This window comes from Ovis aries, chromosome 11 (genome assembly GCF_016772045.2).
Source record: "Ovis aries strain OAR_USU_Benz2616 breed Rambouillet chromosome 11, ARS-UI_Ramb_v3.0, whole genome shotgun sequence".
NCBI classification, from domain to species: domain Eukaryota; kingdom Metazoa; phylum Chordata; class Mammalia; order Artiodactyla; family Bovidae; genus Ovis; species Ovis aries.
The window spans coordinates 39,321,990-39,451,084 of record NC_056064.1 but is presented as its reverse complement, the minus strand read 5'-3'; the positions used below and the strand labels follow the sequence as shown (position 1 = coordinate 39,451,084).

General features: G+C 50.2%; 4 protein-coding genes and 2 non-coding genes across 16 annotated transcripts; 5 read left to right on the top strand and 1 right to left on the bottom strand.

Annotated features, from left to right (window-relative positions):
• Positions 1-4,153: 4,153 nt before the first annotated feature.
• Positions 4,154-7,839, bottom strand: RPL19 (ribosomal protein L19). 3 transcript variants are annotated; one of them, XM_027974613.2, is made up of 6 exons: positions 7,687-7,839; positions 7,000-7,106; positions 5,786-5,908; positions 5,047-5,167; positions 4,569-4,679; positions 4,154-4,363 (listed from the first exon to the last, which is right to left on the bottom strand). In XM_027974613.2, exons 2-6 carry the CDS (start codon positions 7,103-7,105, stop codon positions 4,240-4,242), a joined length of 585 nt encoding a protein of 194 aa, XP_027830414.1. In that variant the 5' UTR covers position 7,106; positions 7,687-7,839; the 3' UTR covers positions 4,154-4,239. The 3 variants fall into 3 exon arrangements, with proteins under 3 accessions (XP_027830414.1, XP_004012885.1, XP_012041416.1); XM_004012836.4 differs by having other exon boundaries at positions 7,807-7,839; XM_012186026.4 differs by lacking the exon at positions 7,687-7,839 and adding an exon at positions 7,650-7,660.
• Positions 7,840-10,889: 3,050 nt separating this feature from the next.
• Positions 10,890-29,411, top strand: CACNB1 (calcium voltage-gated channel auxiliary subunit beta 1). 7 transcript variants are annotated; one of them, XM_004012834.6, is made up of 14 exons: positions 10,890-11,174; positions 13,618-13,704; positions 16,675-16,794; positions 17,748-17,870; positions 18,436-18,572; positions 18,805-18,881; positions 20,260-20,279; positions 20,548-20,628; positions 21,074-21,132; positions 21,317-21,426; positions 21,573-21,724; positions 24,880-24,975; positions 25,404-25,589; positions 27,542-29,411. In XM_004012834.6, exons 1-14 carry the CDS (start codon positions 11,091-11,093, stop codon positions 28,004-28,006), a joined length of 1,797 nt encoding a protein of 598 aa, XP_004012883.2. In that variant the 5' UTR covers positions 10,890-11,090; the 3' UTR covers positions 28,007-29,411. The 7 variants fall into 7 exon arrangements, with proteins under 7 accessions (XP_004012883.2, XP_042111850.1, XP_042111852.1 ...); XM_042255916.2 differs by lacking the exon at positions 20,260-20,279 and adding an exon at positions 19,291-19,445; XM_042255918.2 differs by lacking the exon at positions 20,260-20,279 and having other exon boundaries at positions 20,552-20,628.
• Positions 29,412-34,067: 4,656 nt separating this feature from the next.
• On the top strand, positions 34,068-40,933 carry ARL5C (ADP ribosylation factor like GTPase 5C). 2 transcript variants are annotated; one of them, XM_015098289.4, is made up of 6 exons: positions 34,068-34,198; positions 34,830-34,890; positions 35,784-36,285; positions 37,140-37,223; positions 37,769-37,920; positions 39,888-40,933. In XM_015098289.4, the coding sequence occupies exons 3-6, from the start codon at positions 36,109-36,111 to the stop codon at positions 39,934-39,936; spliced, it is 462 nt and encodes a 153-aa protein (XP_014953775.1). In that variant the 5' UTR covers positions 34,068-34,198; positions 34,830-34,890; positions 35,784-36,108; the 3' UTR covers positions 39,937-40,933.
• Positions 40,934-41,568: 635 nt separating this feature from the next.
• On the top strand, positions 41,569-41,640 carry TRNAC-GCA (transfer RNA cysteine (anticodon GCA)). The gene has a single exon. It is a non-coding gene; the product is annotated as a tRNA-Cys (tRNA).
• Positions 41,641-42,315: 675 nt separating this feature from the next.
• TRNAC-GCA (transfer RNA cysteine (anticodon GCA)) lies at positions 42,316-42,387 on the top strand. Its single transcript has one exon. It is a non-coding gene; the product is annotated as a tRNA-Cys (tRNA).
• Positions 42,388-44,200: 1,813 nt separating this feature from the next.
• On the top strand, positions 44,201-107,673 carry PLXDC1 (plexin domain containing 1). 2 transcript variants are annotated; one of them, XM_004012833.4, is made up of 14 exons: positions 44,201-44,403; positions 51,990-52,168; positions 74,597-74,740; positions 75,029-75,098; positions 75,715-75,837; positions 76,465-76,583; positions 77,571-77,670; positions 86,678-86,773; positions 90,189-90,270; positions 93,600-93,660; positions 94,966-95,101; positions 102,009-102,044; positions 104,865-105,025; positions 106,361-107,673. In XM_004012833.4, the coding sequence occupies exons 1-14, from the start codon at positions 44,328-44,330 to the stop codon at positions 106,478-106,480; spliced, it is 1,503 nt and encodes a 500-aa protein (XP_004012882.2). In that variant the 5' UTR covers positions 44,201-44,327; the 3' UTR covers positions 106,481-107,673. The 2 variants fall into 2 exon arrangements, with proteins under 2 accessions (XP_004012882.2, XP_042111849.1); XM_042255915.2 differs by lacking the exons at positions 44,201-44,403; positions 51,990-52,168 and adding exons at positions 64,286-65,152; positions 68,671-68,784.
• The last annotated feature ends 21,422 nt before the right edge of the window (positions 107,674-129,095 follow it).

Sequence of the window (129,095 nt, the reverse complement as noted above, 5' to 3'; positions counted from 1 at the left end):
ACCCAGTGGAAAGGCTTATAAAGAGGGGAACTCACACAAATAGACACCTACTGTGTCTGGGAAACTGTGCCAGGACTTACTTTATCCTCTTAAGGACCCAGTGAGGAAAGTGGTGGTGTCCCCTTTTCACAGATGATGGAACTGACTTCTAGAGATATTAGGTGGCTTGCCCATGGTCAAACAGATTATCCAGCCCAAACTTGTCCCTTTTTTACACGGAGCAGCTGAGGCACAGAGCATACTCATTACTTGCCCAAGGTCACCCAGCAAATTAATGGTCAAGCTGGTTTCAGAAATTCTATCTCTTGCTTCCCAGTTCAACTCTTCCCCAACTTGACCCTGGGTTCCTCAGGGCCTTAAACCAGTATGATGGAAACAGAGACCCCTGGAGATGCTGGAGGGGCTCCAGGGGTCAAGACTTCACCCCCTGGAGATAGTCAGAGACTTTCAGCCAAACCTTCTGAACACTCGCTTGCGTCTGTACCAGCCGGCAGCTGGCCTGGACCCCCGCCTCCCGCCAGCTCATTTGCCGCACTGCTGAACACAGCAGATTTCTCGGGTGGCTGAACCACCCTACAGCAGGCTCACAGCCTGGGGGCTGGGAACAGCTGGTGCCCCCGCTGTAGCCGCAGCGCTCCTCTGTGGCCACTCTGGGGGTGGCAGGAGTAGCAACACCATTGGCCTGGGGTGGAGGATGTTCAGCAACCTCCTGGTGGTGCCCACCCACCATTTGGCTGTTGTCTGTGCCCTCTGTCCCCCCACCTCAGCCGGAGCTTAACCTGGGCACCCTGAGGGATTAAGGTTATCTAGGTTTAGGGGAGATGCAAAAAGGGGGGAAGTCTGAGGGCCAGAAACATGAGGCCTAAAAGGGCAGAAAGATGGAAACCAGAGATGGAGGCAGGGAGATGCAGACAGAGTAAGGCCCCCCCATCTTACTAGCCATGCTGCCTTTGGCGCCTTCAGCCTTCCCCCAGCCCCCACCTCCTTAACACCCCCTCCCCAGTGCTTAGGATGTCGGGGTCACCTGCTCAAGAGTGCGAGGAAGACAGCGCATACCTCCAGCCTCCTCTCTCCCTGTGCTTTGGGGAGCCAGCCCAGGTGGTTCATCTTTCCACCTCAGAGTGAGCACCAGGGACCTCAGCCTTTCTCCAGGCACAGCAGCTGTGCTTGTACCTGTCAGGTGCAGCCCACTCTGAGTCACCCTCCCCCTCACCCATGCACATCTGAAGGAATCAAAGGTGGGTGCTGGTGTTCAAGCCAAGCTTGGATTCTGGGGGCCCTTCCAGGCTTCAGTTTCCTTCTCCAGAAATGGACTTGCTTAGGGAGTCTTTACTTGGGGCCATGAACCCCTTTAAAGGGTATGCAAAATTATATGATGGGCCCAGTTGCAAGCTCTTGAGAGAATGGATATGTCTTTTTCTCTTGGCTGTGTTGGGTATTTGTTGCTGCGCGCGGGTTTTCTCTAGTTGTGGTGTGTGGGTTTCATTGCAGTGGCTTCTCTTGCTGCGGAGCAGTCCCTAGCGTGCGAAGGCTTCAGTAGTTGCAGCGTGTGGGCTCAGTAATTGTGGCTCATGGACTTCTTTGTTCCGCAGCATGAAGAATCTTCCAGAACCAGGGATCGAACCTGTGTCCCTTGCATTGGCAGGTAGATTCTTAACCACTGGACCATGACGAAAGTCCTGAATGGACATGTCATTTCATTAGAAGTTCTCAAGTCTCCAGGACTGGAAGAGACCCAGTGATTACTTTAGGGGATCTGTCTGCTGAGGGGGCCCTCCAAGGCACTGCCTGGAAAGGGTTTAGAGGCCGGTGGTGGAAAGAGGTAACCTTAGCCCTGGAGTGAGCTTCAGAAAGAAGTGATTAAATGCAAGCCTTCCCAAGAGATAGGCTCCTACAACCTAATTCGTCCCTCCCCCTCCCTTCAGCCCCTCACCAAAGTAAGGCAGTTTCCTATATCTTCAGTGACCTGTGGTCTGGCTTGCCTTGTGGCTCAGATAGTAAAGAATCTGCCTGCAGTGCGGAAGACCTGGGTTCATTCCCTAGGTTGGGAACACTCTGGAGAAGGAAATTGCAAGCCACTCCAGTATTCTTGCCTGGAGAATCCCACGGACAGGAGTCTGGTGGGCTACAGTCCATGGGGTTGCAGAGTCAGACACGACTGTAGGACTACCACTTATCTTCGTTTCAGTGACCTGTGAGGGAATAGCACCATCTCCTGGTCCATGATGGCAACCCTTTTCTGTGCGGGACCCTTTTCTGTGCTGGGACTCAGGAGCCCCAGTGAAGGTTCTAAATGTCCTTCCTGTCATCTCTTTCTTGCCTGGAGAAGGTGGAGGTGGGTGGCCTTCATGCCCTTCCTCCTCTGGTCCAGGCATGGGAAGGCGTCTCATGCTCCAGGCAGCTTGGGGATAGCCCTTCCTCCAGGCCACAGCTTCCCCATTTAGACTGACAGGCTTACAGCAGGTCCTATGGACACACTATGCACAGGCTGGTATGGCGGGAACCCCAAATCAGTGTTCTCTCAGCCCAGGTTCTGATGCACATGGGTGGTGGTCGAGGTTGTTATGACTATTGTGTCTGCGCCTCCCTGCCTTGGGTTACCCATCTCCCTACCTGTCCAGACTGGACAAGACTACAGGCAGAGATGGGGACAGGTCTGCTGCCCTCAAGATCACTTTAGCCCTGGCTTTTCCACACCAAATGCAGATTATTACACACCCTGAAGACCCCTTCCTGGCCTTCTCATTATTCCAAAAGAATTCTTCCTGAAGACAGGTGGAAGGCAGGGAAATAACCAGGAGGGGCACCAGTCATAGCTGTTCCCCTTTCCTTCCCACTTCTCACCGGGGCTGACACTTCTGCATTTAATCGGTTGACTGATCCCTTCCACCTGGACACCAGTCCCTCAAACTGTTACCCACTCAAGATATTCAAGTCAGCTCTTCCAGGCATCCTCCACTGTGACTGGATCCTTCTGACCATCAAAGACATCTCTTGCCGTCTTCCAAAGCTTGAGGCCTGGGAACTAAGCCAGGTTATTCATCTCAAATTCATTCTCCCCATCCCTAACGATGCAACACTAAGTCAGGCTGAACAGGTGACTCCCAACACGTGGCTTAACCTCTTCTCATCTGAAAATGGAGAAGCAAATACACTATTTTATAATGTTACAGAATCAATGCAAGTCGATGTAAATGCCTCAGTATTTTAGCTCATAGAGCACATACTTTATTGAAAAATTTATTGGTTATTACTACCATATAACAGGGAAAATAAAACCTACTTCTCATTTGCAGAGCATAAAGTTAACCCAGAATAGCTTTGACAAGTGTGCGTATGTGCCTCTGTTCCAACTCTTGCCAAGAAAGTCTTTTTTGGACCTTTTGATGGGCTTCCCTCGTGGCTCAGCTGGTAAAGAATCCTGCAATGCAGGAGACCTGGGTTCGATCCCTGGGTTGGGAAGATCCCCTGAGCAGGGACAGGCTACCCACTCCAGTATTCTGGCCTGAAGAATTCCATGGACTGTATAGTCCATGGGGTTGCAAAGAGTTGGACACGACTGAGCAACTTTCACTTTGATGGTTATAAAGCAAAAAACAAAAACAGAAAACAGTACTGATAAGGACAGGAAAGAAAAGGTTTAGAAATTTAAAACAGGGATGCTCAAGATTATGGCTTCAGTTCTATCTTAATAAGTCTGTCTAAAGAGCTCAGGCAGCAGCCAGCGGTTCGGTTCAGATACCTTCTGGACCAGTGGTGGTTCAATCCCCACTGTCCTGGGGTTCCAAGGCAGCAGACTGCAACTTTGAACCTCAGTGCAGTTGAGGAGCACAAGCATACTATTTTCTGTCGCTTTTAATTAATGTGACAACTCACAACTGAATACCAACCAAAAACCAACATCTGAGGCCACTCATACTCTGCTGTAAAGGGCAGTTTTGAGGCACAATATCCGAAGCCTGGGTAGAAGTCATTCCTCCCCTCCCTTCAAAGTAGGCCCCACATGCCATGGATGGAGGGGGCATGAACCTGACCAGAGGCTAGGAGTCAAGGAAGCAACACACCAGGAACCCAGGGAAGGGTCTGTATCCCAGTCCTCAGTTCTGGTCCTGTAAACAGTGAAAACCCCACTGAAGACTTTGGAAGCAGAGAGTTAGGCAGATAAAGGCTTGTCTTTTATTGAATGAGTGATCTATGCAATTGCCGAGCCAACTATGTACAGAGAAGAGGGGGAGAACTTTATTTCTTGGTCTCTTCCTCCTTGGACAGAGTCTTGATGATTTCCTCCTTCTTGGCCTGGAGCCGCTCTTCACGGCGCTTGCGCGCTTCCTTGGTCTTAGACCTGCGGGCCTCAGCCTGGTCCCTGGAAAAGAGAAGATGGGTGAGCTGCTGGGGACACCAAAAGCTGAGTCAACTAACCAACAGCCCCACACTATCCCAACACTGACGGTGGGTGGTGCGTGGGTGTGTACAAGACACAGCAGTATGTATCTCTAACACAACAGCTGGGCAGACTGCATGGAAGTTAAAACTAGACATTAGCATATTTTAAATGCCTCAGAACTTACGCCAGAAGCTTCTTGCGAGCCTTGTCTGCCTTCAGCTTGTGGATATGTTCCATGAGAATCCGCTTGTTTTTGAACACGTTACCCTTCACCTTCAGGTACAGGCTGTGATACCTGTAGGGTACAAGGGTTATTAAGAGGTTCTGGTCAGCAATGGCATCAACAGAGGTGGGCCTGTGATCTGCTCTTCTACACAAGGCCCCTAAGCATGTAGAGTTCCTGTCCTCTCCCCTCTTGGTGCAGAGGATTCTTTCCCTCATCCAAAACTTTCTGCACAATTAGGAGACAGAAAGCTCACTTGGCAGATCTTGGGCTACCCTGATGGTGTATGCAGGAAGGATCAAATGGAAGAACTTTCCTAAGAAAAGTGTAAGACACATGGCTCTCCGCCCAAGGCCAATGAGAAAGAGCTTGCATCTGTGTAAAGAACAAGTCATCAAAGCAGCAATGGATCTTGGTGAGCCCAAGAGAAGGCACTTACATGTGGCGGTCAATCTTCTTAGATTCACGGTATCGTCTGAGCAGCCGGCGCAGAATTCTCATCCTCCTCATCCACGTTACCTTCTCGGGCATTCGAGCATTGGCAGTACCCTTTCGCTTACCTAGGAGGAAGAAGAGTCAGGATCACCATAGTGCATCTGGGTTACTAGAGCCAGCTGACTAGTCGCAACAAGAGCAATTAACTTCTGCAACACTGAGTCATGTACCTAGAGTCGTACCTCATCTTAAGTAGCATTATTTCCATTTTACAGATGATCTCAAGTATTAAACTTCTTTCATTTACTCAATTTTCAAAAAAGCAGAAACAAGGCAATTATCTTTCATTCACTTCAGGCAGAATGTGAATACTCCAAGGCATGCACTGAGGCAGCCTGCACCGGGTAAGCTGGAAGATCTTAAAAGGCAGTGTGACCTTCATCTCCCCAGATCATGCTGACTTTACAAAGTGATGTTAGGATTTATACGATGACATTTCCCAAGTATCCAGTAGAATCCTTGGCAAGGTATAGGTGCTCAATAAATAAGACCTCTTTACCAATACCATCAATTCCCACACCAGTGCCAACATTCTGATTTGCAGACAGAAAAACACACCAAGCATCATGGACTAAGAAAAGGGTTCAAAATAAGTCAGAATGGGGAAAGACTCTGAATCTATCCCAGACTAGATTTAATCACCTATCTTTCCCTGAGTCTTGGAATAAACAGAACGTACTTACCTATACCCATATGCCTGCCCTTCCGGCGAGCCAAGGTGTTTTTCCGGCATCGAGCCCGGGAATGGACAGTCACAGGCTTCCGGATGATCAGCCCATCTTTGATCAGCTTCCGGATCTGCTGGCCTGGGAAATCACAATATACCTGGTCAGTCCAGGTGGGCCCTAATCCCACCAGGCATAACTCAAGAGTCCAAACAGGACATGACAGAGGCATGGCTCACATCCCTGGTTTTCAAAAATGGTCCAAACAAGGGGACCTTCTATTTCTTTCCTAAAAAAACAAAAACAAAACAAAAAAAAACTTCTATCCTTTTAGATGCTAACAGCACTCAAAATATACGTATTTGGGGATATGTGATCAAAATAGCATACAGATATGACCTAGTCCTTCAGATTCTGTTTCACCTATTAGCTACCAGTCTAAAATAAGGATTTTCTGAGCACATATTACAATACCACAAACCCAAACAGAAAAAGAATTTCCCTGATACTGACAAAGATTCCTGCTATAACTTTCATCAGCTCCTGAAGCTTCTCACAGGCCAATCTGTACACTTCCTTAAAGAATCCTGTTAGGTCAGTTCAGCCAGAAACCCCCCTAACCTGCTTTCTCTTAAGATTTTTCTTTATTTAAAAAAATATTTATTGTAGTTGACTTACAATGTTAATTTCTGCCGTACAGCACAGCGACTGTTGTACATATATACACACACACACGTTTTCATATTCTTTTCCATCATAGTTTGTCATCCTCTTAGTAATTTTTCATCCACTGACCCCCTTCACCATGCTCCTTGGCTATAAATTCCTACTTGCCCACTGCATATTCTAATTTGAACTTCCCAATTCATCACTTCTTTTCCTCGGCCATCTCTACACCACAGCCACCCCTGCCCCTCCAGCCGAGTCCCTGTACTATCTCTCCAAAAATTTCTCACATAGCTATAAAACAGAACATCCACTCTAGTGATATTTATTAATGTTAACACAGAGTGGTTGCCATCAATTTCCATCCTGTCATTCTGACAAAGGTCAGGAAGAGAACCTCTGGCAATCCATATTTTCAAGACTCCTCCATTTTATGAGACCTCCCCCCCCCCAACCCCGGGCTGTAAGCTAGCCTATGCTAACAGTCAACATAGTTGTCACCTTTCACTGCACAAAGGATGAGAAATGGGGAGGGTAAAGAAGGAACTCAGACCCCAAGAACTCACGGGAGTTGGCATTGGCGATTTCATTGGTCTCATTGGGGTCCAACCAGACCTTCTTCTTGCCACAGCGAAGGACACTGGAGGCAAGCCTCTTCTGAAGCCTGAGCATACTGTGACGAACAGAAAACACTCTCAGGTCCTGGAAACCATACCTGGGCGCTTCCCCAACAAAACCTGCTCACCCCACGTAGACAACGTCTGTGGGTCTGTTTTCCCCTCTAGAAAATAAGATTAACGAATAAAACTGGAATGTGGAGTGGGCTGACGCCTTTTCTGGTACCCAGCACGAAAAATAGTGTCTAACGTGAAGAATCTGTGGCCAGTGGACTGTTTCCTCAGCTCGTTTTTTATCTCAGCAATAAACTAGCTTTAAAAGTTTTCTTAATGATGGTTCTAAGGGGCAGAAGACATCAAAATGCTAGGAAAGCCTCACTTATGGCAGGCAGAGGCTTGGGGCCTATTTGCGGCCTGTCCTACGTCACATGGAAGCAGAGATGGGCTCGGAGTCACAGACTGCCCCAGCGAGTTAAGGGGGCCACGGCCCAGTCCCCACCGCCGCCTTTCCTCTGCCCGAGTGGGTCGCCTCAGACACGTGCAGGGCGCGTAGCCAGCCCTCCCACGGCCTAGAGTTGCCGGGACGTCCCCCTACCCACCTCCCCTCGAGGCCGGGCGCTAGTGTGCTCCGGTTACCCCAAGCTCCAGGACCAGCCGCTTCAGGGAAGCCTCTGCCCTGTCTTTTCCCGTATGCGCCGCGGTACCGAGCTCCGCAAAGCAAAAATCAACCAGAATCCAGCACCCGAAAGCGCTTACCTCATGGCCGCGGCCGCAGCGGCGAAAGGAAAGAACTTGCCCTCGCTAGGCTCCTCCCATTATCTGTGAAGGGGAGAGTCCATCACCCGTTCCGCTTTCGCCCGTATTCCCGTTCGGTCCTTTCATATTCCGCCACCCTATACTTACTTATATATTCTGAAAAGACCCAGAGTAATAGAAGTCTAACATCAGGAGTCGGTTTTAAACTTTAAAACATGGAAAATATCCCCCTTCGGTATGCCAAAGTGGTATAGTCCGACTTCCTATTAGGCATGCGCAGCGAGGGTACCCGATGACGTGCGTAGTGGAAGCCGGAAGTCAGCTGGATTGCGCAGGCGGGATAAAGGGGCTTTGCTAGAGTGGCCTACTCCTCCCAGGTGTAGTGGGTTCTGTGGAAGGATGTTTTATTAATGGGGGTAGGGGGGCGGGGAGCGGGGGAATGAAGCAAGAGAGAATGAGCTCAGATACCAGACAAAAGCAACTATTTATTCACTCTCCCAGTAACTGGAGAGCCCTGGAGTGCAGGACATTAGTTTTTGAGCCACTGTGGTCCTTAATTACTTAGTGCCTCCATTTCCTCCTCTGTATAGTGTACCTGTATAGTTATATCTAATTTGCAAAAGAAGGCGTTAAGACAAGCTCCATGATGGCAGGAACCAGTCTTGGGTTTGGCTCATACAGCTTGGCACATAAGTAGGCACTTGAGAAATAGCAAGTGAGTGAGAGAATAGTTGGAAAGTCTTTAAAAAATCAAACGACAGGACCTCTCATAGTTCCTTCTTCTTGCTTCGGAGAACCGAAGGCTTGGTTAAGAACCCAAGGAGAACATTCCCGGGTCCAAGAAACATAAAGCTGAGTTCTGGTTCTAACTCCTTACTTTGCTCCAGCTGGTAACCCCATATCCATCATCTGAACTTTCCTGGATGCTACATAGAGCATGCATGCGAAGTCGCTTCAGTCTGTCCTACTCTTTGTGACCATTTGGGCTGTAGTCTTCCAAGTTTCTCTGTCCATGGTATTCTCCAGGCAAGAATACAGAAGTGGGTTGTCATTTCCTCCTTCAGGAGATCTTCCTGACCAGGATATCGAACTTTCTTCTCTTATGTCTCCTACATTAGTAGGTGGGTGCTTTACCACTAGGGCTAGCTGGGAAGCCAGCTAAATAGTACTGATGAGGTCCAAAAGAGGAAGGGAAAGAAATTCCTTGATGGTCCAGAGGATTTGACTCTGTGCTTTCACTGCCTGAGGGCCCAGGTTTGATCCTTGGTCAGGGAACTAGGATCCCACAAGCAGTGTGGTGTGGCCATCCTCACCCCCTCAAAAAAAAAAAAAAAAAAAAAAGAGGAAGGGAATGAAAATTTATGCCAATTTTTCACAATAGAGAAATTGAAAACCCAGGTCTTTCTACAAAACCCAGGCCTTCTCTCTCATACCAGGCTCTCTTGTGTCCAAGGGAAAGATGGGAGCCCTGCTTAGGGTTGGATCTTAGGGCTGACCCACACCTGTTGCAAAACCCAGGGTGAGAAGGAGGAGTCAGTGTATTCCACAGACTCCCCTCCAGCAGAACACAGCAGGTTGGCTTACTTTTAGAAGGGCCAGTTTTCAGGCTCTTAGCTCCCCAGTCAGGGATTAAACCTGGGCTTCCCTGGTGGCTCAGATGGTAAAGCGTCTGCTTGCCATGTGGGAGACCCCGGTTTGATCGCTGGGTCGGGAAGATCCCCTGGAGAAGGAAACGGCAACCCACTCCAGTACTCTTGCCTGGAAGATCCCATGGACAGGGGAGCCTGGTAGGTTATGGTCCATGGGGTCGCAAAGAGTCAGACACGACTGAGTGACTTCACTTTCACTCAGCAGTGAAAGCATGGACTCCTAACCACTGGACTGCCAGAAAACTCCCAGCTTGGCTTATTTTTAGAGCCATCGAACCTGGGCAAATCTCCATTCTACTTCTCATTTCTCTTTTTTGTGGAGCCTGGGAAGGGGTCAAGTAAGGTGGTAACAGGTCCTCCTGTCAAAATTGACACTCTCCCCTCCCTTCCCTACCCCACCCCTGCCCTGCACAGCATCTTACAGCATCTCCAAACATCTCAGAAACCCATCACTTAATTTCCTCTTCCTCCCAAAAATCCCAGGTGACAAAGACACCACAGTACCAGCAAACCCATTTTACAGGAGAGGTGTACTGATGTGCCCAGAGCCACACCACCAGAAAGAGCCTGAACCAAGTTGGCACTAAGGCCTCTTGCCAGAATCCTCTACTCCTTTTAGCTTCACAAATCATGGTGGTTGAGGTCCAGGCCTTGGATATCTCCCCAAATAAGGGATGAAGGGGGGAACAATTCCAGGTCACAGGGCATTAGATCTGATTTTCGCCACTCTCCAGTCTCAGCTCCACATTTCTTCCTCCTCTTCCCTCTCTACCCAGGAACACAGACCTCACACAAGCCACCCCTGGCCTTTTGGAAAGGCTTGGGGTATAGCTATTAGCGCTAGGGCAATAGGACTCCTGAATCCCTGGGATTTCCTGTTGCTGTCTCTGCTAAACTCTGTTTGGACACCCTCCCCACCCCAGCTTCAGTCTCCAGCCATCCGGCACCAACCTATTGGGGAGGGAGGGTCCTTTCTGTTTGGCTCAAGGCGGCCTGGGACAACAATGGGGAGAAAGGAGTTAAAGCCGGGTCCCAGGATCACCAGGGCTGGGAAGTTCCGGTGGCCCAGCCTGGAATGGAATGGGGAGACCAGCTAGGAAGAGCGGTTTGGGACGGAAGCGGGGGGCGGTGCCAGCCATGCTAATCCGCGCTTCGGTTCCATCCGCGCTTGGCATCCGCTGGTAAACCGCACCCTCTCACCCCCCACACTCAGCCCCTTGGCAAGGTTTCTAATGTCCCCCAGAGTGGCTACCCTCACCCTAGGCCAGTCGGAGACCTGAGCTCGCCGGGAGAGGCGTGCGTCCCAGCAGCCTCCCTCCCATTGTCTGTGCAGAGCGAGCGGAGGGGCTGCGAGGGGCGGGGCCACGACTGGCGGAGGGAGGGAGGGAGGGAGGGAGGGAGGGACGGGTGGGAGCGGAGGGGGCGGGGGGAGATGCTGAGCCTTCAGGGGCGGAGGAGGCGGCGGCAGCAGAGAGAGCGGGAGGAGGGAGGGAACGCAGGAAGAGGGCAACCGAAGGCCGGGCCAGGTGGCTGGACCGGGTGCTGGCTACGCTGCTCTCGGTTCCGACGGCCTCTCTCATGCGTTGAGGGCGCCCGGCTGGGCCGGGCCGGCGGCCGGAGGGAAGCCTCCTCTCCATGGTCCAGAAGACCAGCATGTCCCGGGGCCCTTACCCATCCTCCCAGGAGATCCCCATGGAGGTCTTCGACCCCAGCCCACAGGTGAGGTGTGATGGCCGGGATCGAGGGAAGGGGGCCGCTCCCGTAGACCTTGTGGGGTCGGATCGAGGGGGGACCGGGGAGAAAGGGGTTATATGCCCGGCGTGGAGGGGAAAAGGCTCTGCGCCCCCCATCCCTGCCAGTGAATGATTGATGGGCGCTTGGCTGGGAGTTATGCTGCGGTTTTGCAGAGCGGGGAGGGGGCGGTCGGGCCGCCTGTCACCCTCGCCTCCTCCTCTCCCCCGCGTCAGGGGCTTTGCTCCTTGGGTGCCGGCTCCAGTGGGTCAAGAGTGTGGGTGCTGGCGGCGGGATCCGGGGGTTGAGGGAGGCTAGAGAGGGAGCTCAGGCAAAGGGGGCGACGCAGAGCACGCTCAGGGGCTCCGGGCGGGTGTGGGTGGAGTTGGGGTGGCACTGGGAGATGGCCGAGGCGGTGGTCAGAGGGCGGTGCCAGCAGGCCTTCAGAGCTGCGGACACTGGCCCTCGAGGGTGGGGAAGGGACCAGCACCGAGCTAGGCCCCCGTCCCAGCCACTTCAATTCCACCTCTATATCAGACCACCTCCCCTCCCCCGACACCCGTGTTAGCCCTTCTCGACCCATCCCCCTAGCCCCAGAAAACGCCTCCAAAGTTTGGAAAGTTGGACGGATGCCAACTCACTGTCCTGGAGGGGAAGAAACTGTGTTACCTGGGGAAAGGGGGGGGGGGGTCTGCCTCCCCACCCCCACTCACACTTTTCCTGTACCCACTGGTTACCCCCAAGAAGGGATATTCTTGAGGTGGAGGGTGCCGGTGGAGTAATCAGCAGAGTCTGGGGTGGTCGTGCCCAAGAATTTCTCTGGGGCATGTCCTTTTCCATTCTGGCAACACCACAAGGGCTAGGACAGCATTAACTCTTTTCTTGCTGTGGCCAGCCTGGAGCAACTGTAACCACCATGATAGTATGGCTGATGGGCACGTGGGGCGGGGGGTGTCAGATCAGACCTAAAAATACTTCCCTTCTCCACCCCAGGCCCCTTGGAGCCTAGGAGGCAGCTGACTGGGGCCTTCCTTTCAGCTGTCCCTTGTCCCTCTGGGTGCCACTCCCTTTTCCTAGCCTGGGATAGTGGTGATGTTGTGAAAGAGAGCCTTGTGCTCACTGGGGGAATCCTCTTAAATTCATAGGGATCCTCAGTCCTAGAGGTTGGATATATGTCTGGTTTGAGAGAATGTGAGGGAGGGAGGATTCTTGAAGAGTTCCCAGGTGTCTCGCCCATCTATCCATTCCATCTCCTTGTACTCAAGCCCAAGGAACCAGAGCCCCTAGTCTGATTATGGCTTATCTAGCTTCTTTGGCAAAGAAACTCTAGGATGGAGGTTGTGGACAGCGGCTTGGAGGGCCTGGACCCTCAATCATCCCCTCTCACTCTAGATTGCCTGGGGGCCGATGTGTATATGTGAGTTGGGTAGGGCAAAGAAGCAGCCCCCTTCCCAGGAGGTCTGGAAATACCTGAATGGGTGGCTACTTGAGAGGTCAGGCAGTGTCCACACCACCCAAGCCAGGAGCCTAGCCAGCGAGACTGAGCCCGGCTTCCCGGAGGCCCTTCAGGGGCCGTGTCCTCGGTTTCTCTTGGGGGAGGGCCAAGGGGCATTTAGATTTATGCAGCCTGGTGGGCATCATGGGACAGGACGTGGGCAGTGGCAGCTGAGGGCTAGAGGGCTTGATGTCTCTTGCCCCCTTGGGAAGAGGTATGATCACTGTGATTGTGAAAAGGGGGCTGAAAAAGAGTCCTACCAGGATGAGGGGTGTGCTAAATCTTCCCCCATGGGTCAAGGTTGGGGTTAGATATTTACTTTCCAAATACAGTTTCATGTCCCCTCCCCTCCTCCCTAGAAATCTAATCGTTTTAGGTCTCTAAGACCAGAGAGCTGCAACTCCCCTCCCCGCTCTGCAAAAAACAAGGCAAGAGTTGGGCTCAGGAAAGCCAAGCTGGGCCTGGGTTGGCGATTCCTCTTCTCTCTGGGGGCTATAGGCACATTCAGCCCCGGTCTGCTCCAGCTGAAGTGGAGAGGGAAGGGGACTTTCCCGGGGGCTCTCTCCACACCCCCAGCACTGCAGGCAGTCTCTCCCTTCCCCCCAGGCCTCTGCAGCCTGCCCAGCATCTTAATTAGCTTTGCTGCCTAATGAGCTTCCAGCTTCTCAGCACCTCCCCCTTCCCAACCTCTGACTTGGTTTGGGGGTTTCTGTGTGTGCTTCCTAGGGCTCTCTTGCTCTGTCCCCCACCCCATGGCTGTGGTCTGGGCCCTCCTTCTCCCTCGGGCTGTACCATCTCAGGAAGAAGATGGAGGGGCAGGCTCTTGAGATCAGGGAATGATATTGCCAAGGCTTGGCAGTAGTTCTGGACTTGATGGGATGAGGGCTGGGCAAGGGTCTTTGAGATTCTACTCTTGTCCCTTCCTGGCTTCTCCAGGGCAAATACAGCAAGAGGAAAGGGCGGTTCAAAAGGTCGGATGGGAGCACATCCTCGGATACAACATCCAACAGCTTTGTCCGCCAGGTAATGGGGAGGCTGGGTTGAGAGGAGGGAGGTGGCTGGTTGGTGGAGACCAGGATTGGTGAGCTGGGTCTGAGGCTTTCTCCAGGCACCCTCCCCCACGTCATTTGTTACCTGCCTAGAACCACCCATCACCCTTACACCCCATGACCTCCTCTGCATATACTGTCAGCTGTACCCACTCCCTCAGCCCCCGCCCAGCCCCTCCCCCAGCACCAGGCACCAGCCCCTGCTGCCTGCCTGCGTCATCTCATTCAGGGACAGCCTGGCCTGCCTCCTTCTAGCTTGCTTCAGGCTGTCACCCACTCCCCCTGCCGGCTGTCTTCTTCCATGTCCTCCCCCAGAATCTGTGACAGCATGGGGTAGAGGGAGGTCCTACGAAATGGGGAGCCAGGACATTTGGGTCCCTGGAGCCCTGATTAGGTATGGATCGGGGGAAACGCCCTCCTCACATCCAGTTGTGACTGTTCTTTAATATGCAGAGAGAACATGTGTGGGGGGTGGCGGAGAGGCAGCAGGAAGTTGATTTTAGAGAGGACTTCAGCCCAGCACCCCTGAATGAAAGGGCAGGGGGTATAACTGAATGGCCTTCTGGGGTCTTCTGTTCTCAGTCAGGAAGTTGCCATTCTCATCTCTGTTCTAACTCTCAACCCCAGGCCATCTCAGGCTCAGGGAGAAGCAGTGAGAGAGCCATGTGGTTGCTATGACTACAGAGCATCTCAACAAAGCCTGGTACCCAAAAAAGGCGAGAGGGGCTTACGATCAGACAAGGAAGGAGTACATCGAAAAAAAAACGAGCAGGCACATGCGGACAGAGGACAGTAGGAAAGTCAGCCACCCCCAGGCCAAGAGAGAGAGGGTGATGCCAGGCAGATCCACTACTGACTGGAGTGAGGCCCTTCTTTTTGATTCTTATGTCTCCACAACACTTGGCACTCGAAAGCCCAGGCCTGACTTGAGAGGGTCAGGAAAGGGACCTTTCTTCCCAGGATTCCTAAATACACATACAAGTGGGAAGTCTTTTCTTTGATCTTTCCCTCATCCCCTGTGTGTGTTGTAGGACTGGGGCAGGACCAGGGCCAGGGCTAGGAAAAATGACGCTGTGCTCAGTGGAGCCCCTCTTGACAGAAAAGGGCCTCATTCCTTCAGTGTTTGCCAACCTAGGGAATCAGACCCCAGTTTCCAATCCTTTCTCCTCTCAGCTCCCCAGCTCTGACCCCCAGTAGGTGGCAGGGAGTGGGGGGGCAGGCCTTGCCACATCTCTGAGCTAAATATACCCTAGCAGTTTGCACATGTAGCAACTCTGCTTGTAACCTGAGCCCCCTGGGGGAACGGGCAGTTTGGGCCACCCCCTAGGCCAGCAGGGCCAGGCTCCGAGGGCGCCGGGATGGAGGCGCCCAACCAGACCCTCGTAGTGGTGAGCTGGGGATGGAGTGAAGGCGGGGGTGGGGGGCGGGAGCAGCCCCTCAGGAAAGCTGGTGGGAGGCCTTCACTCCAGCCTGTTTCCTTGCCTTCTCACTGTTGCCTTGTCTCCCGCCATTTCTGGTATGCACGCATTTGTGTGTGTGTGTGTGTGTGTGTGTGTGTTGGGGTCAGTAAGTGCCTGTCCCTCTCCATCTCTGGGTCTGTTCCTCTGGCTCTCCTGGTGGCTGTCTTCCTGACTATGAGTGCTCAGGAGGGATAAAGAGTAGTTGATTCACTGGTTTTCACTCTTTCCTTTGTATCACTTTTCCAGCTTCTATGAAAACCCCACCTCACCCCCCGGTTTTCCTCTCAGAGTCTCCCATTTTCCTGATTTGGCTGGGAAATGGATGGGCCACTGCACTGGCTGATGACGAGGGTGCTCTGGGGAGATGGGACCTGGTCTTCTTTCTTTCCGAGGTCCCCTCCATACCAGGCTAATGGGCATTCCTGGCCAAGTGACCCTTTCCTGTCTTCAGAAGAAAACCCTCCCACCCCTGCAGTTTTACCCTTTCATCACATCCCCTCCGGCCCTTTGTAGCAATAAATCCACACCTTCTGGCTCCCGTCCTCACATGCCCTTGGGGACACAGACACTGAGGGTGCCCCCCTGCCTCTGCCCTGTGTGCACACACAGGGACCTGTATGCATTCAGTCATGTACCAGGACATACTACAGACCACACGCTCCCAAACAGACTTGAAGTTGCACATACAAGTATATCCATGAATGAACATGTTCATTCACCTCCTGGGCTATGTGTGCCTTACACATGTGTCTGCATTGCTGAGGGAGTTCCTTGTGCCCTGGGATGGTCTGTGTGGTCAAGGCCAGCTTCCTGGCACACCCAGAATTCTGAACCTGCCTCAATGCTGGCAGTTGGCCGCCCTAATGCAAGGGGAAAGCCTGCTCGTATTCTTCTCTTGATGTGTTTCTCCTGTCTGCTCCACCCCAGGAACCTTGGGTTCCTTTTTGTATCTTATAAGAGCCTAAGGGTTGGGGCTTTCCACCTTCTGGCAGGGGAGGTAGGATTCTGTCTTCCCTCACCCTTGAGCAGAAGGTAGCAAATTTTTGTGTGGCCCTAGCACATGGAGCAGGCTGCTCATGGCCACCAGTGCAGAGGGCTCAGACCTAAGCTGGTGGCTGTGGCCCCTGGAAGGACTCACTGGGCCTGTGCTGAGTCTGTCTCAGCGGGTTCTGGGAGCAGGGGAGGGAAGGAGGAGCAGGGAATGGAGACTGACCATTGGCACTCCGCCTCTGCACTGCACCCTATCAGGTTCCCACCCCTCCCTGGGCCCCAAGCAGCTGTCCTTGGACCTGCCATAATTCCCTGCTTGTTGCTATCACCCTTTCTAGGGCCACACTCTTCCCAGGGGCCTGCAGACCTCATTCTCAGGCTCTTCCTGTCTAATACCATCTTCTCCTAGCCCTTGTGGTCTCACGCTGGTGCCTTCTGCGGCCCAGGAGCTGGGGAGGCGGTGTTGGCCCTGAGCTGGCCCTGTCTATTTTCAGGGCTCAGCAGAGTCCTACACCAGCCGTCCGTCGGACTCTGACGTGTCTCTGGAGGAGGACCGGGAAGCCTTAAGGAAGGAGGCAGAGCGTCAGGCGTTAGCCCAGCTAGAGAAGGCCAAGGTGAGAAAGTTGGGAGGGGCTGTGCTGGCATTGTTTCCCTTACCTCGTGCCTTAGAGACAGCCTGGACAGACCCGAGTCAAGTCTTGGCCCAGCCAGCCACTTCCGGCGGACGTACGCCTCCCATGTGCCTCTGTCTTTCAACTGTAAAAATGTAAGCTATAATACCTGCCTCCTTATAAAGTGTAATAAGTGCCTAAAACTCTTTGCACACATAACAGGAGCTAAACATTTTCACTCTTTCTGCGTTGACTCTTACTAGCTGTGAGATCTTAGGCAATTCACTTAACCTTTCTGAATTTTAGTTTTCCCATTCATTCAAGTGAATATGATAATAGCACTTTGTAGGATTTTTGTAATGAATAAATAAGATAATGGATGTGAAACATGTAACACAGTACCTGGCACACTGAACAGTAGCTGCTATCATTATGACTACTATTATTATTATTACTATGACTATTCCTTCTTGGTATCATTATGGGGTCCCCCACCACCTATACTTATTCCCTGATGCCCCCTCCATCCTGAGAGGACTGAGTTCTGTTTTTTGCTTTTTTTTTTTTTTTACTGTGAAATTTAATATACACGTAAAAAACTGCATAAGCCATTCAGTGTATACTTTTGTTGTTTTAATAACATTTTTTTGATGTATAGTTGATTTACTATCTTATATGAGTTTCAGGTGTGTACAGCAACGTGATTCAGTTATACATGTATATACATTCTTTTTCAGATTATTTTTCATTATTGGTTATTACAAGATTTTGAATATAGTTCACTCTGCTGTACAGTAGGACTGTGTTTACTTTGTGTATAGCGGTGTGTATAATGTGTATCTTAATGAAGAATTTACAAAACAAACCTCTCCATAATCACCACCCGAGTCAGGAAGTTGTACATCCCATTGTGATTTAACTCTCTGCTTGTCATCCACCCTGGGTGCCTCCTCTAGACCAAGCCAGTGGCATTTGCTGTGCGGACAAATGTCGGCTACAACCCATCTCCAGGGGATGAGGTGCCTGTGCAGGGAGTGGCCATCACCTTCGAGCCTAAGGACTTCCTGCACATCAAAGAGGTGGGGAGAGACCGCTTGGCATCTGGAGGGAGGGCAGTATAGCGTGTGCCAGGAGAGGGGCAGTCAGAGCTCTAGTGGAAAAAGACTTCTGAACCAAGCAGAGCTGAGCTAAATCTGCTCTGTGATCTTAGACAGATCTTTCCACTTCTCTGAGCTTCAGATTTGTCATTGGCAATGTGCGATGGTAATACCTAGGTTGCAGGGTTGTTGGGAGGGTTTGTGAAGAGGACTGTTGGTGGAGTGGCAGTGTGCCAGGCATACAGAGGTGTCAGCATTTACTTCTCTCCCCACCTTTCCAGAGTCGAGCTGACACATGGCGGGAGGAAGGACTCTCAGAACAGGGATGTGCTTGGGGTGGGGTGGTCCAGGGCACAAGAGGATGCTGGTCCTAGAGAGCCCTGAGAATTGGGAGCTGTATTCAGAGGCTGGTGCTGGGGCTCTTTGAGGTTGCCATCCCCTGGGCAGAGAAGGCAAGATTGGGGGTGGTATCCCCTGGAGCTGGCTGCTGGCTTGTACCTCTAATCTCCTTCTTGGTCTCCCCCACCCCACCTGCCGTTGTTTGCAGAAATACAATAATGACTGGTGGATCGGGCGACTGGTGAAGGAGGGCTGTGAGGTTGGCTTCATCCCCAGCCCTGTCAAACTGGACAGCCTGCGCCTGCTGCAGGAACAGAAGCTGCGCCAGAACCGCCTCAGCTCCAGGTGTCTGGCTGGGGGCGGGGCACTCCCACCCCCTGGAGAGGCCGGCCAGCCAGGAGGAGGCCCCAAGGGTTGACCTCATATTCTGAGGACACAGAGTTGCCCGAGGCCTCGCCCGTGGGGCTGGCGAATGAGGGCCATGGGGCGGGGAGGGGCAGCCTGTGAGAGAACAAGATCCCCCGCCCTCACACCCACCTCTTTGCTCACGGCTCCATTTGCCTCTCTGCCCACACAGCAAATCAGGTGACAACTCCAGCTCCAGCCTGGGAGACGTGGTGACTGGCACCCGCCGCCCCACGCCCCCTGCCAGTGGTAAGAGCTGCTGCCACCCCAGGGGGTGGGGTGGAGCTCCTGGGTGGGGTGGTCTCCCCATTGCCTGTCCCTTCCTTTCCCTGCAGTAAGGGGTATCCCAATCCTGAGTCCTCCAAACACATCCAGTGGTACCCTCTCCATGAAGAGCAGGGCACCCCCCAAGCTGGGCTGGTCAGTCAGCACCCATTCTCTCATGTCTGTCCTCTCCCATTTCTTCGGTAGCTCCATCTCTCCTCCTGACTCCCCCACCCCCTGCCCCCCATTCATTTCTCCCAGCCCTGTTCCATTCACCTCTTCTTCTTTCTTTTTTCCCCATCCCATCCCTGCGTTCTGTGCTTGTGTCTCCATGTCCATCTCACTCCTCCCCACCTCGCCTCCTCCCTCCCTCAATCCTGACTCTCCGGTCCAGGTAATGAAATGACTAACTTAGCCTTTGAACTAGACCCCCTAGAGTTAGAGGATGAGGAGGCAGAGCTCGGGGAGCAGAGCGGCTCTGCTAAGACTAGTGTTAGCAGTGTCACTACCCCGCCGCCCCACGGCAAGCGCGTCCCCTTCTTCAAGAAGGTAATTCTTGCTGGGTTCTTGTGAGTGGGGAGGTCAGGGCCCAGCTCTTTGGTGGGTGGAGGGGGGCTGGAATGGATTCAGATGGGGTATTGGCCTGATTCTGTGGGGATCAGGCCTTCCTGCCGAGGAGGAGGGAAGGGTAGAGTGGCACCAAGAATGGGCACGGCTGTCTCCATACACAACCCCACCCTGGCCCTCTTCCCCGGAAGGGATGGTTCTTGCCATGAAAGCAGCCCTTCCAGCCCCCGCCCCCCAACTGAAAGCAGATCTGGTTGTTAATGAAACCTGATGTTTCCCCCTCACTACCAGTGGCATATTCCATATTTGCCCTCGCCCCCACACGTGAAGGGGAAGGTGGAATGGTGACTCTTCTTTGCCCTTTTCAGATCCCATAGGGTGCCCAGGGATCTCCTGGCTGCAGAGCAGGACAGTTAAGGGAACCCTTACAATGGGCAGGTTGGCCTGCACTGGGGCCAGGACATGGGCACCAAATTAGGGGCTATCACTCTTTCCAGCTTTTTTCCAAGACCCAGAAATGGGGTAGAGGATGTCTGAATATTCCAAAGTTCACTGAACTGGCTGTCAGTCCCACTCCTGGCCCTGATTCAGGGCCATCTCTGGCTGCCCCTTGGCATGGGGTCCCATCCCCTCTCTCTGGCTCTGTCTGTCACTAACACGCATGCCCTGTTATCTCTCCTCGTCCGCCCGCTCTCCCTCCCTCTCTTGTCCTGGCTCCTCCCTTGCCCTCTGCCCCTGCCTGGGTACCCTCCCCTTTCTCCTCCCCCTCCCCCATCTTGGCAATCTCTGGACCCAGCCAAACAGAAGCAGAAGTCGGTGAGTAGCACAGCTTTCTATGTTTCCCTCCCTACCCTCTGGGATGAGCTAGGGGGACCTTCTAACACCCATTCCCATATCTGCCCCTATTTTCCCCCCACCATTCCTGGTTCTCCCTAGCCACACCTCCCCACCCCCACCCCTGATCCCCCTACATCTGGGCTTTGGGACCAGGGGGAGGAAAGGATGCATGGGGGAGCCTGGAGGTGGGGGGAGAGGGGCTAATGCCATCTCCACTCTGGGGTTTCCCCTCCCTGCTTCCCCCCAGACAGAACACGTGCCCCCTTATGATGTGGTACCTTCCATGAGGCCCATTATCCTGGTGGGACCGTCGCTCAAGGGCTATGAGGTAGGAGCCCCTAGAGGGGCATAGGGACCAGCGGGGCCCAGACTGCCAGAAAGACTCTGTAAGGTCTTGAGACTCCAGTGACATCCCCCAGCAGGGTCTTCCCAGGATTTCCTCCCCAGAGGGCTACAGACCTTCAGAGACCACCCCCTTCCCCAGGGGAACCCCAACCCATGGGGAGACCCACTCAGAAGGGTCTAGTCTTCTCAAAAATACCCAGAAAAGTCCTCCTAGAGGTTCTACCTGAAAGGATCTCTGAATCAGAGACCCCAGTAGAGGCCCCTCAAACTCAGAAAGATCACTTCCTCCCCCGAACAGGGACATTCATCTCGGGGATTAAAGAAGAAAATGGAATGTCAGGGGGCAAATACCTAGCAGTCTACCCTTCTTGAGAGCTTTAAACACCTAACTTCTCCTCCTCCTACTCCACCCCCTGCCCCAACCTCAGGTTACAGATATGATGCAGAAAGCTTTATTTGACTTCTTGAAGCATCGGTTTGATGGCAGGTAAGCCCTTCGGAGCTGGCTCTCCATGCCCAGCATGGTTCTCTGCTGCTGGGGTTGGGCAGGATGGCTTGAATGACAATCCTGGAACTCTTGGACTGAGGGCTACAAGGTTGGCCTGGAGCCTGGGGAGGAGGCAGGACATTTTAGCCCACCCTGACCCCTGACTCTTTACTCTGCCCCCCAGGATCTCCATCACTCGTGTGACAGCGGACATTTCCCTGGCTAAGCGATCAGTCCTTAACAACCCCAGCAAACACATCATCATTGAGCGTTCCAACACACGCTCCAGCCTGGGTGAGCCCATCCCTTGACTCCACCCCCACCCTGCTCTGGGGCCAGATGTGGGAGTGAGGGGGCATCTCTAGAAACGCTCGATCTGCCCACTGCCTCCTGGGAGACTCCCTTACATTTATCCCTTCCCCATGACTCCACTCGCCTAGCTGAGGTTCAGAGCGAGATCGAGCGGATCTTTGAGCTAGCCCGAACCCTTCAGTTGGTTGCTCTGGACGCTGACACCATCAACCATCCAGCCCAGCTCTCCAAGACCTCACTGGCCCCCATCATTGTTTACATCAAGATCACCTCTCCTAAGGTGGGTACAAGACCCTACTGGGGACAGGAGTACTCTGGGTGGGCTGCCTGTGTTTAAGCCCCAGGTACTTCTTACTAATCATGTGACTTCATCTCCTCAAGCCCAGTTTCCCTTCTCCATCAAACTCCATTGTCTGGATATTGTGAAGATTCAACCTAATGTGAATACTTGGCACTTAGCAAATGATCTGGTATAATATACCTCATCTTGTATCAGATGTTTTAAATATTACTATTAGAGTTGTACAGGTTAGTCTCCTGTCTCTACTTTGTTGACCTCCCATCCTTAGCCCAGAAAATAGAAAGAATTCTGTGTTCTGCCTCAGTGTCACTCAGCTACTTGGCAGTTGGAAAAAGACCTCTCCTGTCTTTTTTTTTTCTCCTGTCTTTTTATTTCAGCCCTTTTTGCTATACTGCCCTCATTTAGACCTTGATAGAGATGAACTCGGTAGGAAGACTGATTTACTTCTTTGTCATACAGCAGCTCCATCAATTCCCCCCGCTAGACATTAGGGGTTTTGAGAAACGTGGAAGGTGAGCTAAGTTGAAGGATTTTTATAAAATGTTGCTTTATTTATTTGAGTGCTCCGGATCTTAGTTGTGACATGCGGGGTCTTTAGTTGTGTCGTGTGGGATTTTTAGTTGCAGCATGCAAACTCTTAGTTGTAGCAATTGGGATCTAGTTCCCTGACCAGGGATCGAACCCAGGCCCCTTGCATTGGGAGTGCATGATCTTAGCCAGTAGATCACAGTGGAAGTCCCTAAGTGAAGGATTTTAAGTTAGAAGGTTAAACACCTGACTTCTCATGTTAACTTCTTATGAGGTTCAAATCCTAGCTCTGAGTGGCTTATTTTAATTAATTAAAGTTTGTTGTTGTTTTTTTGGTTGTATTTTATTGAGCTTTGGATCTTGGGGAGATAATTTAGCTTTTGCACAATTTCTTCACCTACAGAATGGGAATTATAATCCTTCTCTTGAGGTAGTGATGTAAAGAGCCCAGAGTTCTGTCTGACTGATGAAGGCAATCAGGGGTTAACATCGCATGATAGCACCCTATGAGCTAAGCACCCAGTTTCTAATGAGTATAAAGGGGAGGATGGGATTTAAGTACTTCCTGAGGTGGTTGAAAGGATCAAATGAGATAATGGATGCAAAAGCACTTTGTGAGCTAGAAAGTAAGACACACTTCCATTGCCCTCACTGAGCACTCACTCTGAGGTTAAGGGTGGGGACTCTGAAGCCCAGCTGCCTGGGTTTATGTCCCACTGCTGCCACTTACCTACTGGCTCTGCGCTCTTTGGGCAGGTCACCTGACTTCTCTGTGCCTCAGTTTCCTCATTTGGAAAATAGGAATCCTTAGGTGATGTTTGTGAAGATTAAATAAACAAATTAACCATGCAAAGTGCCTGGTACCTATTAAGTGCTATATGTGTTCAATTCTTAAAGATTTTTATTTTGAAGTAATTTCAGATTTATAGGAGAGTTGCAAGAACAGTACAAAGTACAAAGGATCACCTTTGAATACCCTTCACTCAGACTCGCTACTTTTTTAATGGCTCTTTAGAAATAAAATTCACATGCCATTCAATTCAGCCATTTAAAGCATACAATTTAATTTTTTTCAGACTCACTAATTTTGAACATTTTGCCACATCTACTTTATCTTTAGGGCTTCCCCCATGGCTCAGCAGGTTAAGAACCTGCCTGCAGATGCAGGAAATGTAAGAGATGTGGGTTTGATCCCTGGATCAGGAAGATCCATGGAGGAGGCATGGCAACCCATGCCAGTATTCTTGCCTGGAGAATTCCCATGGAAGACTGTAGTCCATAGGGCCACACAGAGTTGGACACGACTGAAGCGACTTAGCAGGCACACAATTTATGTATGTCTGTATTATGTATATATGTGCTTATATATATCTTTTTTCTTGAACGGTTTAAGCTGTAGCTCTTGTATTTCTTTATCCCTCAAAATTTCAACACGTATTTCTTAAGAACAAGGACATTAACTTACATGTCAAATTCAAGAAATCTCACTAAAATACTGTCTATCTTCAGTTTTCACCAGTTGTCCCCAAAATGCCCCTTATAGCAATTTCCCCTTCAGTCCAGGATCACGTGTTGCATTTAGTTGCAATATCTCTTTAGTATTTTTTTCTTCTTTATTTCTTTTCTCCTTAGTAATCTTTAAGCTAAAAACTTTCCTGAGCTTTTCTTCGATTCTCATGAGACTATCATTTTTGAAGAGTACAGATCACTTATTTTGTAGATTGTTGCTCAAGGTGGGTTTGTCTGATGTTTCCCTGTCAACAGATTGAGGTTTTGCATTTCCAGTAGGAATATTACCCGAGTGATGTGTCCTTCTGAGTGCATTACATCAGGAAGCGTAGGATGTTGGTTTGTTGTATTGTTGGTACTGTTAACTTTGCTAAGGTTGTAGCTTTATGTTTAGCTATTATTATCATTATTATTGTTATCATTGAGAGGACGATTATAATAGTGGCTGCCTAATGGCATTACTGTCAGGACTAAATGAAAAGAAGGACTTTCCTGGTGGTGCAGTGGTAAAGCTTCTGGCTGGCAATGTGCAAGTCATGGGTTTGTTTCCTAGGCCAGGAGGATCCCCGGAGAAGGGAATGGCAACCCACTCCAGTAGTCTTGCCTAGAAGACTTGCCTGGAAAATCCATGGACAGAGGAGCTTGGCGGGCTACAAGTCCATGGGGTTGCAGAGGAGTTGGACACGACTTATCAACTAAACAACAAAATGAAAAAAAGCACAGACCAAGGCATAGCAAGTGTCCCTTTCAAGGATGGCTGCCTGTTGTTAACATGAAGGGGAAGTTGGCTCAGAGAATGAATGAAACCTGTAAAGAAGGTTACAGGAGTTGGGAAGAAGAATCACTTTCCTTCATACAACCACTGTTGGAATGTCCCAGGAGAGGCTGGCATGAGACCCAGGAGAGAGCCTGAGCTTTGTGTAGGATGGACACAGGGCTGGTGAGGTCATTTCTGAAAAGGCATCCAGGGCTGAGCATCATGGAATGTTCCCCCGGCCCTAATACTGTCTCTCCATGTTGGCTCCAACCAGGACCTGCCTCTCCAGGTTGGTGCATTGCAGGGTCCTTCTAGCTCTTCTTTTCCCCTTACCAAACAGGTTCTTCAGAGGCTCATCAAGTCTCGAGGGAAGTCTCAGTCCAAACACCTCAACGTCCAAATAGCGGCCTCAGAGAAACTGGCGCAGTGTCCCCCTGTGAGTGCTCAAAGGGAAGGGAGGGCATTTGGGTTCTCCTGGGTTCTCTCCTGCTGAGAGAGTGACCAGGAACATCTGGGTCTGGTCCAGAGGTGCAGATGGATTTTCTGGGAAAAGAGGGCTGGACAGGCAGTTAGAGACTGTGTTCAAGTCCCAGAAGCACCACTTCTCTATGGAGAGTTAAGCCCCTCTCCACCCCTTGGCTACCTTATATATAGAATGAGGGAGCTGTAATATATAGGTGCTAAGACCTCCTTATATGTATTTAATTTACATATCTGAGAGCCCTCCTCTTCCTGAACATCCAGAGGTTTCTTTTTAACTTTGTCCTTCAACCCCTTGACTCCACCCACTGCCCCCAGGCCACACCCTCAGCCCTTGGTCATGCCTAGCTCACCCCAGCCCTGCCCTTAACCCCGCCTCCACAGGAGATGTTTGACATCATCCTGGATGAGAACCAATTGGAGGACGCCTGCGAGCACTTGGCAGAGTACTTGGAAGCCTATTGGAAGGCTACACACCCGCCCAGCAGCACTCCACCCAATCCGCTGCTGAACCGCACCATGGCTACTGCAGCCCTGGCTGCCAGCCCTGCCCCTGTCTCCAACCTCCAGGTACAAGTGCTCACCTCACTCAGGAGAAATCTCAGCTTCTGGGGCGGGCTAGAGGCCTCCCAGCGAGCCAGGGCGGTGCCCCAGCAGCAGGAGCACACCGTGTAGGTGCCCCGCCCGTCTCCCTTCCCGCCCAGGGCTCGGAACTGAGTGCAGGGAACTTGGGGGAAGGAAAGGAAAAGTTTTATTTTGTAAAAAATGTGGTGAGTGGCAGCTTCTGGTGTCTGTGGTTTTTGATGGGTTTGGGGCTAGCTGGTGGGGCCTATCTGGGCCTGGTCCCATAAGACTATATCTGCTGCCTTGGGGGCTTCTGCTTTGGGGGCCTTGTAAGATAAGAGACTAGGAAGAAACAGAGGAAAACCAATGTATGTTTGCTGGACTCTGCACCCATTTTAGACTCAACAGAGGTCACAGCATTTTAGACGCAACAGACCAACGGCCCTCAGACCCAGGGAGTCCCACAGAGCAGGGCCATTAAAACCAGACAGACTGCCCCCTACTCCAGAGCCCTAATCTCCAGTGGTTCTCAGAAGAGACCCAAAATGAAGCATGTTCTATGAGTTGATATAGAACCTTCCACCCTTCTTCCAGTTAAACAGATTCCAGGGAAGATCCTCCTATGGGTGCCCCACCCTACCTTGATCTCCCATGGGAGCTATGGCCTATCTCTGAGGTCAAACCATTAAGTATTGAGTTCTAGATTAGAGCCAGAAGAAACCCAGGAAATCATTCTAGACCACTGCTTTGCAAATTTATTTTCAGCACCAGAACCCATTTGTTCACTGAATGTTATGGGAAGTTCAGTGTGTAAATAAGGCATCCTTGCTCTGCTTGGAGAGGGCTAGTGGCTTGGCCTCCACTTTACCTCCACGGGGACCCCTGAAGCACTCTGTCCGGTCCATCCACCCCAGAACCCCAGGGAATGAAAATTGTTGCTCTAGCCTAATCCCCATCACAGCACCACAGAGAAACTGGGCCACTGAGATGGGAGTCACTGCTCAGGGTCACACAGCTTGAAGTGGCAGGGGATGCACTAGAACCCAGGCCTCCTGGCACCCCACCCAGCAGCCTCCATGGCCATCTTCATGTGACATTGGTGCTGAGGACACTGAGCCATCTCATCGTTGCCAGTGGGAAATACAGACCCATCGGCCTCCCCCAGTACTCTTGCCTAGAGAATCCCATGGAGAGAGGAGCCTGGTGGGCTCCTGTCCATAGTGTTGCAGAGTTGACACAACTGAAACGACTTAGCATGCATGCATGCATTGGAGAAGGAAATGGCACCCCACTCCAGTATTCTTGCCTGGAGTATCCCAGGGGCAGAGGAGCCGGTGGGCTGCCGTCTATGGGGTCGCACAGAGTCGGACACGACTGAAGCGACTTAGCAGCAGCAGCCTTCCCCAGCCTGAAGCTTTGAGTCTGTTGAGGGCAGGGAAGGAATCCCATGAACCTTGGAGACTGTCACCTGACTCAGAGTGGAGTAGGGGGAAGTGTGGAGTTCTGGACGCCTACGATTAGGGTCCCATTGGGCTGAAGGAGCTGGATGAAATTCTCTCTAGTATATTTGGGGCAACGACTAACCCAATCAACCACTAACAAGTGGCAATACTAATGAGCTGTTAATGATGATTTAGCCCAAGATAGTGTTCATGAGTGCCTTGAGGAAGTGACGACTAATTGTTCATGGGCTCTCTACCATGGTTACCAGGAGTCAGGCCTTCTCACACCTAAGAAGGTTGGGCGCCCCCTCTCCTAATGGAAGAACAAATGCCTTGAGTTCTGTCCTCTGGCTGGGCTCCAGAGCCGGTTGCCCAGCTGCCCAAACCCTAGGGCCAGCACCCTCCTCCTTCAGCCAGGCTGGGTGTTTTGGTGCCCTCACTAACCTGCCTTGCTTTGTTGTGTTTCTCTCACTCCTGCCTGATCTGCATGGTGTGTACCGTCTGTCTGCTAACCAGGGACCCTACCTTGCTTCCGGGGACCAGTCGCTGGAACGGGCCACGGGGGAGCACGCCAGTGTGCACGAGTACCCGGGAGAGCTGGGCCAGCCCCCAGGCCTTTACCCCAGCAGCCACCCGCCAGGCCGGGCGGGCACCCTGCGGGCACTGTCCCGCCAAGACACGTTTGATGCCGACACCCCTGGCAACCGAAACTCTGCCTACACGGAGCTGGGAGACTCGTGTGTGGACATGGAGACTGACCCCTCCGAGGGGCCGGGGCTTGGAGACCCTGCAGGGGGCAGCACCCCACCAGCCCGACAGGGATCCTGGGAGGATGAGGAAGAAGACTATGAAGAGGAGCTGACCGACAACCGGAACCGCGGCCGGAATAAGGCCCGCTACTGCGCGGAGGGCGGGGGCCCAGTTCTGGGGCGCAACAAGAACGAGCTGGAGGGTTGGGGGCGAGGTGTCTACATCCGCTGAGGGGCAGGGGCTACACAGTGGGAAGAAGGGCTCTTGAGCCCAAGGGAGGGGAGGGACAGGGGGGCTCACCACGGAGGTGTATCTTGCCTCCAGGGGGCGCTGTCTCCCTCCTTTCAGATGCCTTTGCTCAGATTGGGGTTTCTTTGGTGGTAACCTTCCACCCAGCTCCTGGGAGTCCCTTAAGCCTCAGCGGCAGGTTTTTACCTACCTGCTGTGGATGTATGGAGGATGCCCACCTTTCTGCAGTATCCCCTTCTCCACCTCAGGGGGCTCTCTCCCTTCACCCAGAGAAAAGGTGCACTTCCTTAACTCCTACTCCGGGCTCTAAAATGGTGTGGCCCTTTCTTTTCCACCCTGGAGTATTTGGGAATGAGGGGGGGGGAGGGGCTTTTCCTGGAGAGGGAGACCAGAGACTCTCACATGAGGGCTCTCTTCCCCAAACCCCAGATCCGGCGTCCTTTACCATGAGCCCCGCCCCCAGCACCTGCCTGCAGCTTCCTGACTTCATTGTCTGGGAGGTGAAAGCTATAGCACTGGAAGCTCCGTGGGGAGCTGTCTCACGGAGTGGTCTGGAGTGGTCTGGGCAGATGCTGGCAGGCATCAGGTGCAGTGCCCTGTGCCTGCCCAGGACCTAGAACCCTGAGGAGGAGGCCACCCCAGATGCTGCTCCCAGTCCCACCACCTCCATGCCTCAAGCCTTTGCCTACCCCAGGAATGAGCTTTGCCTACAACATCCCTTGCCTGCTGCCATCAGAAGAGGGGGCCCCTCTGCATCTGAGCGTCCCCATCCTGTCGTCTGGGCCCATGGAACACTCTGATCCGCCTCATTTTGAAACCAAAAAAACTGCTCCTTCATTCTCACCCTGAGGCCCCAGGGAAGAGGCCCAATGATTGGTGCCCCAGAGTTAATCACCACCCCAGGGGTTGCCTCTGGACATCAGATCTCCCCTGGAGGGGTGGGGGGCTTGGCTGCTGCTGCTGCTGCTCTGTATTTGCCTCTTGTGATCCTGTCCTTTACCCATGTCCACTGCACCCAGGAGAGGCCTTGGAACGCCCTCTGCTCTGGAGTGTCCCTCTGCCTAGCATCCCATTGCCCAGCAGCCCTGCCCCCCAGCACCCAGCTGGGCCAGAGAGAGCCGATTGTGCCAACGAGGACTGGGCCCTGCCCGGCTGCCCGCCTCAGGGATGGGCACCTCATGCCTGTCTCGCCACCTCCTGTGCCAATGTTGTCCCACCCCACCCTCCACCTGGGGTGGGGTGCAGCTTCCACTTACCGGTTAGAAGAGACCACTGCCCAACCCCTCCCCTTTCCTGTCTGGTGTCCTGTGCCCCCATCTGTCTGTCTGTTCGTCTGTACTACCCTAGAAGTATTTTGCCACATATAAAACCGCCGTCCTGTCCTTTGCGCCGCCTCCCAGGCCTGCTTCTTTGTCCCCATCACTGCTACTCGGTTGCCAGCCTAGGTGTGTGGGAGCTGCTGACCTGCAGGGAGGGAGAGTGAAGCGGTGGGTGCGGGAGTCAGCGGCGCCCTGAGTGATTTGCTCAGCTGGAGAGATGGTGCTTTGACTTTCGACTCTGACACATTATATTCAAGCCTGATAGGAGCTTCGTGGCCAGTCTCAGCTCCACTTCACCCCAAGCTCCATACCTGTCCTGTCTCCCCATAAGTAGAGCCAGGGAAAACCAGAAACTGTAGAGGGAAGTGGAGTGTCCCGGAGGTCATTCAGGGGGTCAGATCCAGAGCCACTGGCTCACAGTCTTGGAAGCATGTGTGTTTTTCTGCTCCTGTGGCCTCAGCTGCTCCTGGGTTCCTCAGGGACGGAAGGGCTGAACTTCCAGCTTCTTCCACTGATGCCTCCACAACGACCCCTACCCCAGTCACTGCTAACTAGCCTTGTGAGAGAAGGAAGTCTGTGGGGGGTGGGTAGAGAATTGGGAACTCCCCCAGTCCCAGACTGAAAGAGAAAAAGCCAGGAAGAAAGTCAGCGGGTGAGAGTGACAGTTCCTGCTGTCATCACGTGGCAGGATGTGGACTTGTCTGCCTCGCTCAGCACCCAGAAACCATTTCTCTACTCTCCTGCTTCTTGTTTTTGGGTAGTAGACACAGATAATCCTGTCCAGAGTGTGCATGTGTGTGTCTGTGTGTGTATAGAGGGCAACGGACATTCAGACCCTCCAGATGAGGGGTTAGCAAACCCAAGGAAAGAGGAACTGGACAGGCCCACAGGTTGAGTGACTGGCTCATGGTCAACAGAGAGTTGATGGCAAAGCCAGCACTGCTGGGACTGGAACCCATTCTGCCTCCATGTGGTGCTCTTCCCCTTGCATTGCAGTGGAATCAATCTTTCTTTCCTGTGTTTATTCATTGAGCAAACATTTATTGAGCATCTACTATGTACCAGGCACAAGTCTTAAATGGGAGCAGCAGACAGTTCATAAGGGAGCTCTCTGATGTGGGAAGCAATGGGTCTTAGGGGAACCTGAAAGAGAAGTCCCCGCCTTAACCTGGGGAGATCAGGAAGGGCTTCCTAGAGGAGGTGAGACTTGAGCAGAGTCTAGAAGGCTGGTTAGGAGTTAACCTGCAGAGAACGAGGGAAAGTATTCAAGGCAGAGGAAGCAAATGACATGCATGACACATTCTTGACACTTCACTAGCAAAGGGGGCTCTCAAGGTGAAGGGAAGAGTGGGGGTCATAGGAGCATAGGTTTGAGGCAGCCTAGCTGGGAAACAGCTGCAGTGCTCCAGGTGAGAAATGAGGGTTTGCAGTGGAACAGGTAAGGAGGCGGTGGCTGCAAGAGACAAATAGTGTTTAGGATTGAGAGTTCTTGGAGAGCAATTGGAGGTGGCTAGTGAGAGGGAGGCATTTGGATGACTGTGGGTGATGGTCTTCCCAGACATAGAGGAAGCAAGTGAAAAAACCAGGTTAGAGACAGACATTAGTTTTGGACAAAGTGGGCACAAGCCTAAGTGGGAGCCGCAGACAGCTCCTCCTGTGGGAGGACATCCAAAAGGGAAAGAGCAGAAAACAGGCTCCGTCTGGGGCTCCACAGAGAACTCCATCTGCAGTGGATCCTGGTACTTTCAATCAAAGGCAGGGATCATTGGCTTCAGTTTACAGAAGCTCTGTGAGGTTAAGCAGTTTGTTCATAGCTACACAGCCATCAAGCAAGGACTTGAACTGAGATCTTCAGATTTCAAGTTCTGTGGTGTTCATGACCCCCAAGTCTTGTGCTGATTCCCCTGGCCCAGAGTGCCCTGGTTTCTGCAAGGGGAGGGGTGCGGGGCAGGAAGAAGCAGATGTCTGAGTATGTTTCTGTCTTCTCGCCGTATGCCTTCTGCTTGAAATTGCATTCGCCCAGAACTTGCAGGCAGGGGCATGTCTAGGTGGTTTGGAGATATTGAGGGATGAGGGGAGAGAGATTCTTGTCTCTTGGTAACCACCAACCCTCAACCATCACACAACAAGCATGTTGGTGGTTGTCAACATGTGAGGATTTCAACGACCATGAAGTTGGTTGGGACTAGGCCCAGAGAGGCTGATTCTCCTACCGCAGCCACCTCAGGGACTCAGGAACTGAGATGCTGGGGACACCTCCTACCTCCCTCCTTGACTGCTTCTGTCATTTCAGTAGTTTCTGCCCCAGAGTGAGCTGAGGTCAGAGAGGCTGAAGGTTTCCCTCATGCTAAAAAATGAGAGCTGAGTTGTGACCACCAGGACCTAGGAGCAGGGTAGAAGATGGGGTGGTTTCCAGCTGAGTAACCTCAAGAAAAATCTCATCTTAGCCCCAGTAATCACATCAGCAGACGAGTGTGCCTTGCTGCTACTGCTGCTGAGTCACTTCAGTCGTGTCTGACTCTGTGCGACCCCACAGACGGCAGCCCACCAGGCTCCCCCGTCCCTGGGATCCTCCAGGCAAGAACAGCTCCCTTCTAAATCAGGCCTTCCCCCCACTGTCTCTTTTTTAGTTGTTTTTTGGGTGCGTATATTTGTCTCCCTAACTAGATGGCAAGCTTCATAAGACCCGGACAGGCCTGTTTTGTCTGCTTGGCATGTTTCTAATTCCTGACTCACATTTGTCAAATGAATGAATAAATGAATGAGTCCCCCCTGAAGAGCCTACCTCTGGGCCTCACAGCAGAGGCAGCTCATGTCTGTTTACTGAATGTGCTCCAGTGAGCAGAAACAGTCACTTTCAATTCTGCAATTGATGGTGGGGGCAGGGTGCACTAAGAGGTTCCTTCCCTCTTCCCACCCTCCAACCCCCCCAGGAAACAGATGGTAAAAATGCTTTAAATATTGCTGCTTCCCCTAGCACATTTCTGAGCCTCTACCTTACCCCACCCCAGCGCAGCCCAGCCCATTTTTAACTAGTGCAGAAATGGAATCAGCCTAGATGGGCTCTGGTAGTCAATTCTCCTTCCATCTAACTCTGGGCACCACTCTGGGTGGGATGAAAATTCTGTATTTAGTGAACTTTTCCCTCTTCTCTCCACAAGCTACCCAGCCTTCTTCAGTCCTCTTCAACTTCCGTTCATACTCCTTTTTAAATACTCCAAACACAATTTCTCAGGCTGTAACTTAGCTTAAAGCCCTTCAGTCCAAAAGCAACACATCCCCACTGTGCACCAGGCTCTGGGCTGATGGAGAGTGGGTGGTGGGGAATACACAGGTGAGAGAGACAAGAGCCAGCCCTCTAGGACTCACAGTTGATTGGAGAAAGCAGACAGACCAGTTATCATCTCAGTGTAGAAAGGAAGCCCCATTTGACTGGAGAACCAGGCCAGGGCTTGGGAAGTAGGTGGCTTATGTAGTGGGCACTTGAAGGGATTTAGGAACCCACCTTTCTGAGAAGGTGAAAGGCGCTCAGATGGAGGAAACGCAGAAGCAAAATCATAGCTGGGCATGTGCGGGCAAGAACCATGGATGCAGAGCACGGGGGATAACCCGCAAAGGCTGCTGGGGCGTTGTTCTTGGGGGTTCTTCAATGTCAGGAGAGGAGATGGATCTGAATCCAGTGGGCAACAGGGAGCCATGGAAGGTTGATGAGCTGTGGAGTACCAGACTCTGAGCTGTGCTTGAGAAAGGTTAATAGGGCTGTGAGGCAGATGCTCTAGGTAAAGGGAAGGCAGGGAGACCAGTTAAAAAGTTGTTCTCTTGAGGGAGAGAAGCACTGATGGGCTGTAGGTGGGCAGTGGCAGTGGGCTGGAGGAAGATGAGTCTCGTGTGGTGATGGGTCTCTCTTAACTGCCCCCTCCGCCTGATGTTGGTTTGCTTTCTTCACATCTCCTTTTGTCTTCTGGTTTCCCCCAGTTTATGCAAAGAAGGAAATTCACACACAAACAACAACAAGCAGTTCCCCCCTTCCTCTGTCTCCTCCAGCCTGGTTCTCTCTTGGCCTGGGCTCTCCTTCGCTGGATCTCAGGATCCTGGACCCCTTTATAGGGTCTCTTTTTGGCTGAAGGCTCTCTCTTTGCTCCATCCCTATCTTCAGATGCCCACTGTTGGGAATCAGAAAGCTATGTCCAAGCAGGCGGTTTGCCAGCAAATCATGGGAGGAGTACTGCTTTACTCCTAGGAGTTGCCCATCACCAAGGAGCCTGCAGAAGGAGAGGACACCCAGCCCTCCCTAAGGGAGCTCACTCGAAGGAGGCCGAAAGGCCCACACTGATGACACAGCTGGAGACCTGTTGAGGGATGGAACATTCTCCCAGCCCAGAGAGGATCCATGAGCCCTCTCTGCCTCACACAGCTAGTAGGTACAGAAGGTGGGTAGCTTAGGGTTTTGCTTGTTTTGAGTGCCCCAGACACGGCACTTGGAGAAGCGAGAGCTGGCATCTAGTGGGCCCCTGTGCTAGGTCTCCTGATCTGCAGGGGAGACTAGTCCAACCAGAGAATTCAAGGGTTTCCTCAGGGTAAGGGGGAAGATGTAAATTCTGGACCCCGTTTTCCTTGCACCTCCAGGGCTCTGGACAGGTAGCTCATTGCCCTCCTGGGGCCAGCGTCCCAGGGGATTCCCAGGCCCCTTAGGGGATAGACTCGCGCGGCTTCAGAGACCTCATAGGCAAAGCTTGTGAGAGCCGCACCTGGGCTCGACCTGGGGCCCCGAAGAACCCCGTCCTAGCCCCGTCTGACTCGGGACGTGCCATGGGACAACTGATGGCCAAGTTGATGAGCATCTTCGGGGAACGGGGTAAGAGGCACATAAGTCATCCAAGTGACCACTTTGACCCAGCTCCCACCTGCTACCCGCTCCCTCTCATCCCCCTCAACCTGTGGGGTGGTCTGGGAAGATGCGATGGGGCACCTCAGGCTCAAAGAATCCTGCGTGGGGGCTCCCTGCCTGCTCCGAAGTCTCCCCTGCCCCCTCCCCGCCCACTCCCTCGTCGGTCGCGCGCTTCGATGCATCCCTGGGCGGCCGGCCCGGCGAGCCTCCTTCCTCGGGCTAAACGCCGCCGCCGGTTTCCTACGGTCGCGACTTCACGCTCAGCTCTTTCTTCAGACCCCTTCTCTTAACAAGAAGCCCTGAGCTCTCCAGACTTTTGCACAATCATTTTTCTGGAAATGTGGAGAGGCGACAGTGGGGCTCAGCTCTCATTTCCGCTGTCCCGAGGTGGCTCAGGGGTCCCGTCCCGGTGGGAAAGAAACCTGTCCTGTTAGTTTCTCGTGGGGGCAGGGGGCGCGGGAGCAGAAGTAGTACGGTGGACCGAGGTCCCCCAGCCTGCTGGGAACACTTGTCTCCTTCCTGGGAGGCCTGGTGGGGCACACAATCCCTTGGTCATCGGGTTTGGCCCTGACCATGCCCTTCCCCTGGATACCTCCAGAGCACAAGGTTATCATCGTGGGACTGGACAATGCAGGGAAGACCACCATTCTCTACCAGTTGTAAGTGACTCTCGGATACGGAGGGGGCTGGGCCTTCCTACTAGACTGACAGGCATTTGGACCAATGACCGGAGCCCTTTCTTGGGTCTCTTGTAGCCAGGAGAACAAACAGGCGGAACGCTAGTGTGACCTTCCTGGTACAGGGGCCCCTCAGTTCAGTGGCTTCTGGGTCAGGCATTCGAATCCTGCTCGGTATGAGCAACCCCACTGCTCCCCGCCATCTACCCGCGGTCCCTGCCAAAGCCGGTTGTGAGCTTAAAGCTGTCCAAACCTGACCGATGATCTCTTGCTTCGCTCCCCCTAGCGTCAGGTCTCTGCTAACTCCGGCACCCCAGCCTTGTGTCTTCATTTTTCTCCCCCTTTCAGTCCCTTTTCAGACTGGAGAAGGAAATGGCAACCTACTCCAGTATTCTTGCCTGGAAAATCCCATGGACGGAAGAGCCTGGTAGGCTACAGTCCATGGGGTCGCAAAGAGTCGGACACGACTGAGCAACTTCACTCACTCACTTTCAGACCCAAAAGGGAGGGCCGGCTTTGGGTCTGGCTGGACTCTGTAGGTCCCGGTCTAGCAGAGCCTGGCACGTGTGCGTTTCCCGATATTTACTCTCTGGATGGCATCTCTCCTGTTTGGAACTTCCTGAGTATTTACTTAGGAAAATTCTCCCTGAAAAAATATAATTTTTCCTGAAGAAAAGAGAAGTTAGAAGAAAAGAGAAATTCAAACAACATGAGCATATATATAGTAAAGTTCCCTCTCACCCCTAACTCCCAGTTTTATGTCCCAGGTTTTCCACAGGTATTTCCTACATATAAAAACATGTGTTTTTTTCTAACTCACTTTAAACAAAGCCCCTCTCTGAAGGCCCCCACTTATGTCTGTCTCCTTTTTTCAGTCACTTGCTACTCGAACTGTGGTCCACAGACTGGCAGCACTGACATCAGCTGGAAGCTTGTTAGAGATGCAAAATGCTGGGCCCCAGTCCAGACCCTCTGGATCAGAATCTGCCATTTAGCAAGATTCAGCTGCATATTAAAGTTGGGGGAGACTGTTCTAATGAGTCTCCCCTCTCTGGGGTCCAAGTCAAGCAGGACTTGATCTCACTCCTGTCTGCATTCCCTCATCCCCAGCAGAGACTCTGTCAGCCTGGGCTGAGTTGCTCTGAGTTCGATTCAGCCTGACTTAAGGTGGGGGCCAGAGCTGACAGTGGGCTGGGCTGAATGGTTGGTGCCCTCTCGTACCTCCCTAGCCTGACAAATGAGGTGGTCCATACATGTCCCACCATTGGTAGCAACGTGGAAGAGATTGTTCTGCAAAAGACCCACTTCCTCATGTGGGACATAGGAGGACAGGAGTCTCTGCGCTCCACCTGGAACACATACTACTCCAACACTGAGGTGAGGAGGCGGCCTGGGCTGGAGGGGCTGTGTGTTATTAGCCAGCCACTTAACCTCTCTGAGCCTTGGTTCCCCCATTGTCAGATGGAAACTGTAATAATGACCTCTCTGGGACTTCCCTAGTGGTCCAGTGTTTAAGACTCTGTGCTTCTACTGCAGTGGGTATGGGTTTGATCCCTGGTTGGGGAACTAAGAGCCCACATGCCGTGCAAGTTGACCAAAGAATTAAAAAAAAAAAATGATCTCATGAGTTGTGAAAAATAAAAAATTAAACAAGAGCTGATTCAGATGTGTTGAATACTTAATGCAGCACAATGCCTGTTAAAATTTTTGAATACTTCCTGGCAGCTTTTTTTGCTTGCTGGCAGCTTTCTGTGTGATGCATCGGATGGGGTAAGCTCTTTGTCTCTGGGGGCCTTACTTTCTCACTCTGGCAGCAGCAGAATCCAGTGGTTTCATTCCTGGAGTGAGAGCTGATTTCAGGCTCCAGTGCTACCACTCTTAGGCTGTATGGCTGAGGGCAAGATACACCACATCACCTCACCGACCTTCAATCTCCTAGTTTGTAAATGGGGATAGTAACCGTTCCAGTTCCACAAGGTTGTGGTGAGACTCAAGTGGAGTCACAATGCCCGGGACTTGGCATGACCTCTGGCACACAATCAGAAGTTGTGCTCTGTCCACCCTGGGTCTGGATAAAAAGGGAATTCAAATGGGACTAGGGCAGTGAGGTCTTGAGACTGGACAGTTTGTTTTCTGTGGGGCTCACATCAAGGTGGAGTAAAGTGGAAAGAGACACATTCATGGGATGAACGAATGTGTATCATCACTCACAACTTCCCTCTGCTGGCCAGTTCATCATCCTTGTGATTGACAGCACAGACCGGGATCGGCTGCTGACCGCTCGAGAGGAGCTGTATAAGATGCTGGCCCATGAGGTAAGTTCCCTGCAGTTGGGACCCGGGGCACTAGCTACTAGCTGTGACCTCAGTCTACTCACACAGCTTCTTGAGTATCATTACTGATGTCCCAGTCTCTGAGCACCTTTATCCTAGCAGCTTGGGCAGGGCAAGATTATTCCAGATGAAGGGCGATAACGCCTTCAGCGCAACTGATCACAGAATTCAGAGTTGCAAGTGCCAGGCCTGACCTCACTTGTCACTCACTGTGGTGGGACCCCACACGAGTGACTGCACTTCTCTAATTCTCAGTTTCCCCAAGTGCAATATAAGTGGGAAAGGTCATCAATTCCTACCTCCTGGGATCACTGTAAGGATTCTAGGAGCTGGTTGAGAGGCATTCCATGAACTGTTGGTGTCGTTTCATGCGGTTGTTACTGTTGGGCAGGGCCTCCATACTTGCCCCACCTGGGCATGGGGCTGTCTTGCTGGGAAAGCAAGAGAGCTGGAGAGGGCTCATGGGGCAGTGAGAAGGGAGGCTGGGTCTTGGCAGGCTGACTGGGGCTGGGTTCCTCTCTCCACAGGCTCTACGAGATGCTTCCATCCTCATCTTTGCCAATAAGCAGGACATGAAGGACTCCATGACCATCGTGGAGCTCTCCCAGTTCCTCACCCTTAGTGCCATCAAAGACCACCCGTGGCACATACAGGGCTGCTGTGCCCTCACCGGGGAAGGGTTAGTGGCTGTCCTAACAGGACCTTCAGGGCCTGTCCCAACCAGCTGAGCATCAGAAACTTCTCTCGTCTCTCTCCTGTCAGAATCTGACTCATAGCATCCCTTAGCATCTGGGTCAAGACAGCTGAACACCTACCCACAGTTACGATGCTGTGGGTAAGCAGTGAGCAAGACAGTGTCTCTGTTCTCCAGGGGCTTGTTCTACTGGGGAGAGGGGTGATGCTCCGGTCAAACACAAACATTTTCAGTACTGAGAAATGCTACGAGAAAAGTGAAATTGAATAACAGGGGTGTGTTTGCTAGAGCTCTGGTGGTCAGGGGCCTTGTCTACTAGGAGGTGACTTCTAAACTGAGACCTGAGTAAGGAGACAACCATGGGAAGACCTGGGGGACAAGCCTTCCAGGCAGAAATCACTGACTCTGGCCTTGAGTTTCCTTATCTGTAAAGAACGCTGTTTCCTTCCAGTGTTTCTGTAGAGAATAAATGATATCATTCAATTAACATTCACTGGGAACCTACAGTTGTTCCTCCATATCCATGGAGTTCACATCCTCAGATTTAACCAACTGTAGATTGGAAATATTCAGAAAAAAAAAAAGCCAGACAATTCCAAAAAGTGAAAATTGAATTTATCATGTGTTAGCAATGATTTACATAGCATTTATATTATATTTACCACTTTTTACATATCATTTACAATATATCAGGTATTATAAGTAATCTAGAGTTTATTTAAAGTTCTGATTTAAATCAGTGACTAGGTTATATGCAAATATATGCCACTTTATACAAGGAGCTTGAATGTCTGAGAATTTTGATATCTGCAGGGGTCCTGGAACCCTGGAACTCCATGGATACAGAGAAACAACTGTACTTTGTGCCAGGTACTGTTCTAGGCACCTGAGAAAAATTAGTGAACAAAACAGATAGAAATCCCTGCCCTCACAAAGCTTACTTTCCAGGAGGGGAGAAAGAGACACTGAACAATAAAAATAAGAAAAATGTACAGTAAGTTAAAAAGTGATATGTGCGAAGGGGAAACATCAATAGGAAAGGGAAGTTGGATGTATGTTGGGGAGAATGTTGTAATTTTAGATAATGTGTCCAGGGAGGGGCTGCTGAGAAGAGAGCTGCTAATTAAATATCTGAGGATGTGAAGGAGCTAGGTCATGGTCACACAGAAGGGGCCTTAAATCAGGCCTGGAGAATCCCCTGTCCTCTTCCCTCTCAAGTGGAGTCACAGTGGGTTAGGGGCTTGGATGCCTAGCTGAAGAAGGGGAGACTTTAGGCAGGCCAGCATAAGGAACCACGTATTTCTGGCCATGTCCTTCTAACTCCTGGGTCAAGAGGAGCCCCCCACCCCCGTCTCCATCCCATATTCAGTTCAATTCAATCAGCATTTCCTAAGTAACCCTCATGTGCCATGCTCTGTGCCAAGTGATACAGACATGACCGAGACCCCATTCTTGCTTGGAGTTGCTCACAGTCTAATGAAAGAACTTGCTTATGGAGCCTCTTCGCAGGCTTTTGAAGCCACCCTGGCACTGACCCAATGATGGAGTGGGTGGACAGGTGGCATTGGAGGCTTGCCCAAAGACATTGCTAAGGTGGGTCTCCAGGTCTCTTTGTCCAAGAAGCCCTCCCTGACTCCCAAACATCCAGAGGTCTCTGTACATCTCCTTTCTAAACGTTATCACAGTATGTAGTTATACAGTTATTTGTTTGACCATCTGTTTAATATCTGTCTCCTCTGCTAGACTGCAAGCCCTAGAGGGCATGTCTATTTTTTCACCAGTAACCCCTGGCATAATACCCATTGCACGGTTCATTTATGTTTGTTAACTGAATGCAAAACTAGATATAAATTTGGGCGTTCAAGCAGTCAGCTCCGGGCAGGGCTGGGGGTTGGGCATGCCATCAGCCTCATGGGATATGCTGATCCTTGCCCTGTTCTTTCCTTCCTCAGGCTGCCTGCCGGGCTGCAGTGGATGCAGTCTCAAGCCACTGCCAACTGATGTCCCAGCCTGAGGCCAACCAGAAACTTGGAGGGTTTTGCATGGACTATGTGGGTAGAAAACCCAAGTGACTATTATTTTTCTATGATGCTCTAGTGACCAGGGGTATCTATGGATGGTGAGATTGCCACTGTACACCCAACCCCCCCACTGAGGAGCTAGGTGAAGCACCCTGAGTTGCTGTAGACAGGACAGCAGAAAAAGCTGCCCTTCACTCCATGGAAGCAGGCATCCTTCTTAAAGACACCAGGAAAGCTGTTGGGGGATCAGGAAGTGGAGGCCCCTCCCTCAGTCCTCAGCCTCTCTGTAGGAAAAATGGAGGGCAGAGTAAGAGACCCCTGGAATTGTTCTTTATTTCCTAGACCTCTACCCCAACCCCTTAACCCCCACTCCAGCTTTCCGGCCCCTTAGCCATCTTTGTCCCATATACTTCGGTCAAAGGAGATTCCAGAAAGGTGAAGGGGCTGGCTCAGGGGAAGGAAAGGAAGAAAGGAAAGGAAGAAAGTAAAGTCGCTCAGTCGTGTCCATGGACTGTAGCCTACCAGGCTCCTCCCTCCACGGGATTCTCCAGGCAAGAGTACTGGAGTGGGTCGCCGTTTCCTTCTCCAGGGGATCTTCCTGACCCAGGGATCGAACCCGGGCCTTCCGCATTCCAGGCAGACACTTTAACCCCTGAACCACCAGGGAAGAAGGGCAGAGGCAAAACCTGAGAAGGGAGAGGGTGGAGGACCCGACCTTCCAGCCAGAGACAGTTCCTCACACTGCAGGGGGTTCCACTCCTTCCTCACCTTCCCGTTCCCTCTGAGATGCTGGGTCTGACCACAGCTTTTGAGCTTTAAGCTACCCCTTCACTCCCAGTGTCCTTCCAGTGTGAATCCCACTCCTCCCAACATCCCAGATTCCTACAGCATTTGTTTATCTTGTCTTTTTGTAGTGATTTTTCCCCCATACTGTAGTAGGAATTTTATGAAGGTATAATAAATGCCATTGAAAACTGCTCACCTTTTATTGCTGCCTGCTCCTTCGGCTGCACCTCAAAACTGACTCAGTTTCATACAAAGTTCTCCGGCAGGGGAAATCCACCTAGGAAATGGAAAGGGGCTGCCTCAAGGGTCTCTATGGGGACTGGCCCTTCGGTCCTGGGCTCTATAGCCCTCTGCCAGGTGACTAACACCAGGTTTGCCAGCACTCAGAACTCTAGGCTCTGCCTGGGCCTAGGGGAAGGAGGGGAGTAGGGGACTTTAGGGGTTGGAAAAGCCCAGGAGTCCTATCAAAGTAGAGCTGAAAACAGGATGGAAACCCAGGCTGCCTGTCCTGTACAGGGAGCAGTGCTATTACCCCCCAGAAAACCTGGGATGGTCCTGAGGTCAGTGGGTATGTTCTCTTCGAAAGTCAGGAAGTGCACAACCCTGTGAGAGTCTGGACACAGAAACAGTGGGCTCAAGATTTCTTAACCCGGTGGTTTCCATGAAGAGTGGTGAGGGGGAAGAACTTAGGAAGTCTAAATGTCTCCATTCAGATGCCGTCTTCCTTCCATTAGGTTAGCTACAAAGAAGAACACAATAGGTGAAAATTAATAATTCCCTTATTCCGTAGAAATTCACCCTAGCTGGCAAGAAACATTGGTACCACGGGGGTATAGCTCAGTGGTAGAGCATTTGACTGCAGATCAAGAGGTCCCCGGTTCAAATCCGGGTGCCCCCTCTAAGGTCTAGTTTGTTTTTCCTTCCCCGGCTTCTTAGTCCTGCAGTGCTCCTCCTGAAGTTCCCTTACAGGCTAAAGCGGAAGGGTCCTTCAACATTGCGGACCTCTTTTGCCGGCGATCAGGGTGGAGCCCCAGGTCCTGCCAAGCCACGCCCTCAGCCTCTTGGGGGCTTGTACAAAGGCCCGCGCTCTTGATGGTAGGGTGGAGGCGTGAGACCCCGCACGCAGATCTACGTGTCCCGGGATCTCAGCTGCCCGGGATCTCAGTCTGTTGGAAGACAGACTGAGTTTCTAAGGGCTGGGCTTGGGACAGGAAGGACTGGAGGTGTCTGTGAGCGTGTAGGAGAGAGATGGGCGCCAAGAGAATCGCTAGGGGCGCTCTGGCAAGGCAGGAAAGGCGGACCCAGGCCCAAAGGAAGGTCCAGGAAGTGAGAAATCTAGGGGAAGTGAGGGGCTTCTCCTCCCGCAGTCCCAAATTGCTTTTTCTTACATCATTAGAATTCTTTAGTTCAGAGTTTCAGGAAACAAACTCTGCATTCAGATAAGTAGTCTCTCGAGATTTATAGTCTCTCTGTCTCTTGAAAATACTGGATTCCACTTCCGTTTGTGGACGCAGTCACAGCGCCTGCGCTGGAGTAGCACTAAGAAGTCATCCGCAGGCAAAAAACCAGCAGAGGGGGTATAGCTCAGTGGTAGAGCATTTGACTGCAGATCAAGAGGTCCCCGGTTCAAATCCGGGTGCCCCCTTGTATACATTTTTAAGGATCCAAATTCAGATTTTCCCAGCCACCACTTTTCTTACAACTTCCTACTTCCACGATTTTGTGTTGACATTTATTTCACCACTTCTATTTTGGGCGAGATGAGGAACGGCGAAACAGCAAAACAAATTTAGAGCAGAGGTTCTCAAAATGTGTTACTGAGAACAGCACCACCAGCTGGGAATGTGTTAGAAATATGGATTCTCGGCCTCAGAACTATAGTACTTGGGGGTGGCTCCCAGAAATCTGTGTTTTATAAGCCCCTCCAGGTGATTCTGATGTACACTCAAGTTCTAGAAGCTTACATTAAAAAAAAAATTGACACGTCATTTGCTTCTAATTATTTCCAAGTTGCTGTTTCAGCCTGAGTCCTTTATTAAGAGACTTTTTAAAACAGACCGCGCGCGAGGCATCCCGGACAGGGGACTGTTCAAAAAGATCATTGCCGGAGCTGAAATTCCGTCCTGGGTCCTCTCACCTTGATCTCTCGGAAGGTAGGGGCAAGGAGATGTGAACCCGCCTGGCTGGAGTCGGAGATAGCGCGAAGCGCGTAGGCAGGTCTGGAAAATCGAGGAAAACCGCAAAACACACGCGTTGCGGCTCGTCACGTGGCCACTAGAGGGCAGCAAGAAGCCGCAGCTGGAAGCAGCAGCCTTTTTGATCCTGAGAGTTGGCAAAACAGCAATTTAAATGAGACAACAAGAACTTACAGACAGGCCTAGCCTTGTCCCATTGTAAGTGATTAGGGGACGTCGGGCTAAAGGAGGTCGGTTCTGGGACCCTGGGTCCTGAGGAAGAACGAACTGGGATTCTGAAAGATTAGTCTTTAGGGCCCCAGCCTGTATATATCAGGGCGTCCCTTTCACCCTCATTCTCCCTCCATCCAGCGCTGGATCTCCTTGCCTTCGCACGAATTAGGTCGAGGAGGGAAGAGGCACCTCCGGGTCCTGACCTGATTCCCTGCCATCTATTAAATCTCCTAAATTGAGGGTATTTTTATTCTGTTCTGGTAGGGTAAAAAAAAAAAAAAAAAGTTATCTATTCCCAGAGCCTGCTTATAAGGTGGTGGCAGTTGGGGTGAGACATTTCCTTGCTCTCCTCTGAAGATTGACTGAGTTGGGCCCTGTGGAGGTCTGGGGTCCCCAAAGAGGAGGGTGACCTCAGTTACTTTCTGGGGGTGGGAAGAAGTCCAGGTTATTTCAAAGTAGGGATGATTCAGGTCCCCTCCATCCCCATGTCTGCGGGGTGGGATAAAGTGGAGAGAAGCCATAAGAGGGCGTGGAATTCAGGCCTCTGCTGCAAGGGGAGACTCCTGGGGTGGGGATGGGCATCAGATCCCTACACAACTCTGTGCAACAGCCCAGAAAGTCGGGAAGCCTGGTGGAAATGGGTCGAGTGTGGATGGTAGGAGCGCAGGGTCTGAGGAAGGGGCGCCCACTGTCCCTTCCTGGGATCTGGCCCTTCGAGCCTTCTCTCCACCGCTTTCCCCCAGGGAGTGGAGGAGGGGAAAGCAGGCAGAAGCTAAGGTGCGGTGTAGGGGTAGCTGATGCTCTTCGGGGGTTCTCCCAGCCCGAGGGTTCCCCGCCCTGTCCCCTTCCTCCTCCCGCTACCCTCTCCCCCCGCCTGGGAAGCGGCCGCGGGAGCTCTCGGGGAGCGCTCGGGCAGGGCTGGGAGGGCTGGGGAAGACTCGGGGCGAGCTCCGGAGGCGCCGCGCCCCCCCCCCGCCCCGCCCCCTCCCCAGTCCCCGCTCCGGGAGGCCGCTCGGCTCGCTCGCCGCCCGCTGGCGCTCCGCCGCTCTCACTGCTTGCCTGCCCCGCGCTCCGCTGCCGCTCCGCCGCCCACCCCTCCGCCGGCCAGCCCGGGGGACCGCGCCGCCCGAGCCGGGCCGGGACAGCTGCGGGCCGGGGGCGGGTCCTGGCCTCCACCATGCGGGCTGAGCTCTGGCTCCTCGTGCTGGTGCTCAGGGAGGCTGCCCGGGCTCTGAGCCCCCAGCCCGGAGCAGGTAGGACTGGCCAGAGTTGGTGGGGGTGGGTCAGGGTCGTGGGTCGAGGGGGCAGGTGGGCGGGCGTGGGCATGGAAGGTACCGGCAGGCTGGCGATGTCAGAGGCGCCGGGGGTCGTGTCCGAGGGAGGCCAGGAGCGCTGTGGACGGTGGCAGGTGAACAAGGACCCCTACTTTCCTAAACACACAGGGTGTGTGAGTGAGGGTGGAAGGATCAGACCCCGATGCCCCGATTTCTCCTTCCCTCCTGGAAGGACACTGGAGGGACCCCAGCAGAGAGGGAATCCACAAGGCACTGGGCTCTGGCCCCAAAGAGGACGGTGGGAGAGTCACAGGGTCCCCTGGCCACACTGGGTGAGGCTGAATTCTGATGAGATGCGGAGTCTGGGATGTCTCTTGCTTCAGTTTTGTTTCCTTTTTCTCTCCGCTGCCCTCACTCCCAAGCTGACCCAGTCTGGGGGCTGAGTGGCAGTAGCCAGGAGGATGGAGGAGACCCACCATCTCTCCTCCAGCAAGGGCAGTGGGGAGCTTGACGGCCTCTCCTCTCTGGTACTTGAAGAGCAGCGCTGGGCCCAGAAAGAAGCAACTTGCTGCTTCCCCACCCCCAGCCTCTAGGGTCCTCCAGTCACTCTGGCTCTACTCTGCCCTGGCGGCCCTTGGCCTTTAGCTTTTCTGGCTCTAGATTAGGAGGGTGGGGTGTCCTACCTTCCCCACAGCAGTTCTCTGCAATCATTCTCCCACCTGGAAAGTCCTTTTGGAGATCTACCTTGAGTCTGTCCTGTTATAAAGGAGAACCATTTTTCAGCAAGTAATTTTGCATTCTCCTCTTTCTTCCTTCTGTATGCAGGCATTCTCTGGGGTTGGGGAGGTGGGTGATTGCAGTCAAGCCTCTGGACAGAACTGGGAAGATAGAGTTCCGTGCCTCACAGGCATAGATGTCCCCCAGGGTGGGATGGAGCAGGTGGAGGGTTTGTCCAGGGGGATGCTGTAGTTGGGCTGCTGTGTCTCAGAGGTCTGTGGGCATCAGGCACAGCATCAGGGATGGCATTCTTGACTTTAATGGTCCCTGAATATAGTTGAGACAGGCCTGGGTTTCTGTTGAGAAGGAGAGTGTGGGCAGAGGGCAGCGGAAGCCTAGGTGGCAAGAGGCTGCTGATGCAAAACCACCAGTTTTCAGAGAGACCACACAGAGAGTGGCCAGAGATGTGACTTCTAGTTCCAACATCTTGCTTGCTGTGTGACCTTGAACAAGTTACTTTCCTTCTCTGGGCCTGTTTCCTCCCTTATAAAGTGAGGCTGTGGGCAAAATCTTTGTGGGATTATAGGATTATGAGAGATCTTTTTTATGACTGTCTCTCTTTTTCAGATTTGTTATGATGTGTATGAGATAATTGCAAAAAGAAAAAAACAAAAATTAAGTCAATATAAAAAGGAATGGGTTGGACAGGTCAATTTTTTAGGTCTTTTGCAAACCCATCCTGATGAGATCTTCTGAACTCTGGATATGACTGGATTGATGAGGGATGGCTCTGAATCTGACTGAGATGGGAGATCCACGGAAAGGGGTGGGGAAGAGGGCACTGGAAGGAAACAAGGATGGGCAATGCAGGGGCCAGAGCCAGGCTGAGCTGAGGGCTGCCTCTTCAGAGGTGATTGGAAGAGGAGATACCCTGGGGGGCCAAAGAGGGTGCAGGCAGAGATTTGAATCACATCTCTCAGTAGAAGATGTCCTGTCTCCTCAGCTTTGGCAGATTCAGCCAGGAGAAATGAACTTTCTCTGCAGCAGGGAGACTGGTGAGACTGAAGGAAGCCAGCGGGGGCGCTGCTGACTCTGTGTCGAGCTTATTTTTTTTCACGACCAGACTGGGTTTGAGCGGGCCCTGTTTGGAGGCAGGGGTTGTCTTCTAGGGAGAACAGATGTGGGGGTGGGACCCTCTGGGAAAGGGCTGCTCCGATTGGTGGTGGAGCCCTGGTGACAGGTGAGAGGGCAGTTGGGAGCTGGACATGAGGGGTGGGTGCTGCCATCCAGCCCCAAGGCTCCAAGTCCTCTGTGCTGTGTGGGGAGAGGGGATGTGGGTGGGGAGTGGAAGGGGGCGGGGCTCGGGGGGAGCTGAGATCTCCCCTCCCTCTTGATGAACTGGCCTTGAAACTTCATCTGTCATTAAAACAGGAGCAGGAGAAAGATGGATGAGTGACCCAAAGGTACAGTCAGGTGGTGAGGGAGACCAACAGAGGCTGACAGGCAGATAGACAGATGGGGAGACAGGAAGATTCTAGGGTGCATGGTGGGAGCTGGGGGCACCCTGGGGTCTGGGCTGAGTGAAACTGGAAGTGCCCACATCAGACAGAGAAGGAAAAGGCCACTGGAGGTGGCATCCTGTCCTGGGAGCTAGCAGATCAGGCCCATCTCCAACCCTGGGTGACCCTGGCCGCTTCATCCTTTTTCTGCCCCTTGGATTCTCCATCCATAAAATGAAGTTTGGATCAGATTGCCTCTAGGGCCCCTTGTAGCCTTGACTCTGCTTCCAGCCTTCTCCTTGCTCACCAGGGAGGGATCTTCAAACAAATGGAGACTGAAATCCAATCTCCGCCCAGTGGCCATTGGACAGCCTCTCCCCACCCCCACCTCTGCTCGAACTGCCCCAAACACTCAGGCTGCTGTCCCCTGGGATCGCCAGGTAACTGGCTTCTCTTCATCCGGGTCTCAGTCGGCTCAAGGGCCACCTCTGAGAGAGGCTCCCTAAGGAGCCTGTCCAGAGCAGAAACAACCCCAACCCTTCCGTCCTTCTGTTTCCTCCACAGTCCTTCTTACCATCTCACATTGTCTTACTGGCTGAATTACTCATCTTGGTTATGTCTTTCCCGACTAGAATCTTCATGGGCACAGGGCTTGTGTCTACCTGTTCGCTGTTTTTGCCCCAGCACTCACACAGTGCCTGGCACATAGTGCGTGCGTGCCAAGTCGCTTCAGAATCTTTGTGACCCTATGGGCCTTGGCTCGCCAGGCTCCTCTGTCCATGGGATTCTTCAGGCAAGAATACGGGAGTGGGTTGCCATGCCCTCCTCCAGGGCATCTTCCCAACGCAGGGATTGAACTTGTGTCTCGTGCATTGGCAGGCGAGTTCTTTACCACTCTTGCCACCTGGGAAGCCCTTCTGGAACACGGGGCTCAATAAACGTGTATTGAGTGAGTGAATGAATTGGAGGAGCTCACAGACCCCATTCTGTCCCTTTGAGAGAAACTCAGAGAGGCAGATTCTTCTTTTCTCCTCTCCTCCCCTCTTTTCCTCTGAGCCTCTGGCCATCCCTCGCTGCCCCTTCCTCATGCCTCCCTCTCGCTCCCCAGATCAGGGTCCTCAGTGAGTCTCTGCCTGCCTGCAGGAGGGAAGAGAGTGCGGTTGGCGGCTTTGTAACTGAGAGGCAGGATTTCAATTCAGGGTCTGGAGCCTTCCAGAAACCCCTTGGAAAATTGGTCCTCATATGAAACCCAGGAAAGGCAGGAGGACCCTGCTGGATGCTGTGTGTACAGTGTTTTGTTAAAGACTCACAATGACTTGCCAAGTGTAAGTTTAATCATTTCCATTTTCTAGAGGAGGAAACTTAGAGATTGTGCGATTTGTCCAATGTCGTAGTCAGTAAGCGATAGATTCAAGGTTCAATCTCAAGCTTATTTGATTCCAAATTTGTGTTTTTATTGCTGTGATAACAAGGAGGCTTTCTGGGGAGGCTGTGCCCCAAGAGAAGGGTCTTCTAAGCCCTGTGGGTCTCAGGAGTTCTGAGAATTTAAACATGCCTGCCTTCCTTCCTTCCTTCCATCCATCGTCACCTGTGTGTGCTTGACCAGCATCTACTCTATGTCAAGCACCTAGAGCTTGTGGTTGCCCAGATAGCAGTGATTTGTCAGGATCAGGGCTGGGACTATGCACATAGCATTTGGGGTGAGGCACAGAAATGTCAGAGAAGGCACTGGGAAGAAGTGACATCTCGTGAGACTTGAAGGATGAGCAAGAGCTCGTCAGTTCCATTTATTTATGGAGCAGAATGATCTAGGCTGAGAAAGCTGCCTGTGTGAAGTCCCATGGCCAGAGAGAGTGGGGCTGAGTCCTGGAAAGGACTGGGGGACTGAAGAAGCCAGCAGGGATCTGATCACGAAGAGGCTCCAGTGCTGAGTGGGAGAGCTGGGCTGTCAGCCGAAGGGTCATGGCAAGAGGGGAGCACAGGAGGGATGGAATGGAGTTTTTCCTCTAGACAGGATGCTCCGGCAGGTGTGTGGGAGACTGGCCCAAGGGCATGAATGGTAGAGGCTGAAGTCATCACCAGGAAAGAGGTGATGGTGGCCACAACCGAGTGGTGGCTGTGGGGCTGGAATGGCATGCTTGGGTGACGGGTGGGATGAAGGTGGCTTGGCTCAGGCACTGCGATGGTGTGACCAGGCCTCCTGAAGTCAGCCCATTGCTTCTTGCCCTGGAGCAGGGCAGCGGCACCAGAAGAGGGTTGGGGCATGGCCACTGGGTTGCCCCTCTGCATTCCAAGGGGTACAGTCTGCCGGGGAACCTCCCAGGTTCGGGCCCAGCGGCACCTGTGCATCCTGCCCTGGGCTGCCCTGCACCTTAGAGAACGGCCTTGCGTGTGAGTCACCTGGTGTACCGTGGTGTGAGCAAACCTGCACTTGCTGTGCCTGAGTGCAAACCCCCTCATGGACTGGTCACGTGACCTGGGTTTCCCAGTTTGTAAAATGGGTCTACAACAGCACCCCTCTCATGAGGCAATTGTGGAGATTAAATGAGTTAGTGGGTTTAAAACCCTGGGAATAGTGCCAGGACAGGGTAAGCATTCTCTAGAAGTGAGCTATTATTGTTATTACCCCTCACAGTGCGAACACTAGACTTGTTCGCTACTTGGGGTCATGGGTGGTGGAATGAATGAATACATGGCTAGCGGTGCTCTGGAAGCTTCTCGCCATCATTCACAGGCAGGTCCCCTCACATGCAGAGGCAGGGGATGGGTGCTGGGAGGAGGGCAGAGCAGGCGGTAGCCGGGGGTTGGAGCCCACAGGAGGAGGACCCAGGCCTTCAGGCAAGTGTGTGTGTGCACATAGGCCCTTACATACGCACGTGCAAAGCCAGCTGTGCTGGTTCCTTCTGCAAGCTGAGGGAGTGATGTCCCATCCTAGTCAACTGGGTGTCAGGGAGACAGTTGCGGTGGGGGCTGGGAGGGCAAGATTCAGGGTTAGGTCAGCGTGGGGCAGGTTCTCGGTGACCACCTCCTCTGTCCCTTGGCCCTTTCCCTTTCTGGATACTTGGTCTCTGGTCCTGGCCCTGAGTCCTCCTACTTATAAAATCGTATTTTTGCTTCTTTCTGTATGCTCATGGTGGCCTGGGCCATAGGCACAATTGTCCTTCCCATTTTCTACTTCTACTTAGACGAGTAGACTGATGGGTCCAAGGTCACACAGCCTGCGGGTGTCAGGTGTGCCGTCCCTGGCCACGCTTCTGGTGGGGCCCTCTCACCAGGCCTCGCGCCGCACCGTCCAGGCTCCTTCTGTCTCGGATGCAGGACTATGATGCCTGCAGATCCCTAGCAGCCCTTTCCGGGCCAGCTCAGCTCCTCTGCTTGTTCTGCACAAGCTCCTTTCCTGTTCTGGCTCCTGCCCAGGCCTGAGGGCTGCTTGCAGGAGGACCCAGGCAGCCCAGCACAAATAGTTCTGACTCCAGAGACAGCTGTGGGCCCCACCCGAGAGGGGCAAGACAGCCCTGCCTTGGGGTCTGAGCCACAGGCAGGCTGCCTTCCCATTATTGGGTTCAGGTCCATCTCAGCCCTTGGGCATCTTGGGGCAGGGGTCTGGAGACCACCCTTTCCCCATCTTCTCCAGAGCATCTGGTTGCAATTAGGGGCAGGGGAGTGAAAGGGGGCCGGCAAGGATCCAGCAGGCGCCAGCAGCCAAGAATGACTTAATTGGATAAAATGTCTAATGACAAACCAGAGCCCCACAGCAAAGAGTCCTGGCCCTAGCCCCAGGCCTGGTCCTGGCCAAGCCTTTTCTCAACCTCTGTCCTTGCTGGCTCCCAAGTTACCTTCAGTATCCTATTCTCAGTTGTGCAGTGATTGAGCACCCACTGTTTGCTAGGTACCAGGATGCACATTTACGGTAGGTGGCAGAGTCCTGGGGGAACCCAAGTCTACCAGGGAGACGGGCACATAGTTGGACCACTGGCGGGTGCTGCAGGAGAGATGGCTACCCCGGGAGCTCTGGGGACCAGGTGGGGCAGGGCATCTGATACAGCACAGGCCTGAAACTGATGGAGGTCACAGGGAAGGTCAGCTCCTCCCATCTGGTGCATATACACGTCCATAATAGGTGTGGCATTTGGAGAAACAGGGTAAGACACATCTTTGTGGGCATCCATGACTCTTTTTCTGAAATGGGAAGGCATGATTTCTGTGTCATTTGGAATACATTTAATGTCCAAGAGGGAACTGGAGAGAATATTGGGTTGAGGAACGGCTGCTGGATGGCCTGGGTGCAGCCGCTCTTCAATCCTGTGCTCACCGCAGACATTGCCAATTGATCGTGACCATCTTTCCTGCTAAACACAAATGGAGCCTCAGAATTCTTCCCAATTAGAGCATTCCTGATTCTCACTAATCCATTGGAGGTTGCTTTTGAGATGAAACCCATTTGTTATCCTCAATGGATTTGTATAGCTCCTTGTTTCATGGGGAAAGTGACTTGCTCAAGGTAGTGATAAGACTAAACAGTGCTCCGCACTATGGAGACATCTTCAGTTGTCACAGCCTGGGAGGAGGGGCTACTGGCATCAAGTGGGTAGAGGCCAGGAATGCTGCAAAAAAAAAAAAAAAAAAAAAATCCTGCAATGCATGGGACGGTCCCCCACAACAAGGAATTATCCAGTTCAAAATGTCAGTGGTACCAAGGATGAGAAGATCTGAACTAAAATAACTCTGCTCTCTGGCTTCTAGTCCCTGGAGTCCCTTGGAAGATGAGATTATGTGCCATTTCTGGCAGAGAAATAGGGAATTGGTTTGGAAAGTACTAGAGCGGTTGTTCTCACCCTTGTCTCCCTTGTTAGGTCCAGGGCTTTTCAAAAACTCTCCTGGGGATCATTTAAGTGTCCTCATGCACAGGCCACACCACAGACTAACTACATCAGAATCTCTGGGGTGGAGAACCCAGACACCAGGAATTTTTAAAGCTCCGCAGATGATTCTAGTGAGGTTGAGAATAATCAACCCTTTAGGGGCAGATCAGCCTGGGTTTGAAACTTATCTCCATCCCTGATCTGCTCTATGACCTTCTTTAACCTCTGTGAGCTGCTGATTCCTTTTGGAAAAATGGAGAGCATCAGATTTTCAGTGGAGGGCTGGAGTGAGGGCTCAAGCGTTCCGTATGCAAAGTTTGTGGGGTGGAGCTTGGTGCATGCTGGGTGTCTCCTGCCCTGGTGTCAGTGTCCCCAGAGTCAATGATGGTATCAGAGGGGGTCAGGGCTTCTCAGAATAAGTGGGCTGATCCCCCTCCTGGCCTTCACTCTGACTGCCAGGACTCAGCTTTCTGTCCCTTTCTCCCAGGTCAGGATGCAGGCCGAGGCTCTGGAGGGGCCACCCAGGGAACCGCGTGGGGCTGGAATCGGAGAGCCCGAGAGAGCCCTGGCCAGGTGTCGGAGCTGGACAGGACTCAGCTGAGCCAGGACCTGGGTGGGGGCACCCTGGCCATTGACAAACTGCCGGATAACGGGACCAGGGTGGTGGTGAGTGCTGGAGGGACACAGAGGGGGAGGGAGGTGGTGGTGGGGGGTCCCCAGGTGCCCCTTGTAAGCTTGTCAGAGCCACAAGTGTATCCTTTGGGGTCGATCCTGGAGGTCAGCATGGAGAGAGGGCTCCCAGGGGAGGCGATGGAAGCCTGGCCCAGCCTGGGTCAGAAAATCTTAGCATCTCAGAGCTTCACAGGCTGCCTACCTCCTTGTGGACTCAGAGAGGGGCAGTGACTTGCTCAAGGATGCACAGCATTACCACAGGGTTCAAGACACTGGACTCTTCCATGTCTTAGGGCCTCCACTGGAAGCAGAATGAAGGTGGCTATTACTAGTCACATTGGCTGCCAGCTCTGGCCCTGTGCCTACCTCATTTCTGTACCATCTACAGATCACATGGCCTCAAAGGGTTAATGGTGTGACTGCTCAGCCCCAGGGCAGGACACTCTGAGCGGAGAAGGCAATTAGGGTGGTGCAGCTGATGCAAACCTCCTCTGCCTGGGGCAGTCCTGGGGCTGGTGAAGCAGGGAAGACCTGGAGACTGCAGTAGAAGAGCTGATGGGGGCTTCTGTGTCTGGGAGAATCTGTAATTGCGTGTGTGTCTGAGGGTTACTGCGTATTATGTACCTTTGCCTGTGTGTCTGTCACCGTGGGCTGCTGTGTCTGTGATGAGTGTGAGTGTATGAGAGAGACTGTAGGAGCATGGGTATGAGCGGAGGCAGCCACGGCTGCAAGTGAATAGGGTGGATTCTCAGGAGGCGGAAAAACAACCGAAGGAGAAGCAACAAGAGGATGGGCATTTCTTTATGTTTCAATAACTCGTTTTTTAAATCCAAGACACGCACGCAATCAAAAAGGTCAAATAGTGCTGAAGTCAGAAAATAAAACACAGCAGTCCGCCCCTCCGCTCTGGACCTGCCCACCCCTTGCTCAGAATATGGCACTTTGAGCTTTTTACCTGGCTGTTACCTCCGTGTTCCTAAGTAATTTCCTTATGCAGCTGCCTCTTGATAAATCTGTTTAGACATTATATGTTGATTGCCCATTGTGTAGATGAAGATACACCTTCTGTATACTCCCCCAAACGTGGTTTAATGCTCTCAATATTGTTAAATCCATAGACTCTGCTTTTTATCTTTATCAGGTAAATATTGTTCACTACTAAGCCAGTCAGGGCACTATCATTGTTTCCTTTCTTGCATCATTTTTGCTTTTCCTACCTCCCACCCCCACCTATTGCACCAACAGTATACGTACTTTTTTTTTAATTAAATTTTTTTTTTTAAATCCTTTGACTTCACTGCACAGCATGTGGGCTCTTAGTTCTCTGACTAAGAATCAAATCCACATCTCCCTGCAATGGGAGCACTGAGTCTTAACCACTGGACCACCAGGAAAGTCCATAGCTCTGTATTCTTAAACATTCACTGGCCTCAAACATAATTTTTGGTATGGTCAAACCTGTCTATTTTTTTTTTTTTTTGAATCTCTCTCCTGTTGTCACGCTGTTCCAACCTGGCCTGGTGCTCGGCTGCCTGCCCGCAGCCATCCTGGAACTCCCTAATCTCTCTCTTCACTGGGTGCCCTGTCCTCTTGATCCTGCGTCTTTTCTTTCCTGCTTTGCTCCCTCATTTGTTTAGCTTCCTGAGAAAGGTTATAGAAGAAGAGAAATTCTTTGGAGAACTTGCACGTCTGAAAATGCCTTTATTCTATCCTCACACTTGATTGATGGTTTGGCTGAATATAGAATTCTAGATTAAAAATAATCTTCCTTCACGAGTTTGCAGGCATCTCACATGGTCGTCTGGCTTCTGATGTCACTGTTGAGAGGTCTGATGTCGTGCTTATGCTCATTGTAGATAACTGCTTTCCCAGAAGCTCTCAGAGTGTTACCTTAAGTTAACCCCAGCCTTCTAAAAGTGTCTGTCCTGTCTTTCTCTCTCACAGCTCTGGATAGTTGACGGGCTATTTCAACCCAGACACTTATATTCACCAGTTCTGGAAAATCTTCTTGTTTTATTGCTTTGACTATCTTCTCTGTACTACATACTCAGTTCTTTCTTCCAGATCCCTTGATTAGATGTCCATCTAGGGAATTGATTCCCAAACTTTCTTCTCTCTTCTGTTGTCTATCCCTTTGCATTTTTTGTTGCCTGTTAGTTGGCTTGTAAGTGTTGTTGTTGATCCACTTTCTGGGATTTTCTTTCTTTTCTTTTTCTTTTTGGTATCTATTTATTTGGCTTTGCTGGGTCTTAGTTGCAGCCCATGGGATCTTTGCTCTTTAGTCGCAGCATGCAAACTCTTAGCTGCGGCGTGTGGGATCTAGTTCCCTGACCAGGGATCAAACCCCTGCCCTCTGCATTGGGAACACAGAGTCTTAGCTACTGGACCATCAGGGAAGTCTCCTCGACCTTATTTTCTTAATGTTACCGATTTGTTTTCTACTATCATATTTTTCATTTCCATGAGCTATTTATTCTTTTCTTTAAAAACATAGTCTCCTAGGGTTCTTGTGTCATGGATGTAATAGCTTTTCTAAGGATATTTTTTGAATTTTAATATTCTTTTCCTGCAGCATTTCTTTCTTTCTTTCTGTTTTTTTAAAGAGTTTAATGTAGGAACAGTATACACAGAGGGGCCAGGAGTGGGCAGGGTGAAGGAAGAGAAGATGTTAGGAGAAGCTGCAGCAGGGAGCAGCTAAAACTGTGCACGTGAGCCTGAGCTGGCAGAGAGAGAGGCTCCTCAGAGGAGGGAGAGCTGTGCCACTCTGCCACAGAGGCTGCTGGACGGGGCGCACCAGTGTGCGTGGGAGAGGAGCCCAGCCTCTCTGCAGCCTGGTAGGGAGGGAGCAGGGTAACACATGCTCTGAACTGTCTTTCTGCATTGTTTCTGTGACTTATTTTTCCCTCTACCTCAGCCTCCGATGTGGCTTGGCACCATTACTGATCCTGTCTTTATTTAAAACGTTAACCTTTTGTTCCTCGTGGACTTTTTGGCATCAATTGAACTAATTAATTTGATTAAAAAATATATGGCATTAAAATATTCTCTTGATGGCTGAGTTTGTTGATGCCACTTTATTATTTAAAAAATTTTTTATTGGAGTCTTGTTGATTTACAATGTTGTGTTAGTTTCAGGTATGTGTGTGTGTTAGTTGCTCCATCGAGTCTAACTCTTTGCGACCCATGGACTGTAGCCCACTGGGCTCTTCTGTCCATGGAATTCTCTAGGCAAGAATACTGAAGTGGGTTGCCATTCTCTCCTCTAGGATATCTTCCCTACCCAGGGATTCAACCCAGGTCTTCTGCATTGCAGGCAGATTCTTTACCATTTGAACCACCAGGGAAGCCCAGCTCTAGGTGTATATACAGCATAGTGATTCAGTTATACATACATATTTTCATTCTTTTTCAGATCCTTTTCCCATATAGGTTATTACAGAACACTGAGTAGAGTTCCCTGTGCTATCGTAGGTCCTTGTTGATTACCTATTTTATATCTAGTAGTTTGTGTGTGTGTTAATCCCAAGCTCCTAATTTACCCCTCCCCACCATGTTTCCCCTTTGGTCCCCATAAATTCATTTTTAAAATCTGAAAGTCTGTTTCTGTTTGGTAAATAAGTTCTTTTCGCTAGTGCCATTTTAAGGGTTAGACCGGAAGTCGGGGCCTCCCTCACCTCACCCTAATACCAACCCTGACCTGGAGCCTCAGAGAAGGCAGTCCCATTCACTTCCCAACCTGCCCTGTCTTCTTCATCCAGCAGAACCATGGAGCCATGGTGGGGTGATGGGACGGAGGGCCAGGGCAGGGGAGGCATCCTGAGGAAGGGAACGCCTGGAGGCTCACTCCTCCCCCAACCTCCAGCTTTGTTGGGCCATCAGTTAAAGAACTGGTATTTGCTCTGGGCCAGACACCACGGTCAGAGGACCATGGCCCAGTTTGGGCAGAGAGGCCCTTGCGGAAGAGAGCCACAGAGACATGGCCTTCTGGAAGCAATTGTCTGTGGGCGTTCGGAAAGGGCAGTGGGGATCGTTAAGAGCCAGTATGGATTCAATAACCCCAGAGCCTAAAAAACAACATAAATTCTCGGGCTCCACCTGGAACTGACTGGTTGAGAAACACTGCAGCTGTCCCCCCATATGATACTGATGGTTCTCTACGTGTGGGAACTTCTGAGCTATAACATTCCACGCCCATTTTAAAATCCATTACCAGACTGATCACCGGAAGGGGAGGCTTTCTCAGGTGCCATGCGTCTGTACTTGATCACAAGACTTCCACCACCCTGGGGGCTTTGTGGCCCCCTCCACACATCAGGAGTCCACACGAAGGAGGACTTCTCGGTGGTCTGATGGTTAAGACTCCGTGCTTCTACTGCAGGGGGGCAGGGGTTCTATTCCTGGTTGGGGAACTAAGATCCCCCATGTCATTTGGTGCAGCCAGAAGGAAAAAAAAAGAGTCCACGTGAAGGAGCACGGCCCCACCCTGGAAAGCCCCTCTGACTGCAGTAGATGTGTCCCTAGCTCTGCCCAGAAGACTGGAAAATCAAACTTCTAGATGAGACTTCTCTGACAGTCGGAAGAGAGTTCAGATGTCAGATTAGGAACCAGAAGCCCTCCTCTGTAGGCTGGATGATAGGTGGCCTCAGGCCGGATGAAACTTCCAGGACAAATATAAATCCTGGCACTTCAGCTTAAAATCAGGTGGGAGAGATGTGGCTTAGCAGCAGTTCATGAGGAAAAGAGTTGGAGCTCCTCACTGCTTGTGGGCTGGGATGAGTCAGGAGTGTGGAGTGGCTGCCAAGGACGGAGGTGGGAGCCAGCTGTGTTCATGGAAACCCACAGAAACCCCGGCGACAAGGGTTGGGGCTCTGGGAATCCTGTGGTGGGGAGGGAGGGTGTTTCTTGCCTTGACCATGGCTGAGGGGCTTGTGTCCCCTTTCAGATGGTTATGTAGAAACCAGAGTAGTCTGAATGGTTGAAGGAGCCTGGAGTATTTAGCCCGCAATAGAGAAACTTCTAGATGTGGCTATTTTCTAATAGCTGCAGGGTTGGGACTGGGGCAGAGGGAAAGGATTATTTTTCTCTATAGCTCATATCCCTTCCTGTATGGAATTCTCTGTTTGCTTGTATTGCCTCTCTTTCCCTGAAACCGAGGCACATGAGATCTGAGACTGTCTTATCGCTCTGTTACCAGTGCCTGGCCCACAGTGGGCGTTCCTCCTTTGAAGGAACAAAGGAGGCAGGGATTTCCCATCTCCAGAGGCCTTGAAAGACAGGGTTGGTGAAGAGAAGAGGTTTTGCCTGGGGTGAGTCGTTGGACTTACTAGCCTCAAAGGACCCAACTCTACTAACTTCTGGGTTCCCACACACGTAAGACAATGTCAGTGCTTATATACCCTGTACGCACCGGAACACATGTACACACACTGCGACCTGGCGTGGGGGCCTCGTGCCTGAATCCTCAGAGAGGTCTGTGCTCCATTCCTACCTGGCCTTGAACCCATTAGGCCTTGCCCTGAGCAGCGCTCAGTGGAGAATGGTAATGACTGCCTCTCTTCAGCACAGCCAGACCTCCACACCCCCCGGGCTGTGTGCTCACCCTACCCTGGACAGCAGGCCCTCTTGAGGTGTCCCGGGAAGGGGCCCAGAGAGGCCTGCTTCTCCTGTGTCTCAGCATCTCTGAGAGCTGGATTCTCCTTGTCCAAAGGAAACTCCATCTTGGCAGCAGAGGGCTGAGCAAGAGGGAAGTGGCAGAAAGGGGACATTTCAGCAAGCTAGATTTGGTCTGCTTCAGAAAGTTCTCTTCGGCCTCCACAGGACAACATTTCCACCATTTATCCACATCACAGTCTGTTCTGTGCCAAAAGGAACCAGACTCTGGTTCCCTCTGCTCGAGAGGCTGAGGGCCTGGCACCTGGGCTACCATCCCTTTTGCCCCCACCCCCACCGCCCCACCCAGAAGCCCCCTCATTTCCCTTCATGGCTCCTTAGTCCGCCCTCCTGGCCCCGGCTTCCCTGCTGGCCCAGCTCCCTCACCTCAGCCTGTCTGCCCAGCCCCCATTCCCGACCTTCTCTGCCCAGCCCCACCGCCCCCACCCCCGTCTTCCTGTCTCACTCCTTTCCTTTGGTCTCACCCCTTCTTGCTAGTCCCTTCTGCCCAGCACCTCCTGCCTGGCCACCTTGCCACAGTGCTCCTTCAACTCGGACCTCTTGCTTTGGAAACTCTGAGGCGTCTGGCCTGTGTTCCCAGGGTGGACTCAGAGCCATCTCCTTGGATTTTATTCCCACGCCCACTCTGCCACCATCTACCATCCTATTTCCCCGTGGAAATAGGATTCTTGTCTGGACTCAAGCTTTCCATAGATTTTCCACCAAGGCCAATCCTGAGGCCCTGGGGACACTGGAAATTTTAGAGGGGAGGGAGGGATTGGGGAAGGCTGTAGTGCTAAGTCAGAAATCTGGGAAGAGGCACAGTTTATCCTCCAAGAGGCTGGCTGTCTTCAAACCTGGGGATTTCCAAATCCAAATGAAGGGTTTTCTTGGTTCTGTGGTTCATGTCTGGTACACAGTTTGGAAGGAACCAAGTTTAAGAGCATTCAGATTTGGGAGTTCCCCCATAATAGAACAGTTTTACTCCATAACAAAAAATTCTGACTCCCCACCTCTCACCCCAGTATTCCCCCTGGCCTCCCTTCCCTGAATTCCTCTCCTCTCTCTCTGACCCAAGCAAAACTTCCCAGCTCATCCAACCGCCCTGGCAAGCCTAGGAATGCTGAGGAACTCTGCAGCTGGGCAGGACCACAGCATTCAAGACAGTTGGGCAGCAAGAGGGACAAGTGGGTGCATCTGCCTGGTTTCTACACTCGCCCAAAGGAGGCAGTTCCCAAAATGAAACCTCTAGAAGGCCCCCTCCCCAGACCTGAGGGCCTAGGGAAGACAGGACAGACAGACTCGAAGCAGGGACACAGGAAGAGCCCCAAGCAATGGCTCAGGGAAGAACCCAGGCATGCCAGTGCCTGCACTCAGGGGCAGGGGTGGGGTGAGGAGGCTGCTAGGGGAAGATTCCTGAGGGTAAAAGGTGAGGTGGGTGGAAGGAAAGTTGTGAGCTGAATTGCAAAGAGAGAGAAAATAAGAGATATTGTGAAAAGGAGGCGTGTCCTGAGAGGTGAAAGATGGAGTCTGGACATTCAATCTTCAGCGCTGCGGAAAGAGTACCACCGTCCTGGCCTCCCATCTGGCATGCACCAGCGGCAGACCTTGGGCCGGGCACTTAAAAACCTTCAGTTAATGAACCTGGCATTTCAAACCCCTACTAGCTTCAGATTTCTCAAATGGAGTGGGTAGGTACTGATCTTACAAAGTTGAGACTCAAGAGCAAAATGCCAGGCACTTGATGGGTTCTCAGTCGGGGATGTCTCCCCTGCGTGGCTCGGTAAGTGTGCCACAGCGCCCTCTGCTGGCTGCTCAGCCTAAGGCCGTCCGCCTCCCACGCAGGTCCCTTTCGTTGACCCTTTCTCTTTCCCTTCAACCTGCTAGTTGGTCGGTCGGCCGGTCGGTTGGTTTTCTTTCTTTCTTGTCGAGGTGAAATTCACATTAAAAAATTAACCATTTTAAAGTGAAGTGCGTTTAACACGCCCACGGTGTTGTGCAACCATCATCTCTATCTAGTCCCAAAACATTTTCATCCCCCAAAAGGAAACCCTGGATGTAGGCTGTCGCTCCACAGCCCATGCCTCCAGTCCCAAGTAACCCCCAATCTGTGTTCTCTTTCTATGAATTTACCTGTTCTGCATAGTTCATATATAAATGAAATACCATATATGATCTTTCATGTCTCGTTTCTTTCCCCTGGCATAATGTTTTCACGGCTATCCATTTTATGCCTGAATAGTGTCTTCCATTACATGGATATACCACAGTTTTGTTCATCTGTTCCTTAGTTGATAGACATTTAGGTTTCCTCCTTTTGGCTATTGTGAACAGTGCTGCTGTGAACATGTATACGTGTACTTGTTAGAGTACATATTTTCAGCTCTTTGTGGTATATACCTAGAAGTGAAATTGCTGAGTCATAGTGTAATTCTATGCTAAACTCTTTGAGGAACTGCCAGACTGTTTTCCACAGTGACTGAACCATATTACATTCCCACCAGCAATGTATGAGGGTTCCCATTTCTCCACATCCTTGCCAACATTTGTTCTTTCTCTCTCTCTTTTTTTAAATTATAGCATCCTAGTGGGTGCGATCTAGTATCTCACTACGGTTTTGCTTTGTGTTTTCCTAATGACCTAAATCAAATCCCTTATGATTATACAGTGGAAGTGAGAAATGGATTTAAGGGACTAGATCTGATAGACAGAGTGCCTGATGAACTATGGACGGAGATTCGTGACATTGTACAGGAGACAGGGATCAAGACCATCCCCATGGAAAAGAAATGCAAAAAAGCAAAATGGCTGTCTGGGGAGGCCTTACAAATAGCTGTGGAAAGAAGAGAAGAGAAAAGCAAAGGAGAAAAGGAAAGATATAAGCATTTCATGCAGAGTTCCAAAGAATAGCAAGGAGAGATAAGAAAGCCTTCCTCCATGATCAATGCAAAGAAATAGAGGAAACAACAGAATGGGAAAGACTAGAGATCTCTTCAAGAAAATTAGAGATACCAAGGGAACATTTCATGCAAAGATGGGCTCGATAAAGGACAGACATGGTATGGACTTAACAGAAGCAGAAGATATTAAGAAGAGGTGGCAAGAATACACAGAAGCACTGTACGAAAAAGAGCTTCATGACCCAGATAATCATGATGGTGTGATCACTCACCTAGGGCCAGACATCCTGGAATGTGGAGTCAAGTGGGCCTTAGAAAGCATCACTACGAAGAAAGCTAGTGGAGGTGATGGAATTCCAGATCCTGAAATATGATGCTGTGAAAGTGCTGCACTCAATATGCCAGTAAATTTGGAAAACTCAGCAGTGGCCACAGGACTGGAAAAGGTAAGTCTTCATTCCAATCCCAAAGAAAGGCAATGCCAAAGAATGCTCAAACTACCGCACAGTTGCACTCAATGCTCAAAATTCTCCAAGCCAGGCTTCAGCAGTACGTGAACTGTGAACTTCCAGATGTCCAAGCTGGTTTTAGAAAAGGCAGAGGAACCAGAGATCAAATTGCCAACATCCACTGGATCATGGAAAAAGCAAAAGAGTTCCAGAAAAAACATCTATTTCTGCTTTATTGACTATGCCAAAGCCTTTGACTGTGTGGATCACAATAAACTGTGGAATATTCTGAAAGAGACGGAAATACCAGACCACTTGACCTGCCTCTTGAGAAACCTATATGCAGGTCAGGAAGCAACAGTTAGAACTGGACATGGAACAACAGACTGGTTCCAAATAGGAAAAGGAGTACGTCAAGGCTGTATATTGTCACCCTGCTTATTTAACTTATATGCAGGGTACATCATGAGAAACACTGGGCTGGAAGAAGCGCAAGCTGGAATCAAGATTGCCGGGAAAAATATCAATAACCTCAGATATGCAGATGACACCACCCTTATGGCAGAAAGTGAAGAGGAACTAAAAAGCTTCTTGAAAGTGAAAGAGGAGAGTGAAAAAGTTGGCCTAAAGCTCAACATTCAGAAAACGAAGATCATGGCATCTGGTCCCATCACTTCATGGGAAATAGATGGAGAAACTGTGGAAACAGTGTCAGACTTTATGTTGGGGGGCTCCAAACTCACGGCAGATGGTGACTGCAGCCATGAAATTAAAAGACGCTTACTCTTTGGAAGGAAAATAATGACCAAACTAGATAGCATATTGAAAAGCAGAGATATTACCTTGCCAACAAAGGTCCGTCTAGTCAAGGCTATGGTTTTTCTAGTAGTCATGTATGGATGTGAGAGTTGAACTGTGAAGAAGGCTGAGTGCCGAAGAATTGATGCTTTTGAACTGAGGTGTTGGAGAAGACTCTTGAGAGTCCCTTGGACTGCAAGGAGATCCAACCAGTCCATCCTAAAGGAGATCAGTCCTGGGTGTTCATTGGAAGGAATGATGCTGAAGCTGAAACTCCAATGCTTTGGCCACCTCATGCGAAGAGTTGACTCACTGGAAAAGACTCTGATGCTGGGAGGGATTGGGGGCAGGAGGAGAAGGGGACGACCCAGGATGAGATGGCTGGATGGCATCATGGACTCGATGGACGTGAGCTTGAGTGAACTCAGGGAGCTGGTGACAGACAGGGAGGCCTGGCGTGCTGTGATTCATGGGGTTGCAAAGAGTTGGACACGACTGAGCGACTGAACTGAACTGAACTGAACTGAATAACTAATGATATGAGCTTCTTTTCTTGTGCTTGTTGGCCATTTGTATATTTTCTTTGGAGAAATGTCTACTTATGTCCTTTGCCCATTTATTTTTCTTTTGCCCATTTGTAGAATTGGGTGATTTGTCTTTTTGTCTTAGGCAGGTTTCTTAACCTCTCTGAGCCCATTTCTTCATTGTCACATGAGGATGCTATTGCCTAATAGCAAAGGTGTCATACACTAACCTACATAAAGGGGCCCAGGGTTGGGAATGACAGACATTAGCTGACTCTGAATTAGGCTCTGGTTGAGTGACCAACCATCTGTGTTTTCCCAAGATGGTGCTGTTTTTGGCACTGAATGTCCAGCATCCTGGGAGACCCCTCAGTCTCAGGCACATTGGGACAGTGGGCCATCTTAATCTGGTCCCAATATGGTAAATAGTGTGTATCTTTGCTGATTGTCACTCTAAACCTCGGTTTCCCCACCTAAATGTCTTGTAGAGTTTTCATAAAAGTCAGTTGAGCTAATTGACTGAAAGTTAATCAGAAAGTTCTAGGAAAAATGAGTAGTGGTTTCTCCCCAGATCTTAGCTGGAAGTACAAAAATGGGACCCCAGGCACAAAGGAGGATTTCCTGGCCTTGAAGCTTTAGGGGCTACTCTTCATATTATCACAATTACTCATTGTATAGTGGGAGCTTGTTAGGAATGCAGTTGCTCAGGCCCCTCAGACCTGCAGAAACAGAATCTGACTCCCAGGTGATTCTTATGCACATTAAAACTTGAGAAGCACTGCTTTGCATCAGAGGCTTTGAAGCAGGGATGATAATTCCAGATATGAAAAGTGTATCAACAAATTCATCAGAGTAGTATTTAAAATAGAAAAATAGAGCATAAAAACTGGAAACTAAGTGCTCCTGAATAAGGAGATAGTTAAGAAAATTATGTGTTTTCTTCTGAGTAGATGGTCATGACTCATTTACAAATGATTGTTAAAAGACCATGTTCAGCATCAGAAACTGCTTCAGATATCATGAAACATGACAGAAGCCGGCCACACAACTGTAGTCAGCAGGATTATAGCCACGTGAAATTACATCCAGATGAAAAAGACTAGAAGGAAATATGCCAGAATGGGACCAGGTGATGGGTGGAGGAGGCCTGTTTTTGTTTTTGTTTTTTTTTGTTCCTTGTTGTTTTAATTCTCTGTGGTTACATGAAATATATTGATGCTGTCAAAATCTCTGGTTGACTGATAGATACTCCTCCAAAAGCCCACATATTGAATCAGTGTCAGGATAAGATGATTCTTCCATTTCCATGAAGTGTCAGGGGATATTAAAAAATACTTTGTCTAGAAAGCCAGTTCACACCCTCTTTCCAAGCCTAGTCCAAACCCCTCTTTCAGCACCTTCTCAGGTCAGCCTCACGCACCCTGACACCTCTTTACCCATATGGTCTTCAGCACCATATCAAAGCCTCTTTGTCTAGCCTGGGTCTCTCCCTTTCCAGGCTAGCCCACGGGACCTACTTTCTGCAATTCTGTGATGACAATGTTCCATGTGGTTTATTTCAGTCTGAGGCTTGAATGCCTCAAGAGGGCAGATCGAGGTTATTATGTAGGTGCATGAGGTGAGGGAGACTAAAGGAGCCCTCCCTGAGAGCTGGCCTCACTCCCCGACCTTCCATTTCATCCACTCAATGACAAAGGTCAGTATAGTCAAAGTTGTGGTTTTTCCATTAGTCATGCATGAATGTGAGAGCTGGACAATAAAACAGGCTGAGCACCAAAGAATTGTTGCCTTCAAACTGGGGTGCTGGAGAAGACGCTTGAGAGTCCCTTGGGCAGCAAGGAGATGAAACCAGTCAATCCTAAAGGAAATCAGTCCTGAATATTCATTGGAAGGACTGATACTGAAGCTCCAATACCTTGGCTGCCTGATGCAAAAAGCCGACTCATTGGAAAAGACCCTGATGCTGGGAAAGACTGAAGGCAGGAGGAGAAGGGGACGACAGAGGACGAGATGGTTGGATGGCATCACTGACTCAATGGACATGAGTTTGAGCAAGCTCTGGGAGTTGGTGAAGGACAGGGAAGCCTGGCATACTACAGTCAATGGGATCACACAGAGTTGGGCACAACTGAGCGATTGAACAACAACACTCCAGGAAGCAAGTGTTTCTAATACTATCTGGGAACAGAGACCTAAAGTGCTGGGCAAAGGTTGCACAGCTAGTGAGTGGCAGAGCCAGGATGAGGACTCAGGTCTTTCTGTCCTCGGAGACCTCAGAGACAGAAATGAGTGACATGTTGGTCCATACAGAGGGCACGTCTTGACCAGAGCTTTTCAAACTTTATTGTGCCAAATAATGCCCTGGGAAGCTTGTGTAAATGTGGATTTTGATCCAGCAGTTTCGGGGTTGCGTCTGGATTCTGCAGCTGGCACTACTGGTAAAGAACCCGCCTGCCAATGCAGGAGACATAAGAGATGTGGGTTCAGTCCCTGGGTGGAGAAGATTTCCTGGAGTAGGAAATGGCAACCCACTCCAGTATTCTTACTTGGAGAGTCCTGTGGACAGAGGAGCCTGGCGGGCTACAGTCTATAGCGTCGCAAAGAGTCAGACACGACTGAGGTGATTTAGCACACATGCACCTGGATTCTGCACTTCTGGTGAGCTCTCAGGTGAATCTGAAGGTGCTGGTCCCTGGGCCACACTTTGAGTAGCAGGGATCTAGAAAACATTTCCACTGGCCTTGGAAGGCCTCCTAGAGCTGTGGAGGCAGGCAGTGGGATACCCAGTAATCCCCTCAGCATGTCTTGGGTTGGACCCAGCTGCCTGGCCCACCATTCTAACCAGCTCGGCCAGCCTGGCTTCTTCAACAGGCCCTGCAGGGTGCACTTGGTCACCTGCCCCAGCATTTCCACCTGCCAGTTGGCTGGCAGGTGATGGGCTGATGGTGACAGCTTAGCCAGAGTTTCTGTCCAGAAACGGCTTGAGCTCAGCCAAGGTAAATGCTGCCCCGCTGTCAGAAATGAAGTGCCTGGCAGGCTCCCAGCATGAATAATTGAGGCAGAAGAGACAGTGAAACAGCAGGCGCTGAAGATGGAGCTGGGGATGGTTTTGAGGAGGCAGCCTCCACAATCAAGACCTTTCCTGGAAAGGTTCAACAGATTCATCATAACAGCTCCCACTTTTCAAACCCCTACTGTGGCTGCTGGGTTAAGAGCTGTATGTGTTATGTTTTGTCTAATTCTTGCAAGAGCTCTGTGAGAAAGGTTACTGATGAGGGAACTGATGCTCAGAGGGGAGAGGAGTGTGTGGCACCAACTATTATATAGTGAGGCTAGTTGTTGAACTTGGGTCTGCTAACTCCACAGCCCCAGCCCTTGAAGAGTGGTTTTCAAGTTGCAGTCCACAGAACCCTAAGGGTTCCCAGAGGTACTCCAGGGGCCACCGTGGATGGAGGGTGGTAGAGCGGGAAATAGAAGAGCAGGCTGGGTTCCAGGCCTTCTCTTTTCTCCCTGCAGAGTGCTTTACTTTGATGTAATTTATGTATTGCACCGCCATGGAAGGTTAATTGGAAGAAAGGGTTTCATGGCCAAAAAAGTTTGAAAGCCACGTCATGCTGCTTCCCCAGATGAATGTGGTTTACCCACTGGGGCTTCTTGCAGGCATTTCAAGGAAACACGGTTCCCTCTGGCGGACTTGCCAAGTGGTCTGGCTTGTGCTGTGCTCTCTGCCCTTCTGTAGTGTCAGGTCACCCCCATCACAGCTTCAAGCCTCTGGCCACTGTGCCTGGAAGGCTGCCCTCCGAGGCAACAGGTCTGCCCCACAGATAGCAGGTCAAATGCAGTGTCAGCTGTGAAGTGTGTGAATTCCTCAGGTGAGTTCACTGCCAGGCAAGCCTCTAAGTCCTTTTCCTTTGTTGTGCCCAGTCACTTCATCTGTGTCTGACTCTTTGTGACCCTATGGACTGTTGCCTGCCAGGCTCCTCTGTCCATGGGATTATCCCAGGAAAAATACTGGATTGGGTTGCCATTTCCTCCTCCAGGGGATCTTCCCGACCCAGCGATCAAACCTGCAGCTCCTGCATTGGCAGGCAGGTTCTTTACCACTGAGCCACCTGGGAAGCCCTTTCAGGAGACATATCTATGTGGAAAACAGTGAAGAAGGCTTCGGACTGAGTGGCCTGAGGAGGCCATTTAGAAGCTTGTATTAATTAGGATACAGATTCAGCTGTTGTAAAAATGACCAACTGACAAGGTACTTGGACATGAAAGAGGTTTATTCCTCTCTTCCATGTAATAGTGTGAGCATAAGTAAGCAGGAGTTGCTGTAGTGTTTCTATGGTGTTAGACACCCAGCTTCCCTCTACAACATTTATCTCTCATGTTATGGTCCAAAATGGCTGTTTCAGCTCCTGCCATCACATCTGCATCCCAGCCAATGGAAACTAAGAAAGGCGAGAGCCTCTTCATTCCTATTGAGGGGAATCATTCTTCTCATCTTCCATTGGTCAGACATAGTCATATAGCTACATGTAGCTGTAAGGAGGGCAGGAAAATGTGATCTAGCTGGATGCCCATGTGTCTAACAAAAACTGGGCGATTCTGCTACTGAAGGAGAGGAGGAGGATTACTGGGAGACAGTTTTCAGGGTCTACCATGAGTGGACTTGCACCATCAAAACTGCATGCCGCTGGCACATGCTAAGGGACCTGCAGTGGCAGACAGGAAGCACCCCCATGGCTGGTGAATCCCAAGCCACCACCAAGCCCAGAGGCCAGTGGCGACTGACTTTGTAGAAGGAAAAACATAGCAGCCAAGGAAAAGTTCTCCCAGAAATTTAGTTTCTCATTTCTCTCTTTCCATGCAGATTCTTGCTATCTATGCTGGTGAAGGACTATCTGGGCTATCCCTCAAAATCCTTCCTCTGATCACCCCTAGAGCACAGCTGTTCTCTTTAGGGCTCTTTTGGTTCCAAGGAGCCATTCAAGCTATCTTGGGAAAGGTTTATAGAGAGAGTTCAGAGACCTGCCATGGGATCCATGGGCTAGAGATGAAGCCTGACCTTCCAGCCTGACCTCGGACCTAGAAAGCCATCAGGAACCAGGACTGCTTTTTCTGTCTTTCGAGAACCTCCTCAACTCGGTCTCTTTTTCACTTATCCAACATATATTTACTGAAGCCCCATGTGAGGGCTGGCTTCCTTCTCCTTTCTGTGGAACAGCAGTCACACTTAGGAGAAGGCCCTGATTACAACAGAGGCCCTGTGCTCCTCACTTGCTGCCCTGCTGCCCTCTCAGTCATGTGACCGAGTACACGTCCTCTGGGTCTATTGTTGCGGCTTTTGGTCAGGCGGCAGCATGGGGAACCTCCCTGCCCAGGAATTGAACCCGTGCTGCCTGTGTTGGAAATGCAGAGTCTTAACCACTGGACTACCAGCACCTGCTTCGAGTCTGAGCAGGTGGGATCCAGGTTTCCTTACATGGCCTGAAAGCATCTCCCTTGTAGCTTCACTTCCTTGGAGAAGAGCTTGAGGAATTAGGCGACTTCCTTCCTTCCCTCCCTCCCTCTCTCCTTCTTTCCTCTTTTGACAGAGAACTGTTTTTCTCATCCTCTCCCCTTGCCTGCATCTCAAATTCCTCCTACCCTGCCCCACTCCAGACAGGAATACAGCCCAAGGGATGTGCTTCAAGCTGCAACTGTACCAATTCAGGTCTTTTGACTGGAAGGGCCTCCTCAGGCACGAGCCTTTGGGGAGGAGAAGACGGGGAGCTGGAGGCACCTTCCCCTGTGCCTGATGTCCTGCCTGTGGGAATGCTGTCCAGAGACTTGCTTCCTTCACAAGTGGCGCTTGTGTCTGGCAGCTGCCATCAGTGATGGGGGAGGATGCCGTCCTTGTTGGAGCTTCAGCTTCAGCATCAGTCCTTCCAGTGAATATTCAGGGTTGATTTCCTTTAGGACTGGTTCGATCTCCTTGCTGTCAGTTAAGATGTGCCATTGGAAGGCTTCTTGGGAACGCCAAGAATGAGCTGACGCTGTCCCAGGATCCTGCAGTAGCACACAGCCTCCTCAGCGGAGCAGCGCTGGCTAGGGTGGTGGGCTGTTTGTCCTTCATGGGCAGAGGACTCACAGTAACAGGCTGGTGAGACACGTCCCCAGTCACCCCACCCTTTGCCTCTTAGGTGACATAGCAAGAGATGTGTCAGCGTCTGTTTGGGCTTCACAACTGCAGAGCGTGGCTTCTGTGCAGGGCTCTCATTTCCAGTGCTTGGAGGTTTGCTGAACAATGTCACCAGGTGAGTCCGAGGGATTAGGTGATGGAAACCAGACCCTTTTCCAGGCCTCCAGGCAGCTGTTTTAAACCTGTTCCCCATGAGCCTCTGTCTCGCTTTGTTTGGTAATAACATCCCATCCTGCTCACTAGAATGCATGGCAATAGCAATAAAATAAAGGAAGAGTAGGCTTTCAACAAACTATGCTTTGAAATTATGAATGGTTGGTCATTCACTTATCAACATATCCTCCAATCGAACGCATACTCTGCTTAAACCCCAGAGGTGGGACTTCCCTGGTGGTCTAGTGGTTCACACTCCACACTCCCAATACAGGGGGACACGGATTGGATCTCTGGTTTGGGAACTAAGATCCCACATGCTGTACAGCACAGCCTAAAAATAACCCACCATAGGTAAAGGCTGACCTTACTTGTGAGGAAATTATGGTCTTCTAGGAAAGGCAGGTATGGAGATAACAAGTCTAAAAGTCAAATCAGTCATCGCAAGTGTGCAGCACATGGAAAGGCAGAAGACCGAGGTGTGGTGAGAGTGTAACAGGGACATCAGGAAGCCACTCCTGGTGAAAGAGCACCTGAAGAAGTGACCACTGAACTGAGGTCTGAAGGACCATGAGGAGTCAGCTTCTGAACCGCATGAAAAAGAGGTTTTGAGGCATAGGAAGTACCAAGGTCCTGAGTCAGACAAGCACTTGGTGATTTCAGGCATTGAAAGCCCAGGTTCTGTCTAACTGTCCACTCCACTGTCTTATCTTATCTTTATTGCTTCCCTGGTGGCTCAGATGGTAAAGAGTCTGCCTCCAATGCAGGAGACCAGGGTTTGATTCCTGGATTGGGAAGATCTCTTGGAGAAGGGAATGGCTACCCACTCCAGTATTCTTGCCTGGGGAACCCCATGGACAGAGGAGCCTGGCAGGCTATAGTCCATGAGGTTGCAAAGAGTCGGACATGACTGAGTGACTACCCTTTCACTTGTCTTAATGCTCACAAGATGGCTGTTGAAGCTCCAGTCATCATATCTGCATTCCAGGCAGGAATAAAGAGAAGGGGAAAGGCAAGAGGGACGAGCAGTCAAATTTGACCTCTTGTAGAAGGCTCTGCTAGAACCTTCAGTATATCTCATAAGCCAGCCTGCATCACATGGTAAGGCTTAAGTCATCCAGGGAATGAAGTTTTTTAGTTGACTACATTGCTGCTTGCTACAAAATCAATGTGCTATTAATAAAGAAGCGGGATAATGAATATCGGATAGGCGAAGTCTAGAGTTTGCCTCACAGGGCCTTGGAGGTCATGGTAAGGAATGTGGCCTTCAATCTGAGTGCAGCTGGGAAGCCGCAGAATGTTCCAAGCTGGACTGTGACAAGAAGAGGGAGACATTGAGGGCTGCCCCCTTGAGGCACAGCATCACACAACTGTGGACTTGTGAATTAGCCTCCTAGGGCTGCCATAGCAGAGTATCACAGACTGGGTGGCTTAAAACAATAGAAATTATTCGCTCACAGTTTTGGCCAGAAATCTGAATCAAGGTGTCAGCAAGGTCACAGTCACTCTGGAGGTTAGGGGAGATCTTCCTTGCCTCCTCCCAGTTTCTGGTGGCCTCTGATAATCCTTGGTGTTTCTTTGTAAACTGCATCACTCCAATCTCTATCTTGTCACACGGACTTCTTCCCTGTGTCCTGTCTGTGTCTCTGTATCTAAATCTCCCTCTCCTTTCTTTTGTAACACTCATATAACAAGCCTGTCATTGGATTTAGGTCCAACCCTAATGCAGTAGAACCTCATCTTAACTTGACATCTGCAAAGACTCTCATTTCCATATATGGTCATATCCAAAGTACTGGAGGTTATGAGTTAAACATAGCTTTATGAGGGACAAAATTAAACCTTCTGTGCATTCAAAAGGACTAACCTGGTTAGTTCACCAGGTCAAAGAGGGACTTTCTTGGTGGTCCAATGGCTAAGACTCCCAACTTCCAATGCAAGGGGCCTGGTAGGGTTTGATCTCTGACCAGGGAACTAGATCCCGCATGTCGCATCTAAGACCTGACATGACCAAATAGATTAATTAAATTAAATAAATATATTTTTTAAAAGGACTAGAGTGCCACCTAGACCCTGTTTGGCTCTGTTGGCTGCTCATGTCCTCCTCCCCTACTTTTTATGAAAAGACAGCCCAGGAATTAGGGAAGCAAGTTTACTTCCAAAATCTTGACTGTGCTAGGCGCTGGTCCCTCTTACTTCTATAAAAGGGCAAAAGGAAGGTTCTGGGCTCCCTGCACGCCTCGCCTCACCTCAGCAAACCCTTCTCAGGCATCAAGGATTCAAGGATCCTGAGCCGTGGCGCAGAGGTGATTTTGCCTGTCCCTCTGTGTCAGGGGCTCAGAGTTTGAGGCGATGGGGTGGAGGTTGGAGAGAACATCTCAATGGTGGGCTGAATAGCATCTAAACTAGGGTTTCCTTTCTTCAGGCAAAATGTTAGGCCCACTGATGCTGTTTACGAAACCACTCCTTTGCTGGACCCAGTGGAGATAAGAACTGAGTGATGGCTGTGTCTGTGGCAGGCGGTCGCAGCTGAGCCTGAACTGGCTTCAGAGTTGCGGTCCTGCAGACTTTTAGGTGCAGAGTGTTGGTCAGGGCCCCCTGTGGTTGTTCTTTGAGGTGGAATAAAACCCACTCACCACGTGATTCCTGGAAGCAGCTTGGGGGCCTTCGGACTCTTCTCGTGGGCATATTTGTTCATGTGGGTTTGCATGAGTTGGTGTGCGAGGGGCTTTCTTTCTTGGCAGGTTTTTTTTTTTTTTTTTTAATCGAAGTATAGTTAATTTACCAGGTTTCCCTGGTGGCTCAGTTGGTAAAGAATCTACCTACAATGCAAGATACCCAGGTTCGATTCCTGGGTCAGGAAGATCCCCTGGAGAAAGGAATAAGAGAGGAGTCTGGCGGGCTATAGTTCATAGGGTCTGAAAGAGCTGGATACAACTGAAGCAACTTAGCATGCATGCATACATAGTTAATTTACAACGTTGTATTAATTTCTGCTATACAGCTAAGTGATTCAGTATACACACACACACACACACACATATATATATATATGCATTCTTTTCTATATTCTTTTCCATTATGGTTTGTCTCAGGATACTGAATCGAGTTCCCTGCGCTATACGGTAGAACCTTGTTTATCCTTTCTATGTGAAATACTTTGCACCTGCTAATCTCAAACTCCCAGTCCATCCTTTCTGTACACCCCTTCCCCTGTGGCAACCACAAGTCTGCTTTCTATGTCCATGCGTCTACTTCTGTTTTGTAGACCGGTTCATTTGTGTCCTATTTTAAATTCCACGTGTAAGTGATGTCATATGTTAGTTGTCTTTCTCCTGACTTCCTTCACGTATATGATAATCTCCAGTTGTATCCATGCTGCTGCAAATGGCATCATTTCATTCTTTTCTGACTGAGTAGTATTTCGTTGTATATATGTGCCACGTCTGCTTTACCCAGTCATCTGTCCACGGACATTCAGGTTATTTTCATCTCTTGGCTATTGTGAATAGTGCTGCTATGAAGATAGGAGTGCATGTATATTTTTAAATTGTAGTTTTGTCTAGATACATGCTCAGGAGTGGGATTGTTGGATCATATGATAATTCTAGTTTTCGTTTTCTGAGGGACCTCCATGCTATTTTGCTTAGTGGTGTCAGGTGATTTTGGGGGTCGTTTTTTGCCTTTTTTTTTTTTTGGTGGTCAAGGTGGGGGTACCAGCAGAAATGACTGGGGATAGGAAACTTGGAGACCCAGCGGGGGAAATGTGACTTCTAGTTTGGTAGGGGGTGGGATGAGGGAAGAAGCAGAAGCTGAGGGGGCTGCTTTCTTGAGGGAGGCTGTGAGCACAGATATTCCAACACCTGTGGACAAGCTGAGATGCAGTGCTTCCTCCTCTGGGCATCTTCTAGGACCTCAGGGTGGATGACTGTGGCCGCAGTGGGAGGCAATATCCATGGGCACCCATGGTTGGTGGCATCAGGTTGGCTCCCCCTCAGGAGGTTTCATGAGTAAAACCAGAAATCCAACAAGCATGGGCCCAGGTGACTCTCACAAACAGTACCCATGAGTCACCCCTTGAGGAGTACTGTGGATGGTGGAGGTCCTCACTGGGCAAGTCGGGGGAGAAGATCAATAAGGTGATCTTTAAGCTGAGCATTGAAGAGGAGGGATCTGCCAGGGGAGAAAGCAGAGTCATTCCAGGCAGGAAGATCAGCATATGCAAAGGCCTGAGTGACCACTGGCGGCCTGAGACTGCTGGGGAGTTGGTCTGGTGAGTGGGCGCCCAAGGATGCAAAGGTGAAGGAGAGAGAGCGAGAAGCGAAGCTAGAGAGAGGGTGGGGCGGGCTCCTGGTGGAACCTCATGTGCAAGGCTGAGGTTTGGGTTTTCGTCTCCAGGGCAGTGGGAGCCCCAGATGGCTTATGAGCAGAGGAGTGTGGCCTCATGTGTTTCCGATTTGTTTAGATTTGCTTGATGTCCGTGCTAGGAATGGGTGGAGGGGCCGGCAGTCTAGAGGCTGGAGGGGAGGAACCAGGCAGTGGCCAAAGGAAATCTACCCCCCACCCCCACCCCGCCTGGCCCCGTGTTTCTCCTGCTCATCTTCCCCCAGCCCTGCCCCAACCCCAGGCCCCAGAGTGTGTCACTTGTCAGAAGAACAGAGTCTGCCTCTGGGCGGGTGGAGAGAGCAGGTGACCCTCACCCTGCTCGTGCTGGGACCCGGGCAAGGGCTGCCTGGGCAGCTGGCAGCTTGGCAGGGAGAACATGGTTAGCTCTGCTGTGTCTGCAGCCACTGCCGCCCGACAGCCTGATTAATGACCCGCAACGCCCAGGGCTCTGCACGGGTCAGCAGCCCCATGGCTGTGCAGCGGCCAAATGGACCTGCCCGCTGTGCCTCCGCTCCTCCTCGGCTACGCTCCCAGATGGGCTGAAAGGCTTTGACATGGCCTCCTCCCCAGGCTCTTCTGCTCTTTCTGCTGATTGTTTCCCAGCCTCTCTTAAATCCAGCCCCTAAATGCTCCCTTGCAGGAGAGGCTTTACAGAATTAACTCCCAGCCCTCTGGATTCTGGCTTGTTCTTTAGTTTGTCCCAATCAGGCACATAGTAAGGCTTAAGCATATGTCTTGAAGGCATCATTGCTGCTTCTTTCCCCATTCTGAACTCTTTAGTGACTTGTATGGACCCTGTCTTATCTCTCTGCTAGAGGGTCTCTGTTTGCACGGGTCCCACCTCCTCCATTAGGCTAGCAATGCCCAAGATCAAGGATCTGCCTCCGTCTTTAGATGGGTAGCTTCCAAGATTCAGATTTTTCTTCTCTGTTAAACTGGGTGCTCCCCAGGGCAGGGGGCTGTGTCTCCCCCTCAGTCTGGGAGCTCCCTGAAGACAAGGCTCTCTTAGGGGCTGCCTTATCTGTTGCTCCTTCACACCCCGAGTTGAGCTCTGCCTTGGGTGTGCTCTGGGGCGGGGGTGAGGTAGGGGGGAGCGGAACTCAGGGCTCCAGGAAAAGCCCCCTGGCCTGTCCTGGGGATGGCAGAGTGGAGCACAGGTATAGCAGGCATGGATTTAGCTGGAGCAGAGCTGTTGGGGGCATAGCTAGGGGGCAGGTACTGAGCTCTCCAGGGCCAACGGCGTGCAAGGGGCTCCCAGGCCAAAACCAGCTCTTCTGGGCTAGGACCGTGGATTCTCTATCCAGACGTCTGGATGGAGGAGGTGCAGAGGGTGGTTGCCAGCATGCTGTCTCCTCACCCTCCTGTGGACTCTGTCTTGGGTAACGTAGGAGGACAACCACAGCTACTATGTGTCCCGTCTGTACGGTCCCAGCGAGCCCCGCAGCCAGGAGCTGTGGGTGGACGTGGCCAAGGCCAACCGGAGCCAAGTGAAAGTTCACAGAATCCTCTCCAACACCCACCGGCAGGCTTCGGTGAGTGCCCCAGTCCCTGGCAGTGCTGCCCCGGGCTGGGAGGCTGGGGGCCAGCCCACTCTGCCTGGTCAGTGGGCATGGCTATGGTCTGAGGTCTGGGGTCTGGGGAGTGCCTTCCCAGAGGATCCTAGGGGGCTTGACCAGAGTTGGGGTGCCCACCTGTGGTCCTGGGGGCCTGCCCTGGACATGCCTACCCCCCCACCCCATCCAGATAAGCATGGGGCAGTGTGACTGCCCGGCTACCTGGCCTGCAGGTTGGCCCTGCTGACTCTCTCCCGTCCCCTGCAGAGAGTGGTCTTGTCCTTTGATTTCCCTTTCTACGGGCATCCTCTGCGGCAGATCACCATAGCAACCGGAGGTAAGGCCTTGTCTGTGGGGCTGGGAGAGGGTGCGGAGATTTCAGCCAGAACCTGGGACCTAACTGGGAAGGTTCATGGGAGACAGGGTTTTATAGATGGACTGGGGTGGGTCCCACATGTGGCTCTCTCTTGGGACCCCACTCTCAGGTGAGAGGTCATGAGTGTTTCGGACTACCTCCCTCACATCTGCTGACTCAATTGTGTGTGTGTGTGTGTGTGTGTGTGTGTGTGTGTGGATGTGGGTGCATGTGTCTCCCTCTGGGTCAGCACAGGCCAGTGTGGGCAGTCCCTTGGCCCTTGTGCTTCTGAGTCTGTGAGTGAGAGGGAAGAGACTGCACTGAGAGCCTGTTTCCTGGGACCAGGCTCCCTGGTGATACGAGGGAGCCCATCTTGGATTCCTGTGCACTTTCCAAGGGACAGAGATGGGTGGAGGGGCAGAGAGAACCTTCTCTAGTCTGGGGCCCTTTTGCTCTGTATACACCAGACCCATGCCCAGCATCTGATGCTGGAGGTCAGAGGTCTAAGACTCACTTCCAGCTCCATCCACACTACTCCTTCCTGCACAAGGAAGCAAGTCCATCTCTGATGATTCATCTACACTTCTTCCCACCCCAGGCTTCATCTTCATGGGTGACGTGGTCCATCGGATGCTCACAGCAACTCAGTACGTGGCCCCTCTGATGGCCAACTTCAACCCTGGCTACTCTGACAACTCCACAGTTGCTTATTTTGACAATGGTGAGATCAGAGCTCAGAGTTTAATTCATCCAGCTGCAGGGATCCCTTGGTCTAGCCCCTTTAGAGGCACCCAAGGCCCAGAGAGGGCAAGGGACTTGCCCACAGTCACACAGCACGGCAGCTACCGTACCTTTGTGTTCATTTTCCTCACCTGGGGACAAAACGCCTGCTACCTGATGAGAAAATTAGATGAAAACATTTGGCTCTCGGTAGAGGTGAAATAAATATTAGAGACCTTGATTGTTTCTTACTCTCACCAGGTTGTCCCTTGGGAACCTATCTTCTGCCCCAGGAGAACAGAAGTTTCTACTGTTTCTCCTCCTTTTCATCTCAGGGGGTCTAGATAGGCAAGAAGGACAGGGCCGTGCTTGGGGTTGGAGATGATACAGGTACAATCACAGTACCTAGTTGGCGGCGGGGAGGGTAAAGCAGGGTCTCCTGGCTCCTCTCCAGCTTGGGAGGCAGACTGTGGGCTGCCCAGCTTCTGCCTCCTGTCAAATTTGCAAACTGCCCCCATCATTGCTAAAGGCACCAGCTGGTGTCCCATCCATGTGGGCCACCATTTCTGCAGGGCCCTGCTCCCCGCATGACCTCCCTGACCAGCCAAGTCTCTGCTCTCCTCACCAGGGACAGTCTTTGTTGTTCAGTGGGACCACGTCTACCTCCAGGGTCGGGAGGACAGGGGCAGCTTCACCTTCCAGGCGGCTCTGCACCAAGACGGCCGCATTGTCTTTGGCTACAAAGAGGTGAGTGGGCCATTCTTTCATTCAACAAATATGTTGAAGCCCTGAAGTGCGCCAGACTTAGGGTATGGTGCTAGAGATACACAAGTTCACAGGATGGCTGCTGGCCCATCTTCGTGCAGCTGAGAATCTGGCTTGGGGGATAGATAGTAACTGTGGGGGCAAGTGCTCTTAACTAGTGATGCCAGGAAAGCCTTTCACGGGGCTCTTTACCTGAACAGGAGCCTGGGAGGCTCTCCTGAGGAAAAGAGTTGAAATCTTCAGAACGTGTAGGAGTTAAGGAAGCAAAGAGGAGGGTGAAGTGTGTTCTGGGAGGGAGCAAAGCATATGCAAAGGCTCTGTGGCGGGACTGAGCATGGCTGGTATAAAGCACTGAAAGAAGGGGGCCTAGAGATTTCCCTGGCAGTCCAGTGGTTAAGTGCAGGTAGTGTGGGTTCCATCTCTGGTTGGGGAGCTAAGATCCTACATGCCTCCCAGCTGAAAAAGCAAAACAGAAACAATATTGTAACAAATGCAATAAAGACCTTAAAAATGGTCCACATCAAAAAAAAAAAAAAATCTTGAAAAACACCCTGGCTTCAAAGTGGAGAGCAGAGGGCTGGGACTCAGAGGGAATGCCGGGAGATGATGCAGAACGGGCCAGCTTGGGGTGGGGTGGGGGTGATGGAGAGAACTGGATAGATTTGAGAGCCTGTTAGCAGGCCAGTTAACAGGATTGGAGATGTGTTTGACAGAGGAGGAGGGAAATGAAAGGAAGCTGGGAGAGGCTGAGGGTGACTCCTCCATGGAGGTGCCATTCACAAAGAGAAAGAAAAGGAAAAGGAAACGTGTTTGGAGATGATGAGGGGAAGACTTGGAATTTGGATGGGTTTGAGATGTCTGAGCCCTCCAGGAGCCAATGCCCACCAGGCAGATGGGTCTGAAGCTCCAAGGAGAGCTGGTCCAAGAATGTTTGAGGGGTAGACGGAGCCTCTTCTTCCCCGCCTGCAGATCCCTATACCCGTCCTGGAAATCAGCTCATCCCAGCACCCTGTCAAAGCAGGCCTGTCAGATGCCTTCATGATTCTCAATCCATCCCCAGATGTACCAGGTGAGACCCCAGGGACCCACAGAGATCACTGGACGGGGCTGAACTCAGCTCCGATTGAGCCAGACTGGAGGGGGAGGGGGCAGTGGCAGGAAGTGGTTGGGGGAGTGGGGAGAGTTAAGTGTGGAAGAAAAGGGACAGAGTGAGTTCCAACTTCTCTTCATTTGAGCTGAGGAACCATTTCTCCAAGAAAATCTCCAGTGGGAGACACTGCTCTGGTGGTGGAGGCAGGTGTGGAGCCAGGGCCCTTCCACTTAGCACACTCTCCACTTAGAAAAATCTCCAAAGACACCAAATTAGGGTTTATTAGCCCTCCTAGAACACAACCATAATTGCCTCCCAAACCCAGATGATAGAAGGAGCATCACAGGGGGCTTCAGGAGACAGGAAAATTAGATTTCTCTCCTGTCCCTGATCCTCGTTCCTAATTCCCCTTCCTGGAGGCAACCAGGGCCACCAGGATATTTCTATAGCTACCATCCTTCAGTAAGTATACATAAGTGTGTTTAACATGAACAATGGCATAAGATGTCCTCTGTTCTGCTCCTGAATAAAGTATATCCTGCCCATCTTTCTGGATCACTCTCTTTAATGACTGTATACCCCTTGCATGCTGCTGCTGCTGCTGCTAAGTCGCTTCACCCCTTGCATGGATGTACCTTAACTGAACCAGTCCCCTGGGCCCAGACTTTTCAGTTGTTTCAATCTTTCATTACAACAAATAATACTGCAGTGAATATTCTTACAAATATGTACTTTTATGCTCTTGTGTGAGTATTTCCATAAGGTTAATTCCCATCACTTCACCTGTCCCTCCACTGTCCCTTCTCCCACCCCCAAACTCCCAGCACTCTAGTGAGTGGCTCAGACCCTGCTCTGTTGCACCAGTCAACTACTCTAATTGGTTAGTTAAAACCTACACTGAGCTAGTTATGAGTTTCAGTATCACCCTGATTGTATTAGTTAGCTACTGCTGCATAACAAATTGTGCCAAAACTTAGAGGCTTAAAACATTATCTCAGAGTTTCTGTGGATCTGGAAACAAAATAAGACTTAACTGGGTCCTCTGGTCTAGACTCTTTCACAGGCTGCTCCCAAGGTGGTTGCCAGGCTTGCCTCAGTGACTGCTGGGGGGACATCTAAGAGCTTTCGCATGGTTGTGACAAGATTCAGTTCCCCCTTTGGTTCTGGCTGCTGAACGTCTCCATAGGACAGTTCATAACATGGCAGCTGGCTTCCATCAGAGCAGGCAAGAAGACAGCAGTAGAGGGTGAGCGAGAGGGAAGCCAGGACCTTCTCATAACCTCGTCACTTTTGCTACTTTCTGCTGGTTGGAAGGACGTTCCTAGGTCCAGCCCACACTCAAGATGGGATTAAACAGGGTGTGAATCCCAGGAGGCAGGGATCACTGGGGTCATTTAGGGGCACACTGATTATACCCCATCCCTGGATACTGAGCTTACAGTTATCTTATTGGGTTATCCTGCAGCACTGTAATGAAGTCTGTGCGTTTGTCTCTTTCTAAATGAAGTCAAGGAGGCTCAGAGAGGTGGCGTGACTTGCTTTTACACAGCTCTGAGGGTTAGAACTGAAACCCAAATCTTCTGTTAAACCCTAGTGTCCACCATTGGGGCTTTCTAAATCCGACCAACTCCCACTCCATCCAGAGCGGGGAATCCTTCCCTCCTCAGTTCCCCAAACACCCACAGCACCGTGTGCACACACCCAGGCTGCTTTACAGGAAGGACTGCTCTGGGTATCCATGCCTCCCTGCCCCTCACCACCACCCTGTTTGATGCACCTCGGGGGTGGGGTCTGTGCCTCCCTCACAGGCCCTGTGCCTGGTGGCAGGAAATGTGTGTTGGATCCAGCTGCGGAATGAGGGTGAGTTAGAGGAAGTCAGATCCCCCGAGAGTGTCTGCCTCTGAGGCTTCTCTGTGGTTCTAGAATGAAAGGCTGTTTTAGAGCAAGCCAGGGCGATGTGGGGAGGTGGTGATGAGGAGCGAGGGAGGAAGCAGAACCCACCTGAAATAACAGGAGGGCGGCTGCGCCTGTTCCGTGAGAACTGGAGGAGATAAAAGGGCTGTTGTGGGCTAGATCAGGTGACTCCAGCTGTGGTTCATGAGGCGCTGAGTCTACCAGCCAAGGGAAACCCATGTCTGACTCAAGACACTGCCCAGCAGCTCCTGGCCTCCAGGCTCCTGCCCCCTGCCCCCTGTCCCCCTGCTCCTTGTTGTCACTGCCAGACAGAGCTGATCTTGTCATTCTCTGGCTCCTTATGGGCCAGCATCAATTCAGAGTTCTTAGTGTGGCACTTGAGGCCTACACAGCTGGGCATAGCCTACTGTTTTGTTTTTCTTTCAATGTCATTGAGTCGTGTCCTACTCTTTGCGACCCCATGGACTGGAACCCTCCAGGCTCCTCTGTCCATGGAGATTTTCCAGGCAAGAATATTGGAGTGGGTTGCCATGCCCTCCTCTAGGGGATCTTCCCAACCAAGGGATTGAACCCAGGTCTCCGGCATTGCGGGTGGAGTCTTTACCGTCTGAGCCACAAGAGAAGCCATATAGCACTGTGTAACTTTCAGGTGTTATAGCGTAAGGATCTGACTTACATACATCATGAAATGATTACAGTAAGTTTAGTCAACATCTCCCATCTCAGGAAGATGCAAACCTAAAGCATAAAAAAAAAAAAAGATTTTTTTCCTTGTGATGAAAACTCTTAGGATTTATTCTCTTAATAACTTTCATGGATAACACACATAGTGTTCATTATATTTCTCACATGTATTATGGGCACAGGCCTACCTTTGTGGGCTGGTCTCGGAACCCTCCTGTCACCCACCACTCCGTCCAGTCAGCACTGGTCTGCATGCCTTGTGTTCCCCAAACATGCCAAGGGGGAATCTCCATCTTTCCGATACAGTTCCTCATGTAAAATGCCACCCCCTGCCCTAGTCCTTTTACCGCTTGGCACAATCCTACTTATTCATTGGTCCAGCTTCCTCCATGCAGCAGAATTCACGTTCCTCCTCCATCCTCTGGGTACTTTGTTAAGAGCTTTAATATAGAACTCATGACACCATCCTGCCTCATTCGTCTTCTCCCCAACTAGCTGTGAGCTCCTCGGGGCTCCAGCACTTAGCCCAGTGCCTGCAGCAGAGCAGGTGCTCAAAAAATGAGCCCCAGAACGGGTGCTGAAGAGGCTGGGTGTGGTAGAGACCGTGTGCCCTGCCCTCTGGTGATGCCTAGGTGAGAACAGAGCCTGGCATCTGAGTTTAGGGGTGAGTGCTCTGATAACCCTGGAGAAGGAAATGGCAATCCACTCCAGCACTCTTGCCTGGAAAATCCCATTGACTATCTGTCAGAGACTTTTCAGCTTGGGGATCACGTGTGGACTTGAGAGGAACACTGAGGTGTGGGTGAAGTAAATCACGTGTATGCGTTTTTCTAGGGCTGTATCCATGGACTTCAGTGGATTTGAAAATAGGCTACAACTCCTGCTTTTCAGAGTGATGGCTTTTATGTGGCTGAGAGATCAGATTCCTCTGGGTCTGATAGTCAACCCAGCAAATAGGGAATTCATTTGAATTTGGTTGAGATGCAAATATTGGGTTGGCCAAGAAGTTCATTTGGGTTTTTCCATAAGATATTATGGAAAATGAACTTTTTGGCCAACCCAATAACAACGTATTTCAAAACACCGTGATAGAAGTTCAGGGAGAGGCCTTTAGTCCACAGACAATGTCACTGTGATAGTCACTGTGGATATTCCTGTGGTCCCAACCCACCTGTCCTATAGAATAGGTGATGTCCCCGCCCTGGCACCCAAGCTTGCCTCCTCCCTGCCTAGGGTGCTGTGAGGAGTAGCATTTACTCCTCACTATTCAAGAATCCCCCAGCCACTGAACCATGTCTGGGGGACTCTTTCCTTCCCCTAGGCTCCCAACACTTTCCTCCCACCCCTGTCTGAAGGTACAGGGAATTCTGTACAGTCTCATTCCTGGGATTGAGTGAGGAAAACAGGCAGAGTTTCTCTTACCATCACTTCCTTGCAGAAACCACTCTGCAAGCTTTGGAGCAGAGAGTCTGCAGAGTGTGCTTTGTTGCAGAGAAAAGATTCAGATTAGTAGCATCTGTTTGCAGAAGCAGGCAAAACATACAGAGTAGTTGATACACTCTTTATTTGACAGGAGGGGGGCCCAGAAGTCAATATAATTTCCTGTATTCATTTAAGAAACCCTGTCTTTCACGGACAGTATAAAAGTAACTTTAGGGTCTCCAATATCAAAACTGATAGATTCTGAATTAATGGAATCGATTAATGAGGATTTCCTTATTAAAAGCTCCAAATGGCAACCTGCCACTTGGCTGGCCCCAGAATAGCCTTGGATGGCCCAAGCACTGGAACCTTCTCCTGTTCCAGAACCTTCCTTTCTTTGCAAAGGCAAACTTGAGGAATGTGGCAGAGGCCCGTGCTGTACCTTGGTGCTGGGTGGGGAAGAGGAGGCCCGGGAACTGGCAGCAGAGGAGTGAGAAGGAGCAGCCAAGTAAGGGCACGGGAGGGGGTGTCGTCACCATGCCCATTTTGTCATCTCCCTGCTCCTGATAGGGATCCTCCATGGTGCTCTTTGCTGTGGCTTTTTATCCATCCTGGTGCCCTCCCCCAACCCCGCCCCCTGGCCCTGATTTTTACTTGTATTTTCTGTTTTTCCTCCTACTCTGCTCCCTGAGCGTTTCCTTTCCTTGTCTCCTCTCCTCCCTCAGTCCCTTTTCTACTTTGCATCTGTGCTGAGGGGCCTCCCTCGCTGGGCTGCAAGCTCCTTGGGGTATAGGGTTCTCATTGTATTTATCTCTGGGGTCCCCTGCTAGGGCTCGAGTCACGATTATTAAATGAATAACTGAATGAGCAGAGGAAGATGTGAATGAGTAAATGAAAAATTCCTCCTGATCCCCCATCTTCCATTTTTTTTTTCCCACCATCTCGGAGGGAAGTTTGTGGCTGGATCTGTCAGTCCGATTTCTTCTGACCAAACCAACCCTCTCCCACTGGTGTCTGGTGTGGAAACAAAACGGGACATGCCAAGCTCTCCTCTGAGCCATGGGCGTCTCTTGATTGCATGGCAGGGCTCTCTGGGTCTGGATCTTAGCATTTCTGAATGTTTGATGAGCGGAAGCAGAGATAACACAGAACGTCTCAAACTGCCAGGAATGTGGCTCTGGGGCGGCCACCGTCTCGGTTCCGGGAGGGATCTGTTGGTCATGAAGACGGACGTCATCATCTTTGGGCGAGCCCCAGATGTTGGCAAGATAATCCAAATGCAAGTAACACAGACTGGGATACTAAGGGTTCTGTTTATTGAGAAATAAAAGTCTTACCAAATCAGACACTTAAACAAGTACAAGTTGGCCGCTGAAGTGAGCAAATATTTTTAGTCAGAGAGATGTTTCCGTCCACCCACCCTCCTCCCCCTTCTTACCACACACATCTCCCCTTCCCTGCTGGTGGGGCTGTGCTGGGTTTGGGAGGATATATCCCATTATCTCTGGCTGAACCCTCACTTGAGGCACATCCCCACTCCCCAGCTGGCTGGTCGGAGACCCATCCCTAGATTCTGGGGTAGGGTTTACTGGGAGCCCTGGCTTCCCCAGCTGCTGCTTGCTCCTCTCTATCCCTAAAGTCGACTCTCTTGACAAGTTCATGCATCTCTCTTCATGCCTCAACACTGACCCCTTTGTCCTATTTCACCTTCCTTCTAACTGAGGTTTGATTCCTGGGTCGGGAAAATCCGCTGGAGAAGGGATAGGCTACCCACTCCAATATTCTGGCCTGGAGAATTCTATGGACTGTATAGCCCATGGGGTCACAAAGAGTCGGACACGACTGAGCAGCTTTGGGGGTGGCCCTCTTGAGAAAGGGCACAATCTGTGGTGGGCTGGGGAGGAAAGGTGTTCTTCCTTTGTGCTGCGGGCTGAAGTTATGATAAACTGCTAGGGTTTTCCTGACTATTTGTAAGCCATTCATTCATTCACAGTCCTTTCTCAAGACCCTGTTGTGTTCCAGGCCTGGGGCGAGGGGCTGGGGGACAGAGAGGTATAACTTGCAGGCTCTGCCCTTGGGGAGCTCACAGTCTCAGGGGGTGGGTGGCCAGCAGAGTAAATGTTTGTAAAGCAGGTGATGCAGGATGGGGCACAGGGGGCTGTGGCGCTCAGAGGAGGGGCCACTAACTGCGTCCCTGCTTGGGGGATGTCTTCAAGGAGGACCTGTCATTTGAGTTGAACCTTGACGGAAGAGGTAGATTAAGGAATAAATGTTTACACAGAGTCTAGACTCCAGGGCCTCAGGCATCTTGGAAGACCTGGTTTCACATTTACTTTTATCCTATTCCATTTGGGTGTTGAAGGGGGTGATTTTTTAGTAGAGCTGGCCCCTGGGGGTGGCGGGTGGGATGGAGCTGTGGAAGGCTGCTGGAAGTTCTCCATCCTCCACCTAAGGTCTCACATGGCCCAGGCTCAGTCAAGTCCAGGCCACCTTTGCAGAGAAATTGGTGTCACACAGGGAGGGCCCTACCGCACCTGTGGGCTGTTGGGTGAATTGAAAATTGGAGACTCTTCTGAGCAGATAACCTCAATCTCTTTCAGACCCACCCCTGCTTGGCAAGGGGCCTTTCTTATATCAAAAGAATCTCGTGTGTGTGTGTGCACGTGCAGGCACTCACACACACATGACTCTGTGTGTGTGTGTGTGTGTGTGTGTGTGCAGGCGCTCACATGCGCACATGTGAGTGGGTGGTACTCACATTTCAAGTACAGACCTTTGAAATGGGGCTGCGGATTCCTCTTTAGTTCCAGGGGAGCTTTGTGGCCACCGACGCCAGAGCAGTTTCCTTTGTGTTGCACAGAATGTCTCAAGGACATTCTGTGGTTGCAGACATTTCAGGGACAGAGGTGTCCCCAGGCTCTGCCACAGAGCAGAGAGCACAGTGGAAAGAGCATGCTTTGGGGTTATCACCTGGGGTTCAATTCTGGCTTAAGCAGAAGGTGTTAGTTGCTCAGTCGTGCCCGACTCTTTGTGACCCCATGGACTGTAGCCCACCAGGCATCTCTGTCCATGGAATTCTCCAGACATGGTTTGCCATTCTCTTCTCCAGGGGATCTTCCCGAACCAGGGATCAAACTGAGGGTCTCCTGCATTGCAAGTAGATTCTTTACCGTTTGAGCCAAGCTATAGACTGAGGATAAATAGATGATAGAAACATAACTGAAATGTTCTTTTGAGCGGTATATGCTGCCCTAGATTCTTCATTCAGGTCGGGGTGCCCAGCGGTTGCACAGGACACCCTCCTTTTTATGGATGCCCCTACTGAGTTCACTCCAGTGTCCCTTGGAGAATCCCAGGGACAGGGGAGCCTAGTGGGCTGCCGTCTATGGGGTCGCACAGAGTCAGACACAACTGAAGCGATTTAGCAGCAGCAGCAGCAGCAGCAGCAGCAGCAGCAGCAGCAGCAGCAGCAGCTACTGAGTTCTGCCACCTTAGGAAACTTTCCTTAAAAATCACCTTCAGCTGGAAGGAAACTTATATCCTCACCTATTCTGGGCTTCTAGTGATAAAAAAAAGCCAGCTGAAACTAGTTCAGCTGAAAAGGGGTGCATTGGGAATACTGAAGTAGCCCAAAGAACCAAAGGAAGAGCCAACACTGGGAAGATAGGACCAGGGCAGATCCGGGGACTCCAGGGACTGGGATGCTGCTAGTACTCCATGCTTCTTTCCACAAGGTGGCTTCATCCTCTAGCTTTCCCCGTGAGACTGGAACTGTGGCCATTCATGGACACTGAGCTTGCATCTTCTCAGCATTATTACTAGAGAGCAAATGGCTGCATGGTTACAATTAAAAAGTCCCAGGGAAGGTCTCTGATTGGTCCAACTTCATCAGATGCCCAACCCTGGACCAATCACTGTTGGCCAGGGAGGCAGAGTCATGAAAGAAGGTACAGTATAGACCACATGTAGGAAGGGGCTGGGGGCAGTTCCTTCTGTTTCCAGAAGGAAGAAGGGGTGCTGGGTAGGCTAAATACTAAGTGGCCCTTTCCCCTCATGGGAAAACTTATTCATGAAACTCAGCTGCTTGCAGCCTGTGTTTTGGAGCTGAAGGAAACCAACCACAAGTCATGGTTCTTGGGTGGGCATGGGGGAAATATCAGAGCATCTCAGACTGCCATTTTAGGAAAAGTCTTTCTATCTACAATTCCAGCTTTTTCCTCGCAAGGGTGTTGGGGTAGTAATGTTCTTCTACTTCACAGACAAGAAACTGAGGCCCTAAGGGTATCCAACTTGTCAGGAGCAAAACTTGACTCAGAATTCAGGTCTTTCAACTCTGAGGTCCCATAGGAAGTTTCTGCAGGGACTGAGGCAGGATGTCAACCTGACTCTGGCCCTTGAACCATCGAGGAGGGGAGAGGATCTCCGAGGTCAGCCTGTCCATCTGCAGACATTTGCAGAGCACTCACTGTGGGTCAGGTTCAGGACCAGAGATCACAGCTGAGTGGTCCCCACCCTCCAAATTGATCATCATGACCGCATACTGCAAGGAGTGCAGTGGGAGGAGGGCCTGGAGCAAAGGGAGAGAGCTGGTCAAGGAGGGCTGCTCAGAGGAAGTGACCCTGAGCTAGGTCTGAGAGAGTGAGCTAGACAAGAAGAGAAAGGGTGGAAGAGTGTGATGGGTCAAGGGAACAGCAGCTGTGAAGGCGCAGAGGGTGGACTCCTGTGTTCTGGCCCCAGCAGCAGCTGGGCCTCTGCATTTTCAGCCTGCTTATGACACAGAGCTCACCGCTCAAAGTCAACTCCCATCCTCCTGTCTCTCCAGAGTTTCAACAGCATCATCTCAGGATGATGGTTTTACTTCCTGCCCTCAGAGGTTCCTCTCACTACAATCTCCTGCCCCCCTGTCAGGCTCCAGGTCCCAAAGCCTATGAAATGCTCCCGATGACAGGCTCTGTGTCTGTTTCAGAATCTCGAAGAAGGACCATCTTCGAATACCACCGTGTGGAGCTGGACCCCAGCAAGGTCACCAGCACATCTGCCGTGGAGTTCACCCCATTGCCAAGTAAGGAGGGCTTGTCCCCACTGATGGAAGAGAGGCATTCCACCATCCTGGAAAGAGCACTGAAGTCAGACTGAGTTCCATCCCAGGCTCACTAGGGTCCCCTGTCTAGACACGGCCACCTGACTTCTCTGGGCCTCCATTTCTCATTTGTGACATGGGCCTCACACTGCCTCCTTCCCAGGGCTATGTTATGGGTGAGAAATGAAAGTCCAGACACTCACTGGCACATCCCAGGCCCAGGGCATGGCTTGTGCTTGATACATGACAGCTGCTGGTATTAACGGGCTTCCCCGGTGGCTCAGAGGTAGTCAGCCTGCAGTGCAGGAGCTGCAGGAGACACAGGATTGATCCCTGGGTCTGGAAGATCCCCTGGAGGAGGGCATGGCAACTCATTCTAGTATTCTTCCCTGAAGAATCCCATGGACAGAGGAGCCTGGTGGGCTACAGTCCATGAGGTCGCAAGGGGTTGGATACGACTGAAGCGACTTAGCACGCAGGCGCTGTTATTAACAAGCGATACCTCTGATAACTTGGATTGAGCTCATAGAAAAGATAATACAGGAACTGAAAGGAACCGTAAGTTTATCACTGCATTTTCTTCAGAGGAGGCGTGATGCTGGCATCCACAGGTAGAAGGCAGTGTCGGGATTTAGCCAGCAGCCCTCCAGGATCCAGGGGGCTGGGTCCTGTCACTCTTTTGCACCTTGCTCACCTGCTGTTGAAGGCACGCCATGGTGGAGGCCTCCCACTGCTGCTGCGGAGCCTGAAGGATACAGTCAGGGCAGATGGGGAGAGAGAGGGAAGGACGGTGCTCCTGTATATATATATATATTTATATAAACTGCACCAGGTCTTTTATCTGCCTCATGAGCTTCAGGAGTTACGGCGCATGTGTTTAGTTGTAGCATGTGAGATCTAGTTCCCTGACCAGGGATTGAACCCAGGTCCCCTGCATTGGCAGCGTGGAGTCTTAACCACTGGACTACGAGAGAAGTTGCCACCCGCCCCCATGCTTATATTTTTAAAGACAGTTTTAATTTCCTCTCCTGTTTCATGATACCTCCCAGCTTCCCTCTGGAGCCATGGCTTTCTCCCTGCCTTCTGGGGCTGTTCTTGCCTCTCTTTCTCCTCTTCCTTTTCCTTGGAGGTTCTGGGAGCAGGGGGTGAAGAAAGAAGAGGAGGAGGAAGGGTCTCCTCAAATGCTAGGCCATGTCCCAGCAGGTGTCCTCCCCTGATGCCTAGGGACAGGGCTGGGACCCCTGGGGTCCCAGGCTCAACTCCATCCCAGTCGCCCTCCCTCTGGGCAGAGCTTCCTCTAGGACTGGTGAGAGCAAACCTCGAGTCCTAGGAATGACTAAACTACATTTGGGAGCAAGGACATCCAAGGGCAGGGCTAACCACCCAGGCAGAAGAAGTGAAACAACCTGGGAATGCGGTTTCTGGGACACGTCTGTACATTTAAGCCTCTTTCCACCCCTCCAGTGAATTTTGTGAGCATTTAATAGCACACAGGACATCTGAAATGCAGATGAAAGTAAAGGTCAGTGTGTTTTTTTAATGTCTCATGAGGCTCCTAGGCATTTTTCTCAGTTTGACTGGAGCCATTTAAGGGGCCTCCAGGGTCACTTGGGAATGACCAGGTCACGGGCTCCCAAGTCCAGGAGGGAACTGCTACCGAAACTGTGATTTAAACTCCTGGAAGCTGGTTTGCCTTGTTCTCAGAAATCTCTGCACCCCACAGCCCCAGGTTTTCTCCCTTACCTTTGGGGGTCAGGGGGACTTAGCCAAAATTCTTCCAGAGATGTGGCTCTTCAAGCCATCATGTGCCATGGCTGGTCCTTCTTCTAGAAGAGACTCCTGAAAAGGTGGCCTGGCATGAAGGTGGAAGCTGGGGAAGGGGGTCTCCCGGGGGACCTCAAGGCTAGGAGCTCAGGTTCTTGGCTTAGACAGACCTTGGTTCAAACCCAGATCTGCCTCTCTTAGCTCTGTGACTCTCTCCAAGCCTCAGGTTCCTCCTCTGTAAAATGGGGATGAGAGCAACTCTATATCGATCCCATAAACTTTTGTTAACTGCCTACCACATGCTGGGCACTGCTGTAGACCCTCGGGGTGCACCAGAGAAGAAAATAGCCAGAGCGCTGTCATTCTGGGGTCAGGCCAGTCCCTGCTTATTCTCTGCCTACGGAGTTCCCTCCACCCTTCCAAAGCCTGCCAAGCCCTGGAAAGCACACAGTGCCCCCTGCAGCCAGTCCCTCCCACAAGGCAACCAAAGGTGACCACGCTGTGCCCGAAGCAGCTTTTCTTCCCCTCACAGAGGGCTGGTTCCCAGATGCTGCCTTGCTGGGGGTCCACAGAATGCAAACTGGTTCCCTAATTAATGGATTGTGGTCCAGGCCCATGAAAACCCACAGAGTGAAGAAATTCCTTTTGAATAAGTCGTCATTTTCCTGTGGTTAGCGGTCACTTCTTGCTGTTACCAACGTGTTCTGTTCAGCTGCTCATCAGATGAGTCCTCAGACTGCATACAGTTATTCTGGGTCAGTGCCTATTTGTCCTTATAGTAAAATGGATGGATTTTGTGGCAGCTGCTTGCCACTCCAAGGTCATTTAAGCCGGCAGCATTTGAGCAAGTGAACAACTCTTAAAATCCAGCTCCCATTCTTCCTGTTCCCCTGGCCCTGTCTGCTTTTCTGGCTGGCTGATGATGGAAGGGATCCACACACCCTCCAGCCACCACTTGCACTAACTTCCCTTCTTTCCACCCCTGCCTTGCCCAGCGAGGCCCCAGCTGCCATTCCTCCTCATTCCCACCACCTTCCACCTCTCCACCCTGCAGAGTGCTGCCTGCTGTTGGGAGCACCCTGGAACCTACTCCTCCTGGGCCTCTGCCCAGGGGGGTCCCTCTGCTTGGACTTCCCCCCCAGGAGAGTTGCCTGCTGGCTTCCCTCCTCTGCAGCTCCTCAGAGGCCTTCCCCAGCCTCCCTGAGTAAAACACATCCCCCGCTTGTTCTGCTCCACTTTTCTCCTAGCCCTTCTCACCACTGGAAACCCCAGTGTAATGCGCTAGTTGCTCAGTCGTGTCCGACTCTTTGCAACCCCATGGACTATACCCCACCAGGCTCCTCTGTCCATGGACTTCTCCAGGCAAGAATACTGGAGTGTGTTGCCATTCCCTTCACCAGGGGATCCTCCCGACCCAGGAATCAAATCTGGGTCTCCTGTATTGCAGGCAGTTCCTTTACCATCTGAACCACCAGGGAAGGACTCAAGTGAGGGTGGCCTTATAAACGTCTAGGGTCCCTTCTGGTCAGAGCCTCCGGAGTTCTGTAAGGACCCAGCATTCAGGGAAGTCGCACTTCTGGAGGTCTGTGGCGGGACTGGTGCTGAGTGACTGCTGCCTTCTTCTTCTTCGCAGCCTGCCTACAGCATCGGAGCTGCGATGCCTGCATGTCCTCAGACCTGACCTTCAACTGCAGCTGGTGCCACGTCCTGCAGAGGTTTGTACGAGGCTCACCCTCTGGTTCCCACAGGCAGACTGTGCGGGGGCAGAGGGTGGCACCGCCCTGCTCCCTGCCTCAGGTCTCATGGCCAACATGAAGGTAACTTTGGCCAGTGCTACTCAGATGCTTAGGACAAGAATATTACAGCAGTGAGTGTCTCCCTGAGGCTTGTGACCCATCAAGGTGACTCTGTCACCCTGCAGTGACTCTAGACTTTGGAAGACCATGCAGAGATTCCAGCTACTGCAGCTCCCTGCTCACAACCGGGACGGTTGGTTCATTCTCTGGCAGGCCTTTTCCAAGAGTGGTCCATAGCTGTGAGCATCCCAGAATCAGCTAGGGCTCGAGCTAAATGTGCAGATTCCTGGGGCCTACCCCTGGCCCCCCACATCAGGGTCTTTCAGAAAGAAGCCAGGGAGCCTACATTTTACCTCATTGTCTCATCTGTAAGCAAGCATGAGACCTGCCAGCTCAGGGGTGAACCTAAGACACACCGTCATTGGGCGAGAGCCCCACGATCCCGAAACCGCACCTCAAGACTGTTCTCAGGCTACAACAGGGTTCCCTGAAATCCAAGGGTGTGGACATTGCAGGCATCTGTGGAAAGCTGGGGCAAGTTACAAAGCTGTGTTTGTTTGGTTTTGGAAGCAGGGAAAATTCTGGATGAGATTCAGTTTCAGGGATAAAGTTCTTAAATCCTACTCATCTTCTACTCCTTGTTCTGAAATCATTTCCTCACAGATTAGACTCAAAATTTGATCCCTGTTCTCCTGTCCAGGATAAATAAATGGTGGGGGGAGGGGAGAATTGGGGGGAAAAAGACTTTCTTGGGGGACTAGAGCTCCCATGAGATTGGGAAGACCTATGAACTCCAAGAACCTTGGAATCTTGAAAATTGCAAATTACAGAGGCTTTGAGTTCCGTGCAGCTGTCCTGCAACTGTCAATATTTCCTTTGATCCTTTCCAATGTCCTGGTGCAGAAATAAAAGCCACTGCCTTTACAGGCGGTCTGCCTAGCAGACAAGACACAGCTCAGGGCCAGGAGGAGAAAGGGGCCCTCATCGGGCCTCCCAGCTGTTCTTCCCACCAGCTGTGCTCTTATTCACTCTCTTGCGCCCTCAGTTTATTTTCCCTGTAAAATGGGCTGGGGTTATGTGATTCAGGGAGATGTGGGTGAGGAACATGCCTGTTATTTTAACTCCTCAAATACCAAACAGAATTTTTGCAAAGTGTTCAGAGTCCTTCGCATGAGATGCACAGAGCCTCAGAGAGAGTACACGGGGGAGACCCGAGATTGCGTCTTCCTGGCATGGAGACTTGCGGTGTGATCCATCTTGTGCACTTTCAAGTGTGAGAGCCCCGTGTGAGTGTGAGGCGATAATCCAGATGACCTCAGATGAGCCCTGGAATGCTGCGGCCGGCTGCCACCATGTGACTCAGCACCGTCCAACAACAGCTGAGCCATGAGGACTGCAGAATGGGTCAGATGAAAGCAAAACCCTAGCTTGCTACACCCCCACTTAATGCATATGCCCATACCCAGAAAACCATGACAGTTTAATGAGAGTTGGTCAGGGGGAGGGCAGGGCCTTGGCTGCAGACATTGTCTTTGCTGGATTATGTCAACTAGAGGACAGAAAAGCTCCATCAGGGATCCTGTCCCCAGATGTACATGGGCCTGGGCTCACCCGAGCCAGGCCCGTTCCTTGCTGACAGATCTCTGGAGCCTCAGCTGAGAGCTGACTCCAGATTTCTAAAAAGCCAGAGATCAGGGCTGCTGCAGGGCAGTCGGCCACCGTGGTCTCTCCCACCAACTGCTGCTTGAAACCGCCTCATGGTTCTTGGCTTTGCCTCCACCTGCTTTGCCCTCTGCAGCCTTGCAGAGCCTTCCTTCCCTGCGTGGGGGCCGGATCTGACTCAGATGATTTCGCTTATCATGCAGGTGTTTTCCTTTCGTCCCACATTGTCCCCTAACGGCTCACCTTGGAGTCTACAGGTGACCCTGACTCGAGGATTTGGCTCAGAAAATGAGCGCCATAACCCTTGCTTTACAGTGTCATCGCAAAGGTCCTGTGAGATAGCACAAGGGCAGCATGTGACTGGGGCAACACCTGGCATTCAGCAGACGCTCAAACAATGGCAGTTTCTCATGCTTTTCTCCTTTGCGTCTGGGTTGGTTGGCCCCGGGCTTGGAATGGGGTGCTTTTGAACCTATATCCAAGGCTCAGTCCTTGAAAGAACCAGTTAGTTTGGCCTAAAGGAAACTTCAGTTCCCAGCCCCCAACGGTGCCCCTAGTCTTCCACGCTTCAAAGGAGGGGGCACGGAGGACCCAAGACAGGGGGCTGTGGATGGCTCCGCTCAGTGTCCCTGCTACAGGAAGAGCAGCTCAGAGGCGTCTTCGGAAGGAAGGACTCACAGAGCCTGGAAGCCTCGGCCTCGTCAGATCTTGGACAGATGGGCAGGCAGTTGCCGGTGCAGAGTTCACCAGCCTGGCATCCTTTCTCAGCACTGGTGGCTGGTGATACTGGCTTTCCATGCAGAGATCCCTGCACTTGAGTAAGACTTGGTGGATTCTCCTGGCACCAAAGAGTGAAGAACGGAACTTTGAGTATGACGCTGAGGAGAATATTCTCTGGTTCATCCTCGTACCCCACCCCTTCCCTAAGGAAGCACTTGATGTCTTCCAGCCCAGCTGAGCTGTGCGGTGTCCTCTCAGGGGACCCTGGTCAGCCAAGATCTCATCTCTCCCAGTCTCTGGCAGGACCTCACCTCTGCCCTTCAGTGACCACATGGTGGGTGTTGGCCAGATTGGCTGATGTCCATCCTTGGCCCTGCCCCTCCTTGCCAAATTTAGGCTCCTCCACAAAGAAGGGGGGCTCAGCAAATGAGCAAGACTTTCCCCAGATGAGAACATGTGTGTGAACTCCCTGGTTTCTCAGCAATTTCTGGGCTGCCCGGAGTTGCAGGGTAGGGCTTAAGGTCATTAGAGGTCATGCAGTCTGTCAGCTCCATAAATACAGAGACACATACAGACACACAGACACACACACACACATGCATCTGGGTGGGTGTGGCCTTGGTCCTGGGGAGCTGGGTCAGGAGAAGGGTGAGGATGCCACAGATAGCTTCCCCTCCTTTGGGGGAAGGAGTAGAGGGGGCAGGAGGGGCTTGATCACAGCCACCTGGTGCCGGGGCACCTGCTCAGTGGTCTTGGGGAGGTTCACCTCCTCCTTGCTCCCCTTGGAGAGCTATTACTGCATGGGGGTAAGGGCGGGCTTCTCTGTCAATCCCATCACACCTCCGGCCTCTTGATTCCCCCTGCAGATGTTCCAGTGGCTTTGACCGCTACCGCCAGGAGTGGCTGGCCTACGGCTGTGCCCAGGAGGTGAGAGGCTGAAGTGAGCCTGGTGGGGAGAGGGCAGGGCTGCAGGCTCGCCCCTTGCCTGGTCTCTCTTCTCTCGGTGACATTCTCCCCTCCACCTGGGGCTCGCCTCCCTCTCTGCTCTGCACCAGTGAAACCATTGTGGGAGGTTTTTGAGGGCTCAGTGGGTCCTGAGACAAGCACTTCTCCCGGTGACTTGGCCCAGAGCGGCAGTTCTCCAGGGGCTCTCTTGGGCCTTGCAGAGGGTATATGGGGTGTGGCCTTGGCCACACTGGAATCTTCTAGGAGACTGTGTGCCTGGTAACATTCAAGAAGTGACTGCCCCGGCTCCAACCTTTAGGCATTTAAGGAAGGCAGTCATTCACCTCCCATTTAGAATCCCATACAGGTTCAACCCCTGGGTTGGGAAGATCCCCTGGAGGAGGACATGGCAACCCACTCCAGTATTCTTGCTTGGAGAATCCCATGGACAGAGGAGCCTGGCGGGCTACAGCCCATAAGGTCTCAGAGTCAGACAGAGCCGAAGTGTCTTAGCACGCATGCACAAGCACAGGTTCCTTGTCACTTGGAATTTTCCAGAGTGCTCAACGCTTTGGATGGGTAATGTCCTATTCTCACACCTTTTACTGACACAGAGAGACCCACTCACGTACGCATCCCTTCCCCTCCCTTCCTCTCACTTTCCCTTCTTGCAGGGCAAGCACATGGCATGTGCCCAGCATTTGCTCTGATTTAATCCTGTCATGGTCCCAGGAGCTAAGGACCAGTGTCCCCACTGATCAGGGAAGGAAACTGAGGCTCAGAGAGGTTCAGTGACTTGGCTTGCAGCTCACAGCTGGTGAAATGGTGAAGGTGCTGGGCCCAGCATTTAAATGTGAACTTCCAGAATTACTGCTAGGCTTTCACTACCATCTGTTTTATCAGTGAGGCTGGGTGAGCTGTTTCTGGTCTTCAAAAAAAAAACACCCCAAAACCCCTTGTCCATCCAGAAGCCTGTTTCTAACATTGGCTGTTGGTGAATGTACTCATTCGCTTTATTTATTTAAGATTGGCATCTCAGCTCCTTCAGGAAGGATTCAAAGCGGCTGACAGATAAATTGCCCTGTAAGATAAGACACTTTCAGGATAAAGTGGAAAGCTTAAATGCATTCAGAGCCCAGCTTTGGTTAGATTACCATGCTTGGACCACTCACTGGAGTCTTAAATCTTCTGGCCGCTGAGGGATGAAAGCACCCCCAGGGTCCTCCTGTGTGCGACGTAGCTGCTGGCAAGGCCTCTGTCCATCGCAGCACTGGGTCTCTCTTGCAGGCAGAAGGCAGAACATGTGAGGATTTCCAGGACGAGGACTCCTACTCGTCCTCGCCCGACAGCTCCTTCAGCCCCTTTGACGGAGACTTCACCACCACCTCCTCCTCCCTCTTCATTGACAGCCTCACCACGGAAGGTAAGGGTGGGGAGGAGCCGTGGCCCTGGAGCATCACTGCCCCTGATGGGGATTATCTCAGGGAACATAGTTGTTGCATCCTGTCACATCTGAGACTCCCAGAGCAGAGGTCACTTGCCAGTGAGACACAGAGCTAGGTTTAGGACGAGTGGACTCCATGTGCGTGTCAGAGTTGTGGAACAGAATTCACTGTGGCGACGGGAAAAATTACTGTCCCAGCACAATGCCAATTTGTTTACATAATAACTTGATTCATCTTAATAGCAATTCTCAGAGAACCTGTGAGATCTTAGCATCCTGGTAGCAGGTATGAACTCAGTCCCATACACTCAGACATCAGAGAAAGATTGCATAATTTTTCTGTTCCCTTCTGGTTCCCACTCCTCATTGGGCTGGCGGGGTGGGAAGTTCCACCCCCACCGTGCTGGGGCTTGACTTTCCACTCCTGTGATGTCCAGGGGGTAGAGGGTAATGCAGGACAGCTCTGACCGTCTTGGGTTGTTGCTGAACTGCTTCTTCAGGCCTGGCTGTCCCTGGGGACTTCTCTGCCATCCTCATGTTACTGGTGGAATGGTGATTCCTGGGTTCTCGTCCTCACAAGGGAAAGAAAGCAATCTAGAGACATGGAACAGTTTTAAGCAGCAGGGGTTTTAATAAGCAAAGGAGAATGTACACTCTTGAGAAGGGAGGAGAGCAGACTGGGGGCCAGAAGCAGCCCCACAGTGAAGGTAGAGTTGGGTTGTTCAGAGTGATGGGAAGTCCCTCCCTGTGTCCTCCATTACTGGATTGATGAGTTGATTGACAGCTTTAGGTTACATAACTTTTCTCCTGTGTGCAGCCGCTTACCCATAAGCACCCAAGTGGAAACGGGTTGAGGGGGTGTTGGGCAGGGAATGGCAATACTAATTTATTATAAATACTGTATAATGAACCCCAGGCTATTCCAAGTCACCTCTTAGGTCTTGTTGCACCTACACCAACCAGTACTGGCGGTTTGGAAAGCCCCGTTGGGTTTTTGTTATCTGACTTGGTCCTGATAAGGCTGGAAATTTTGCAGTCCTTAACCGCAAAAATGGAGCTCTCTGGGCATGTTCTGGTCACCAGAGTCCAGGTCAGGCAGGGAAAGGTGACCCTGTCCAGGATGGGGTAGGACCAGCTCATGTCCGACTGGCTATCTACCAGTCTTCAGTTCCAAGGTCAAGTTGCTTCCATTTCTTTGAGGCCAGTTCTCGGAACTGTGCAGTCATGGCTGCAGTCTGCTCAGCATGCAGTTAGCTTCTTCCACCTGGTGGAGGTTGTGGTGTCCAGAGGTCCTTGACTGTGCCTAACGGCTGTATTATCATTTAGTCTTGTTGAACTGTTTTCCTGTGTTTCCGTGTTTTCTCACCTCTCTGACTAAACTTATTCCTTGGTTAAAGTTTTTCCACAGAGAAAAGGTAGGCTGAGGACATGCGGGGCAAGGGCCATAGGATCCTGCTCTGTTTCACCCAGGCTTAGGGTTTTATCGAAGCTGCCGGAGGTCCATCCACCCTGTGGGGAAGACCGGGCAGGGTCCCTGGATTCTTTGGCTATCTCTGAGAAATTCCTCCCTCATCCTTTTTTGATACATGGCATCTAGATTTTAAGCCCTTGCCCTAAGTCTAAGACTGAAAGACGTATGGGGTCTTCCTGCCTCCCCTGAGCCCAATTACCTGTTTGAAAGGAGCAAACGGAAAGGAGAAAAAAGTTGGTATTTTTAAACATTATTCATCCACAACCCCATTTTATAGACAAGGAAATGGGCTCATGAGGGGCAAAATAGGTTGCTCAGCAGTGGAATATTCTGAGGTCTCTGCCTGCCTTTGAAATGCAGCATGCAGCTGCTGCTGCTAAGTCGCTTCAGTCGTGTTCGACTTAGAGAACCAGAAAGCAGGAACCCATGGATCTGGCCGGAGGGAAGCGAACAGTTGATAGAAAGAGCAAACATTTGAGGGGACCGACCATGGGCCAGGTAGGGTGCTGACACTGTGTATCCATCAATACTCAATCCTCCTAACTATCCTGAACTTTGATGCTCTTTGATCCCCAGTTTACAGAGGAGACACTATGGCTACGAGAGGTTGATGGGCTTACCCAAAATCACACAGCCAGGAAAATGTGGCATCGGGTCTCATCTGGTTCCCAAAGCAGCAGTCTGGCTCGCTCAAGCCCACTGCCTTTATCAGTGTTGAAAGGAATAGAGAAGGGTCTTCACGGGTTCAGTGGGTGGGAGAATAGTGAAGGGTGAGCAGTGAAGCGGGAGATTCAATACATTACATGAAAAAGGGGCAAGAGGAGACCTTGCCCTCAGGAATTATAATGGAGTTCAGGGGTGACCTTCCAGTTAAAGGAAACACCACTTAAAAGAGCCCCCTGGCCAGCCACCCTTGAGTTAACCCTATGTGCTACTGGGGGCTCAGTCTGAGAGGTGAGAACCCAGCCTTTCTCTCAGGGGCTTATGTCTGGGTGAGCCACGGTGCCTGAGCCCAGAGGAGTGGCTACAGCGGGCATGGAGAGAGCCCAATGTCTGGCATCTGGAGGTTGGCTTCAAGCCCTGTCTTGGAATTATTCTCCTTTAGTCCCGGGCTACTGCCATGAAGGGCTGTCCGTGATCACCCAGTGCTGCATCCCGTTAGACTGGCAGTAGTATTATGTCGAGTGTGTGTGTCTCCTGTCAGGGTCCTGCATCTTCCTAGTGTTAGTATACTGTGGTCCCTGTATAATTGGCTCCAGTGAACTGATTCCCATCCACTGGCTGATGGACATATGTGGGGTTATGCCCCAGCCTGGGTCATGCAGCATTTTATTGCTTGCAGATTTTGGATCGCAGCCATTCTGACTGGTGCAGTGATGTTGAGCGTCCATATGTCTTCCTATTTTAGTTCAAAAATTGAGCTGCATCTCAATACAGGCAGTGTTTAGTAGTCAACAGAACTAGTCTGTTCTTTGAAAGGATAAAAATAAAAATTAAGAGAAATGAAATGGAGATCACAAAGGATCATAAGAGACTACTGTCAGCAGTTGTATGCCAATAAAATGGACAGTGGAAGAAATGGACAAAATTCTTAGAAAAGTACAGAACCAGGAAGGATCAAGTGTATGATTATCTCAATAGATGCAGAAGGCCTTTGACAAAATTCAACATCCATTTATGATAAAAACTCTCCAGAAAGCAGGAATAGAAGGAACAGCTATCTATGACAAACCTGTGAAAAGCCAGGAATGTGTCCATGTAATTAAAATTCCACATGGGAAACATTAATTAGAGTAAGGACAATTATGGCTCTATGGCCTTCCAGTCCTGGAGGAGGTAACAAAGATTAGCAAGTTGCCTTTATAAGAAAAAAATGTGACAAGGACTTGTCCCCGCAACAAACTCTCAAGGTGTCTGGAGGGACAGGTTTGGGTCACCCCCTGTCTGTGTTATTACAGCCTACACAGGGAGATGATGTGCTCAGGGTCCAGGAAGGTGCTGTGAACGAAGGGGATAGAGCACTTCAGCCAGGGGGACAGGGGCAGCAGAGCAGATCCGTGGACAGCCAGCCAGAAAAGCAGAAAGGGCCAGGGAAGCAGGAAGTGTGGGAGCTGGATTTTAAGCTACTTACTTAAATGCTGCTCACTTAAATGAACCAGAATGACCTCAGAGTGGCGAGCAGCTGCCACAAAATCTATGCATTTTATCGTTAAGGATAGACAGGCACTGACCCGGAATATCTGTGCAGTCTAAGGACTCATCTGATGAGCAGCTGAACAGAACATGTTGGTAGCAGCAAGAAGTGACTGCTAACCACAGGAAAATGACCACTTATTCAGTAGACATCACACACATTTCTTCACTCTGTGGGTTTTCATGGGCCTGGACCACAGTCTGTTAATTAGGGAACGAGTGTGCATTCCGTGGACCCCTAGCAAGGCAGCATCTGGGACCCAGCCCTCAGTGAGGGGAAGAGAAGCTGCTGTGGGCACAGCATGGTCACCTTTAGTCATCTTGTGGGAGGGACTGGCTGCAGGTGTCTTTGTCTATCAAGACTACATGTGGCTTGGGCTACAATGTATTTCCAATGGTCTAGATTCAAAACAAGTTGATTCAAAAAATCAAGTTAATTCATCCAATCATGTTTAGGATTACTTTGGTCAATTTCGAGTAATCAATTCATCATTTTTAACTTGTAGTAAAAAAAAACAGATTCAGAGGCATATATAAATACCTTGTGTATTGCAATTCCTGAAGAAAACGTACCTTTCTATTATAAGTCAACAATTCTCTGTTTTGTTTTACTTTGCATTTTTAGGGTGTTTCTATAATTTTGTTCATTTATTTTTGACCCTGCTGGGCCTTCGTTGCTGCGCAGGCTTTTCTCTAGCTGCCGCTTCTCGTTGTGACGGCTTCTCCTGCTGCAGAGCACTGATTCCAGGAGGTGGGCTTCGTTAAGTTGCAGCACACGGGCTGAGTAGCTGTGGCTCCTGGGCTCTGGAGTGCAGGCTCATTAGTTGTGGTTCACAGTTGCTCCTCCACAGCCAGGGGGATCTTCCCAGACCATAGAACAAACCCATATCTGCTGCATTATCAGGCAGATTCTTAACTTTCTGAATTTAACTTACCTGATGTGAACAGTCAACTCATTGGAAAAGACCTTGATGCTGGGAAAGATCGAAGGCAAAAGGGGAAGAGAGCAGCAGAGGATGAAATAGCATCACTGAATAGCCTCGCTGATTCAATGGACTTGAACTTGGGCAACCTCCAGGAGTAGTGAGGGGACAGGGAGGCCTGATGTGCTGCAGTCCATGGGGTCGCAAAGAGTCGGACACGACTTGGCGACTCAACAACGATGACAATACATGATAAACAGTTAAATGATTCCAAAGTCAAATCTACAAAAGCAACTATATCCAAAGAAGCTTAGTTTCTTGTTTTCTTCCTCCATTCTATTCCCCATTTTCCCTGTGAAAGTGAAGTGAAAGTGTTAGTTGCTTAGTCGTGTCCAGCTCTTTGTGACCCCATAAGCTGTAGCCTGCCAGGCTCGTCTGTCCATGGGATTTCCCAGGCAAGAATACTGGAGGAAAGAGGAGTGGGTTGCCATTCCCTTTTCCAGGGGATCTTCCCAACCCAGGGATCGAACTAGGGTCTCCTTTGTAGGCAGATTCTTTACTGTCTGAGCCACCAGGGAAGCCCCTTTCCTCTATGGGGTACTATTTTTAAATTTTCTTATAGTTTGTTCTTCTACTGTCTACTGTGATTTTTTGATATTTGAAGATTTATTGGAAACGCATAGCAGAACCAGGTGTTATATTCAGGTACTGGGAGCGTAAAATGGTTGGTTGCTGAGAGGCTCATAGTCTATGGAAACAAGGGGACCCAAGATGCTCCAGAAACAGATCACATGGCATGGGACACGGGGGAGGACACACCCATCTATCCTCTGGGAAGTGACAGGGCTGGGACCAGGACTAGGCTGAGATAAGTGACACACTCAATGCAGATACAAAAGTTAAGGAGACACACACACACACAGACATGCACACACAAAAGCAATAATTAAGAGAAATAATCTTTTCATGCAATATTTGCAAAAATCAAAAGTAATGCCAAGAATCACAGTAAACAAAATATCAAAACATTTTTAAAAAGACAGAATCAGACCCTGTTTCACTTGTGTCACCCTAGCCTCAGCCCTGCAAGAGGCATTTCAGGAGCGGGACTTTTGAAAGAGGAGTGGTGAAGGGGAGGAAGGGCATGTCCTGTAGGAGGAACAGAATATGCAGCGACTCAGAGATCTGAGAAGACCCTGAGGTCTGGAGAGCCTTGCGTAACTTGTTACACCCACTGTAACAAGTGCTATTGAGTTGGCCCGAGTGACAGAAGAGAAGACTGGGACAAACTGCCAAGGGTCTTGAACATCTGTGATCAAAGGGGAGTCAGTGGGAGCTCCGCTTTGAATGAGGAGAACAGTGGAGGGGGAGAAGGGACGCAGAGCAGGTTGCAGGTCCTACATTGTGCAAGGTTCCACTCGTTTAATGTTTGATGCTTGAAGCAGTAATCTCTAGTCATCTAGAACATTCTCCTGACGTGGAGATTTTTGCTGTCCTTTCCCCACAGGAATCTGTGGGAAAGAACCACAGGAAGGGTCAACCATTGGAACTTATTTAGGAGGCTGCAGGGTACACTCCTTGAGGTGTAGAGGGGGTGTGCTGGCCTGGAAATCTGTCTCCCACATTGTACCCTGGGGGTCTTCAAGCAGATTTGATCTTGTGACTCACACACACCCACCTCAAATCCTTCCTCCCCTTCCTGCTGCCCCTTAGGATACTGTGAAAGGCCCTGAATTTGGCTTTCCAGGCCGCTGTCCACCCCCACCCCCAGCCTCACTCACTCTCATCACCCCCTGCTCACAGCCTGTCTGCCCTCCAGCTGCACTGAACTGCTTTTTATGCCTCTACTGGCCAAGTTCTTGCTGACTCCAGCCTTTGCCCCACCGTCTATTTGGGACTGTGTCTCAGCCCCACGTCTCATCCTGCCTTTTTGACTGCCTTTGTGTGGACAATTTTCATCGTCCCTCCATTCCCCACCTCCCACCCCCACCCCATGACTTCCCTGAGGGCAGAGATCACATCTATCACAGTACTTACTCCCTGGGCTCACCTCCCAGCAGACACTCAGTATTTGTTGAACGAATGAACACTGGGGAAAGTTGGCTTGTCTGTGGCCTTTGACCTTTAGACTGCTGTGTGACTTTGAGCAAGTCACCTCCCCTCTCTGGGCTTCAGTTTCCTAGCCTTCAGAATGAAGGGCTGAACTGAACCTCCCTAAAGTCTCATCCAATCCAATCCAACGGGACAAAGGCCATTGTGATTCTGCTAACCTTGCACCTTCTCTCCTTTCCGTTTGAAGACGACACCAAGGTGAACCCCTACGCAGGAGGAGACGGTGAGTACAGAGACACCTGCCCCTCTTCATCACTGCGCTGCCTCTTGGACTCAGCCCCCAAGAGGGTGGTACAGCCTTCACCTGGCCTCTTTGCTTTTACTCCCTGAGTGGGGGAGGGGGAAACAGCAGCAGCCTGGGCTTCTCCAACCTCCTGCTCAGTGGGAAGGTGCGGGACGTGGGCGGGGGCTTCCGGGCACACACTTCCTAGGCTGAAAAAGCAAATCTACATCTAGACATTTCTCATCTCAGGCGGGAACCTCCTGCAGTTCTTCTGACCACAGTGCTCTTGAGTATTCACTGCCCTGAAAGGAGTGAGAAGCAGAGGAGAGGCTGAGCTAGGGCAGGCATGGCCATGGACCTGTGGCCCTGGCCTCTGTCCCCAAGGGGCCTCCCAACCAATGATGGGTGGAGAGTAGATTGTCTCGTTAAAGTTGTTGCAGGAAGGGGACCCCTTCCAGGGCCCGAGAGTGAGCTCTTGTCTAACACTCTGAAATGAATTGTCCGTGGAGACACATGGGCTGACAAAGCAAGAGATTTTACTGGGAAGGGGAGCCCAGGGGTAGGGCAGCAGGGTAAGGGAACTCAGGAGGATTGCTCTGCCATGTGCTTTGCAGTCTCTGGTTTTATGGTGATGGTGTTAGTTTCTGGGTTGTTGCTGGCCAGTCATTCTGCCTCAGGGTCCTTCCTGGTGTAATGTGCATCAGCCAAGATGGGTGCCAGCCAGGATTCTGGGAGGTTGGTAGGGTGCATGAACTGGAGTCTCCTCTCTCCTTTTGACTTTTCCCGAATTCTGCCAGTTGGTGGTAGCTTGTTAGTTCCACGTTCCTTACCGGAACCATGAGTTTAAGATAACTCATCCAAGTGGGCACTATGGGGTCTGGCCAGGGCAGGCAGCTTTGATCAGTGTTTGCCCTAACAAAGTTGCCTTTGATTCCAAACGTGGGTTGGCAGAGAGGACACAAAAGTTGTCCACCACAATTTTACACAGCTTAAGAACGTAGGGTCCCTGCTACCAGGACTGCCTGGGGGAATAATTTCCTCTCTGGTGATGTGGAGTCTGGTGATGTGGAGGCGAGGGCGGCCATCTCCCCTGGCCTTTGCTCAGAGCCAGCTTAAGCCCTTGCTGCAACTACCACAAAGGGGAGATGGAAGAGCCTTCCAGCTCTAGGGGCTGGGAGACTGTTAACCTGGCTCCAGCAGGAGAGGAGGGACTGTTAACACAGCACAGTTTGATGGTTTCTCCCACCAGAGATGGAGCCATTGGTCATCTGTGGGCACCAGGTGTGAGAGTGCATCTGTGTCCATTGGGCTGAGGGGAGGCAGGGGGCTCTGAGCCACGTTCGTTCCCCTTATTCCACACCATGTGCTCGTCATCCCAAGCCCTGCCCTCAGATCATCAGGGCCACTGAAGGCTGTGGGCTGATGGCCTGGTCAGGAGAGGCCAGCTTGGGGTGTGTCCTCTCCACTCCTCCAGTTCTTGGCAGATACCCTGGCAGTGCCCCAGCGTAGTTTCTCTCCTAAGCTTTTTTCTCTTGAAGAGAAAAGGGGATGGGGAACACAATGACTTTGGACGTATGCAACATTTTATTAAAAATCCCCACCCCTTGTTGATTCCCATCACACCCACCAGCGAAGTAAAACAGACTTCAGTATTTCTGTTGCTCGCATGATCCTCTGTCTTCTCTATGTCATTAGCCCCACATCCTTTTAGGATATAAGGAGAAGCAGCAAAAAGCCACCGCAGGTAATATTAGCGAACTAGGCTTCTTAGCATCACCAACTCAATGAACATGAGTTTGAGCAAGCTCCAGGAGCTGGTGATAGACAGCCTGGTGCGCTGTAGTCCATGGGGTCTCAAAGAGTCGGACATGACTGAGTGAATGAACTGAACTGAACTGAGGCTTCTTAGTGACTGGCACTGACTGTGTCCTTGGATGAATCCCTTTACCTCTCTGTATTTCCATTCCTTCAGCTGTACGAGAAAGGGTTGGGCTGGATGTGCTTCCAGCTCCATAGTCTATGGAAAATATTCAGCCTTCTCCTTGGGCTGTATTTCAAACGCTTGCAATGTTCTCAGAGAGTGTTTGCTGGCTTATTAGCCCTTAGAGGACCTAGTTCATTTCTTTTATTGAGTTCCTCTGATGGGTCTGCCATTTTTTCTAAGAGCTGAGGACACTGAGATGAATAAGACACTGTCTCTGCCCTCCAGGAGGTCACAATCTGGTAGTGGACAGTGACGGGTAAAAATGTGGTCATTTTGCTCTCATAATAGCTACACTTATTGAAGTTGTCCCAGAGACTCTGGCTGTGCTCCTTAGCAGTTAACATGAATTATTTCATTTTAATCCTCACCGTAATCCTATCAGGTAGTTATCATTATTATCCTGTTCTATAGAAATGATGACCGAGACACACAGAAGTTAAATAAGATGCCCAAGATTACACAGCTAGTAAGTAGCAGAGTCTGTATTTGAAACCAGACAGCCAGACTCCAGACCCCACAACCATCAGATCTCTTAACCATCACATGCCCTTTGTGAATTCCTTAAAAGGACCTATATGGGATGGGTATTAGAGAGAGCTTTTATGATCCCTAGGAGACATTTGGGCAACTTTTAAGTGATTTTTGGGAAACCACCTAAATTGTGCTAAGAACAAAGTTAATGTCACCCTCATTATAGTTCCACCCGATCCACCCTTTCATGTATTTGATAAGTAGATCTGAAGGTTCTGTCAGCTTTCATCTCTGGGACTTTGTCAGAACCCAGGACTCCACAGTGCCCCCTTCCTCGATCCCCTGACCTAATGGTCTCTTCGCAGGCCTTCAGAACAACCTGGCCCCCAAGACGACGGGGTCCCCTCTGCACCTGGGCACCATCGTGGGCATTGTGCTGGCCGTCCTCCTGGTGGCTTCCATCATCCTGGCTGGGATCTACATCAATGGCCACCCCACCTCCAATGCTGCCCTCTTCTTCATCGAGGTCCGTGCGGGGTGGGGCCGCCCCTCTGCCATCCCCATCTGTGTCAGCATTCCCCAGCCATTCAGTCCCTATCTCTCCTTATTTCATCCCTCACCCACCTCACACCAGGCTCCTGTTTCCACTTGAGGGGCTTCATCAATTCCATCCGGGCTTATCTCCCACTAGCAGGCACTCTCTGAGTCCCTAATCCCCAGGGCTTGGCCCCTCAAGACTCCTCTGGCCTGCTTGTCCTGTCGAATGGCCTCTGCTTTGCCTCCACCATTTGTGGAATCAGAACAGTGACCATCCCCAGAGGAAGAAGAGAAAACCACAGATGGCTCACATGCCCTTGAGTGGTTATGTGACCATCCCCAATGATTTGTGGTTTCTCACACCGAAATTCCAAGGCCTGGGGCTTATCCAAAGCCATAATGAAACTGAGGTCTTGCCTTTTGGCCTGCTGTGTGCGTTTTTCTATTAGATTTGACAGGCCATAGTAATCATAAGAGTCGTTCTGTCTGGGAGCTTTCATTGAGGATACTGCAGTTTTGAATGTCTCAGAAATTCAGAAGAGCCAGCCTGACGTGCAGCATGGGAAGCAAGGCCTGGGCTCCTTCACTGTGAGCCGCAGAGCTCAGGAGCCCCTGCCTACCACCCACCCGTGGTGACTGACCAGCTCTCTGAATCCCACAGCAGGGTGGCCTCTAGGTCCACAACCCTCCACGTGGGTCACATGCCCCTCGACCTCATCATCCAGAGGCCTGGGTGGTTCCCTCCCCTCTGGTTCAATGCCACCTGTTTCTTACAAATTCTAACCAGTCATTAGTAGGTTAACACTAAGACCTGCCAAGGCTAAGACCTACCTGGTTTCACCCGGGGAACCTGCAGATCCCCAGCCACAGGGATGCAGACAGGAAGGTCTGAGACCTGGGAATCTGCGTTTTCTTCAGTTCCCCACCTCTGATGCAGGACCTGTCCTGTCTAGAGGGTTATCTTGGCATTTCCAGAACCTCCCAGATCATTCCGTCTCTTACCCATTCCCTCACTTTCTGAAGTCTTAGGGCTCCACTCTGTATTGCTGAGTTTTTCACCTTGTGTCCTGCAGTCCACATGGCAAAGCATCAGATGACCTCCCTCCCAACCCCTGAGGCTCCCGGCGGGTTTCCCAGCGCGCCAAGGATCACAGCCGGAAGCCTTCTGGGAAGGGGGTCTACACTGCACCTGGCTCACACACAGTAGCCCCTAAGAGCCCTTGAAAAGTGCTCAGAGCTCTCCCCCTGGGTGAAGGGGAGAAAGAGGGGAGGGTCCCCAGTGGGTGGGATCGCGCCCACTCACTCTGCGTCTGTGCCCCTACAGCGGAGACCTCACCACTGGCCGGCCATGAAGTTCCGCAACCACCCCAGCCACTCCACCTACACAGAGGTTGAGCCCTCAGGGCACGAGAAGGAGGGCTTCGTGGAGGCGGAGCAGTGCTGAGAGCGCCAGGTCTCCCTTGGAAGGGTACAAAGGAAGACCCAGGGACCTCAAAACACATGAGTCAAAGCAAAGCAGAGAAATGACTTTTCTTGGCCTCCTCTGAACACACACTGGCTGGGAAAACGAGCCCGTGGTCTGCGGTGCCTGCACTACAGTTTGGCCATCATACCCCAGATATTGAAGCAGGGGCAGAAAAGCCACAATAACCAGTAGCAATCACCAGTGCCAGGGGTCTCCCGTTCTGAGTCTCTCAATGGTCTGCTCTGGAGCTGCCTCAGAGGTCCCTTCCCACCTGGAGATGGACAGATGCCCTGCCCCCATCGCCTAATGCCCCCGTGTACGACAAAGAGAACCCAGCTCTTGATGGTGGCCACCGCATTCCAGGGTCCATAGATTCAAGAGCGGGTCCTCATGGCTATGGATTCAGCGTATTTTGCCCGAGCTTCTGTGGTCTAGAAGTCTGGAGAAGGAGTTCTCACCATCTGTTACACACAGGTACGGCTGCTCCCAGCGCTTTCGGCAAAACACTGATTGGCATGCTGGCATCCGAAGAAAGCCAAAGGAGAGGAGAGAGAACTTGCGGGCAGATTGCATTTTTAGGCTTCGCTCCCCCAACTTGCCCTGTCTGCTGAGAACCAGTTAGTTTCTGCATTGAACATGTGTGTGGCCCATGTCACGGGCTTTATCCATTGGCAGCCCAGCCCACCAGGTGAGCCGTGCTGTGCGCGGCCACATCCACCAGGTGGGCTCCTCATTCCAGTGGCACGCTTGGGTGTCCACTGTCTTCACTGGCCTGGTCTTCCATCAGTGCCAGTCAGTACCTCCAAAGGCAGGGCCTGCCTGATCAATACTTTGCCTCCTCTGAGCTGGAATTTTATAGCCATTAAAGAGAAATAAGGTGGGGAGAAGCTTCTTGAAACATACCCAACAGGGAACTTCAGTTGGATTCTGTTGAAAAGCAAAACCTCTAGAACAACTGGGACAGAGGAAGCTGATGCGGGAAGGAAGGACTATATCTGCCAGAAATTCTTGGGGCAGAGAGTTTAGGCTCCCAAACCTAATCTGGTTTTAAGTGAGTTCTGCCCTAGAGATGAGTTGGTGTTGCTTCTGAAGAGCATTTCAAATGAAAACCTATAGTTCACCCTCATTCAAAGTAAAAAATATCAGCAGCAAATAAACAGTAAATCATCGTCTCCACCGTCCTTTGTTGTTGTTTAGTCACTAAGCTGTGTCAGACTGTGACCCCATGGACTGTAGCCTGCCAGGCTCCTGTGCCCATGGAATTTCCTAGATTATTATTATTACCATTTCCTTCTCCAGGGGATCTTCCCAACCCAGGGAGCAAACTCATGTGTCCTGCATTGGGAGGCAGATTCTTTACCGCTGAGCCACCTGGGAAGCCCTCCACTCTCCTTAGTCATGTCCTTTTATGCATATCACCAGCATGCTACCAAAGAAAGAAGTTTATATACAAAGCCTCCTGAAGGGGGGTAGGGGGTCTGCAAATAACCGGGCACATACGAACACTGGACTGATGGTCTTGCAGATGCTCCATGGTTTATCCTTGGTGAGAATGCTAATAACCATTGGAGTGGGAAACATGCTGGACCTCTGCTTTCCATAGGTATCCTTCATAAGCCAGGCAAGGAAGAGCTATGATTTTGAGAAACTGTATCCAAATTTGAGAAAGTAAAAGGATAATGCAACAAAGAGAATAGAGTTCTTTTCAAGCTTCTGAAGGTATGAAACAGAGCCCTCCTAATGAGAGAATCATAGCCAGGCACTGAAATACTCAGGGATTCCAGCACTGCTGGCTGGCAGGAGGGTGATTTTTGCCCTTGGCTGACAAGCAGAGAATCTATGACCTTTGTGTGTCTAAAACAGCCAGTGAGGGAGTTCCCGCTGTGACAAGATGCAGCGCACAGCATCACAGGTCCCACTCCCAAACTCCAGCACGCTTCTTCCTAACGGGGGCTCTTCCGATCAGGCTGATTCCTGAAGGGAAAGAAGACTGAGGATGAAAAAATGGGCAGTGATGTGCTGAGGCCTCTACTAGAAACACTGCAGGTGGAGAGAGAAAGCACAAGATACCTCGGGCCAGCCGGAGCAAGCCTCGCTGGCCCCTGGGATGACAGTGGTGAGGGCAGCGGAGCTGTTTGTCAGAAAGTAGCCTGGTTTGTTAACAGCAAAAAAGAACTAAAGCTGTGTCATTCAGAGAGGTCCCTGGCCATGCAGAGTGCCTCAAGTCAAAACAAAGCGCTCCCAAGAAACAGCCAGTAGCTCACAGAATTAATGCTGGTTCTCACCTGTCCTTAGGCTCTCTCACGAGATCAAGCATCTCTCAGACCCGAGAGTTTAACTCCAAGGTTTAGAGGGGGTTCACCGGGTAGCTGCAGAGTGAATGACCAAAACGAGACATAGCGGTTTCATGGTCAACCAGCAAAGGAGTACTTTTGTGCACCATCAACCCACAGATAGCTTGCAGACTTCCAGTCCCCTCTGACCCACAGGCAAACAAAATCACCCAGGAGAGCAGGTGCTCAGCAGATCCTTCCCTATGTGGTGCCTTTGGGCATCCTCACAGTGAGCCCGCTGGAGAGGGGTTGAACGGGTCCATGAAAGCTCATCACTGACAGAAAGCTTGAATCCCGTGAAACAGCTGTCCATGTGGTACCCAGAAATCAGAAGCTCTCTGGGAGGCTCTGTTTTACATCAGAACTCTTAAGAGAGCCAACAAGAAAATGAGAAGGAAATCTGCTAGTGGTCCAGAGGTTAGGACTCTGCTTCCACTGAGGTGGCCGGTCAGGGAACTAAAATCTCCCAAGCCACAAAAGAAAAAGAGAAGAAAAATGCAGAGGCCAAGTATGAGGGGGGAATCCCTGGATCAGGGTGTGAGCACAACTTAATTCCCCTGTAATCAGCTGCCCTTACATTTGTGGATTTGTCCAATAAGGTCCTTGGGGGTTTCTGATTCTAGAACATGAATGCATATAAGCCCAGCCAGCAATTCTAGTACCCAGGAATGGCCCAGGTGGAGCAGATGGGGTTTCCAAGCTGGATTAACACACCATCTCCCTCCTGCCTTAATCAGGTTGTCATCACCCACTCACCCCAGCAGGCCCTTGACTCTGGAGACTGCCTCTTCATGTCTTCAGGTCTCAGCCTGGAGCCTGAGGTTGAAAATGTCCTTTTGTCACTATTAGAGGTTCTCGATGGGCCTATGGAAGCAATTTTTTAAACTTGTGTGTTTTGCCAGGACTCTACTGTGTAATGGAGCCTCTGTGTATGTATATACATTTATACAAACACACATAAACATATATGTAAAATTGCTAAAAACATTGGATGAAGCTTATAGCTGTGCTCAGCCTGTAGCTTGATGTGTTAAGACAGTGGGAAAAGCTGTCAGTCAACCACACTATGTGAAAAGCAGAGTATTCACTTGAGCTGTTCACTTATCTCATTGTGGACAGAGCTAAGACTGTCTTCTCTGGGTGCTGGAGCAGATTTGCACAAAGCACTGATCAGAAGCCATATCCAGACTCCCCACATCAGATAGAGTCACAAATCAAATCAGCCTCTCTGTCTCTCACCATCTTCCATTCTCCCCTCCCCCAGGTGCCCCGCCTCGAAACAAAAAGACACCTGAGCTTACAGCACAATTCAAAGGATTTGGGATATGAAGGCACCGTGTGTGTGTGCATGTGTGTGTGCGTGTGTGTGCCTGCGCGTGTGCGCGCGTGTGCTCAGTCATGTCCGACTCTTTGGGACCCCATGGACTGCAACTCGCCAGGCTCCTCTGTCCGTGAGATTTCCCAGGCAAGATTACTGGAGTGGGTTACCATTTCCCCCTCTAGGATATCTTCCCAACCCAGGGATTGAACCCATATCTCCTGCGTCTCCTGCACTGGCAAATGGATTCATTATCACTGGCTCTACCTGGGAAGCCTACCTGTTTTAAATGCAATCTATTCACATATTCAGCGTGAGAATTCTTTGCACAGATTCCCAGTGTTAATAATAAAAGGCAACATTCTTTATAACTTCTGCCATGTGCAAAATTAAGTGCAAAAGACTTTGAATGACATTCTGCAAGTCATCACACGGCCCTTAGTCCTGCTGACGGCCTTCTCTGAGGACCTACCCTAAGGAGCAGGGGAAAAGCCTCCAGCAATCTGCCAAGCAGTCGTGTTCTTCCCAAACTCCTGTCCCACCTCAAAGAGAAACAGCCTGGAAAGAGATTCTAGCTATTTATTTATTAGAGGTTTGTAAGTCCCTGGAAGTAAACTACATGGGTTTCTAATCTACTATCTAGAGACAGAAAATAAATCTGCTAAGTTGATGCTGCCACATTTCTGGAGATTTTGCATTTGAACTGCCTTAGCAGCTTCGCCGTGTTTTTGTTACTTCTCAGTTTTGCTCACAAAACATGGTTAAGCAAATCAAAACAGAAAGAGGAAAAATTTGAACTCCTCACAGCCAAACTCAGCTGTGCCAAACTTCAGGCTCCAAACAAGCCAGCTTATAAACATGCTGTGTTTGTCAAATAAAGAGGGGTGTATTGGAGAAGGTGATGTGGATTGATGAGAAAGCCCTGGGTTACTCCACAGTGCTTCAGAAGGTGGGAGCTTTGGCCCCTGCCCCACCCCTGAGAAGCTGTGTGTTGTTGGCCAAGTCATCCAACTTCCCTGGGCCTCTGCAAAATAAGAAGTGGGAGGACTAACTGAATTAAGGAGAGGATGTTTTCCTCTCCTTAGCAAATACGCTCATCTGGTTTTGTTCTTTCCAATTAACAAGCAGCTTGAATGGAAGCATCCCTTTGGTTTCCATTATCCTTAATAAAGTGACCAACTTGTTCTAGTTTGCCTGAGACTTCCCGACTTTAACACTGAGAGTCCTGTGTCCCGGGAAACCACTCGATCAAGAACCCACTGGGACAGTGGTTAGTCTATCCTTGGAGTCTATCCTGAACCCATTGGTTGAGGAGATGTTAACAATCTCAAGTACCAGTAGAGTATTAAAGTGTGGTCCATACAGGCATCCCCTGGGGGTTAGCTGGTAATGCAGAATTCAGGCCTACCCACCCTAGACCTACTGAGTCAGAATCTGCAACTGACCAGCTGCTCAGGTGACTCAGGTGAGATGCATGAACATTTGAGAAGCATTTCTAGGAAGCAGTTTTACTGACGTGATCACAGCCTGTTGCGGAGGCATTATTTCTCCATCTCTCAGATGAGGAAATTGAGACTCAGAAGGTTTCCTTGTTTATCTACTAATTCTCTCCATACTTATTAAGCACCTACTGTGTGCCAGGCATCATTAAGTGGCTTGCCCAAGGTCACCCAGTAGTTGAGAGAATTCCCAAACCCAGGACTTTGGGTTACCATCTGGGGCTGTTCCTCTAGGGTGGGGCAGTGCCAGAGCAAGTGGCCACAGTTTAACTGGGGAGCAGGGACTTCCCTGGTGGTCCAGTGGTTAAGACTGTGCTATCAATACAGGGGGCTCTGGGTTCAATCCCTGGTCCGGAAACTAGATCCCACATGCTGTAACCAAAGATCCCAGATGCTGCAACTAAGACTCGGAGCACCCAAATAAATAAAGATAAACAGAGCCATCCTAGGCCTATAAGAGTCTTAAAAAGATGCAGAACAAGGACCTGCACTCTTATTTCCTGAAACTGTGAGCTTATCAGCTATGTATTTACACAGTCCAAGACTCACTGTTCTTGCCTCCTCATCCGGATCCCCTACTCCAGTCACACTCCCTCAGGAAGATCTGGAAAAACTGTCCTTAAAGTTTTACAGAATACAAGGCTTGCCCTGGGGCTTATTTTTTTTGAATGGAAGACAATTGATTACTTCACTGTCCCCAAGGGGCTGGAGAGAAGGGAGATGGGAGGGGAGGGAGAATCCTTACTCTAACTGCTGACACCAAAGAAATTCTTCAGGGGATGGCTTTTCTGATGTTCATAAAACATTTTTACATTTGGTCCCTAGAGATGGCTGAATCATACCCACAGTTTTCCACAAAGCTAAAAGCACAAAGAAACATCTGAATGTAGGCCAATAAAATCTCATCATACATTCCCAGTCTTGGGTGAGAAACTTCCTTTCCAGCTTCAGTCTTTCCTTTTCACATTTTTCTATTCAGAAGGTGGCTGTCACCACATGGGGTATCCAAAAGGTATAAGAATCACCGTAACCAGCTGCGAGAAGTCTGAAAAGCCTTAAAAAATAACAGATCCCATCTCTCCCCCATTGATCCATCTTACCATCTCTCAGTTTAGACCCTATTTGGTTTTTTAAAGTTTTTATTTTTAAATTTTTATTTATTTGACTGACCAGGTCTTAGTTGTGGCACCAGGATCTTTAGTGGTGCATGTAGGATCTAGTTCCCTGACCAGGGATTGAACCCAGGCCCCCTGCAATGGGAGCACTGAGTCTTAGCCACTGACCACCAGGGAAGTCGCCTAGACCCCATTTTGAATGCAGAGTTTTGCTGCTCTCAACTAACTCAGGCACAGTGGAGGCAAGGGTCTAGTGGTGATCTTTTGTTCTTACTGCCCCCACCCCAAGGAATGGTATGTATTAATTCCAAGATCGCCCCCTCAAGTTCAAAAGGGCAGCCAGCCCCAGCTTCACTCCCACCTCCAGAGCTGCAGACACCCCGCTGTGTTCCATGGGGCTTGTTGGGCTGTACCCCACAGGCCTCCGAGGCCTGTGCCGCCCAACTTCAAGACCGAAGAAAGAGCCCAGAGTCAGCATCAGAGTTATGAATGGTTTCATGAATGGGGAGGTTACACGTCTGAAGCAAGGTCCTGGGGTGACACCCTACTGTGTGCAGCAGATGGCAGTGGGCAGGACACGGTGGTAGTCTTCACTGCTTCCCAAGGGGAAGGGGAGCTTACCGGTTACAAGGGAATTGACATCAGGTGGGCTCATTAGTTACCACAGAAACCAGCAGTGGGGCATGCTCCTCATTGCCCCTTTGACAAGAATGATGACTCGCTAGGACCAGGGGCAAGCACATGGAAAGGTCAGTTGTGTGGGTAAGACAGAAGTGAAGCAGACACTGGTCGGGCAGAAGATGTGCAGAGAGCCAGAGAATGGCCATCGAGTAGCCCGACCATACAGAGTTCTTCCCCCCAGGCCCTCTGTGCTTACAGTTCCTTCTGCCTCCAGAGACAAGCATTCAACCCTCCCTCACTGTGAAGGAGGAACCAACCCAACAAAACCAGGCATTAGCAAAGCTTACTTACCAAGACCCTGATCTATTTACTTTTGAGATGATGATCACACAGGTGACATTTGCTAAGTACTGTGTTCCAGGCAGTGATTTATGAGAGTTATTTGTATCATCACCTATGGGTCAATGCTACTGCTATATCTATCTACTTTACCTAGGAGGCGACTGAGGGTCAGAGCATGAGGGAATTTGCTCAGGGTCACCAATGAGGTCACTCAGGCAAGGTATCTAGAACTCGGCAAGGGTAACAGAAGCCTTTGGCCCTCAGCTTTGGTTCCTGAGGCCAAGGTATGCCCACTCTCCTCCTACCCTTAACACCTTGACCCATCCTCTTTCAAAGGCACTGTGGACCCTGTCCTCCACAGAAGACTCATTTCCCAGCCAGGAAGTGAAATTGGGTGGGAAGAGGCACCATTGCCCTGGTTTCAAGTGGAAGTTTTGAATCTCTGAGACCCCACAGATGGGGTGATTAGTCTTTCACCCTGCAGAAATGAACCCTCTTGGGGTGCTCTTCCCATCCTTGGGCCACACATCTAAGAGACTCTTACCTGATGTTTTCTCATTTGTAAGAGCCCAGATTGTAAAAATAACTCTCTTGTCCGGTCTCTCAATCCCTGAGTTTCATAGATGGAAAACTGAAGCTTTAGGAAAGTCAAGAGTCACACCCAAGACCACACAGGAAGTGAGAGAGCTGCCCCTGCTGGTTCTCCAGCATGTATGGAGGGTAAGTGGCTGTGATGCTACAACACCTGAGCTGAATCCTGGTGATGCCACATACCACCTCTGTGACTTCACAAAGTTGCTCAATGTCCCTGTATACTTTCTGCTTTGGTTAAATGGAAGAGATGAAAAGAGCAGCACCATGGACTTCCCTGGTGCTCCAGTGGATGGGACTCCGTGCTCCCAATGTAGGGGCCCAGGTTTGATCCCTGGTCAGGGAACTGGATCCCACATGCCTCAACAAAAGATCCCGCATTCCACAACTAAAAAAAGTGTCCCACATGCCACAACTAAGACTCAGTGAAGCCAAATTAATAAATACAGATATATATTTAGGACAGACCACCTTACCTGTCTCCTGAGAAACCTGTATGTGGGTCAAGAAGCAACAGTTAGAACCTTACATGGAACAACTAACTGGTTGAAAATTGGGAAAGGAGTAGGACAAGGCTGTCTATTGTCACCTTGTTTATTTAACTTCTATGCAGAGTACATCATGCGAAATGCCAGGCTGGATGAATCCCAAGCTGGAATCAAGACTGCTGGGAGAAATACCAACGACCTCAGATGCCCAGATGATACCACTCTAATGGCAGAGTGAAGAGGAACTAAAGAGCCTCTTGGTGGTTTAGTTGCTAAGTTGTGCTTGACTTTTGCAACCCCATGGACTATAACCCACCAGGCTCCTCTGTCCATGGGATTTCCCAGGCAAGAATACTGGAGTGAATTGCCATTTCCTTCTCCAGGGGGCTACATTTTGTCAGAACTCTTCACTATGGCCTGTCTGTCTTGGGTGGCCCTGCACAGCATGGCTTATGAAGCTTCATTAATTTACACAAACCCCTTTGCCATGACAAGGCTCTGGTCCATGAAGACTCTGATACTGGGAAAGACTGAAGGCAAAAGGAGAAGAGGGTGGCAGAGGATGAGATGAAAATGAAAGTGAAAGTCACTCAGTCATGTCTGACTCTTTGCGACCATGTCCATAGGTCACCATGTCCATGTCTATAGTCCATGAAATTCTCCAGGCCAGAATACTGGAGTGGGTAGCCTTTCCCTTCTCCAGAAGATCTTCCCAGCCCAGGGATCAAACCCAGGTTTCTCACATTGCAGGTGGATTCTTTACCAGTTGAGCCACAAGGGGAGCCCAAGAATGCTGAGTGGGTAGCCTATCCTTTCTCCAGGGGATCTTCCTGACTCAGGAATCAAACTGGGGTCTTCTGCATTGCTGCTGCTGCTGCTGCTGCTAAGTCACTTCAGTCATGTCCGACTCTGTGTGACCCCATAGACGGCAGCCCACCAGGCTTCCCCGTCCCTGGGATTCTCCAGGCAAGAATACTGGAGTGGGTTGCCATTTCCTTCTCCAGTGCATGAAAGTGAAAAGTGAAAGGGAAGTCGCTCAGTTGTGTCCGACTCTTAGTGACCCCATGGACTGCAGCCTATCAGGCTTCTCTATCCATGGGATTTTCCAGGCAAGAGTATTGGAGTGGGGTGCCATTGGCATATTCTTTACCAACTGAGCTATGAGGGAAGCCCCTCGAGGATAAGATGGTTACATAGAATCACCGACCCAAAGGACATGAATTTGCGCAAACTCTGGGAGACAGAAAAGGACAGGGAAGCCTGGCATGCTGCAGTCCATAGGGTTGCAAAGAGTAGGACATGACTTAGTGACTGAACAACATACATATATATGTAAAATAGCACCTGCCTCCTCAGGCTTTGTGAGGGTTAAACATTTCAGTGTTTGGAGCCAAACATAGCAGTTAATGTTCCAAAAGTCTTGGATTGTTTTTTACTTGTTAGTTACTGAATGCAACACCACCTATTATCCAGGGCAGTGGATGGATTTTCTGGTGCTTCTTGCTGTCTGTATGTTTGAGCATCACTGCTACAGAGGGAAATGCTCTGCTGGTTAATCTGCTCAGAAAGCATCCGTCTCAGACTGCCTCCCACTTTCCCTGGAGATGGAGACAGACATCAACAGACACCCATGTAACAAGGTGGCTCTGGTTTCTTTCAAGGAAACAGGCATTGAAACTCGTCATTCTAAGCTTTCTATAATTATATTCAAAAGCTCATTTTCGTGTCCTTTAAGGGAAAAAAGGGAATATGAGAAAGGAATATTGCAGAAATCAAACCTTAGACACTTCCCTCAGTGAATAATTTTGAAGGAAGGTCTCAGTACTCAAGGTTGACTTTTTTTAAGTAGACTGGATGAGGCACTGGTCTGGCTTTTCCATTTCCTTTTCTTTTCTTTTTTAGCTTTTCTAGTTCCTTTTCAACGTAAATCAGATTAATTGTTGCAATTTCTTTTTAAAAAACAGATTTAACTAATAAAGCACCCACAATAAGTGTATATTTGCACTTATTTGCAATAAGTGCAAATACTTTGCGTATTTGTAAAAAAAGATGCATGTAGAAGGAGAGGAATTCCTCTTAACTAGAAACTCTTCCTCACCTAGGAAATCATGGATATTTTGATGAAAAGGAAAAGAATGAAAAGCCTTTAGTGTTTTTTCCAAGTGAGGCCAAAATAAGCCCAGATGTGGCTCTCCTGCAGGTCCACAGAACAACCAGAAAACCCACATTTAGCATCCTCATTCCTCTGATTACCAGCTTCCTCTCCTTCATGAGGGGAGATGTCGAAGTCCCCGGCAATCCCATAACCAGGACAACAGGTCATTGGACACAGAAGCACTTCCCACTCATATAGGACCCAGGGCTGGGTCTGCCAGTTTCTGGTTATTTGGGAGAAAAGGCACAAATTAGCTCTCAGTCCTCAGCACCCAAGTACAAGACTCATAGGCAGCCCCCGCACTAGAAAAGGACACAAAATGCAGAGCAAAGTGCCAGAGGCGTTTCTGGAACAAACTCCTTCCAGGCCGGGTCTTTGTAATCTGGTTCTCAATTTCTGGGTAAAATCGCTTTTTGCGGCAGAAACACCCAAGCAGAGTGGGAGGCACGGAAGGGTTCATGGCCCTAGGGGATCAGAGTTAAGCACCAAAAGGCTACAAAGGAATATCCCCTTTCCTGTGTTTATGAAGATTTATTGAAAAGTACCTTTGAGGGAGTCATTATGCCTCTCAGGGCTCAGAGAAGCATAAAAGCTCCCATGAGCCTTCTCTAAGGTTTCTCCTGGTTCTTTTACTTGGAGCTGATAGTTAAAGAAACATCTACCACAGTGATTTCTGTTAGTTCCATGAGTTCCTTCTTTACAGGCTGTAGATCTGACAACCAACAATTACAAGAACCTAAATGAATGCAGCTCTCACAGCACTTGTATTTCCCTATGCTCTAGTAAAACAAAGCTCCTCACCAGTTTGGCATAACGGGGGCTCCCTCTCCCGCCTCCACTCTCACTCATAATAAAAAGATAGCTCCCTTAGGGCTTTACAGCTTTCAAAACACTTTTACTCGTTCAAGTTGTATGCCTCGAGGACCATCTGGACCCCTGATCCTGTCCTTGAGGCGAAGTCGCTCAGTCGTGTCAGACTCTTTGCGACCCCATGGACTGTAGCCTACCAGGCTCCTCCGTCCATGGGATTTTCCAGGCAAGAGTACTGGAGTGGGTTGCCATTTCCTTCTTCAGAGGATCTTTCCCACCCAGAGATCGAACCCAGGTCTCCCGCAGTGTAGGCAGACACGTTACCATCTGAGCCACCAGGGAAAACCTGATCCTGTCCTTACTCCCAGCCCAACACCAAGCAAGATGCCAAGTTCAGTACTAGTATAATCATACGTGATATTGACAGATCTTCTTGGCTTCTTTCAAAACTCTTTCTCAATATGGTATCTTATCTGAGCAACGTAGTTCTCTTTTGAGATTGGCAGGGTGGAAACTTGCATCTCCTACTAAGGATAAAAGAAACCGAAGCTCAGAACACTGAATGATTTTCCCAGGTCCCACTGCCTCTGAAAGGGAGATCACATTAGAGCTTCACCTCCACCACTGATAATTTACCAATGACAGCTAATGTTTATGGAGTATCATTCATGGTCCAGGCAATACTAAGCATCTCATAGGCATTTCGGCCAGAAAGTAGAAAAGAAGCCAGTGACTTCATTTATTGTTGAATTCCTAAGGACATCAATCAAAGTACATTTTTTAGGCATCAACCTCAGCCCAGTAAAACAGGAGTTTAGAAATATAAAACACAGGGAGTTCCTTGGCAGTCCAGTGGTTAGAACTCGGTACTCTCACCATCAGAGCCCAAATTCTACCCTAGTTGGGGAACTAAGACCCTGCAAGCTTCGTGGCACATTACTCCCTACCCCCCCCCCCCCAAAAAAAAGAGAGAGAGAGAGAGAATATAGGAGCTAGTTGTCTTTATGGTACTCACTGTAGAGTCTATCAGAGAGAAGATGAGATGCTTCAAGACAGAAAACAATACAATCTAATTTATATTTATGGCTTAAATTGGTAAGCTTCCCTGGTGGCTCAGTCGGTAAAGAATCCGCCTGCAATGCGGGACACCTGGGTTGGGAAGATCCCCTGGAGAAGGGTAGGGCTACCCACTCCGTATTCTGGCCTGGTGAACTCCATGGATTGTACAGTCTATGGGGTCGCAAAGAGTTGGACACGACTGAGCAACTTTCACTTCCTTTCAAATTGGTAAGCGACTAAACTCTCAGAGTTACAGTAGCTCAAAGGAGAAATAAGATGGAAGATTTAAGATAATTTTTTAAATATTCATTTATTTTTATTTTTGGCTGTGCTGGGTCTTCATTGCTCAGACTTTTCTCTAATTGCGGTGCATGGGTTTCTCATTGCAGTGGCTTTTCTTGTTGTGGCACGTGGGCTCAGCAGTTGCAGCTCATGGGCTCTAGAGTACAAGCTCAATAGTTGCAGCCAAGAAATTAAAAGATGCTTGCTCCTTGGAAGAAATGCTACGACCAACCTAGGCAGCATATTAAAAAGCAGAGACGTTGCTTTGCCAATAAAGGTCCATATAGTCAAAGCTGTGGTTTTTCCAGTAGTCATGTAGCGACTTCACTTTCACTTTTCACTTTCATGCATTGGAGAAGGAAATGACAACCCACTCCTGTGTTCTTGCCTGGAGAATCCCAGGGACACAGGAGCCTGGTGGGCTTCCGTCTGTGGGGTCACACAGAGTCGGACACGACTGACGTGACTTAGCAGCAGCAGCAGCAGCATGTATGGATGTGAAAGCTGGAACATAAAGAAAGCTGAACGCAGAAGAACTGATGCTTTTGAACTGTGGTGTTGGAGAAGACTCTTGAGAGTCCCTGGGACTGCAAGGAGATCAAACCGGTCAATCCTAAAGAAGACAATACTGAATATTCATTGGAAGGACTGATGCTGAAGCTGAAGCCCCAATGTTTTGGCCACCTGATGCAAAGAACTGACTCACTGGAAAAGACCCTGATGCTGGGCAAGATTGAAGGGGATGACAGAGGATGAGATGGTTGGATGGCATCACGAACTTGATGGACATGAGTTTGAGCAAGCTCTGGGAGTTGGTGATGGATAGGGAAGCTTGGTGTGCTGCAGTCCATGGGGCCTCAAAGAGTTGAACAGAACTGAGTGACTGAACTGAACTGAACTGAACTATGGGCGTAGTTGCTCCACGGGACGAGGGACCTTCCCGGACTAGGGATGGAACCCATATCTCCTGCATTAGCAGGCAGATTCCTTATACTGAGCCACCAGGGGAAGCCCCAGATGGAAGACTTAGAGCTGCACTGTTTAGTATGATAGCCACTAGCTACATGTGACTCCTGAGAACTTAAACTGTAGCTGATTCAATCTGAACTCTGGATTTTTAAAAATTTAGTACCAAAAAAATTATGGTAAACATATCATATTAATAATTTTTATCTTGATTACATGTTAACATTATAATGTTCTGTATATGTTGGGTTAAATAAATTAGTAAAATCAATTTTGCTTTTTTAATGTGGCTCCTAGAAAATTTTAAATTACATATGAGATGCTCATTATATTTTCCTTTTTTAAATTTAAGAACCCAGGTCTCCTGCACTGCAGGCAGATTCTTTACTGTCTGAGCCACCAGGGAACCCCAGTTTAAGTACAGCTGATTCACAATGTTGTGTTAGTTTCTGGTGTACAGCAAAGTGATTCATTTATACATATACATACAATGCGTGTTCTTTTTCATATTCTTTTTCCGTTATAGGTTAGTACAAGATAGTGAATATAATGCTGTACAGTAGGGCCTTGTTGGTTGTCTGCTTTATATATGTCGTTGTTGTTTTTCACTCAGTCACACCTGGCTCTTTGTGACCCTGTGAATGGCAGCATGGCAGGCTTCCCTGCCCTTCACCATCTCCCAGAGTTTGCTCAAACTCATGTCCATTGAGTCAGTGATGCCATCCAGCCATCTCATCCTCTGTTGTCCCCTTCTTCTCCTGCCCTCAATCTTTCCCAGCATCAGGGTCTTTTCCAATAAGTTGGCTCTTTGCACCAGGTACCCAAAGTATTGGCACTTCAGCTTCAGCATCAGTCCTTCCAGTGAATATTCAGAGTTGATTTCCTTTAGAATGGACTGGTTGGATCTCCTTGCTGTCCAAGGGACTCTCAAGAGTCTTCTCCAACACCGCAATTCCAAAGCATCGATTCTCTGGGACTCAGCCTTCTTTATGGTCCAACTCCCACATCCATGGGCTTCCCTGGTGGCTCAGTTGGTAAAGAATCTGCCTGCAATGCGGAGACCTGGGTTTGATTCCTGGGTTGGGAAGATCCCCTAGAGAAGAGAAAGGCTACCCACTCCAGTATTCTGGCCTGGAGAACTCCATGGACTATATAGTCCATGGGGTCGCAAAGAGTCGGACACAGCTGAGCGACTTTCACTTTGTCACACCCATACGTGACTACTGGAAAAGCCATAGCTTTGACTATGTAGACTTTTGCTGGCAAAGTGATGTCTCTGCTTTTTAATATGCTGTCTAGGTTTCTCATAGCTTTTCTTCCAAGAAGCAAGTGTCGTTTAATTTCACGGCTGCAGTCACCACCATCTGCAGTGATATTGGCGCCCAAGAAAAGAAAGTCTTTATATATAGCTATATATATATATGTATGTATGTATATGTATATATGCACATATATATTTATTTATAGCCATTTGTATCTACTAATCCCAACTCCTAATTTATCCCTCCCTCGCCTTTCCCCTTAGGTAACTGTAAGTTTGTTCTCTATCTCTGTGAGTCTATTTCTGTTCTATAAATAAGTTCTTTCGTATCATATATTAGATTCCACATGTAAGTGATGTATTTGTCTTTCTCTCTGACTTACTTCACTTATTATGATCATTTCTAGGTGCACCCACATTGCTGCAAATGGCATTATTTCATTCTTTTTATGGCTGAGTAGTATTCCATTGTGTGTGTGTATATCACATCTTCTTTATCTAAATACCTCAGTAGACATTTAGATTTCATGTCTTGGCTATTGTAAACAATGCTACTATAAACGCTGAGGTACCTGTATCTTTTTGACTTAGAGATCCATCTGGATATATGCCCAAATCCCACTTGTTTATTTTTGCTTTTATTTCTATTGCCTTGGGAGAATGACCTAAGAAAACATTGCTGCAAATCATGTCAGATAATGTTTTGCCTATGTTCTCTTCTAGGAGTTTTATGGTGTCCTGTCTATATTTGAGTCTTTAAGCCATTTTGAGATTTATTTTTGTATATAGTGTGATGGAGTGTTTTAACTTCTTTGATTTACATATGGCTGTCCAGCTTTCCCAACACCACTTGAGGAAGAGACTGTCTTTTCTCCATTGTACTACATATTCTTGCCTCCTTTGTTGAAGATTGATTGACCGTCTATGTGTGGCTTTATCTCTGGGCTCTCTGTTCTGTTCCATTGATTCACGTGTCTGTTTTTGTGCCGACACCATGCTTGCTTGGTCACTGTAGCTTTGCGGCATCCTCTGAAGTCTAGGAGTGTTATGCCTCCAGCTTTGTTTTTTTTTTTCCTCAGCGTTGCTTTGGCAATTCTCGGTCTTTTATGGTTCCATATACACTTTAGGATTATTCATTCTAGTTCTGTGAAAAATGTCATGGTTAATTTGAAAGGAATCACATTAAATCTAAAGATTGCTTTGGATAGTATGGCTATTTTAATGACATGGATTCTTCTAATCTAAGAGCATGGTATATATTTCCATTTCTGTAAATCTGCTGCTGCTGCTGCTGCTGCTGCTGCTAAGTCACTTCAGTTGTGTCCGACTCTGTGCGACCCCATAGACGGCACCCCACCAGGCTCCCCCGTCCCTGGGATTCTCCAGGCAAGAACACTGGAGGGGGTTGCCATTTCCTTCTCCAGCGCGTGAAAGTGAAAAGTGAAAGGGAAGTTGCTCAGTTGTGTCTGATTCTTCGAGACCCCATGGATTGCAGCCTACCAGGCTCCTCCATCCATGGGATTTTCCAGGCAAGAGTACTGGAGTGGGGTGCCATTGCCTTCTCCGAAATCATCTTCAGTTTTCTTTATCAATGTTTTATAGTTCTCAGTGTATAAGTCTTTCACCTCCTTGGTCAGGCTTATTCCTAAGTATTTTATTCTTTTTGATGTGATTTTAAAATAATTTTTTTTTTGCTTTCCCTTTCTGATATTTCATTGTTAGTATAAATAAATGCAACAGATTTCTGTATGTTAATCTTGTCACCTTGCTGAATTTTTTTTTATCAGTTCTACTAGTTTTTGTGCGGAGGCTCACATAATAGTCTATGGGACAATGATGGTTTTGAATAATGATCAGTTGTCATGTTTTAGATGCCTAACTAAATGCTAAGCATTTTATGCGCATTCTCTTATTTAATTATCTCCACAATTTTATTTGTTATTCTATTTTATGAATGAGGAAGCCATGGCTTAAAGGAGTAAATTATATAACTACGAGAAAAGGATAAGTTAAAAATTAAATGTATTACAATGGAAAATGTCCACAATAAATTGGTTTTTTGGCCATGCTGGATCTTAGTTCCCCACCCAAGGATCGAACTGTGCCTCTTCCATTGAAAATGCCAAGTCTTAACCACTGGACTGCCAAGGAAGTCTCTAAAAAAATTTTTTTAACAATTATCATCATTATAAAAAAATAAAATATACCTATATCACTTATTTTAAATTAAGACATTAAGAGACTTGCTTGTGGCCGTCCAACTAACCACAGGGCCAACACTTGAATCCTGGGCCTGTGATGACTCCAACTTCATGCTCTTATCCCCATGAGGAGCCATAGAGATAAAAAGGCTTTGGAGGGCATAGGAGCTAAATGACCACACATGACAGGTCTTCTTTCTGGAATATTCTTGGAAAGTGGCCAGCTAGCCCCTGCTTGAATACCTATAGTAATGGAGAGTTCATTACCTTCCTAGGCAGCATGCCCCATTGTTGACTATTTAGGAATCTGTTCATCCTAAATTCTGTCCTTAAGTTTGGAATGCTCTTAGTGGAGGTGGCCCCCTTGAGCTAGACTGAAAGGATAGGCTGGTTTGCACTGGTCTCTAAGGAGAGTCCAGCATGTTCCTCACTGCTTCACGGGGATGGGAGCCCTAATCTGCCTCCACCCCTGCTCCCACCTCCCAGACCCAGCACTTCCTGTGGACTGACTCAGGTAAACCTTACCAACTCAGCATAGGCTGCCTCCCTCGTGTGGCTGCGGGGCCACAGCTGATGCAAATGCCTGAATTTCCATCACGGTAAAGCCTCCCTCTGCTGAAAGGATAATCAACTCCCTGCTCCACTGACAGGTTCTCACTGGGTGAGGGCTGAATGCTGGGTCTTTAGAAAAGACACCAGAAAAGGCAAGTTCTTGTCCCAGCTTTGACAGATTCCCTCAGCCACTTTAAAGGGAAATTGCTGGGATAAAGATTAGGCAGTGTGGCGGGGAGGATGTGTAGAGAGGAAAGAAGCAGAATCTGGGATGCTAATGAATTTCCTGTGATCTCACTTTTCTTCTTCCAGCACAGGCTCCTCTACAACATGGATGGGGCTGCCTTGCCAGCCGGGGCCTGAAAATGCACCCAGGTGGACAGAATCCCAAGTCCCTGGACAACCTGTGAAATGCTAGCTGCCTGTGAACAGATGAAAGGGAGGACAGGCAATTGTCCTGGAAGGACGGATCTGCAGACAGGACCTCCCCCAACTTTGACCGTGTACATCGCGGGGTCTGCTTTCCCAGTCTGACCCCTGCCAGTGACAGCAGAGCTGTGAACCCTGGAATACTGACAGCCAAGAAAAGTGGCATCATCAAACCCCTCCCAGCGCCTCTTCTCTCCTCTCATGGCTGCTTTCAACATCAAAGAATAATGAACTACTCCACTGCACATCTGAAACTCATACAATATTTCAAATCAACAATGCTTCAGTTTTGAAAATTTTATAAAGAATAAAAATGCTGTAAAAGAAATGCCCCCCAGGAGTTATAGTAAAGGGTCTGAAGCCTATAATTTGATCTCCAGTTCCATTCCATCTGCCAAAGCTGTGACGGACCCTGCGGTCAAGACAGCAGGCCAGCCATCTGCTTGCAACCATACCATGATTGCAGGTTGTTCCTAAAGTTGGTTTAACTAGAGGGTTAGGCTCAAGGAAACTCATAGTAGCATTACTGATTGCCAAGCATGTTTTAGGCTTTGCCCTAAGGGCTTTATGTACTTGCAGCAAATTTGTGAGCCTGGAATTATTCTTACAAATGTTTTAGGAATTGGAGACTGGACTCAGAAGCATTAAATGCAAGATTGCCCAGCCAAAAAAACAGCAGGAAGGGATTTGAACCTAGATCTGTCCTGGGCTAAAACTCTGTGCTTTAAAATAAATAAATAAAATTAAACAAATCATAACAAAACAAAACGTTTATTATGGAACATTTCTAACATACATAAAACCACCACGAACTAGTACCATGAACTGCCATATACCCCTCACCAAGTTATAATGACCATTAACACAGGGCCATCTTGTGGCAGCTCTGCGTCCACCTGTGCTCCTTTATTGGGTTATTTTGAAGCAAACTTAAGTTGTACCATTTTATCTGTAAATAGTTCAGCCTGTGTCTCTATTGGAGAGGGATGCTCAAAATCTGTGCTCTTGACCTCCTCAAAATAATGACACAATAATGAGAAAGTACCCCCAAACATGCAAAATTTCCATTACCTCCAGAGGGGAATGAAGCATTCTCTGGCTGCATCTGACCTTTCCACATAATGTGGGGAGGATATAGTCATTATCTGCTAAGTCCAGGAATGCCCATCTGGCAGTCCCACATCATGGGGACTTGCCCACCAGGCCACGTGGATAACATTCCTGCCAGTTACCCCTGAATAACATTTATCTGCTGGAAAATATTACCTAACCAGTTCTCTCCAGCTGCACTGTCTCACAACTTGTTACCTTGTTGGCTGTCATGTGCCCATGGAATAACATTAACATCAACTTGGCACACCTACCATATGTCAGACACTGAGCTAGGGGCTTCCTTCCTTATGTGTCTGGAACCAAACGCATGATTTTTGAAAATTTCAATCTGATTTTTCTCCGCTCAAATTTCCATTTGGAGACTTCCTTGGTGATCCAGTAGCTAAGACTCTGCTCTCCTAATGCGGGGGGCCAGGTTCGATACCTGGTCAGGGAATTAGATCTGGCATGCTGCCACTAAAACCTGGCACAGCCAAATACGTAAATACAAATTTTTTAAGAACAAATTTCCATTTGGTTCAGAATTCCATCCTGCACTGGAATATTATGGAAAGGAGTCTATATAATCCCTTCAGGGGCTGAATCCATCAATCAGCAGCATTTCTGGAGAAGGTTCACGTTGATAGAGGTCACCCTATGAGTCACCATAGGGGGTACTAAGAATAGAATATAGTTCCTGCCTCATACTACAGAGCAAGACATTTCTCTGTATTCAAGTCTGCAAATTACTTAGTAATAAGACAAAATATACAAATAAAAAGATCTATAAAGAGGAACATACCAACTGGCACAGCAGATGTAAAAATAACATGTCCAGGGAGTTGAAAGGCGATAGCCTTTGTGCGAGACTGAGGGAAACCGGGAAACATTGGTGGCGGAGGTGCAAATAGATTGCTTCCCAGGACTTGGTGCAGTTCACTGTGCATACCCCAAGCCAGCGACTCTAGAGGCCACACACTGTGCTCTCCGCATCATGACACTGGCGATGGCCCTTACTGAGTGTAGCTGGCTTTGGTTCCATCTGCATTCTTATTCCATGACTCCAAGGTGCCCCTGACTGCTCTGGACTGCTGTCTCTCCCATGGAACCCTAGTTGCTGCTGCTGCTGGCTCTCAGGGTTTGCTTGTTAACCCCAGAAGGCAGAGTGACGCTGCAGCTCTCTGCATCTCCAACAGATGTGTTTGCTCATCAAACCATCCGTTTTCTGAGTATCGGGAAGATGATAAGGCAGTTTGAAGCTCTATTGGAGGAAAGAGTTATACCTTCTAGGGTTGGGAGGTATATAGGTTGGGGGTCTATAGGCAAATAGACCCATTGTTAAGGTTTTTACAGATAGAAGTGATGGGAGAGGTAACTAAAAGAAGAAAGGCAGAGGCAGGATATTCCAACTGGTGGATGAGCTGCAGTGAAGGGCAAGATGGGGCAAACCATGGAGGGTATCTGGAGAAGCAGGCTGGGGCATTTTGTGAACACCGTAAGAACATGTTGAGGACTTACATTAGCAATGAAGAGCTAATGAAGGGACCTGGCAGAACTGTCACTGTACCTTAGGAATGTCAACTGGGCAGAGCAAGTGAAATGGATTGGAATGGAGGAAATAAATGGAAGCCAGGAGACCAGTTAGAAAGAAGGCCTAGGGTCTAGCCTCTTTGCAATTATCTGCTTACTTACCCCCATTGGGAAGTAGTCCTCTTGAAATAAGCCTTCTACTTGTGTTGCAGGAAAGAGGACTCTTTCCAGGGCCTGAGAGTGGGCTCTTGTTCAACATTCAGAAATGAATTGTCTAAGGAAACACATGAGCTGACAAAGCAAGAGAATTTATTGAGAAGGGGTGCCTGGGCAAAGAGCAGCAGGGTAGGGGAACCCAGGAAGACTGCTCTGCCACGTATCACAGTCTCAGATTTTATAGCAATGGTGTTAGTTTCCAGGTTGTCTGGCCAATCATTCTGACTCAGGGTCCTTCCTGGTGGCATGCGCATGGCTCAACCAAGATGGAATCCAGCCAGAAGGATTCTGGGAGGTAGGTAGGATATATAGACTGGTGTCTCCTTTTGACCTTCCCAAATTTTTCCAGTTGGTAATGGCTTGTTAGTTCTTTACTGGGACCTCCTATCATAGAATAACTCATGCAAATGGTTACTACACTGCCTGGCTGGAGCAGGCAGTTTCAATCAGTGTTTTCCTTAATACTTGCTCTAAACATCTTGAGGAATGGGTCTGCACTGTGTTAGTTTTTTGTTTCCCTAGTGCCTGACATTAGTAGGTATTCAATAAAATTATTAGCACCTGGCGCATAGTAGGTGCTCAACAAATAATGTTACAAGAAAGAAAAAAGAGGAAGAGAGGGAAGAAGGGAAGGAAGAAAGGAAAAAGTCACACTTGTGATAAGCTATGAAGACAGTTTAGGGCTCAAGTACTGAGACCTATTTGAAGGGGTGGCTGTAGTAGAAATGGTTAGGTGGGGGAGCCACAGTATTTCAGCATGAGCATCTAAAAACCTTGGCAAGTGACTGGATGTGGGAGGAAAGCAAAAGCAAGGACTCTAGGATGGAGGAGAGAATGGGAAGACCACTGGTAGAAATAAGACAACAAGGGAGAAGCCTCTCAGTGGGAAAAGACAGGGTTGTTACCTGAAATCTGGGTTCGCCTCGGGTGGGTGCCAAGCCAAAAGACAAGCAAGCCAAAGAACAGGAGGAGGGATTTATTTACTTGCAGAAAGTAAGAACACCAAGGATCTTTCCCAAAGCAGTCTCTGAACAGCAAAATTAGGGAAGTTGTGAGGTAAGGATACAAATAGCTGAGAAAAGAAGAGAAGTGAAAAGCAAAGAAGAAAAGGAAAGATATATCCATCTGAATGCAGAGTTCCAAAGAACAGCAAGGAGAGATAAGAAAGCCTTCCTAAGTGATCAGTGGAAAGAAACAGAGGAAAACAATAGAGTGGGAAAGACTAGAGATCTCTTCAAGAAAATTAGAGATACCGAAGGAACATTTCAGGCAAAGATGGGCACAATAAAGGAGAGAAACGATATGAACCTAACAGAAGCAGAAGAGATTAAGAAGAGGTGGCAAGAATACACAGAAGAACTATACAAAAAGATCTTAATGACTCAGGTAACCATGATGGTGTGGTCACTCACCTAGAGCCAGACATTCTGGAGTGCGAAGTCAAGTGGGCCTTAAAGCATCACTACAAACAAAGCTAGTGGAGGTGATGGAATTCCAAATGAGCTATTTCAAATCCTAAAAGATGACACTGTAAAAGTGCTGCACTCAATATGCCAGCAAATCTGGAAAACTCAGCAGTGGCCACGGGATTTTAAAAGGTCAGTTTTCATTCCAATCCCAAAGAGAGGCAATGCCAAAGAATGTTCAAACTACCACACAATGGCACTCATCTCACAAGCTAGCAAAGCAATGCTCAAAATTCTCCAAGCTAGACTTCAATAGTACATGAACCGA

Excerpts from the sequence above, each read along its gene's own strand:
- CACNB1 (XM_042255916.2), top strand. The coding sequence starts at position 11,091 with ATGGTCCAGAAGACCAGCATGTCCCGGGGCCCTTACCCATCCTCCCAG. Across the intron at positions 17,871-18,435 it reads ACTTCCTGCACATCAAAGAG|AAATACAATAATGACTGGTG; the intron begins GTGGGGAGAGAC and ends CGTTGTTTGCAG. Across the intron at positions 24,976-25,403 it reads AACTGGCGCAGTGTCCCCCT|GAGATGTTTGACATCATCCT; the intron begins GTGAGTGCTCAA and ends CCGCCTCCACAG.
- PLXDC1 (XM_004012833.4), top strand. The coding sequence starts at position 44,328 with ATGCGGGCTGAGCTCTGGCTCCTCGTGCTGGTGCTCAGGGAGGCTGCC. Across the intron at positions 75,099-75,714 it reads GATCACCATAGCAACCGGAG|GCTTCATCTTCATGGGTGAC; the intron begins GTAAGGCCTTGT and ends TTCCCACCCCAG. Across the intron at positions 105,026-106,360 it reads CTGCCCTCTTCTTCATCGAG|CGGAGACCTCACCACTGGCC; the intron begins GTCCGTGCGGGG and ends GTGCCCCTACAG.
- ARL5C (XM_015098289.4), top strand. The coding sequence starts at position 36,109 with ATGGTTGGTGCCCTCTCGTACCTCCCTAGCCTGACAAATGAGGTGGTC. Across the intron at positions 37,224-37,768 it reads ATAAGATGCTGGCCCATGAG|GCTCTACGAGATGCTTCCAT; the intron begins GTAAGTTCCCTG and ends CTCTCTCCACAG. Across the intron at positions 37,921-39,887 it reads TGTGCCCTCACCGGGGAAGG|GCTGCCTGCCGGGCTGCAGT; the intron begins GTTAGTGGCTGT and ends TTCCTTCCTCAG.
- RPL19 (XM_004012836.4), bottom strand. Across the intron at positions 5,909-6,999 it reads AATCGCCAATGCCAACTCCC|GCCAGCAGATCCGGAAGCTG; the intron begins GTGAGTTCTTGG and ends GTGATTTCCCAG. Across the intron at positions 5,168-5,785 it reads GGGCAGGCATATGGGTATAG|GTAAGCGAAAGGGTACTGCC; the intron begins GTAAGTACGTTC and ends TCTTCCTCCTAG.